Source organism: Falco punctatus (genome assembly GCF_963210335.1).
Source record: "Falco punctatus genome assembly, contig: scaffold_148, whole genome shotgun sequence".
NCBI classification, from domain to species: Eukaryota; Metazoa; Chordata; class Aves; order Falconiformes; family Falconidae; genus Falco; species Falco punctatus.
In genome coordinates, this window is record NW_027660058.1 from 30,968 (window position 1) to 168,425 (window position 137,458).

Sequence of the window (137,458 nt, forward strand, 5' to 3'; positions counted from 1 at the left end):
GGGGTAAAATAATTCTCACAGGTAAAAAAAGTCTCACAGGTAAAAAAAGTCTCAGAGGTAAAAAAAGATTCGGGTAAAAAGTCTAGCAGGTAGAAAAGTCTCACAGGTAGAAAAAGTCTCATGGGTAAAAAATTCCCGCAGGTAAAAAGTCTCGGGGGTAAAATAAGTCTCAGGGGTAAAATAAGTCTCACAGGTAAAAAAAGTCTCACGGGTAATAGAAGTCTCAGAGGTAAAAAAAGATTCGGGTAAAAAGTCTAGCAGGTAGAAAAGTCTCACCGGTAGAAAAAGTCTCATGGGTAAAAAATTCCCGCAGGTAAAAATCTCAGGGGTAAAATAAGTCTCAGGGGTAAAATAAGTTTCACAGGTAAAAAAAGTCTCACGGGTTAAAAAACATCTGACGGGGAAAAAGTCTCAGAGGTAAAAAGTCCCATATGTAAAAAATGTCTCACGTGAAAAAAGTCTGACGCAAAAAAAAAAGTCATGGGTAAAAAAAGTCTCAGAGGTAAAAAAAGATTCGGGTAAAAAGTCTAGCAGGTAGAAAAGTCGCACAGGTAGAAAAAGTCTCATGGGTAAAAAATTCCCGCAGGTAAAAAGTCTCAGGGGTAAAATAAGTCTCAGGGGTAAAATAAGTCTCATGGGTAAAAAATGTGTCACAGGTAAAAAAAGTCTCACGGGTAATAGAAGTCTCAGAGGTAAAAAAAGATTCGGGTAAAAAGTCTAGCAGGTAGAAAAGTCTCACAGGTAGAAAAAGTCTCATGGGTAAAAAATTCCCGCAGGTAAAAATCTCAGGAGTAAAATAAGTCTCAGGGGTAAAATAAGTTTCACAGGTAAAAAAAGTCTCACGGGTTAAAAAACATCTGACGGGTAAAAAGTCTCAGAGGTAAAAAGTCCCATATGTAAAAAATGTCTCACGTGAAAAAAGTCTGACGCGAAAAAAAAAGTTATGGGTAAAAAAAGTCTCACAGGTCAAAAAAGACTCGGGTAAAAAGTCTAGCAGGTAGAAAAGTCGCACAGGTAGAAAAAGTCTCATGGGTAAAAAATTCCCGCAGGTAAAAAGTCTCAGGGGTAAAATAAGTCTCAGGGGTAAAATAAGTCTCATGGGTAAAAAATGTGTCATGGGTAAAAAAAGTCTCACAGGTAAAAAAAGTCTCAGAGGTAAAAAAAGATTCGGGTAAAAAGTCTAGCAGGTAGAAAAGTCTCACAGGTAGAAAAAGTCTCATGGGTAATAAATTCCCGCAGGTAAAAAGTCTCAGGGGTAAAATAAGTCTCATGGGTAAAAAATGTGTCACAGGTAAAAAAAGTCTCACAGGTAAAAAAAGTCTCACGGGTTAAAAAACATCTGACGGGTAAAAAGTCTCAGAGGTAAAAAGTCCCATAGGTAAAAAATGTCTCACGGGAAAAAAGTCTGACGGGTAAAAAAAGTCATGGGGAAAAAAAGTCTCACAGGTTAAAAAAGTCTCAGAGGTAAAAAAAGATTCAGGTAAAATGTGTAGCAGGTAGAAAAGTCTCACAGGTAGAAAAAGTATCATGGGTAAAAAATTCCCGCAGGTAAAAAGTCTCAGGGGTAAAATAAGTCTCAGGGGGAAAATAAGTCTCACGGGTAAAAAAAGTCTCACGGGTGAAAAAAGTCTCACGGGTAAAAGAAGTCATGGGTAAAAAGGTCTCACAGTTAAAAAAAGTCTCACGGGTTAAAAAACATCTGACGGGTAAAAAGTCTCAGAGGTAAAAAGTCCCATAGGTAAAAAATGTCTCACGGGAAAAAAGTCTGACGGGTAAAAAAAGTCATGGGTGAAAAAGCCTCACGGGTAAAAGAAGTCTCAGAGGTAAAAAAAGATTCGGGTAAAAATCTAGCAGGTAGAAAAGTCTCACAGGTAGACAAAGTATCATGGGTAAAAAATTCCCGCAGGTAAAAATCTCAGGGGTAAAATAAGTCTCAGGGGTAAAATAAGTCTCATGGGTAAAATAAGTCTTAGGGGTAAAAAAAGTCTCACAGGTAAAAGAAGTCTCAGAGGTAAAAAAAGATTCGGGTAAAAAGTCTAGCAGGTAGAAAAGTCTCACAGGTAGAAAAAGTCTCATGGGTAAAAAATTCCCGCAGGTAAAAATCTCAGGGGTAAAATAAGTCTCAGGGGTAAAAAAAGTCTCAGAGGTAAAAAAAGTCTCACGGGTTAAAAAACATCTGACGGGTAAAAAGTCTCAGAGGTAAAAAGTCCCATATGTAAAAAATGTCTCACGTGAAAAAAGTCTGACGCGAAAAAAAAAGTCATGGGTAAAAAAAGTCTCACAGGTAAAAAAAGATTCGGGTAAAAAGTCTAGCAGGTAGAAAAGTCGCACAGGTAGAAAAAGTCTCATGGGTAAAAAATTCCCGCAGGTAAAAAGTCTCAGGGGTAAAATAAGTCTCATGGGTAAAAAATGTGTCACAGGTAAAAAAAGTCTCACAGGTAAAAAAAGTCTCAGAGGTAAAAAAAGATTCGGGTAAAAAGTCTAGCAGGTAGAAAAGTCTCACAGGTAGAAAAAGTCTCACAGGTAAAAAATTCCCGCAGGTAAAAATCTCAGGGGTAAAATAAGTCTCAGGGGTAAAAAAAGTCTCACAGGTAAAAAAAGTCTCACGGGTTAAAAAACATCTGACGGGTAAAAAGTCTCAGAGGTAAAAAGTCCCATATGTAAAAAATGTCTCACGTGAAAAAAGTCTGACGCGAAAAAAAAAGTTATGGGTAAAAAAAGTCTCACAGGTCAAAAAAGATTCGGGTAAAAAGTCTAGCAGGTAGAAAAGTCTCACAGGTAAAAAAAGTCTCATGGGTAAAAAATTCCCGCAGGTAAAAAGTCTCAGGGGTAAAATAAGTCTCAGGGGTAAAATAAGTCTCATGGGTAAAAAATGTGTCACAGGTAAAAAAAGTCTCACAGGTAAAAAAAGTCTCAGAGGTAAAAAAAGATTCGGGTAAAAAGTCTAGCAGGTAGAAAAGTCTCACAGGTAGAAAAAGTCTCATGGGTAAAAAATTCCCGCAGGTAAAAAGTCTCAGGGGTAAAATAAGTCTCAGGGGTAAAATAAGTCTCATGGGTAAAAAATGTGTCACAGGTAAAAAAAGTCTCACAGGTAAAAAAAGCCTCAGAGGTAAAAAAAGATTCGGGTAAAATGTCTAGCAGGTAGAAAAGTCTCACCGGTAGAAAAAGTCTCATGGGTACAAAATTCCCGCAGGTAAAAATCTCAGGGGTAAAATAAGTCTCAGGGGTAAAATAAGTTTCACAGGTAAAAAAAGTCTCACGGGTTAAAAAACATCTGACGGGTAAAAAGTCTCAGAGGTAAAAAGTCCCATATGTAAAAAATGTCTCACGTGAAAAAAGTCTGACGCAAAAAAAAAAGTCATGGGTAAAAAAAGTCTCACAGGTCAAAAAAGATTCGGGTAAAAAGTCTAGCAGGTAGAAAAGTCGCACAGGTAGAAAAAGTCTCATGGGTAAAAAATTCCCGCAGGTAAAAAGTCTCAGGGGTAAAATAAGTCTCAGGGGTAAAATAAGTCTCATGGGTAAAAAATGTGTCACAGGTAAAAAAAGTCTCACAGGTAAAAAAAGTCTCAGAGGTAAAAAAAGATTCCGGTAAAAAGTCTAGCAGGTAGAAAAGTCTCACAGGTAGAAAAAGTCTCATGGGTAAAAAATTCCTGCAGGTAAAAATCTCAGGGGTAAAATAAGTCTCAGGGGTAAAATAAGTTTCACAGGTAAAAAAAGTCTCACGGGTTAAAAAACATCTGACGGGTAAAAAGTCTCAGAGGTAAAAAGTCCCATAGGTAAAAAATGTCTCACGGGAAAAAAGTCTGACGGGTAAAAAAAGTCATGGGGAAAAAAAGTCTCACAGGTTAAAAAAGTCTCAGAGGTAAAAAAAGATTCAGGTAAAATGTCTAGCAGGTAGAAAAGTCTCACAGGTAGAAAAAGTATCATGGGTAAAAAATTCCCGCAGGTAAAAAGTCTCAGGGGTAAAATAAGTCTCAGGGGGAATATAAGTCTCACGGGTAAAAAAAGTCTCACGGGTGAAAAAAGTCTCACGGGTAAAAGAAGTCATGGGTTAAAAGGTCTCACAGTTAAAAAAAGTCTCACGGGTTAAAAAACATCTGATGGGTAAAAAGTCTCAGAGGTAAAAAGTCCCATAGGTAAAAAATGTCTCACGGGAAAAAAGTCTGACGGGTAAAAAAAGTCATGGGTGAAAAAGCCTCACAGGTAAAAGAAGTCTCAGAGGTAAAAAAAGATTCGGGTAAAAATCTAGCAGGTAGAAAAGTCTCACAGGTAGACAAAGTATCATGGGTAAAAAATTCCCGCAGGTAAAAATCTCAGGGGTAAAATAAGTCTCAGGGGTAAAATAAGTCTCATGGGTAAAATAAGTCTTAGGGGTAAAAAAAGTCTCACAGGTAAAAGAAGTCTCAGAGGTAAAAAAAGATTCGGGTAAAAAGTCTAGCAGGTAGAAAAGTCTCACAGGTAGAAAAAGTCTCATGGGTAAAAAATTCCCGCAGGTAAAAATCTCAGGGGTAAAATAAGTCTCAGGGGTAAAAAAAGTCTCAGAGGTAAAAAAAGTCTCACGGGTTAAAAAACATCTGACGGGTAAAAAGTCTCAGAGGTAAAAAGTCCCATATGTAAAAAATGTCTCACGTGAAAAAAGTCTGACGCGAAAAAAAAAGTCATGGGTAAAAAAAGTCTCACAGGTAAAAAAAGATTCGGGTAAAAAGTCTAGCAGGTAGAAAAGTCGCACAGGTAGAAAAAGTCTCATGGGTAAAAAATTCCCGCAGGTAAAAAGTCTCAGGGGTAAAATAAGTCTCATGGGTAAAAAATGTGTCACAGGTAAAAAAAGTCTCACAGGTAAAAAAAGTCTCAGAGGTAAAAAAAGATTCGGGTAAAAAGTCTAGCAGGTAGAAAAGTCTCACAGGTAGAAAAAGTCTCATGGGTAAAAAATTCCCGCAGGTAAAAATCTCAGGAGTAAAATAAGTCTCAGGGGTAAAATAAGTCTCACGGGTAAAAAAAGTCTCACGGGTTAAAAAACATCTGACGGGTAAAAAGTCTCAGAGGTAAAAAGTCCCATAGGTAAAAAATGTCTCACGGGAAAAAAGTCTGACGTGAAAAAAAAAAGTTATGGGTAAAAAAAGTCTCAGAGGTAAAAAAAGATTCGGGTAAAAAGTCTAGCAGGTAGAAAAGTCTCACAGGTAGAAAAAGTCTCATGGGTAAAAAATTCCCGCAGGTAAAAAGTCTCGGGGGTAAAATAAGTCTCAGGGGTAAAATAAGTCTCACAGGTAAAAAAAGTCTCATGGGTAATAGAAGTCTCAGAGGTAAAAAAAGATTCGGGTAAAAAGTCTAGCAGGTAGAAAAGTCTCACAGGTAGAAAAAGTCTCATGGCTAAAAAATTCCCGCAGGTAAAAATCTCAGGAGTAAAATAAGTCTCAGGGGTAAAATAAGTCTCATGGGTAAAAAATGTGTCACAGGTAAAAAAAGTCTCACAGGTAAAAAAAGTCTCAGAGGTAAAAAAAGATTCGGGTAAAAAGTCTAGCAGGTAGAAAAGTCTCACAGGTAGAAAAAGTCTCACAGGTAAAAAATTCCCGCAGGTAAAAATCTCAGGGGTAAAATAAGTCTCAGGGGTAAAAAAAGTCTCACAGGTAAAAAAAGTCTCACGGGTTAAAAAACATCTGACGGGTAAAAAGTCTCAGAGGTAAAAAGTCCCATATGTAAAAAATGTCTCACGTGAAAAAAGTCTGACGCGAAAAAAAAAGTTATGGGTAAAAAAAGTCTCACAGGTCAAAAAAGATTCGGGTAAAAAGTCTAGCAGGTAGAAAAGTCTCACAGGTAAAAAAAGTCTCATGGGTAAAAAATTCCCGCAGGTAAAAAGTCTCAGGGGTAAAATAAGTCTCAGGGGTAAAATAAGTCTCATGGGTAAAAAATGTGTCACAGGTAAAAAAAGTCTCACAGGTAAAAAAAGTCTCAGAGGTAAAAAAAGATTCCGGTAAAAAGTCTAGCAGGTAGAAAAGTCTCACAGGTAGAAAAAGTCTCATGGGTAAAAAATTCCCGCAGGTAAAAAGTCTCAGGGGTAAAATAAGTCTCAGGGGTAAAATAAGTCTCATGGGTAAAAAATGTGTCACAGGTAAAAAAAGTCTCACAGGTAAAAAAAGCCTCAGAGGTAAAAAAAGATTCGGGTAAAAAGTCTAGCAGGTAGAAAAGTCTCACCGGTAGAAAAAGTCTCATGGGTAAAAAATTCCCGCAGGTAAAAATCTCAGGAGTAAAATAAGTCTCAGGGGTAAAATAAGTTTCACAGGTAAAAAAAGTCTCACGGGTTAAAAAACATCTGACGGGTAAAAAGTCTCAGAGGTAAAAAGTCCCATATGTAAAAAATGTCTCACGTGAAAAAAGTCTGACGCAAAAAAAAAAGTCATGGGTAAAAAAAGTCTCACAGGTCAAAAAAGATTCGGGTAAAAAGTCTAGCAGGTAGAAAAGTCGCACAGGTAGAAAAAGTCTCATGGGTAAAAAATTCCCGCAGGTAAAAAGTCTCAGGGGTAAAATAAGTCTCAGGGGTAAAATAAGTCTCATGGGTAAAAAATGTGTCACAGGTAAAAAAAGTCTCAGAGGTAAAAAAAGATTCCGGTAAAAAGTCTAGCAGGTAGAAAAGTCTCACAGGTAGAAAAAGTCTCATGGGTAAAAAATTCCTGCAGGTAAAAATCTCAGGGGTAAAATAAGTCTCAGGGGTAAAATAAGTTTCACAGGTAAAAAAAGTCTCACGGGTTAAAAAACATCTGACGGGTAAAAAGTCTCAGAGGTAAAAAGTCCCATAGGTAAAAAATGTCTCACGGGAAAAAAGTCTGACGGGTAAAAAAAGTCATGGGGAAAAAAAGTCTCACAGGTTAAAAAAGTCTCAGAGGTAAAAAAAGATTCAGGTAAAATGTCTAGCAGGTAGAAAAGTCTCACAGGTAGAAAAAGTATCATGGGTAAAAAATTCCCGCAGGTAAAAAGTCTCAGGGGTAAAATAAGTCTCAGGGGGAATATAAGTCTCACGGGTAAAAAAAGTCTCACGGGTGAAAAAAGTCTCACGGGTAAAAGAAGTCATGGGTTAAAAGGTCTCACAGTTAAAAAAAGTCTCACGGGTTAAAAAACATCTGATGGGTAAAAAGTCTCAGAGGTAAAAAGTCCCATAGGTAAAAAATGTCTCACGGGAAAAAAGTCTGACGGGTAAAAAAAGTCATGGGTGAAAAAGCCTCACAGGTAAAAGAAGTCTCAGAGGTAAAAAAAGATTCGGGTAAAAATCTAGCAGGTAGAAAAGTCTCACAGGTAGACAAAGTATCATGGGTAAAAAATTCCCGCAGGTAAAAATCTCAGGGGTAAAATAAGTCTCAGGGGTAAAATAAGTCTCATGGGTAAAATAAGTCTCAGGGGTAAAAAAAGTCTCAGAGGTAAAAAAAGTCTCACGGGTTAAAAAACATCTGACGGGTAAAAAGTCTCAGAGGTAAAAAGTCCCATATGTAAAAAATGTCTCACGTGAAAAAAGTCTGACGCGAAAAAAAAAGTCATGGGTAAAAAAAGTCTCACAGGTAAAAAAAGATTCGGGTAAAAAGTCTAGCAGGTAGAAAAGTCGCACAGGTAGAAAAAGTCTCATGGGTAAAAAATTCCCGCAGGTAAAAAGTCTCAGGGGTAAAATAAGTCTCATGGGTAAAAAATGTGTCACAGGTAAAAAAAGTCTCACAGGTAAAAAAAGTCTCAGAGGTAAAAAAAGATTCGGGTAAAAAGTCTAGCAGGTAGAAAAGTCTCACAGGTAGAAAAAGTCTCATGGGTAAAAAATTCCCGCAGGTAAAAATCTCAGGAGTAAAATAAGTCTCAGGGGTAAAATAAGTCTCACAGGTAAAAAAAGTCTCACGGGTTAAAAAACATCTGACGGGTAAAAAGTCTCAGAGGTAAAAAGTCCCATAGGTAAAAAATGTCTCACGGGAAAAAAGTCTGACGTGAAAAAAAAAAGTTATGGGTAAAAAAAGTCTCAGAGGTAAAAAAAGATTCGGGTAAAAAGTCTAGCAGGTAGAAAAGTCTCACAGGTAGAAAAAGTCTCATGGGTAAAAAATTCCCGCAGGTAAAAAGTCTCGGGGGTAAAATAAGTCTCAGGGGTAAAATAAGTCTCACAGGTAAAAAAAGTCTCATGGGTAATAGAAGTCTCAGAGGTAAAAAAAGATTCGGGTAAAAAGTCTAGCAGGTAGAAAAGTCTCACAGGTAGAAAAAGTCTCATGGCTAAAAAATTCCCGCAGGTAAAAATCTCAGGAGTAAAATAAGTCTCAGGGGTAAAATAAGTCTCATGGGTAAAAAATGTGTCACAGGTAAAAAAAGTCTCACAGGTAAAAAAAGTCTCAGAGGTAAAAAAAGATTCGGGTAAAAAGTCTAGCAGGTAGAAAAGTCTCACAGATAGAAAAAGTCTCATGGGTAAAAAATTCCTGCAGGTAAAAATCTCAGGGGTAAAATAAGTCTCAGGGGTAAAATAAGTTTCACAGGTAAAAAAAGTCTCACGGGTTAAAAAACATCTGACGGGTAAAAAGTCTCAGAGGTAAAAAGTCCCATAGGTAAAAAATGTCTCACGGGAAAAAAGTCTGACGGGTAAAAAAAGTCACGGGGAAAAAAAGTCTCACAGGTTAAAAAAGTCTCAGAGGTAAAAAAAGATTCGGGTAAAATGTCTAGCAGGTAGAAAAGTCGCACAGGTAGAAAAAGTCTCATGGGTAAAAAATTCCCGCAGGTAAAAAGTCTCAGGGGTAAAATAAGTCTCAGGGGGAAAATAAGTCTCACGGGTAAAAAAAGTCTCACGGGTGAAAAAAGTCTCACGGGTAAAAGAAGTCATGGGTAAAAAGGTCTCACAGTTAAAAAAAGTCTCACGGGTTAAAAAACATCTGACGGGTAAAAAGTCTCAGAGGTAAAAAGTCCCATAGGTAAAAAATGTCTCACGGGAAAAAAGTCTGACGGGTAAAAAAAGTCATGGGTGAAAAAGCCTCACGGGTAAAAGAAGTCTCAGAGGTAAAAAAAGATTCGGGTAAAAATCTAGCAGGTAGAAAAGTCTCACAGGTAGACAAAGTATCATGGGTAAAAAATTCCCGCAGGTAAAAATCTCAGGGGTAAAATAAGTCTTAGGGGTAAAATAAGTCTCATGGGTAAAATAAGTCTTAGGGGTAAAAAAAGTCTCACAGGTAAAAGAAGTCTCAGAGGTAAAAAAAGATTCGGGTAAAAAGTCTAGCAGGTAGAAAAGTCTCACAGGTAGAAAAAGTCTCATGGGTAAAAAATTCCCGCAGGTAAAAATCTCAGGGGTAAAATAAGTCTCAGGGGTAAAAAAAGTCTCAGAGGTAAAAAAAGTCTCACGGGTTAAAAAACATCTGACGGGTAAAAAGTCTCAGAGGTAAAAAGTCCCATAGGTAAAAAATGTCTCACGGGAAAAAAGTCTGACGTGAAAAAAAAAAGTTATGGGTAAAAAAAGTCTCAGAGGTAAAAAAAGATTCGGGTAAAAAGTCTAGCAGGTAGAAAAGTCTCACAGGTAGAAAAAGTCTCATGGGTAAAAAATTCCCGCAGGTAAAAAGTCTCGGGGGTAAAATAAGTCTCAGGGGTAAAATAAGTCTCACAGGTAAAAAAAGTCTCATGGGTAATAGAAGTCTCAGAGGTAAAAAAAGATTCGGGTAAAAAGTCTAGCAGGTAGAAAAGTCTCACAGGTAGAAAAAGTCTCATGGCTAAAAAATTCCCGCAGGTAAAAATCTCAGGAGTAAAATAAGTCTCAGGGGTAAAATAAGTCTCATGGGTAAAAAATGTGTCACAGGTAAAAAAAGTCTCACAGGTAAAAAAAGTCTCAGAGGTAAAAAAAGATTCGGGTAAAAAGTCTAGCAGGTAGAAAAGTCTCACAGGTAGAAAAAGTCTCACAGGTAAAAAATTCCCGCAGGTAAAAATCTCAGGGGTAAAATAAGTCTCAGGGGTAAAAAAAGTCTCACAGGTAAAAAAAGTCTCACGGGTTAAAAAACATCTGACGGGTAAAAAGTCTCAGAGGTAAAAAGTCCCATATGTAAAAAATGTCTCACGTGAAAAAAGTCTGACGCGAAAAAAAAAGTTATGGGTAAAAAAAGTCTCACAGGTCAAAAAAGATTCGGGTAAAAAGTCTAGCAGGTAGAAAAGTCTCACAGGTAAAAAAAGTCTCATGGGTAAAAAATTCCCGCAGGTAAAAAGTCTCAGGGGTAAAATAAGTCTCAGGGGTAAAATAAGTCTCATGGGTAAAAAATGTGTCACAGGTAAAAAAAGTCTCACAGGTAAAAAAAGTCTCAGAGGTAAAAAAAGATTCCGGTAAAAAGTCTAGCAGGTAGAAAAGTCTCACAGGTAGAAAAAGTCTCATGGGTAAAAAATTCCCGCAGGTAAAAAGTCTCAGGGGTAAAATAAGTCTCAGGGGTAAAATAAGTCTCATGGGTAAAAAATGTGTCACAGGTAAAAAAAGTCTCACAGGTAAAAAAAGCCTCAGAGGTAAAAAAAGATTCGGGTAAAAAGTCTAGCAGGTAGAAAAGTCTCACCGGTAGAAAAAGTCTCATGGGTAAAAAATTCCCGCAGGTAAAAATCTCAGGAGTAAAATAAGTCTCAGGGGTAAAATAAGTTTCACAGGTAAAAAAAGTCTCACGGGTTAAAAAACATCTGACGGGTAAAAAGTCTCAGAGGTAAAAAGTCCCATATGTAAAAAATGTCTCACGTGAAAAAAGTCTGACGCAAAAAAAAAAGTCATGGGTAAAAAAAGTCTCACAGGTCAAAAAAGATTCGGGTAAAAAGTCTAGCAGGTAGAAAAGTCGCACAGGTAGAAAAAGTCTCATGGGTAAAAAATTCCCGCAGGTAAAAAGTCTCAGGGGTAAAATAAGTCTCAGGGGTAAAATAAGTCTCATGGGTAAAAAATGTGTCACAGGTAAAAAAAGTCTCAGAGGTAAAAAAAGATTCCGGTAAAAAGTCTAGCAGGTAGAAAAGTCTCACAGGTAGAAAAAGTCTCATGGGTAAAAAATTCCTGCAGGTAAAAATCTCAGGGGTAAAATAAGTCTCAGGGGTAAAATAAGTTTCACAGGTAAAAAAAGTCTCACGGGTTAAAAAACATCTGACGGGTAAAAAGTCTCAGAGGTAAAAAGTCCCATAGGTAAAAAATGTCTCACGGGAAAAAAGTCTGACGGGTAAAAAAAGTCATGGGGAAAAAAAGTCTCACAGGTTAAAAAAGTCTCAGAGGTAAAAAAAGATTCAGGTAAAATGTCTAGCAGGTAGAAAAGTCTCACAGGTAGAAAAAGTATCATGGGTAAAAAATTCCCGCAGGTAAAAAGTCTCAGGGGTAAAATAAGTCTCAGGGGGAATATAAGTCTCACGGGTAAAAAAAGTCTCACGGGTGAAAAAAGTCTCACGGGTAAAAGAAGTCATGGGTTAAAAGGTCTCACAGTTAAAAAAAGTCTCACGGGTTAAAAAACATCTGATGGGTAAAAAGTCTCAGAGGTAAAAAGTCCCATAGGTAAAAAATGTCTCACGGGAAAAAAGTCTGACGGGTAAAAAAAGTCATGGGTGAAAAAGCCTCACAGGTAAAAGAAGTCTCAGAGGTAAAAAAAGATTCGGGTAAAAATCTAGCAGGTAGAAAAGTCTCACAGGTAGACAAAGTATCATGGGTAAAAAATTCCCGCAGGTAAAAATCTCAGGGGTAAAATAAGTCTCAGGGGTAAAATAAGTCTCATGGGTAAAATAAGTCTCAGGGGTAAAAAAAGTCTCAGAGGTAAAAAAAGTCTCACGGGTTAAAAAACATCTGACGGGTAAAAAGTCTCAGAGGTAAAAAGTCCCATATGTAAAAAATGTCTCACGTGAAAAAAGTCTGACGCGAAAAAAAAAGTCATGGGTAAAAAAAGTCTCACAGGTAAAAAAAGATTCGGGTAAAAAGTCTAGCAGGTAGAAAAGTCGCACAGGTAGAAAAAGTCTCATGGGTAAAAAATTCCCGCAGGTAAAAAGTCTCAGGGGTAAAATAAGTCTCATGGGTAAAAAATGTGTCACAGGTAAAAAAAGTCTCACAGGTAAAAAAAGTCTCAGAGGTAAAAAAAGATTCGGGTAAAAAGTCTAGCAGGTAGAAAAGTCTCACAGGTAGAAAAAGTCTCATGGGTAAAAAATTCCCGCAGGTAAAAATCTCAGGAGTAAAATAAGTCTCAGGGGTAAAATAAGTCTCACAGGTAAAAAAAGTCTCACGGGTTAAAAAACATCTGACGGGTAAAAAGTCTCAGAGGTAAAAAGTCCCATAGGTAAAAAATGTCTCACGGGAAAAAAGTCTGACGTGAAAAAAAAAAGTTATGGGTAAAAAAAGTCTCAGAGGTAAAAAAAGATTCGGGTAAAAAGTCTAGCAGGTAGAAAAGTCTCACAGGTAGAAAAAGTCTCATGGGTAAAAAATTCCCGCAGGTAAAAAGTCTCGGGGGTAAAATAAGTCTCAGGGGTAAAATAAGTCTCACAGGTAAAAAAAGTCTCATGGGTAATAGAAGTCTCAGAGGTAAAAAAAGATTCGGGTAAAAAGTCTAGCAGGTAGAAAAGTCTCACAGGTAGAAAAAGTCTCATGGCTAAAAAATTCCCGCAGGTAAAAATCTCAGGAGTAAAATAAGTCTCAGGGGTAAAATAAGTCTCATGGGTAAAAAATGTGTCACAGGTAAAAAAAGTCTCACAGGTAAAAAAAGTCTCAGAGGTAAAAAAAGATTCGGGTAAAAAGTCTAGCAGGTAGAAAAGTCTCACAGATAGAAAAAGTCTCATGGGTAAAAAATTCCTGCAGGTAAAAATCTCAGGGGTAAAATAAGTCTCAGGGGTAAAATAAGTTTCACAGGTAAAAAAAGTCTCACGGGTTAAAAAACATCTGACGGGTAAAAAGTCTCAGAGGTAAAAAGTCCCATAGGTAAAAAATGTCTCACGGGAAAAAAGTCTGACGGGTAAAAAAAGTCACGGGGAAAAAAAGTCTCACAGGTTAAAAAAGTCTCAGAGGTAAAAAAAGATTCGGGTAAAATGTCTAGCAGGTAGAAAAGTCGCACAGGTAGAAAAAGTCTCATGGGTAAAAAATTCCCGCAGGTAAAAAGTCTCAGGGGTAAAATAAGTCTCAGGGGGAAAATAAGTCTCACGGGTAAAAAAAGTCTCACGGGTGAAAAAAGTCTCACGGGTAAAAGAAGTCATGGGTAAAAAGGTCTCACAGTTAAAAAAAGTCTCACGGGTTAAAAAACATCTGACGGGTAAAAAGTCTCAGAGGTAAAAAGTCCCATAGGTAAAAAATGTCTCACGGGAAAAAAGTCTGACGGGTAAAAAAAGTCATGGGTGAAAAAGCCTCACGGGTAAAAGAAGTCTCAGAGGTAAAAAAAGATTCGGGTAAAAATCTAGCAGGTAGAAAAGTCTCACAGGTAGACAAAGTATCATGGGTAAAAAATTCCCGCAGGTAAAAATCTCAGGGGTAAAATAAGTCTTAGGGGTAAAATAAGTCTCATGGGTAAAATAAGTCTTAGGGGTAAAAAAAGTCTCACAGGTAAAAGAAGTCTCAGAGGTAAAAAAAGATTCGGGTAAAAAGTCTAGCAGGTAGAAAAGTCTCACAGGTAGAAAAAGTCTCATGGGTAAAAAATTCCCGCAGGTAAAAATCTCAGGGGTAAAATAAGTCTCAGGGGTAAAAAAAGTCTCAGAGGTAAAAAAAGTCTCACGGGTTAAAAAACATCTGACGGGTAAAAAGTCTCAGAGGTAAAAAGTCCCATATGTAAAAAATGTCTCACGTGAAAAAAGTCTGACGCAAAAAAAAAAATCATGGGTAAAAACAGTCTCAGAGGTAAAAAAAGATTCGGGTAAAAAGTCTAGCAGGTAGAAAAGTCGCACAGGTAGAAAAAGTCTCATGGGTAAAAAATTCCCGCAGGTAAAAAGTCTCAGGGGTAAAATAAGTCTCATGGGTAAAAAATGTGTCACAGGTAAAAAAAGTCTCACGGGTTAAAAAACATCTGACGGGTAAAAAGTCTCAGAGGTAAAAAGTCCCATAGGTAAAAAATGTCTCACGGGAAAAAAGTCTGACGCGAAAATAAAGTCATGGGTAAAAAAAGCCTCAGAGGTAAAAAAAGATTCGGGTAAAAAGTCTAGCAGGTAGAAAAGTCTCACAGGTAGAAAAAGTCTCATGGGTAAAAAATTCCCGCAGGTAAAAAGTCTCGGGGGTAAAATAAGTCTCAGGGGTAAAATAAGTCTCACAGGTAAAAAAAGTCTCACGGGTAATAGAAGTCTCAGAGGTAAAAAAAGATTCGGGTAAAAAGTCTAGCAGGTAGAAAAGTCTCACAGGTAGAAAAAGTCTCATGGCTAAAAAATTCCCGCAGGTAAAAATCTCAGGGGTAAAATAAGTCTCAGGGGTAAAATAAGTTTCACAGGTAAAAAAAGTCTCACGGGTTAAAAAACATCTGACGGGTAAAAAGTCTCAGAGGTAAAAAGTCCCATATGTAAAAAATGTCTCACGTGAAAAAAGTCTGACGCGAAAAAAAAAGTTATGGGTAAAAAAAGTCTAAGAGGTAAAAAAAGATTCGGGTAAAAAGTCTAGCAGGTAGAAAAGTCTCACAGGTAGAAAAAGTCTCATGGGTAAAAAATTCCCGCTGGTAAAAAGTGTCAGGGGTAAAATAAGTCTCAGGGGTAAAATAAGTCTCATGGGTAAAAAATGTGTCATGGGTAAAAAAAGTCTCAGAGGTAAAAAAAGTCTCAGAGGTAAAAAAAGATTCGGGTAAAAAGTCTAGCAGGTAGAAAAGTCTCACAGGTAGAAAAAGTCTCATGGGTAAAAAATTCCCGCAGGTAAAAATCTCAGGAGTAAAATAAGTCTCAGGGGTAAAATAAGTTTCACAGGTAAAAAAAGTCTCACGGGTTAAAAAACATCTGACGGGTAAAAAGTCTCAGAGGTAAAAAGTCCCATATGTAAAAAATGTCTCACGTGAAAAAAGTCTGACGCGAAAAAAAAAAGTTATGGGTAAAAAAAGTCTCACAGGTCAAAAAAGATTCGGGTAAAAAGTCTAGCAGGTAGAAATGTCTCAGAGGTAGAAAAAGTCTCATGGGTAAAAAATTCCCGCAGGTAAAAAGTCTCAGGGGTAAAATAAGTCTCAGGGGTAAAATAAGTCTCATGGGTAAAAAATGTGTCACAGGTAAAAAAAGTCTCACAGGTAAAAAAAGTCTCAGAGGTAAAAAAAGATTCGGGTAAAAAGTCTAGCAGGTAGAAAAGTCTCACAGGTAGAAAAAGTCTCATGGGTAAAAAATTCCCGCAGGTAAAAAGTCTCAGGGGTAAAATAAGTCTCAGGGGTAAAATAAGTCTCATGGGTAAAAAATGTGTCACAGGTAAAAAAAGTCTCACAGGTAAAAAAAGTCTCACGGGTTAAAAAACATCTGACGGGTAAAAAGTCTCAGAGGTAAAAAGTCCCATAGGTAAAAAATGTCTCACGGGAAAAAAGTCTGACGGGTAAAAAAAGTCATGGGTGAAAAAGCCTCACAGGTAAATGAAGTCTCAGAGGTAAAAAAAGATTCGGGTAAAAATCTAGCAGGTAGAAAAGTCTACACAGGTAGAAAAAGTCTCATGGGTAAAAAATTCCCGCTGGTAAAAAGTCTCAGGGGTAAAATAAGTCTCAGGGGTAAAATAAGTCTCACAGGTAAAAAAAGTCTCACGGGTTAAAAAAGTCTCACGGGTAAAAGAAGTCATGGGTAAAAAGGTCTCACAGTTAAAAAAAGTCTCACGGGTTAAAAAACATCTGACGGGTAAAAAGTCCCATAGGTAAAAAGTCCCATAGGTAAAAAATGTCTCACGGGAAAAAAGTCTGAAGGGTAAAAAAAGTCATGGGTGAAAAAGCCTCACAGGTAAAAGAAGTCTCAGAGGTAAAAAAAGATTCGGGTAAAAATCTAGCAGGTAGAAAAGTCTCACAGGTAGAAAAAGTATCATGGGTAAAAAATTCCCGCAGGTAAAAATCTCAGGGGTAAAATAAGTCTCAGGGGTAAAATAAGTCTCACAGGTAAAATAAGTCTTAGGGGTAAAAAAAGTCTCACAGGTAAAAAAAGTCTCAGAGGTAAAAAAAGATTCGGGTAAAAAGTCTAGCAGGTAGAAAAGTCTCACAGGTAGAAAAAGTCTCATGGGTAAAAAATTCCCACAGGTAAAAATCTCAGGGGTAAAATAAGTCTCAGGGGTAAAAAAAGTCTCAGAGGTAAAAAAAGTCTCACGGGTTAAAAAACATCTGACGGGTAAAAAGTCTCAGAGGTAAAAAGTCCCATATGTAAAAAATGTCTCACGTGAAAAAAGTCTGACGCGAAAAAAAAAGTCATGGGTAAAAAAAGTCTCACAGGTAAAAAAAGATTCGGGTAAAAAGTCTAGCAGGTAGAAAAGTCGCACAGGTAGAAAAAGTCTCATGGGTAAAAAATTCCCGCAGGTAAAAAGTCTCAGGGGTAAAATAAGTCTCAGGGGTAAAATAAGTCTCATGGGTAAAAAATGTGTCACAGGTAAAAAAAGTCTCACAGGTAAAAAAAGTCTCACGGGTTAAAAAACATCTGACGGGTAAAAAGTCTCAGAGGTAAAAAGTCCCATAGGTAAAAAATGTCTCACGAGAAAAAAGTCTGACGGGTAAAAAAAGTCATGGGTGAAAAAGCCTCACGGGTAAAAAAAGTCTCAGAGGTAAAAAAAGATTCGGGTAAAAATCTAGCAGGTAGAAAAGTCTCACAGGTAGACAAAGTATCATGGGTAAAAAATTCCCGCAGGTAAAAAGTCTCAGGGGTAAAATAAGTCTCAGGGGTAAAATAATTCTCACAGGTAAAAAAAGTCTCACAGGTAAAAAAAGTCTCAGAGGTAAAAAAAGATTCGGGTAAAAAGTCTAGCAGGTAGAAAAGTCTCACAGGTAGAAAAAGTCTCATGGGTAAAAAATTCCCGCAGGTAAAAATCTCAGGGGTAAAATAAGTCTCAGGGGTAAAATAAGTTTCACAGGTAAAAAAAGTCTCACGGGTTAAAAAACATCTGACGGGTAAAAAGTCTCAGAGGTAAAAAGTCCCATATGTAAAAAATGTCTCACGTGAAAAAAGTCTGACGCGAAAAAAAAAGTTATGGGTAAAAAAAGTCTCAGAGGTAAAAAAAGATTCGGGTAAAAAGTCTAGCAGGTAGAAAAGTCGCACAGGTAGAAAAAGTCTCATGGGTAAAAAATTCCCGCAGGTAAAAAGTCTCAGGGGTAAAATAAGTCTCAGGGGTAAAATAAGTCTCATGGGTAAAAAATGTGTCACAGGTAAAAAAAGTCTCACAGGTAAAAAAAGTCTCAGAGGTAAAAAAAGATTCGGGTAAAATGTCTAGCAGGTAGAAAAGTCGCACAGGTCGAAAAAGTCTCATGGGTAAAAAATTCCCGCAGGTAAAAAGTCTCAGGGGTAAAATAAGTCTCAAGGGTAAAATAAGTCTCAGGGGTAAAATAAGTCTCATGGGTAAAAAATGTGTCACAGGTAAAAAAAGTCTCACGGGTTAAAAAACATCTGACGGGTAAAAAGTCTCAGAGGTAAAAAGTCCCATAGGTAAAAAATGTCTCACGGGAAAAAAGTCTGACGGGTAAAAAAAGTCATGGGTGAAAAAGCCTCACAGGTAAAAGAAGTCTCAGAGGTAAAAAAAGATTCGGGTAAAAATCTAGCAGGTAGAAAAGTCTCACAGGTAGAAAAAGTATCATGGGTAAAAAATTCCCGCAGGTAAAAAGTCTCAGGGGTAAAATAAGTCTCAGGGGTAAAATAATTCTCACAGGTAAAAAAAGTCTCACAGGTAAAAAAAGTCTCAGAGGTAAAAAAAGATTCGGGTAAAAAGTCTAGCAGGTAGAAAAGTCTCACAGGTAGAAAAAGTCTCATGGGTAAAAAATTCCCGCAGGTAAAAAGTCTCGGGGGTAAAATAAGTCTCAGGGGTAAAATAAGTCTCACAGGTAAAAAAAGTCTCACGGGTAATAGAAGTCTCAGAGGTAAAAAAAGATTCGGGTAAAAAGTCTAGCAGGTAGAAAAGTCTCACCGGTAGAAAAAGTCTCATGGGTAAAAAATTCCCGCAGGTAAAAATCTCAGGGGTAAAATAAGTCTCAGGGGTAAAATAAGTTTCACAGGTAAAAAAAGTCTCACGGGTTAAAAAACATCTGACGGGGAAAAAGTCTCAGAGGTAAAAAGTCCCATATGTAAAAAATGTCTCACGTGAAAAAAGTCTGACGCAAAAAAAAAAGTCATGGGTAAAAAAAGTCTCAGAGGTAAAAAAAGATTCGGGTAAAAAGTCTAGCAGGTAGAAAAGTCGCACAGGTAGAAAAAGTCTCATGGGTAAAAAATTCCCGCAGGTAAAAAGTCTCAGGGGTAAAATAAGTCTCAGGGGTAAAATAAGTCTCATGGGTAAAAAATGTGTCACAGGTAAAAAAAGTCTCACGGGTAATAGAAGTCTCAGAGGTAAAAAAAGATTCGGGTAAAAAGTCTAGCAGGTAGAAAAGTCTCACAGGTAGAAAAAGTCTCATGGGTAAAAAATTCCCGCAGGTAAAAATCTCAGGAGTAAAATAAGTCTCAGGGGTAAAATAAGTTTCACAGGTAAAAAAAGTCTCACGGGTTAAAAAACATCTGACGGGTAAAAAGTCTCAGAGGTAAAAAGTCCCATAGGTAAAAAATGTCTCACGGGAAAAAAGTCTGACGGGTAAAAAAAGTCATGGGTGAAAAAGCCTCACAGGTAAATGAAGTCTCAGAGGTAAAAAAAGATTCGGGTAAAAATCTAGCAGGTAGAAAAGTCTACACAGGTAGAAAAAGTCTCATGGGTAAAAAATTCCCGCTGGTAAAAAGTCTCAGGGGTAAAATAAGTCTCAGGGGTAAAATAAGTCTCACAGGTAAAAAAAGTCTCACGGGTTAAAAAAGTCTCACGGGTAAAAGAAGTCATGGGTAAAAAGGTCTCACAGTTAAAAAAAGTCTCACGGGTTAAAAAACATCTGACGGGTAAAAAGTCCCATAGGTAAAAAGTCCCATAGGTAAAAAATGTCTCACGGGAAAAAAGTCTGAAGGGTAAAAAAAGTCATGGGTGAAAAAGCCTCACAGGTAAAAGAAGTCTCAGAGGTAAAAAAAGATTCGGGTAAAAATCTAGCAGGTAGAAAAGTCTCACAGGTAGAAAAAGTATCATGGGTAAAAAATTCCCGCAGGTAAAAATCTCAGGGGTAAAATAAGTCTCAGGGGTAAAATAAGTCTCACAGGTAAAATAAGTCTTAGGGGTAAAAAAAGTCTCACAGGTAAAAAAAGTCTCAGAGGTAAAAAAAGATTCGGGTAAAAAGTCTAGCAGGTAGAAAAGTCTCACAGGTAGAAAAAGTCTCATGGGTAAAAAATTCCCACAGGTAAAAATCTCAGGGGTAAAATAAGTCTCAGGGGTAAAAAAAGTCTCAGAGGTAAAAAAAGTCTCACGGGTTAAAAAACATCTGACGGGTAAAAAGTCTCAGAGGTAAAAAGTCCCATATGTAAAAAATGTCTCACGTGAAAAAAGTCTGACGCGAAAAAAAAAGTCATGGGTAAAAAAAGTCTCACAGGTAAAAAAAGATTCGGGTAAAAAGTCTAGCAGGTAGAAAAGTCGCACAGGTAGAAAAAGTCTCATGGGTAAAAAATTCCCGCAGGTAAAAAGTCTCAGGGGTAAAATAAGTCTCAGGGGTAAAATAAGTCTCATGGGTAAAAAATGTGTCACAGGTAAAAAAAGTCTCACAGGTAAAAAAAGTCTCACGGGTTAAAAAACATCTGACGGGTAAAAAGTCTCAGAGGTAAAAAGTCCCATAGGTAAAAAATGTCTCACGAGAAAAAAGTCTGACGGGTAAAAAAAGTCATGGGTGAAAAAGCCTCACGGGTAAAAAAAGTCTCAGAGGTAAAAAAAGATTCGGGTAAAAATCTAGCAGGTAGAAAAGTCTCACAGGTAGACAAAGTATCATGGGTAAAAAATTCCCGCAGGTAAAAAGTCTCAGGGGTAAAATAAGTCTCAGGGGTAAAATAATTCTCACAGGTAAAAAAAGTCTCACAGGTAAAAAAAGTCTCAGAGGTAAAAAAAGATTCGGGTAAAAAGTCTAGCAGGTAGAAAAGTCTCACAGGTAGAAAAAGTCTCATGGGTAAAAAATTCCCGCAGGTAAAAATCTCAGGGGTAAAATAAGTCTCAGGGGTAAAATAAGTTTCACAGGTAAAAAAAGTCTCACGGGTTAAAAAACATCTGACGGGTAAAAAGTCTCAGAGGTAAAAAGTCCCATATGTAAAAAATGTCTCACGTGAAAAAAGTCTGACGCGAAAAAAAAAGTTATGGGTAAAAAAAGTCTCAGAGGTAAAAAAAGATTCGGGTAAAAAGTCTAGCAGGTAGAAAAGTCGCACAGGTAGAAAAAGTCTCATGGGTAAAAAATTCCCGCAGGTAAAAAGTCTCAGGGGTAAAATAAGTCTCAGGGGTAAAATAAGTCTCATGGGTAAAAAATGTGTCACAGGTAAAAAAAGTCTCACAGGTAAAAAAAGTCTCAGAGGTAAAAAAAGATTCGGGTAAAATGTCTAGCAGGTAGAAAAGTCGCACAGGTCGAAAAAGTCTCATGGGTAAAAAATTCCCGCAGGTAAAAAGTCTCAGGGGTAAAATAAGTCTCAAGGGTAAAATAAGTCTCAGGGGTAAAATAAGTCTCATGGGTAAAAAATGTGTCACAGGTAAAAAAAGTCTCACGGGTTAAAAAACATCTGACGGGTAAAAAGTCTCAGAGGTAAAAAGTCCCATAGGTAAAAAATGTCTCACGGGAAAAAAGTCTGACGGGTAAAAAAAGTCATGGGTGAAAAAGCCTCACAGGTAAAAGAAGTCTCAGAGGTAAAAAAAGATTCGGGTAAAAATCTAGCAGGTAGAAAAGTCTCACAGGTAGAAAAAGTATCATGGGTAAAAAATTCCCGCAGGTAAAAAGTCTCAGGGGTAAAATAAGTCTCAGGGGTAAAATAATTCTCACAGGTAAAAAAAGTCTCACAGGTAAAAAAAGTCTCAGAGGTAAAAAAAGATTCGGGTAAAAAGTCTAGCAGGTAGAAAAGTCTCACAGGTAGAAAAAGTCTCATGGGTAAAAAATTCCCGCAGGTAAAAAGTCTCGGGGGTAAAATAAGTCTCAGGGGTAAAATAAGTCTCACAGGTAAAAAAAGTCTCACGGGTAATAGAAGTCTCAGAGGTAAAAAAAGATTCGGGTAAAAAGTCTAGCAGGTAGAAAAGTCTCACCGGTAGAAAAAGTCTCATGGGTAAAAAATTCCCGCAGGTAAAAATCTCAGGGGTAAAATAAGTCTCAGGGGTAAAATAAGTTTCACAGGTAAAAAAAGTCTCACGGGTTAAAAAACATCTGACGGGGAAAAAGTCTCAGAGGTAAAAAGTCCCATATGTAAAAAATGTCTCACGTGAAAAAAGTCTGACGCAAAAAAAAAAGTCATGGGTAAAAAAAGTCTCAGAGGTAAAAAAAGATTCGGGTAAAAAGTCTAGCAGGTAGAAAAGTCGCACAGGTAGAAAAAGTCTCATGGGTAAAAAATTCCCGCAGGTAAAAAGTCTCAGGGGTAAAATAAGTCTCAGGGGTAAAATAAGTCTCATGGGTAAAAAATGTGTCACAGGTAAAAAAAGTCTCACGGGTAATAGAAGTCTCAGAGGTAAAAAAAGATTCGGGTAAAAAGTCTAGCAGGTAGAAAAGTCTCACAGGTAGAAAAAGTCTCATGGGTAAAAAATTCCCGCAGGTAAAAATCTCAGGAGTAAAATAAGTCTCAGGGGTAAAATAAGTTTCACAGGTAAAAAAAGTCTCACGGGTTAAAAAACATCTGACGGGTAAAAAGTCTCAGAGGTAAAAAGTCCCATATGTAAAAAATGTCTCACGTGAAAAAAGTCTGACGCGAAAAAAAAAGTTATGGGTAAAAAAAGTCTCACAGGTCAAAAAAGACTCGGGTAAAAAGTCTAGCAGGTAGAAAAGTCGCACAGGTAGAAAAAGTCTCATGGGTAAAAAATTCCCGCAGGTAAAAAGTCTCGGGGGTAAAATAAGTCTCAGGGGTAAAATAAGTCTCACAGGTAAAAAAAGTCTCATGGGTAATAGAAGTCTCAGAGGTAAAAAAAGATTCGGGTAAAAAGTCTAGCAGGTAGAAAAGTCTCACAGGTAGAAAAAGTCTCATGGCTAAAAAATTCCCGCAGGTAAAAATCTCAGGAGTAAAATAAGTCTCAGGGGTAAAATAAGTCTCATGGGTAAAAAATGTGTCACAGGTAAAAAAAGTCTCACAGGTAAAAAAAGTCTCAGAGGTAAAAAAAGATTCGGGTAAAAAGTCTAGCAGGTAGAAAAGTCTCACAGGTAGAAAAAGTCTCATGGGTAAAAAATTCCTGCAGGTAAAAATCTCAGGGGTAAAATAAGTCTCAGGGGTAAAATAAGTTTCACAGGTAAAAAAAGTCTCACGGGTTAAAAAACATCTGACGGGTAAAAAGTCTCAGAGGTAAAAAGTCCCATAGGTAAAAAATGTCTCACGGGAAAAAAGTCTGACGGGTAAAAAAAGTCACGGGGAAAAAAAGTCTCACAGGTTAAAAAAGTCTCAGAGGTAAAAAAAGATTCGGGTAAAATGTCTAGCAGGTAGAAAAGTCGCACAGGTAGAAAAAGTCTCATGGGTAAAAAATTCCCGCAGGTAAAAAGTCTCAGGGGTAAAATAAGTCTCAGGGGGAAAATAAGTCTCACGGGTAAAAAAAGTCTCACGGGTGAAAAAAGTCTCACGGGTAAAAGAAGTCATGGGTAAAAAGGTCTCACAGTTAAAAAAAGTCTCACGGGTTAAAAAACATCTGACGGGTAAAAAGTCTCAGAGGTAAAAAGTCCCATAGGTAAAAAATGTCTCACGGGAAAAAAGTCTGACGGGTAAAAAAAGTCATGGGTGAAAAAGCCTCACGGGTAAAAGAAGTCTCAGAGGTAAAAAAAGATTCGGGTAAAAATCTAGCAGGTAGAAAAGTCTCACAGGTAGACAAAGTATCATGGGTAAAAAATTCCCGCAGGTAAAAATCTCAGGGGTAAAATAAGTCTTAGGGGTAAAATAAGTCTCATGGGTAAAATAAGTCTTAGGGGTAAAAAAAGTCTCACAGGTAAAAGAAGTCTCAGAGGTAAAAAAAGATTCGGGTAAAAAGTCTAGCAGGTAGAAAAGTCTCACAGGTAGAAAAAGTCTCATGGGTAAATAATTCCCGCAGGTAAAAATCTCAGGGGTAAAATAAGTCTCAGGGGTAAAAAAAGTCTCAGAGGTAAAAAAAGTCTCACGGGTTAAAAAACATCTGACGGGTAAAAAGTCTCAGAGGTAAAAAGTCCCATATGTAAAAAATGTCTCACGTGAAAAAAGTCTGACGCAAAAAAAAAAATCATGGGTAAAAACAGTCTCAGAGGTAAAAAAAGATTCGGGTAAAAAGTCTAGCAGGTAGAAAAGTCGCACAGGTAGAAAAAGTCTCATGGGTAAAAAATTCCCGCAGGTAAAAAGTCTCAGGGGTAAAATAAGTCTCATGGGTAAAAAATGTGTCACAGGTAAAAAAAGTCTCACGGGTTAAAAAACATCTGACGGGTAAAAAGTCTCAGAGGTAAAAAGTCCCATAGGTAAAAAATGTCTCACGGGAAAAAAGTCTGACGCGAAAATAAAGTCATGGGTAAAAAAAGCCTCAGAGGTAAAAAAAGATTCGGGTAAAAAGTCTAGCAGGTAGAAAAGTCTCACAGGTAGAAAAAGTCTCATGGGTAAAAAATTCCCGCAGGTAAAAAGTCTCGGGGGTAAAATAAGTCTCAGGGGTAAAATAAGTCTCACAGGTAAAAAAAGTCTCACGGGTAATAGAAGTCTCAGAGGTAAAAAAAGATTCGGGTAAAAAGTCTAGCAGGTAGAAAAGTCTCACAGGTAGAAAAAGTCTCATGGCTAAAAAATTCCCGCAGGTAAAAATCTCAGGGGTAAAATAAGTCTCAGGGGTAAAATAAGTTTCACAGGTAAAAAAAGTCTCACGGGTTAAAAAACATCTGACGGGTAAAAAGTCTCAGAGGTAAAAAGTCCCATATGTAAAAAATGTCTCACGTGAAAAAAGTCTGACGCAAAAAAAAAAGTTATGGGTAAAAAAAGTCTAAGAGGTAAAAAAAGATTCGGGTAAAAAGTCTAGCAGGTAGAAAAGTCTCACAGGTAGAAAAAGTCTCATGGGTAAAAAATTCCCGCTGGTAAAAAGTGTCAGGGGTAAAATAAGTCTCAGGGGTAAAATAAGTCTCATGGGTAAAAAATGTGTCATGGGTAAAAAAAGTCTCAGAGGTAAAAAAAGTCTCAGAGGTAAAAAAAGATTCGGGTAAAAAGTCTAGCAGGTAGAAAAGTCTCACAGGTAGAAAAAGTCTCATGGGTAAAAAATTCCCGCAGGTAAAAATCTCAGGAGTAAAATAAGTCTCAGGGGTAAAATAAGTTTCACAGGTAAAAAAAGTCTCACGGGTTAAAAAACATCTGACGGGTAAAAAGTCTCAGAGGTAAAAAGTCCCATATGTAAAAAATGTCTCACGTGAAAAAAGTCTGACGCGAAAAAAAAAAGTTATGGGTAAAAAAAGTCTCACAGGTCAAAAAAGATTCGGGTAAAAAGTCTAGCAGGTAGAAATGTCTCAGAGGTAGAAAAAGTCTCATGGGTAAAAAATTCCCGCAGGTAAAAAGTCTCAGGGGTAAAATAAGTCTCAGGGGTAAAATAAGTCTCATGGGTAAAAAATGTGTCACAGGTAAAAAAAGTCTCACAGGTAAAAAAAGTCTCAGAGGTAAAAAAAGATTCGGGTAAAAAGTCTAGCAGGTAGAAAAGTCTCACAGGTAGAAAAAGTCTCATGGGTAAAAAATTCCCGCAGGTAAAAAGTCTCAGGGGTAAAATAATTCTCAGGGGTAAAATAAGTCTCATGGGTAAAAAATGTGTCACAGGTAAAAAAAGTCTCACAGGTAAAAAAAGTCTCACGGGTTAAAAAACATCTGACGGGTAAAAAGTCTCAGAGGTAAAAAGTCCCATAGGTAAAAAATGTCTCACGGGAAAAAAGTCTGACGGGTAAAAAAAGTCATGGGTGAAAAAGCCTCACAGGTAAATGAAGTCTCAGAGGTAAAAAAAGATTCGGGTAAAAATCTAGCAGGTAGAAAAGTCTACACAGGTAGAAAAAGTCTCATGGGTAAAAAATTCCCGCAGGTAAAAAGTCTCAGGGGTAAAATAAGTCTCAGGGGTAAAATAAGTCTCACAGGTAAAAAAAGTCTCACGGGTTAAAAAAGTCTCACGGGTAAAAGAAGTCATGGGTAAAAAGGTCTCACAGTTAAAAAAAGTCTCACGGGTTAAAAAACATCTGACGGGTAAAAAGTCCCATAGGTAAAAAGTCCCATAGGTAAAAAATGTCTCACGGGAAAAAAGTCTGAAGGGTAAAAAAAGTCATGGGTGAAAAAGCCTCACAGGTAAAAGAAGTCTCAGAGGTAAAAAAAGATTCGGGTAAAAATCTAGCAGGTAGAAAAGTCTCACAGGTAGAAAAAGTATCATGGGTAAAAAATTCCCGCAGGTAAAAATCTCAGGGGTAAAATAAGTCTCAGGGGTAAAATAAGTCTCACAGGTAAAATAAGTCTTAGGGGTAAAAAAAGTCTCACAGGTAAAAAAAGTCTCAGAGGTAAAAAAAGATTCGGGTAAAAAGTCTAGCAGGTAGAAAAGTCTCACAGGTAGAAAAAGTCTCATGGGTAAATAATTCCCGCAGGTAAAAATCTCAGGGGTAAAATAAGTCTCAGGGGTAAAAAAAGTCTCAGAGGTAAAAAAAGTCTCACGGGTTAAAAAACATCTGACGGGTAAAAAGTCTCAGAGGTAAAAAGTCCCATATGTAAAAAATGTCTCACGTGAAAAAAGTCTGACGCAAAAAAAAAAATCATGGGTAAAAACAGTCTCAGAGGTAAAAAAAGATTCGGGTAAAAAGTCTAGCAGGTAGAAAAGTCGCACAGGTAGAAAAAGTCTCATGGGTAAAAAATTCCCGCAGGTAAAAAGTCTCAGGGGTAAAATAAGTCTCATGGGTAAAAAATGTGTCACAGGTAAAAAAAGTCTCACGGGTTAAAAAACATCTGACGGGTAAAAAGTCTCAGAGGTAAAAAGTCCCATAGGTAAAAAATGTCTCACGGGAAAAAAGTCTGACGCGAAAATAAAGTCATGGGTAAAAAAAGCCTCAGAGGTAAAAAAAGATTCGGGTAAAAAGTCTAGCAGGTAGAAAAGTCTCACAGGTAGAAAAAGTCTCATGGGTAAAAAATTCCCGCAGGTAAAAAGTCTCGGGGGTAAAATAAGTCTCAGGGGTAAAATAAGTCTCACAGGTAAAAAAAGTCTCACGGGTAATAGAAGTCTCAGAGGTAAAAAAAGATTCGGGTAAAAAGTCTAGCAGGTAGAAAAGTCTCACAGGTAGAAAAAGTCTCATGGCTAAAAAATTCCCGCAGGTAAAAATCTCAGGGGTAAAATAAGTCTCAGGGGTAAAATAAGTTTCACAGGTAAAAAAAGTCTCACGGGTTAAAAAACATCTGACGGGTAAAAAGTCTCAGAGGTAAAAAGTCCCATATGTAAAAAATGTCTCACGTGAAAAAAGTCTGACGCAAAAAAAAAAGTTATGGGTAAAAAAAGTCTAAGAGGTAAAAAAAGATTCGGGTAAAAAGTCTAGCAGGTAGAAAAGTCTCACAGGTAGAAAAAGTCTCATGGGTAAAAAATTCCCGCTGGTAAAAAGTGTCAGGGGTAAAATAAGTCTCAGGGGTAAAATAAGTCTCATGGGTAAAAAATGTGTCATGGGTAAAAAAAGTCTCAGAGGTAAAAAAAGTCTCAGAGGTAAAAAAAGATTCGGGTAAAAAGTCTAGCAGGTAGAAAAGTCTCACAGGTAGAAAAAGTCTCATGGGTAAAAAATTCCCGCAGGTAAAAATCTCAGGAGTAAAATAAGTCTCAGGGGTAAAATAAGTTTCACAGGTAAAAAAAGTCTCACGGGTTAAAAAACATCTGACGGGTAAAAAGTCTCAGAGGTAAAAAGTCCCATATGTAAAAAATGTCTCACGTGAAAAAAGTCTGACGCGAAAAAAAAAAGTTATGGGTAAAAAAAGTCTCACAGGTCAAAAAAGATTCGGGTAAAAAGTCTAGCAGGTAGAAATGTCTCAGAGGTAGAAAAAGTCTCATGGGTAAAAAATTCCCGCAGGTAAAAAGTCTCAGGGGTAAAATAAGTCTCAGGGGTAAAATAAGTCTCATGGGTAAAAAATGTGTCACAGGTAAAAAAAGTCTCACAGGTAAAAAAAGTCTCAGAGGTAAAAAAAGATTCGGGTAAAAAGTCTAGCAGGTAGAAAAGTCTCACAGGTAGAAAAAGTCTCATGGGTAAAAAATTCCCGCAGGTAAAAAGTCTCAGGGGTAAAATAATTCTCAGGGGTAAAATAAGTCTCATGGGTAAAAAATGTGTCACAGGTAAAAAAAGTCTCACAGGTAAAAAAAGTCTCACGGGTTAAAAAACATCTGACGGGTAAAAAGTCTCAGAGGTAAAAAGTCCCATAGGTAAAAAATGTCTCACGGGAAAAAAGTCTGACGGGTAAAAAAAGTCATGGGTGAAAAAGCCTCACAGGTAAATGAAGTCTCAGAGGTAAAAAAAGATTCGGGTAAAAATCTAGCAGGTAGAAAAGTCTACACAGGTAGAAAAAGTCTCATGGGTAAAAAATTCCCGCAGGTAAAAAGTCTCAGGGGTAAAATAAGTCTCAGGGGTAAAATAAGTCTCACAGGTAAAAAAAGTCTCACGGGTTAAAAAAGTCTCACGGGTAAAAGAAGTCATGGGTAAAAAGGTCTCACAGTTAAAAAAAGTCTCACGGGTTAAAAAACATCTGACGGGTAAAAAGTCCCATAGGTAAAAAGTCCCATAGGTAAAAAATGTCTCACGGGAAAAAAGTCTGAAGGGTAAAAAAAGTCATGGGTGAAAAAGCCTCACAGGTAAAAGAAGTCTCAGAGGTAAAAAAAGATTCGGGTAAAAATCTAGCAGGTAGAAAAGTCTCACAGGTAGAAAAAGTATCATGGGTAAAAAATTCCCGCAGGTAAAAATCTCAGGGGTAAAATAAGTCTCAGGGGTAAAATAAGTCTCACAGGTAAAATAAGTCTTAGGGGTAAAAAAAGTCTCACAGGTAAAAAAAGTCTCAGAGGTAAAAAAAGATTCGGGTAAAAAGTCTAGCAGGTAGAAAAGTCTCACAGGTAGAAAAAGTCTCATGGGTAAAAAATTCCCACAGGTAAAAATCTCAGGGGTAAAATAAGTCTCACAGGTAAAAAAAGTCTCAGAGGTAAAAAAAGTCTCACGGGTTAAAAAACATCTGACGGGTAAAAAGTCTCAGAGGTAAAAAGTCCCATATGTAAAAAATGTCTCACGTGAAAAAAGTCTGACGCGAAAAAAAAAGTCATGGGTAAAAAAAGTCTCACAGGTAAAAAAAGATTCGGGTAAAAAGTCTAGCAGGTAGAAAAGTCGCACAGGTAGAAAAAGTCTCATGGGTAAAAAATTCCCGCAGGTAAAAAGTCTCAGGGGTAAAATAAGTCTCAGGGGTAAAAAATGCGTCACAGGTAAAAAAAGTCTCACAGGTAAAAAAAGTCTCAGAGGTAAAAAAAGATTCGGGTAAAAAGACTAGCAGGTAGAAAAGTCTCACAGGTAGAAAAAGTCTCATGGGTAAAAAATTCCCGCAGGTAAAAATCTCAGGGGTAAAATAACTCTCAGGGGTAAAATAAGTTTCACAGGTAAAAAAAGTCTCACGGGTTAAAAAACATCTGACGGGTAAAAAGTCTCAGAGGCAAAAAGTCCCATATGTAAAAAATGTCTCACGTGAAAAAAGTCTGACGGGTAAAAAAAGTCATGGGTGAAAAAGCCTCATGGGTAAAAGAAGTCTCAGAGCTAAAAAAAGATTTGGGTAAAATTCTAGCAGGTAGAAAAGTCTCACAGGTAGACAAAGTCTCATGGGTAAAAAATTCCCGCAGGTAAAAATCTCAGGGGTAAAATAAGTCTCAGGGGTAAAATAAGTCTCATGGGTAAAATAAGTCTCACAGGTAAAAGAAGTCTCAGAGGTAAAAAAAGATTCGGGTAAAAAGTCTAGCAGGTAGAAAAGTCTCACAGGTAGAAAAAGTCTCATAGGTAAAAAATTCCCGCAGGTAAAAAGTCTCAGGGGTAAAATAAGTCTCAGGGGTAAAATAAGTTTCACAGGTAAAAAAAGTCTCACGGGTTAAAAAACATCTGACGGGTAAAAAGTCTCAGAGGTAAAAAGTCCCATATGTAAAAAATGTCTCACGTGAAAAAAGTCTGACGCGAAAAAAAAAGTCATGGGTAGAAAAAGTCGCACAGGTCAAAAAAGATTCGGGTAAAAAGTCTAGCAGGTAGAAAAGTCGCACAGGTAGAAAAAGTCTCATGGGTAAAAAATTCCCGCAGGTAAAAAGTCTCAGGGGTAAAATAAGTCTCAGGGGTAAAAAATGCGTCACAGGTAAAAAAAGTCTCAGAGGTAAAAAAAGTCTCAGAGGTAAAAAAAGATTCGGGTAAAAAGACTAGTAGGTAGAAAAGTCTCACAGGTAGAAAAAGTCTCATGGGTAAAAAATTCCCGCAGGTAAAAATCTCAGGGGTAAAATAAGTCTCAGGGGTAAAATAAGTCTCACAGGTAAAAAAAGTCTCACGGGTTAAAAAACATCTGACGGGTAAAAAGTCTCAGAGGTAAAAAGTCCCATAGGTAAAAAATGTCTCACGGGAAAAAAGTCTGACGGGTAAAAAAAGTCATGGGTGAAAAAGTCTCACGGGTAAAAGAAGTCTCAGAGGTAAAAAAAGATTCGGGTAAAATTCTAGCAGGTAGAAAAGTCTCACAGCTAGACAAAGTATCATGGGTAAAAAATTCCCGCAGGTAAAAATCTCAGGGGTAAAATAAGTCTCAGGTGTAAAATAAGTCTCATGGGTAAAATAAGTCTCACAGGTAAAAAAAGTCTCAGAGGTAAAAAAAGATTCGGGTAAAAAGTCTAGCAGGTAGAAAAGTCTCACAGGTAGAAAAAGTCTCATAGGTAAAAAATTCCCGCAGGTAAAAATCTCAGGGGTAAAATAAGTCTCAGGGGTAAAATAAGTTTCACAGGTAAAAAAAGTCTCACGGGTTAAAAAACATCTGACGGGTAAAAAGTCTCAGAGGTAAAAAGTCCCATATGTAAAAAATGTCTCACGTGAAAAAAGTCTGACGCGAAAAAAAAAGTCATGGGTAAAAAAAGTCTCACAGGTCAAAAAAGATTCGGGTAAAAAGTCTAGCAGGTAGAAAAGTTGCACAGGTAGAAAAAGTCTCATGGGTAAAAAATTCCCGCAGGTAAAAAGTCTCAGGGGTAAAATAAGTCTCAGGGGTAAAATAAGTCTCAGGGGTAAAAAATGTGTCACAGGTAAAAAAAGTCTCACAGGTAAAAAAAGTCTCAGAGGTAAAAAAAGATTCGGGTAAAAAGTCTAGCAGGTAGAAAAGTCTCACAGGTAGAAAAAGTCTCAGGGGTAAAATAAGTCTCAGGGGTAAAAAAAGTCTCACGGGTAAAAAACATCTGACGGGTAAAAAGTCTCAGAGGTAAAAAGTCCCATAGGTAAAAAATGTCTCACGGGAAAAAAGTCTGACGGGTAAAAAAAGTCATGGGTGAAAAAGCCTCACAGGTAAAAGAAGTCTCAGAGGTAAAAAAAGATTCGGGTAAAAATCTAGCAGGTAGAAAAGTCTCACAGGTAGAAAAAGTATCATGGGTAAAAAATTCCCGCAGGTAAAAAGTCTCAGGGGTAAAATAAGTTTCACAGGTAAAAAAAGTCTCACGGGTTAAAAAACATCTGACGGGTAAAAAGTCTCAGAGGTAAAAAGTCCCATATGTAAAAAATGTCTCACGTGAAAAAAGTCTGACGCGAAAATAAAGTCATGGGTAAAAAAAGTCTAAGAGGTAAAAAAAGATTCGGGTAAAAACTCTAGCAGGTAGAAAAGTCTCACAGGTAGAAAAAGTCTCATGGGTAAAAAATTCCCGCAGGTAAAAAGTCTCGGGGGTAAAATAATTCTCAGGGGTAAAATAAGTCTCACAGGTAAAAAAAGTCTCACGGGTTAAAAACATCTGACGGGTAAAAATTCTCAGAGGTAAAAAGTCCCATAGGTAAAAAATGTCTCACGTGAAAAAAGTCTGACGGGTAAAAAAAGTCATGGGCAAAAAAAGTCTCACAGGTTAAAAAAGTCTCAGAGGTAAAAAAAGATTCGGGTAAAATGTCTAGCAGGTAGAAAAGTCGCACAGGTAGAAAAAGTCTCATGGGTAAAAAATTCCCGCAGGTAAAAATCTCAGGGGTAAAATAAGTCTCAGGGGTAAAATAAGTCTCACAGGTAAAAAAAGTCTCACGGGTTAAAAAACATCTGACGGGTAAAAAGTCTCAGAGGTAAAAAGTCCCATATGTAAAAAATGTCTCACGTGAAAAAAGTCTGACGCGAAAAAAAAAGTTATGGGTAAAAAAAATCTCACAGGTCAAAAAAGATTCGGGTAAAAAGTCTAGCAGGTAGAAAAGTCGCACAGGTAGACAAAGTCTCATGGGTAAAAAATTCCCGCAGGTAAAAAGTCTCAGGGGTAAAATAAGTCTCAGGGGGAAAATAAGTCTCACGGGTAAAAAAAGTTCACGGGTGAAAAAAGTCTCACGGGTAAAAGAAGTCATGGGTAAAAAGGTCTCACAGTTAAAAAAAGTCTCACGGGTTAAAAAACATCTGACGGGAAAAAAGTCTCAGAGGTAAAAAGTCCCATAGGTAAAAAATGTCTCACGGGAAAAAAGTCTGACGCGAAAATAAAGTCATGGGTAAAAAAAGTCTCAGAGGTAAAAAAAGATTCGGGTAAAAAGTCTAGCAGGTAGAAAAGTCTCACAGGTAGAAAAAGTCTCATGGGTAAAAAATTCCCGCAGGTAAAAAGTCTCGGGGGTAAAATAATTCTCAGGGGTAAAATAAGTCTCACAGGTAAAAAAAGTCTCACGGGTTAAAAAACATCTGACGGGTAAAAATTCTCAGAGGTAAAAAGTCCCATAGGTAAAAAATGTCTCACGTGAAAAAAGTCTGACGGGTAAAAAAAGTCATGGGCAAAAAAAGTCTCACAGGTTAAAAAAGTCTCAGAGGTAAAAAAAGATTCGGGTAAAATGTCTAGCAGGTAGAAAAGTCGCACAGGTAGAAAAAGTCTCATGGGTAAAAAATTCCCGCAGGTAAAAATCTCAGGGGTAAAATAAGTCTCAGGGGTAAAAAAAGTCTCAGAGGTAAAAAAAGTCTCACGGGTTAAAAAACATCTGACGGGTAAAAAGTCTCAGAGGTAAAAAGTCCCATATGTAAAAAATGTCTCACGTGAAAAAAGTCTGACGCGAAAAAAAAAGTTATGGGTAAAAAAAATCTCACAGGTCAAAAAAGATTCGGGTAAAAAGTCTAGCAGGTAGAAAAGTCGCTCAGGTAGAAAAAGTCTCATGGGTAAAAAATTCCCGCAGGTAAAAAGTCTCAGGGGTAAAATAAGTCTCAGGGGGAAAATAAGTCTCACGGGTAAAAAAAGTCTCACGGGTGAAAAAAGTCTCACGGGTAAAAGAAGTCATGGGTAAAAAGGTCTCACAGTTAAAAAAAGTCTCACGGGTTAAAAAACATCTGACGGGTAAAAAGTCTCAGAGGTAAAAAGTCCCATAGGTAAAAAATGTCTCACGGGAAAAAAGTCTGAAGGGTAAAAAATGTCATGGGTGAAAAAGCCTCACGGGTAAAAAAAGTCTCAGAGGTAAAAAAAGATTCGGGTAAAAATCTAGCAGGTAGAAAAGTCTCACAGGTAGAAAAAGTATCATGGGTAAAAAATTCCCGCAGGTAAAAATCTCAGGGGTAAAATAAGTCTCAGGGGTAAAATAAGTCTCACAGGTAAAATAAGTCTTAGGGGTAAAAAAAGTCTCACAGGTAAAAGAAGTCTCAGAGGTAAAAAAAGATTCGGGTAAAAAGTCTAGCAGGTAGAAAAGTCTCAGAGGTAGAAAAAGTCTCATGGGTAAAAAATTCCCGCAGGTAAAAATCTCAGGGGTAAAATAAGTCTCAGGGGTAAAAAAAGTCTCAGAGGTAAAAAAAGTCTCACGGGTTAAAAAACATCTGACGGGTAAAAAGTCTCAGAGGTAAAAAGTCCCATAGGTAAAAAATGTCTCATGGGAAAAAAGTCTGACGGGTAAAAAAAGTCATGGGTGAAAAAGCCTCACGGGTAAAAGAAGTCTAAGAGGTAAAAAAAGATTTGGGTAAAATTCTAGCAGGTAGAAAAGTCTCACAGGTAGACAAAGTATCATGGGTAAAAAATTCCCGCAGGTAAAAATCTCAGGGGTAAAATAAGTCTCATGGGTAAAATAAGTCTCATGGGTAAAATAAGTCTCACAGGTAAAAGAAGTCTCAGAGGTAAAAAAAGATTCGGGTAAAAAGTCTAGCAGGTAGAAAAGTCTCACAGGTAGAAAAAGTCTCATAGGTAAAAAATTCCCGCAGGTAAAAAGTCTCAGGGGTAAAATAAGTCTCACAGGTAAAATAAGTTTCACAGGTAAAAAAAGTCTCACGGGTTAAAAAACATCTGACGGGTAAAAAGTCTCAGAGGTAAAAAGTCCCATATGTAAAAAATGTCTCACGTGAAAAAAGTCTGACGCGAAAAAAAAAGTCATGGGTAAAAAAAGTCTCACAGGTCAAAAAAGATTCGGGTAAAAAGTCTAGCAGGTAGAAAAGTCGCACAGGTAGAAAAAGTCTCATGGGTAAAAAATTCCCGCAGGTAAAAAGTCTCAGGGGTAAAATAAGTCTCAGGGGTAAAAAATGTGTCACAGGTAAAAAAAGTCTCACAGGTAAAAAAAGTCTCAGAGGTAAAAAAAGATTCGGGTAAAAAGACTAGCAGGTAGAAAAGTCTCACAGGTAGAAAAAGTCTCATGGGTAAAAAATTCCCGCAGGTAAAAATCTCAGGGGTAAAATAAGTCTCAGGGGTAAAATAAGTCTCACAGGTAAAAAAAGTCTCACGGGTTAAAAAACATCTGACGGGTAAAAAGTCTCAGAGGTAAAAAGTCCCATATGTAAAAAATGTCTCACGTGAAAAAAGTCTGACGCGAAAAAAAAAGTCATGGGTAAAAAAAGTCTCACAGGTAAAAAAAGATTCGGGTAAAAAGTCTAGCAGGTAGAAAAGTCGCACAGGTAGAAAAAGTCTCATGGGTAAAAAATTCCCGCAGGTAAAAAGTCTCAGGGGTAAAATAAGTCTCAGGGGTAAAAAATGCGTCACAGGTAAAAAAAGTCTCACAGGTAAAAAAAGTCTCACAGGTAAAAAAAGATTTGGGTAAAAAGACTAGCAGGTAGAAAAGTCTCACAGGTAGAAAAAGTCTCATGGGTAAAAAATTCCCGCAGGTAAAAATCTCAGGGGTAAAATAAGTCTCAGGGGTAAAATAATTCTCACAGGTAAAAAAAGTCTCACAGGTAAAAAAAGTCTCAGAGGTAAAAAAAGATTCGGGTAAAAAGTCTAGCAGGTAGAAAAGTCTCACAGGTAGAAAAAGTCTCATGGGTAAAAAATTCCCGCAGGTAAAAAGTCTCGGGGGTAAAATAAGTCTCAGGGGTAAAATAAGTCTCACAGGTAAAAAAAGTCTCACGGGTAATAGAAGTCTCAGAGGTAAAAAAAGATTCGGGTAAAAAGTCTAGCAGGTAGAAAAGTCGCACAGGTAGACAAAGTCTCATGGGTAAAAAATTCCCGCAGGTAAAAAGTCTCAGGGGTAAAATAAGTCTCAGGGGGAAAATAAGTCTCACGGGTAAAAAAAGTTCACGGGTGAAAAAAGTCTCACGGGTAAAAGAAGTCATGGGTAAAAAGGTCTCACAGTTAAAAAAAGTCTCACGGGTTAAAAAACATCTGACGGGAAAAAAGTCTCAGAGGTAAAAAGTCCCATAGGTAAAAAATGTCTCACGGGAAAAAAGTCTGACGCGAAAATAAAGTCATGGGTAAAAAAAGTCTCAGAGGTAAAAAAAGATTCGGGTAAAAAGTCTAGCAGGTAGAAAAGTCTCACAGGTAGAAAAAGTCTCATGGGTAAAAAATTCCCGCAGGTAAAAAGTCTCGGGGGTAAAATAATTCTCAGGGGTAAAATAAGTCTCACAGGTAAAAAAAGTCTCACGGGTTAAAAAACATCTGACGGGTAAAAATTCTCAGAGGTAAAAAGTCCCATAGGTAAAAAATGTCTCACGTGAAAAAAGTCTGACGGGTAAAAAAAGTCATGGGCAAAAAAAGTCTCACAGGTTAAAAAAGTCTCAGAGGTAAAAAAAGATTCGGGTAAAATGTCTAGCAGGTAGAAAAGTCGCACAGGTAGAAAAAGTCTCATGGGTAAAAAATTCCCGCAGGTAAAAATCTCAGGGGTAAAATAAGTCTCAGGGGTAAAAAAAGTCTCAGAGGTAAAAAAAGTCTCACGGGTTAAAAAACATCTGACGGGTAAAAAGTCTCAGAGGTAAAAAGTCCCATATGTAAAAAATGTCTCACGTGAAAAAAGTCTGACGCGAAAAAAAAAGTTATGGGTAAAAAAAATCTCACAGGTCAAAAAAGATTCGGGTAAAAAGTCTAGCAGGTAGAAAAGTCGCACAGGTAGACAAAGTCTCATGGGTAAAAAATTCCCGCAGGTAAAAAGTCTCAGGGGTAAAATAAGTCTCAGGGGGAAAATAAGTCTCACGGGTAAAAAAAGTTCACGGGTGAAAAAAGTCTCACGGGTAAAAGAAGTCATGGGTAAAAAGGTCTCACAGTTAAAAAAAGTCTCACGGGTTAAAAAACATCTGACGGGAAAAAAGTCTCAGAGGTAAAAAGTCCCATAGGTAAAAAATGTCTCACGGGAAAAAAGTCTGACGCGAAAATAAAGTCATGGGTAAAAAAAGTCTCAGAGGTAAAAAAAGATTCGGGTAAAAAGTCTAGCAGGTAGAAAAGTCTCACAGGTAGAAAAAGTCTCATGGGTAAAAAATTCCCGCAGGTAAAAAGTCTCGGGGGTAAAATAATTCTCAGGGGTAAAATAAGTCTCACAGGTAAAAAAAGTCTCACGGGTTAAAAAACATCTGACGGGTAAAAATTCTCAGAGGTAAAAAGTCCCATAGGTAAAAAATGTCTCACGTGAAAAAAGTCTGACGGGTAAAAAAAGTCATGGGCAAAAAAAGTCTCACAGGTTAAAAAAGTCTCAGAGGTAAAAAAAGATTCGGGTAAAATGTCTAGCAGGTAGAAAAGTCGCACAGGTAGAAAAAGTCTCATGGGTAAAAAATTCCCGCAGGTAAAAATCTCAGGGGTAAAATAAGTCTCAGGGGTAAAAAAAGTCTCAGAGGTAAAAAAAGTCTCACGGGTTAAAAAACATCTGACGGGTAAAAAGTCTCAGAGGTAAAAAGTCCCATATGTAAAAAATGTCTCACGTGAAAAAAGTCTGACGCGAAAAAAAAAGTTATGGGTAAAAAAAATCTCACAGGTCAAAAAAGATTCGGGTAAAAAGTCTAGCAGGTAGAAAAGTCGCTCAGGTAGAAAAAGTCTCATGGGTAAAAAATTCCCGCAGGTAAAAAGTCTCAGGGGTAAAATAAGTCTCAGGGGGAAAATAAGTCTCACGGGTAAAAAAAGTCTCACGGGTGAAAAAAGTCTCACGGGTAAAAGAAGTCATGGTTAAAAAGGTCTCACAGTTAAAAAAAGTCTCACGGGTTAAAAAACATCTGACGGGTAAAAAGTCTCAGAGGTAAAAAGTCCCATAGGTAAAAAATGTCTCACGGGAAAAAAGTCTGAAGGGTAAAAAATGTCATGGGTGAAAAAGCCTCACGGGTAAAAAAAGTCTCAGAGGTAAAAAAAGATTCGGGTAAAAATCTAGCAGGTAGAAAAGTCTCACAGGTAGAAAAAGTATCATGGGTAAAAAATTCCCGCAGGTAAAAATCTCAGGGGTAAAATAAGTCTCAGGGGTAAAATAAGTCTCACAGGTAAAATAAGTCTTAGGGGTAAAAAAAGTCTCACAGGTAAAAGAAGTCTCAGAGGTAAAAAAAGATTCGGGTAAAAAGTCTAGCAGGTAGAAAAGTCTCAGAGGTAGAAAAAGTCTCATGGGTAAAAAATTCCCGCAGGTAAAAATCTCAGGGGTAAAATAAGTCTCAGGGGTAAAAAAAGTCTCACAGGTAAAAAAAGTCTCACGGGTTAAAAAACATCTGACGGGTAAAAAGTCTCAGAGGTAAAAAGTCCCATAGGTAAAAAATGTCTCATGGGAAAAAAGTCTGACGGGTAAAAAAAGTCATGGGTGAAAAAGCCTCACGGGTAAAAGAAGTCTCAGAGGTAAAAAAAGATTTGGGTAAAATTCTAGCAGGTAGAAAAGTCTCACAGGTAGACAAAGTATCATGGGTAAAAAATTCCCGCAGGTAAAAATCTCAGGGGTAAAATAAGTCTCATGGGTAAAATAAGTCTCATGGGTAAAATAAGTCTCACAGGTAAAAGAAGTCTCAGAGGTAAAAAAAGATTCGGGTAAAAAGTCTAGCAGGTAGAAAAGTCTCACAGGTAGAAAAAGTCTCATAGGTAAAAAATTCCCGCAGGTAAAAAGTCTCAGGGGTAAAATAAGTCTCACAGGTAAAATAAGTTTCACAGGTAAAAAAAGTCTCACGGGTTAAAAAACATCTGACGGGTAAAAAGTCTCAGAGGTAAAAAGTCCCATATGTAAAAAATGTCTCACGTGAAAAAAGTCTGACGCGAAAAAAAAAGTCATGGGTAAAAAAAGTCTCACAGGTAAAAAAAGATTCGGGTAAAAAGTCTAGCAGGTAGAAAAGTCGCACAGGTAGAAAAAGTCTCATGGGTAAAAAATTCCCGCAGGTAAAAAGTCTCAGGGGTAAAATAAGTCTCAGGGGTAAAAAATGCGTCACAGGTAAAAAAAGTCTCACAGGTAAAAAAAGTCTCACAGGTAAAAAAAGATTTGGGTAAAAAGACTAGCAGGTAGAAAAGTCTCACAGGTAGAAAAAGTCTCATGGGTAAAAAATTCCCGCAGGTAAAAATCTCAGGGGTAAAATAAGTCTCAGGGGTAAAATAATTCTCACAGGTAAAAAAAGTCTCACAGGTAAAAAAAGTCTCAGAGGTAAAAAAAGATTCGGGTAAAAAGTCTAGCAGGTAGAAAAGTCTCACAGGTAGAAAAAGTCTCATGGGTAAAAAATTCCCGCAGGTAAAAAGTCTCGGGGGTAAAATAAGTCTCAGGGGTAAAATAAGTCTCACAGGTAAAAAAAGTCTCACGGGTAATAGAAGTCTCAGAGGTAAAAAAAGATTCGGGTAAAAAGTCTAGCAGGTAGAAAAGTCGCACAGGTCGAAAAAGTCTCATGGGTAAAAAATTCCCGCAGGTAAAAAGTCTCAGGGGTAAAATAAGTCTCAGGGGTAAAATAAGTCTCATGGGTAAAAAATGTGTCACAGGTAAAAAAAGTCTCACAGGTAAAAAAAGTCTCACGGGTTAAAAAACATCTGACGGGTAAAAAGTCTCAGAGGTAAAAAGTCCCATATGTAAAAAATGTCTCACGTGAAAAAAGTCTGACGCGAAAAAAAAAGTCATGGGTAAAAAAAGTCTCACAGGTAAAAAAAGATTCGGGTAAAAAGTCTAGCAGGTAGAAAAGTCGCACAGGTAGAAAAAGTCTCATGGGTAAAAAATTCCCGCAGGTAAAAAGTCTCAGGGGTAAAATAAGTCTCAGGGGTAAAAAATGCGTCACAGGTAAAAAAAGTCTCACAGGTAAAAAAAGTCATGGGTGAAAAAGCCTCACGGGTAAAAGAAGTCTCAGAGGTAAAAAAAGATTCGGGTAAAATGTCTAGCAGGTAGAAAAGTCTCACAGGTAGAAAAAGTCTCATGGGTAAAAAATTCCCGCAGGTAAAAAGTCTCAGGGGTAAAATAAGTCTCAGGGGTAAAATAATACTCACAGGTAAAGAAAGTCTCACGGGTAAAAAAAGTCTCAGAGGTAAAAAAAGATTTGGGTAAAAAGTCTAGCAGGTAGAAAAGTCTCACAGGTAGAAAAAGTCTCATGGGTAAAAAATTCCCGCAGGTAAAAATCTCAGGAGTAAAATAAGTCTCAGGGGTAAAATAAGTTTCACAGGTAAAAAAAGTCTCACGGGTTAAAAAACATCTGACGGGTAAAAAGTCTCAGAGGTAAAAAGTCCCATATGTAAAAAATGTCTCACGTGAAAAAAGTCTGACGCGAAAAAAAAAGTTATGGGTAAAAAAAGTCTCACAGGTCAAAAAAGATTCGGGTAAAAAGTCTAGCAGGTAGAAAAGTCGCACAGGTAGAAAAAGTCTCATGGGTAAAAAATTCCCGCAGGTAAAAAGTCTCAGGGGTAAAAAGTCCCATAGGTAAAAAATGTCTCACGGGAAAAAAGTCTGATGGGTAAAAAAAGTCATGGGTAAAAAAAGTCTCACAGGCAAAAAAAGTCTCAGAGGTAAAAAAAGATTCGGGTAAAATGTCTAGCAGGTAGAAAAGTCGCACAGGTAGAAAAAGTCTCATGGGTAAAAAATTCCCGCTGGTAAAAAGTCTCAGGGGTAAAATAAGTCTCAGGGGTAAAATAAGTCTCACGGGTAAAAAAAGTCTTACGGGTGAAAAAAGTCTCACGGGTAAAAAAAGTCTCACGGGTTAAAAAACATCTGACGGGTAAAAAGTCTCAGAGGTAAAAAGTCCCATATGTAAAAAATGTCTCACGTGAAAAAAGTCTGACGCGAAAAAAAAAGTTATGGGTAAAAAAAGTCTCACAGGTTAAAAAAGATTCGGGTAAAAAGTCTAGCAGGTAGAAAAGTCGCACAGGTAGAAAAAGTCTCATGGGTAAAAAATTCCCGCAGGTAAAAAGTCTCAGGGGTAAAATAAGTCTCATGGGTAAAAAATGTGTCACAGGTAAAAAAAGTCTCAGAGGTAAAAAAAGATTCAGGTAAAAAGTCTAGCAGGTAGAAAAGTCTCACAGCTAAAAAAAGTCTCATGGGTAAAAAATTCCCGCAGGTAAAAAGTCTCAGGGGTAAAATAAGTCTCAGGGGTAAAATAAGTCTCATGGGTAAAAAATGTGTCACAGGTAAAAAAAGTCTCACAAGTAAAAAAAGTCTCACGGGTTAAAAAACATCTGACGGGTAAAAAGTCTCAGAGGTAAAAAGTCCCATAGGTAAAAAATGTCTCACGGGAAAAAAGTCTGACGGGTAAAAAAAGTCATGGGTGAAAAAGCCTCACGGGTAAAAGAAGTCTCAGAGGTAAAAAAAGATTCGGGTAAAAATCTAGCAGGTAGAAAAGTCTCACAGGTAGAAAAAGTCTCATGGGTAAAAAATTCCCGCAGGTAAAAAGTCTCAGGGGTAAAATAAGTCTCAGGGGTAAAATAATACTCACAGGTAAAAAAAGTCTCACAGGTAAAAAAAGTCTCAGAGGTAAAAAAAGGTTCGGGTAAAAAGACTAGCAGGTAGAAAAGTCTCACAGGTAGAAAAAGTCTCATGGGTAAAAAATTCCCGCAGGTAAAAATCTCAGGAGTAAAATAAGTCTCAGGGGTAAAATAAGTTTCACAGGTAAAAAAAGTCTCACGGGTTAAAAAACATCTGACGGGTAAAAAGTCTCAGAGGTAAAAAGTCCCATATGTAAAAAATGTCTCACGTGAAAAAAGTCTGACGCGAAAAAAAAAGTTATGGGTAAAAAAAGTCTCACAGGTCAAAAAAGATTCGGGTAAAAAGTCTAGCAGGTAGAAAAGTCGCACAGGTAGAAAAAGTCTCATGGGTAAAAAATTCCCGCAGGTAAAAAGTCTCAGGGGTAAAATAAGTCTCAGGGGTAAAATAAGTCTCATGGGTAAAAAATGTGTCACAGGTAAAAAAAGTCTCACAGGTAAAAAAAGTCTCAGAGGTAAAAAAAGATTCCGGTAAAAAGTCTAACATGTAGAAAAGTCTCACAGGTAGAAAAAGTATCATGGGTAAAAAATTCCCGCAGGTAAAAAGTCTCAGGGGTAAAATAAGTCTCAGGGGTAAAATAAGTCTCATGGGTAAAAAATGTGTCACAGGTAAAAAAAGCCTCAGAGGTAAAAAAAGATTCGGGTAAAAAGTTTAGCAGGTAGAAAAGTCTCACAGGTAGAAAAAGTCTCATGGGTAAAAAATTCCCGCAGGTAAAAATCTCAGGAGTAAAATAAGTCTCAGGGGTAAAATAAGTTTCACAGGTAAAAAAAGTCTCATGGGTAAAAAACATCTGACGGGTAAAAAGACTCAGAGGTAAAAAGTCCCATATGTAAAAAATGTATCACGTGAAAAAAGTCTGACGCGAAAAAAAAACTCATGGGTAAAAACAGTCTCAGAGGTAAAAAAAGATTCGGGTAAAAAGTCTAGCAGGTAGAAAAGTCGCACAGGTAGAAAAAGTCTCATGGGTAAAAAATTCCCGCAGGTAAAAAGTCTCAGTGGTAAAATAAGTCTCAGGGGTAAAATAAGTCTCATGGGTAAAAAATGTGTCACAGGTAAAAAAAGTCTCACAGGTAAAAAAAGTCTCAGAGGTAAAAAAAGATTCGGGTAAAAAGTCTAGCAGGTAGAAAAGTCTCACAGGTAGAAAAAGTCTCATGGGTAAAAAATTCCCGCAGGTAAAAAGTCTCAGGGGTAAAATAAGTCTCAGGGGTAAAATAAGTCTCATGGGTAAAAAATGTGTCACAGGTAAAAAAAGTCTCACAGGTAAAAAAAGTCTCACGGGTTAAAAAACATCTGACGGGTAAAAATTCTCAGAGGTAAAAAGTCCGATATGTAAAAAATGTCTCACGTGAAAAAAGTATGATGGGTAAAAAAAGTCATGGGTAAAAAAAGTCTCACAGGTTAAAAAAGTCTCAGAGGTAAAGAAAGATTCGGGTAAAAAGTCTAGCAGGTAGAAAAGTCTCACAGGTAGAAAAAGTCTCATGGGTACAAAATTCCCGCAGGTAAAAATCTCAGGGGTAAAATAAGTTTCACAGGTAAAAAAAGTCTCACGGGTTAAAAAACATCTGACAGGTAAAAAGTCTCAGAGGTAAAAAGTCCCATAGGTAAAAAATGTGTCACGGGAAAAAAGTCTGACGGGTAAAAAAAGTCATGGGTGAAAAAGCCTCACAGGTAAAAGAAGTCTCAGAGGTAAAAAAAGATTCGGGTAAAAATCTAGCAGGTAGAAAAGTCTCACAGGTAGAAAAATAACATGGGTAAAAAATTCCCGCAGGTAAAAATCTCAGGGGTAAAATAAGTCTCAGGGGTAAAATAAGTCTCACAGGTAAAAAAAGTCTCACGGGTTAAAAAACATCTGACGGGTAAAAATTCTCAGAGGTAAAAAGTCCCATATGCAAAAAATGTCTCACGTGAAAAAAGTCTGACGGGTAAAAAAAGTCATGGGTAAAAAAAGTCTCACAGGTTAAAAAAGGCTCAGAGGTAAAAAAAGATTCGGGTAAAAAGTCTAGCAGGTAGAAAAGTCTCACAGGTAGAAAAAGTCTCATGGGTAAAAAATTCCCGCAGGTAAAAATCTCAGGGGTAAAATAAGACTCAGGGGTAAAATAAGTTTCACAGGTAAAAAAAGTCTCACGTGTTAAAAAACATCTGACGGGTAAAAAGTCTCAGAGGCAAAAAGTCCCATAGGTAAAAAATGTCTCACGGGAAAAAATTCGGACGGGTAAAAAAAGTCATGGGTAAAATAAGTCTCACAGGTAAAAAAAGTCTCAGAGGTAAAAAAAGATTCGGGTAAAATGTCTAGCATGTAGAAAAGTCGCACAGGTAGAAAAAGTCTCATGGGTAAAAAATTCCCGCAGGTAAAAAGTCTCAGGAGTAAAATAAGTCTCAGGGGAAAAATAAGTCTTAGGGGTAAAAAAAGTCTCACAGGTAAAAGAAGTCTCAGAGGTAAAAAAAGATTCGGGTAAAATGTCTAGCAGGTAGATAAGTCTCACAGGTAGAAAAAGTCTCATGGGTAAAAAATTCCCGCAGGTAAAAAGTCTCAGGGGTAAAATAAGTCTCAGGGATAAAATAAGTCTCACTGGTAAAATAAGTCTCACGGGTAACAGAAGTCTCAGAGGTAAAAAAATATTTGGGTAAAAAGTCTAGCAGGTAGAAAAGTCTCACAGGTAGAAAAAGTCTCATGGGTACAACATTCCCGCAGGTAAAAATCTCAGGAGTAAAATAAGTCTCAGGGGTAAAATAAGTTTCACAGGTAAAAAAAGTCTCACGGGTTAAAAAACATCTGACGGGTAAAAAGACTCAGAGGTAAAAAGTCCCATATGTAAAAAATGTCTCACGTGAAAAAAGTCTGACGCGAAAAAAAAAGTTATGGGTAAAAACAGTCTCAGAGGTAAAAAAAGATTCGGGTAAAAAGTCTAGCAGGTAGAAAAGTCGCACAGGTAGAAAAAGTCTCATGGGTAAAAAATTCCTGCAGGTAAAAAGTCTCAGGGGTAAAATAAGTCTCAGGGGTAAAATAAGTCTCATGGGTAAAAAATGTGTCACAGGTAAAAAAAGTCTCACAGGTAAAAACAGTCTCAGAGGTAAAAAAAGATACGGGTAAAAAGTCTAACAGGTAGAAAAGTCTCACAGGTAGAAAAAGTCTCATGGGTAAAAAATTCCCGCTGGTAAAAAGTGTCAGGGGTAAAATAGGTCTCATGGGTAAAAAAAGTCTCAGGGGTAAAATAAGTCTCATGGGTAAAAAAAGTCTCACGGGTTAAAAAACATCTGACGGGTAAAAAGTCTCAGAGGTAAAAAGTCCCATAGGTAAAAAATGTCTCACGGGAAAAAAGTCTGACGGGTAAAAAAAGTCATGGGTAAAAAAAGTCTCACAGGTTAAAAAAGTCTCAGAGGTAAAAAAAGATTCGGGTAAAAAGTCTAGCAGGTAGAAAAGTCTCACAGGTAGAAAAAGTCTCATGGGTACAAAATTCCCGCAGGTAAAAATCTCAGGGGTAAAATAAGACTCAGGGGTAAAATAAGTTTCACAGGTAAAAAAAGTCTCACGGGTTAAAAAACATCTGACGGGTAAAAATTCTCAGAGGCAAAAAGTCCCATAGGTAAAAAATGTCTCACGGGAAAAAATTCGGACGGGTAAAAAAAGTCTCACAGGTAAAAAAAGTCTCAGAGGTAAAAAAAGATTCGGGTAAAATGTCTAGCAGGTAGAAAAGTCGCACAGGTAGAAAAAGTCTCATGGGTAAAAAATTCCTGCAGGTAAAAAGTCTCAGGGGTAAAATAAGTCTCACTGGTAAAATAAGTCTCACTGGTAAAATAAGTCTCACGGGTAATAGAAGTCTCAGAGGTAAAAAAATATTCGGGTAAAAAGTCTAGCAGGTAGAAAAGTCTCACAGGTAGAAAAAGTCTCATGGGTAAAAAATTCCCGCAGGTAAAAATCTCAGGAGTAAAATAAGTCTCAGGGGTAAAATAAGTTTCACAGGTAAAAAAAGTCTCACGGGTTAAAAAACATCTGACGGGTAAAAAGACTCAGAGGTAAAAAGTCCCATATGTAAAAAATGTCTCACGTGAAAAAAGTCTGACGCGAAAAAAAAAGTTATGGGTAAAAAAAGTCTCACAGATAAAAAAAGATTCGGGTAAAATGTCTACCAGGTAGAAAAGTCTCACAGGTAGAAAAAGTCTCATGGGTAAAAAATTCCCGCAGGTAAAAAGTCTCAGGGGTAAAATAAGTCTCATGGGTAAAAAATGTGTCACAGGTAAAAAAAGTCTCACAGGTAAAAAAAGTCTCACGGGTTAAAAAACATCTGACGGGTAAAAATTCTCAGAGGTAAAAAGTCCCATATGTAAAAAATGTCTCACGTGAAAAAAGTATGACGGGTAAAAAAAGTCATGGTTAAAAAAAGTCTCACAGGTTAAAAAAGTCTCAGAGGTAAAAAAAGATTCGGGTAAAAAGACTAGCAGGTAGAAAAGTCTCACAGGTAGAAAAAGTCTGACGGGTAAAAAATTCCCGCAGGTAAAAATCTCAGGGGTAAAATAAGTCTCAGGGGTAAAATAAGTTTCACAGGTAAAAAAAGTCTCACGGGTTAAAAAACATCTGACGGGTAAAAAGTCTCAGAGGCAAAAAGTCCCATAGGTAAAAAATGTCTCACGGGAAAAAATTCGGACGGGTAAAAAAAGTCATGGGTAAAAAAAGTCTCACAGGTAAAAAAAGTCTCAGAGGTAAAAAAAGATTCGGGTAAAATGTCTAGCAGGTAGAAAAGTCGCACAGGTAGAAAAAGTCTCATGGGTAAAAAATTCCTGCAGGTAAAAAGTCTCAGGGGTAAAATAAGTCTCAGGGGTAAATTAAGTCTCACTGGTAAAATAAGTCTCACGGGTAATAGAAGTCTCAGAGGTAAAAAAATATTCGGGTAAAAAGTCTAGCAGGTAGAAAAGTCTCACAGGTAGAAAAAGTCTCATGGGTAAAAAATTCCCGCAGGTAAAAAGTCTCAGAGGTAAAATAAGTCTCAGGGGTAAAATAAGTCTCATGGGTAAAAAATGTGTCACAGGTAAAAAAAGTCTCACGGGTAAAAAAAAGTCTCACGGGTTAAAAAACATCTGACGGGTAAAAATTCTCAGAGGTAAAAAGTCCCATATGTAAAAAATGTCTCACGTGAAAAAAGTCTGACGGGCAAAAAAAGTCATGGGTAAAAAAAGTCTCACAGTTTAAAAAAGTCTCAGAGGTAAAAAAAGATTCGGGTAAAAAGTCTAGCAGGTAGAAAAGTCTCACAGGTAGAAAAAGTCTCATGGGTAAAAAATTCCTGCAGGTAAAAAGTCTCAGGGGTAAAATAAGTCTCAGGGGTAAAATAAGTCTCATGGGTAAAAAATGTGTCACAGGTAAAAAAAGTCTCATGGGTAAAAAAAGTCTCAGAGGTAAAAAAAGATTCGGGTAAAAAGTCTAGCAGGTAGAAAAGTCTCACAGGTAGAAAAAGTCTCATGGGTAAAAAATTCCCGCAGGTAAAAAGTCTCAGGGGTAAAATAAGTCTCAGGGGTAAAATAAGTCTCATGGGTAAAAAATGTGTCACAGGTAAAAAAAGTCTCACAGGTAAAAACAGTCTCAGAGGTAAAAAAAGATACGGGTAAAAAGTCTAGCAGGTAGAAAAGTCTCACAGGTAGAAAAAGTCTCATGGGTAAAAAATTCCCGCTGGTAAAAAGTGTCAGGGGTAAAATAGGTCTCATGGGTAAAAAAAGTCTCAGGGGTAAAATAAGTCTCATGGGTAAAAAAAGTCTCACGGGTTAAAAAACATCTGACGGGTAAAAAGTCTCAGAGGTAAAAAGTCCCATAGGTAAAAAATGTCTCACGGGAAAAAAGTCTGACGGGTAAAAAAAGTCATGGGTAAAAAAAGTCTCACAGGTAAAAAAAGTCTCAGAGGTAAAAAAAGATTCGGGTAAAATGTCTAGCAGGTAGAAAAGTCTCACTGGTAGAAAAAGTCTCATGGGTACAAAATTCCCGCAGGTAAAAATCTCAGGGGTAAAATAAGACTCAGGGGTAAAATAAGTTTCACAGGTAAAAAAAGTCTCACGGGTTAAAAAACATCTGACGGGTAAAAAGTCTCAGAGGCAAAAAGTCCCATAGGTAAAAAATGTCTCACGGGAAAAAATTCGGACGGGTAAAAAAAGTCATGGGTAAAAATGTCTCAGAGGTAAAAAAAGATTCGGGTAAAATGTCTAGCAGGTAGAAAAGTCTCACAGGTAGAAAAAGTCTCATGGGTAAAAAATTCCTGCAGGTAAAAAGTCTCAGGGGTAAAATAAGTCTCAGGGGTAAAATAAGTCTCACTGGTAAAATAAGTCTCACGGGTAATAGAAGTCTCAGAGGTAAAAAAATATTCGGGTAAAAAGTCTAGCAGGTAGAAAAGTCTCACAGGTAGAAAAAGTCTCATGGGTAAAAAATTCCCGCAGGTAAAAATCTCAGGAGTAAAATAAGTCTCAGGGGTAAAATAAGTTTCACAGGTAAAAAAAGTCTCACGGGTTAAAAAACATCTGACGGGTAAAAAGACTCAGAGGTAAAAAGTCCCATATGTAATAAATGTCTCACGTGAAAAAAGTCTGACGCGAAAAAAAAAGTTATGGGTAAAAAAAGTCTCACAGATAAAAAAAGATTCGGGTAAAATGTCTAGCAGGTAGAAAAGTCGCACAGGTAGAAAAAGTCTCACGGGTTAAAAAACATCTGACGGGTAAAAAATCTCAGAGGTAAAAAGTCCCATAGGTAAAAAATGTCTCACGGGAAAAAAGTCTGACGGGTAAAAAAAGTCATGGGTAAAAAAAGTCTCACAGGTTAAAAAAGTCTCAGAGGTAAAAAAAGATTCGGGTAAAAAGTCTAGCAGGTAGAAAAGTCTCACAGGTAGAAAAAGTCTCATGGGTACAAAATTCCCGCAGGTAAAAATCTCAGGGGTAAAATAAGTCTCAGGGGTAAAATAAGTCTCATGTGTAAAATAAGTCTTAGTGGTAAAAAAAGTCTCACAGGTAAAAAAAGTCTCAGAGGTAAAAAAGGATTCGGGTAAAAAGTCTAGCAGGTAGAAAAGTCCAACAGGTAGAAAAAGTCTCATGGGTACAAAATTCCCGCAGGTAAAAATCTCAGGGGTAAAATAAGACTCAGGGGTAAAATAAGTTTCACAGGCAAAAAAAGTTTCACGGGTTAAAAAACATCTGACGGGTAAAAAGTCTCAGAGGCAAAAAGTCCCATAGGTAAAAAATGTCTCACGGGAAAAAATTCGGACGGGTAAAAAAAATCATGGGTAAAAAAAGTCTCACAGGTAAAAAAAGTCTCAGAGGTAAAAAAAGATTCGGGTAAAATGTCTAGGAGGTAGAAAAGTCTCACAGGTAGAAAAAGTCTCATGGGTAAAAAATTCCTGCAGGTAAAAAGTCTCAGGGGTAAAATAAGTCTCAGGGGTACAATAAGTCTCACTGGTAAAATAAGTCTCACGGGTAATAGAAGTCTCAGAGGTAAAAAAATATTCGGGCAAAAAGTCTAGCAGGTAGAAAAGTCTCACAGGTAGAAAAAGTCTCATGGGTAAAAAATTCCCGCAGGTAAGAAGTCTCAAGAGTAAAATAAGTCTCAGGTGTAAAAAAAGTCTCACAGGTAAAAAAAGTCTCACGGGTGAAAAAAGTCTCACGGGTAAAAGAAGTCATGGCTAGAAAAGTTTCAGAGGTAAAAAAGGTCTCACGGGTTAAAAAACATCTGACGGGTAAAAAAAAAAAGTCTCAGAGGTAAAAAGTCCCATAGGTAAAAAATGTCTCACGGGAAAAAAGTCTGACGGGTAAAAAAAGTCATGGGTAAAAAAAGTCTCACAGGTAAAAAAAGTCTCAGAGGTATAAAAAAAATTCAGGTAAAAAGTCTAGCAGGTAGAAAAGTCTCACAGGTAGAAAAAGTCTCATGGGTAAAAAATTCCCGCAGGTAAAAAGTCTCAGGGGCAAAATAATTCTCATGGGTAAAAAAAGTCTCACAGGTAAAAAAAGTCTCACGGGTTAAAAAAGTCTCACGGGTTAAAAAACATCTGACGGGTAAAAAGTCTCAGAGGTAAAAAGTCCCATAGGTAAAAAATGTCTCACGGGAAAAAAGTCTGACGGGTAAAATAAGTCATGGGTAAAAAAAGTCTCACAGGTAAAAACAGTCTCAGAGGTAAAAAAAGATTCGGGTAAAAAGTCTAGCAGGTAGAAAAGTCTCACAGGTAGAAAAAGTCTCATGGGTAAAAAATTCCCGCAGGTAAAAAGTCTCAGGGGCAAAATAATTCTCATGGGTAAAAAAAGTCTCACAGGTAAAAAAAGTCTCAGAGGTATAAAAAAGTCTCACGGGTTAAAAAACATCTGACGGGTAAAAAGTCTCAGAGGTAAAAAGTCCCATAGGTAAAAAATGTCTCACGGGAAAAAAGTCTGACGGGTAAAATAAGTCATGGGTAAAAAAAGTCTCACAGGTAAAAACAGTCTCAGAGGTAAAAAAAGATTCGGGTAAAAAGTCTAGCAGGTAGAAAAGTCTCACAGGTAGAAAAAGTCTCATGGGTAAAAAATTCCCGCTGGTAACAAGTCTGAGGGGTAAAATAGGTCTCATGGGTAAAAAAAGTCTCACGGGTAAAATAAGTCTCATGGGTAAAAAAAGTCTCACGGGTTAAAAAACATCTGACGGGTAAAAAGTCTCAGAGGTAAAAAGTCCCATAGGTAAAAAATGTCTCACGGGAAAAAAGTCTGACGGGTAAAAAAAGTCATGGGTAAAAAAAGTCTCACAGGTAAAAACAGTCTCAGAGGTAAAAAAAGATTCAGGTAAAAAGTCTAGCAGGCAGAAAAGTCTCACAGGTAGAAAAAGTCTCATGGGTAAAAAATTCCCGCTGGTAAAAAGTCTCAGGGGTAAAATAAGTCTCAGGGGTAAAAAAAGTCTCACAGGTAAAAAAAGTCTCACGGGGGAAAAAAGTCTCACGGGTAAAAGAAGTCATGGCTAGAAAAGTCTCAGAGGTAAAAAAGGTCTCACGGGTTAAAAAACATCTGACGGGTAAAAAAAAAAAGTCTCAGAGGTTAAAAGTCCCATAGGTAAAAAATGTCTCACGGAAAAAAAGTCTGACGGGTAAAATAAGTCATGGGTAAAAAAAGTCTCACAGGTAAAAAAAGTCTCAGAGGTATAAAAAAAATTCAGGTAAAAAGTCTAGCAGGTAGAAAAGTCTTACAGGTAAAAAAAGTCTCATGGGTAAAAAATTCCCGCAGGTAAAAAGTCTCAGGGGCAAAATAATTCTCATGGGTAAAAAAAGTCTCAGAGGTAAAAAAGGTCTCACGGGTTAAAAAACATCTGACGGGTAAAAAGTCTCAGAGGTAAAAAGTCCCATAGGTAAAAAATGTCTCACGGGAAAAAAGTCTGACGGGTAAAAAAAGTCTCACAGGTAAAAACAGTCTCAGAGGTAAAAAAAGATTCAGGTAAAAAGTCTAGCAGGTAGAAAAGTCTCACTGGTAGAAAAAGTCTCATGGGTAAAAAATTCCCGCTGGTAAAAAGTCTCAGGGGTAAAATAAGTCTCAGGGGTAAAAAAAGTCTCACAGGTAAAAAAAGTCTCACGGGGGAAAAAAGTCTCACGGGTAAAAGAAGTCATGGCTAGAAAAGTCTCAGAGGTAAAAAAGGTCTCACGGGTTAAAAAACATCTGACGGGTAAAAAAAAAAAGTCTCAGAGGTTAAAAGTCCCATAGGTAAAAAATGTCTCACGGGAAAAAAGTCTGACGGGTAAAATAAGTCATGGGTAAAAAAAGTCTCACAGGTAAAAAAAGTCTCAGAGGTATAAAAAAAATTCAGGTAAAAAGTCTAGCAGGTAGAAAAGTCTTACAGGTAAAAAAAGTCTCATGGGTAAAAAATTCCCGCAGGTAAAAAGTCTCAGGGGCAAAATAATTCTCATGGGTAAAAAAAGTCTCAGAGGTAAAAAAGGTCTCACGGGTTAAAAAACATCTGACGGGTAAAAAGTCTCAGAGGTAAAAAGTCCCATAGGTAAAAAATGTCTCACGGGAAAAAAGTCTGACGGGTAAAATAAGTCATGGGTAAAAAAAGTCTCACAGGTAAAAACAGTCTCAGAGGTAAAAAAAGATTCGGGTAAAAAGTCTAGCAGGTAGAAAAGTCTCACAGGTAGAAAAAGTCTCATGGGTAAAAAATTCCCGCAGGTAAAAAGTGTCAGGGGTAAAATAGGTCTCAGGGGTAAAATAAGTCTCAGGGGTAAAATAAGTCTCATGGGTAAGAAAAGTCTCACGGGTTAAAAAACATCTGACGGGTAAAAAGTCTCAGAGGTTAAAAGTCCCATAGGTAAAAAATGTCTCACGGGAAAAAAGTCTGACAGGTAAAAAAAGTCATGGGTTAAAAAAGTCTCACAGGTAAAAACAGTCTCAGAGGTATAAAAAAAATTCAGGTAAAAAGTCTAGCAGGTAGAAAAGTCTTACAGGTAAAAAAAGTCTCATGGGTAAAAAATTCCCGCAGGTAAAAAGTCTCAGGGGCAAAATAATTCTCATGGGTAAAAAAAGTCTCAGGGGTAAAATAAGTCTCATGGGTAAAAAAAGTCTCACGGGTTAAAAAACATCTGACGGGTAAAAAGTCTCAGAGGTAAAAAGTCCCATAGGTAAAAAATGTCTCACGGGAAAAAAGTCTGACGGGTAAAAAAAGTCATGGGTAAAAAAAGTCTCACAGGTAAAAACAGTCTCAGAGGTAAAAAAAGATTCGGGTAAAAAGTCTAGCAGGTAGAAAAGTCTCACAGGTAGAAAAAGTCTCATGGGTAAAAAATTCCCGCTGGTAAAAAGGCTCAGGGGTAAAATAAGTCTCAGGGGTAAAATAAGTCTCACAGGTAAAAAAAAGTCTCACGGGTGAAAAAAGTCTCACGGGTAAAAGAAGTCATGGGTAAAAAGGTCTCACAGTTAAAAAAAGTCTCACGGGTTAAAAAACCATCTGACGGGTAAAAAGTCTCAGAGGTAAAAAGTCCCATAGGTAAAAAATGTCTCACGGGAAAAAAGTCTGACGGGTAAAAAAAGTCATGGGTAAAAAAAGTCTCACAGGTAAAAAAAGTCTCAGAGGTATAAAAAAAATTCAGGTAAAAATTCTAGCAGGTAGAAAAGTCTTACAGGTAAAAAAAGTCTCATGGGTAAAAAATTCCCGCAGGTAAAAAGTCTCAGGGGCAAAATAATTCTCATCGGTAAAAAATGTCTCAGGGGTAAAATAAGTCTCATGGGTAAAAAAAGTCTCACGGGTTAAAAAACATCTGACGGGTAAAAAGTCTCAGAGGTAAAAAGTCCCATAGGTAAAAAATGTCTCACGGGAAAAAAGTCTGACGGGTAAAATAAGTCATGGGTAAAAAAAGTCTCACAGGTAAAAACAGTCTCAGAGGTAAAAAAAGATTCGGGTAAAAAGACTAGCAGGTAGAAAAGTCTCACAGGTAGAAAAAGTCTGACGGGTAAAAAATTCCCGCAGGTAAAAATCTCAGGGGTAAAATAAGTCTCAGGGGTAAAATAAGTCTCACAGGTAAAAAAAGTCTCACGGGTTAAAAAACATCTGACGGGTAAAAAGTCTCAGAGGTAAAAAGTCCCATATGTAAAAAATGTCTCACGTGAAAAAAGTCTGACGCGAAAAAAAAACTCATGGGTAAAAAAAGTCTCAGAGGTAAAAAAAGATTCGGGTAAAAAGTCTAGCAGGTAGAAAAGTCTCACAGGTAGAAAAAGTCTCATGGGTAAAAAATTCCCACAGGTAAAAAGTCTCAGGGGTAAAATAAGTCTCAGGGGTAAAATAAGTTTCACAGGTAAAAAAAGTCTCACGGGTTAAAAAACATCTGACGGGTAAAAAGTCTCAGAGGTAAAAAGTCCCATAGGTAAAAAATGTCTCACGGGAAAAAATTCGGACGGGTAAAAAAAGTCATGGGTAAAAAAAGTCTCACAGGTAAAAAAAGTCTCAGAGGTAAAAAAAGATTCAGGTAAAAAGTCTAGCAGGTAGAAAAGTCTCACAGGTAAAAAAAGTCTCAGAGGTAAAAAAAGATTCGGGTAAAATGTCTAGCAGGTAGAAAAGTCGCACAGGTAGAAAAAGTCTCATGGGTAAAAAATTCCCGCAGGTAAAAAGTCTCAGGGGTAAAATAAGTCTCAGGGGTAAAATAAGTCTCATGGGTAAAAAATGTGTCACAGGTAAAAAAAGTCTCACAGGTAAAAAAAGTCTCAGAGGTAAAAAAAGATTCGGGTAAAATGTCTAGCAGGTAGAAAAGTCTCACAGGTAGAAAAAGTCTCATGGCTAAAAAATTCCCGCTGGTAAAAAGTCTCAGGGGTAAAATAAGTCTCAGGGGTAAAATAAGTCTCACTGGTAAAATAAGTCTCACGGGTAATAGAAGTCTCAGAGGTAAAAAAATATTCGGGTAAAAAGTCTAGCAGGTAGAAAAGTCTCACAGGTAGAAAAAGTCTCATGGGTAAAAAATTCCCGCAGGTAAAAATCTCAGGAGTAAAATAAGTCTCAGGGGTAAAATAAGTTTCACAGGTAAAAAAAGTCTCATGGGTAAAAAACATCTGACGGGTAAAAAGACTCAGAGGTAAAAAGTCCCATATGTAAAAAATGTCTCACGTGAAAAAAGTCTGACGCGAAAAAAAAACTCATGGGTAAAAAAAGTCTCAGAGGTAAAAAAAGATTCGGGTAAAAAGTCTAGATGGTAGAAAAGTCTCACAGGTAGAAAAAGTCTCATGGGTAAAAAATTCCCGCAGGTAAAAAGTCTCAGGGGTAAAATAAGTCTCAGGGGTAAAATAAGTTTCACAGGTAAAAAAAGTCTCACGGGTTAAAAAACATCTGACGGGTAAAAAGTCTCAGAGGCAAAAAGTCCCATAGGTAAAAAATGTCTCACGGGAAAAAATTCGGACGGGTAAAAAAAGTCATGGGTAAAAAAAGTCTCACAGGTAAAAAAAGTCTCAGAGGTAAAAAAAGATTCGGGTAAAAAGTCTAGCAGGTAGAAAAGTCTCACAGGTAAAAAAAGTCTCAGAGGTAAAAAAAGATTCGGGTAAAATGTCTAGCAGGTAGAAAAGTCGCACAGGTAGAAAAAGTCTCATGGGTAAAAAATTCCCGCAGGTAAAAAGTCTCAGGGGTAAAATAAGTCTCAGGGGTAAAATAAGTCTCATGGGTAAAAAATGTGTCACAGGTAAAAAAAGTCTCACAGGTAAAAAAAGTCTCAGAGGTAAAAAAAGATTCGGGTAAAATGTCTAGCAGGTAGAAAAGTCTCACAGGTAGAAAAAGTCTCATGGCTAAAAAATTCCCGCAGGTAAATAGTCTCAGGGGTAAAATAAGTCTCAGGGGTAAAATAAGTCTCACTGGTAAAATAAGTCTCACGGGTAATAGAAGTCTCAGAGGTAAAAAAATATTCGGGTAAAAAGTCTAGCAGGTAGAAAAGTCTCACAGGTAGAAAAAGTCTCATGGGTAAAAAATTCCCGCAGGTAAAAATCTCAGGAGTAAAATAAGTCTCAGGGGTAAAATAAGTTTCACAGGTAAAAAAAGTCTCATGGGTAAAAAACATCTGACGGGTAAAAAGACTCAGAGGTAAAAAGTCCCATATGTAAAAAATGTCTCACGTGAAAAAAGTCTGACGCGAAAAAAAAAGTTATGGGTAAAAACAGTCTCAGAGGTAAAAAAAGATTCGGGTAAAAAGTCTAGCAGGTAGAAAAGTCGCACAGGTAGAAAAAGTCTCATGGGTAAAAAATTCCCGCAGGTAAAAAGTCTCAGTGGTAAAATAAGTCTCAGGGGTAAAATAAGTCTCATGGGTAAAAAATGTGTCACAGGTAAAAAAAGTCTCACAGGTAAAAAAAGTCTCACGGGTTAAAAAACATCTGACGGGTAAAAATTCTCAGAGGTAAAAAGTCCCATATGTAAAAAATGTCTCACGTGAAAAAAGTATGATGGGTAAAAAAAGTCATGGGTAAAAAAAGTCTCACAGGTTAAAAAAGTCTCAGAGGTAAAGAAAGATTCGGGTAAAAAGTCTAGCAGGTAGAAAAGTCTCACAGGTAGAAAAAGTCTCATGGGTAAAAAATTCCCGCAGGTAAAAATCTCAGGGGTAAAATAAGTTTCACAGGTAAAAAAAGTCTCACGGGTTAAAAAACCATCTGACGGGTAAAAAGTCTCAGAGGTAAAAAGTCCCATAGGTAAAAAATGTCTCACGGGAAAAAAGTCTGACGGGTAAAAAAAGTCATGGGTGAAAAAGCCTCACAGGTAAAAGAAGTCTCAGAGGTAAAAAAAGATTCGGGTAAAAATCTAGCAGGTAGAAAAGTCTCACAGGTAGAAAAAGTATCATGGGTAAAAAATTCCCGCAGGTAAAAATCTCAGGGGTAAAATAAGTCTCAGGGGTAAAATAAGTCTCACAGGTAAAAAAAGTCTCACGGGTTAAAAAACATCTGACGGGTAAAAATTCTCAGAGGTAAAAAGTCCCATATGTAAAAAATGTCTCACGTGAAAAAAGTCTGACGGGTAAAAAAAGTCATGGGTAAAAAAAGTCTCACAGGTTAAAAAAGTCTCAGAGGTAAAAAAAGATTCGGGTAAAAAGTCTAGCAGGTAGAAAAGTCTCACAGGTAAAAAAAGTCTCAGAGGTAAAAAAAGATTCGGGTAAAATGTCTAGCAGGTAGAAAAGTCGCACAGGTAGAAAAAGTCTCATGGGTAAAAAATTCCCGCAGGTAAAAAGTCTCAGGGGTAAAATAAGTCTCAGGGGTAAAATAAGTCTCATGGGTAAAAAATGTGTCACAGGTAAAAAAAGTCTCACAGGTAAAAAAAGTCTCAGAGGTAAAAAAAGATTCGGGTAAAATGTCTAGCAGGTAGAAAAGTCTCACAGGTAGAAAAAGTCTCATGGCTAAAAAATTCCCGCAGGTAAATAGTCTCAGGGGTAAAATAAGTCTCAGGGGTAAAATAAGTCTCACTGGTAAAATAAGTCTCACGGGTAATAGAAGTCTCAGAGGTAAAAAAATATTCGGGTAAAAAGTCTAGCAGGTAGAAAAGTCTCACAGGTAGAAAAAGTCTCATGGGTAAAAAATTCCCGCAGGTAAAAATCTCAGGAGTAAAATAAGTCTCAGGGGTAAAATAAGTTTCACAGGTAAAAAAAGTCTCATGGGTAAAAAACATCTGACGGGTAAAAAGACTCAGAGGTAAAAAGTCCCATATGTAAAAAATGTCTCACGTGAAAAAAGTCTGACGCGAAAAAAAAAGTTATGGGTAAAAACAGTCTCAGAGGTAAAAAAAGATTCGGGTAAAAAGTCTAGCAGGTAGAAAAGTCGCACAGGTAGAAAAAGTCTCATGGGTAAAAAATTCCCGCAGGTAAAAAGTCTCAGTGGTAAAATAAGTCTCAGGGGTAAAATAAGTCTCATGGGTAAAAAATGTGTCACAGGTAAAAAAAGTCTCACAGGTAAAAAAAGTCTCAAAGTTAAAAAAATATTCGGGTAAAAAGTCTAGCAGGTAGAAAAGTCTCACAGGTAGAAAAAGTCTCATGGGTAAAAAATTCCCGCAGGTAAAAAGTCTCAGGGGTAAAATAAGTCTCAGGGGTAAAATAAGTCTCATGGGTAAAAAATGTGTCACAGGTAAAAAAAGTCTCACAGGTAAAAAAAGTCTCACGGGTTAAAAAACATCTGACGGGTAAAAATTCTCAGAGGTAAAAAGTCCCATATGTAAAAAATGTCTCACGTGAAAAAAGTATGATGGGTAAAAAAAGTCATGGGTAAAAAAAGTCTCACAGGTTAAAAAAGTCTCAGAGGTAAAGAAAGATTCGGGTAAAAAGTCTAGCAGGTAGAAAAGTCTCACAGGTAGAAAAAGTCTCATGGGTAAAAAATTCCCGCAGGTAAAAATCTCAGGGGTAAAATAAGTTTCACAGGTAAAAAAAGTCTCACGGGTTAAAAAACCATCTGACGGGTAAAAAGTCTCAGAGGTAAAAAGTCCCATAGGTAAAAAATGTCTCACGGGAAAAAAGTCTGACGGGTAAAAAAAGTCATGGGTGAAAAAGCCTCACAGGTAAAAGAAGTCTCAGAGGTAAAAAAAGATTCGGGTAAAAATCTAGCAGGTAGAAAAGTCTCACAGGTAGAAAAAGTATCATGGGTAAAAAATTCCCGCAGGTAAAAATCTCAGGGGTAAAATAAGTCTCAGGGGTAAAATAAGTCTCACAGGTAAAAAAAGTCTCACGGGTTAAAAAACATCTGACGGGTAAAAAGTCTCAGAGGTAAAAAGTCCCATATGTAAAAAATGTCTCACGGGAAAAAAGTCTGACGGGTAAAAAAAGTCATGGGTAAAAAAAGTCTCACAGGTTAAAAAAGGCTCAGAGGTAAAAAAAGATTCGGGTAAAAAGTCTAGCAGGTAGAAAAGTCTCACAGGTAGAAAAAGTCTCATGGGTAAAAAATTCCCGCAGGTAAAAATCTCAGGGGTAAAATAAGACTCAGGGGTAAAATAAGTTTCACAGGTAAAAAAAGTCTCACGTGTTAAAAAACATCTGACGGGTAAAAAGTCTCAGAGGCAAAAAGTCCCATAGGTAAAAAATGTCTCACGGGAAAAAATTCGGACGGGTAAAAAAAGTCATGGGTAAAAAAAGTCTCACAGGTAAAAAAAGTCTCAGAGGTAAAAAAAGATTCGGGTAAAATGTCTAGCATGTAGAAAAGTCGCACAGGTAGAAAAAGTCTCATGGGTAAAAAATTCCCGCAGGTAAAAAGTCTCAGGAGTAAAATAAGTCTCAGGGGAAAAATAAGTCTTAGGGGTAAAAAAAGTCTCACAGGTAAAAGAAGTCTCAGAGGTAAAAAAAGATTCGGGTAAAATGTCTAGCAGGTAGATAAGTCTCACAGGTAGAAAAAGTCTCATGGGTAAAAAATTTCCGCAGGTAAAAAGTCTCAGGGGTAAAATAAGTCTCAGGGGTAAAATAAGTCTCACTGGTAAAATAAGTCTCACGGGTATTAGAAGTCTCAGAGGTAAAAAAAGATTTGGGCAAAAAGTCTAGCAGGTAGAAAAGTCTCACAGGTAGAAAAAGTCTCATGGGTAAAAAATTCCCGCAGGTAAGAAGTCTCAAGAGTAAAATAAGTCTCAGGGGTAAAATAAGTGTCACAGGTAAAAAAAGTCTCACGGGTAATAGAAGTCTCAGAGGTAAAAAAAGATTTGGGTAAAAAGTCTAGCAGGTAGAAAAGTCTCACAGGTAGAAAAAGTCTCATGGCTAAAAAATTCCCGCAGGAAAAATCTCAGGGGTAAAATAAGTCTCAGGGGTAAAATAAGTTTCACAGGTAAAAAAAGTCTCACGGGTTAAAAAACATCTGACGGGTAAAAAGTCTCAGAGGTAAAAAGTCCCATATGTAAAAAATGTCTCACGTGAAAAAAGAATGACGCGAAAAAAAAAGTCATGGGTAAAAACAGTCTCAGAGGTAAAAAAAGATTCGGGTAAAAAGTCTAGCAGGTAGAAAAGTCTCACAGGTAGAAAAAGTCTCATGGGTAAAAAATTCCCACTGGTAAAAAGTCTCAGGGGTAAAATAAGTCTCAGGTGTAAAAAAAGTCTCACAGGTAAAAAAAGTCTCACGGGTGAAAAAAGTCTCACGGGTAAAAGAAGTCATGGCTAGAAAAGTTTCAGAGGTAAAAAAGGTCTCACGGGTTAAAAAACATCTGACGGGTAAAAAAAAAAAGTCTCAGAGGTAAAAAGTCCCATAGGTAAAAAATGTCTCACGGGAAAAAAGTCTGACGGGTAAAAAAAGTCTCACAGGTAAAAACAGTCTCAGAGGTAAAAAAAGATTCAGGTAAAAAGTCTAGCAGGTAGAAAAGTCTCACTGGTAGAAAAAGTCTCATGGGTAAAAAATTCCCGCTGGTAAAAAGTCTCAGGGGTAAAATAAGTCTCAGGGGTAAAAAAAGTCTCACAGGTAAAAAAAGTCTCACGGGGGAAAAAAGTCTCACGGGTAAAAGAAGTCATGGCTAGAAAAGTCTCAGAGGTAAAAAAGGTCTCACGGGTTAAAAAACATCTGACGGGTAAAAAAAAAAAGTCTCAGAGGTTAAAAGTCCCATAGGTAAAAAATGTCTCACGGGAAAAAAGTCTGACGGGTAAAATAAGTCATGGGTAAAAAAAGTCTCACAGGTAAAAAAAGTCTCAGAGGTATAAAAAAAATTCAGGTAAAAAGTCTAGCAGGTAGAAAAGTCTTACAGGTAAAAAAAGTCTCATGGGTAAAAAATTCCCGCAGGTAAAAAGTCTCAGGGGCAAAATAATTCTCATGGGTAAAAAAAGTCTCAGAGGTAAAAAAGGTCTCACGGGTTAAAAAACATCTGACGGGTAAAAAGTCTCAGAGGTAAAAAGTCCCATAGGTAAAAAATGTCTCACGGGAAAAAAGTCTGACGGGTAAAATAAGTCATGGGTAAAAAAAGTCTCACAGGTAAAAACAGTCTCAGAGGTAAAAAAAGATTCGGGTAAAAAGTCTAGCAGGTAGAAAAGTCTCACAGGTAGAAAAAGTCTCATGGGTAAAAAATTCCCGCAGGTAAAAAGTGTCAGGGGTAAAATAGGTCTCAGGGGTAAAATAAGTCTCAGGGGTAAAATAAGTCTCATGGGTAAGAAAAGTCTCACGGGTTAAAAAACATCTGACGGGTAAAAAGTCTCAGAGGTTAAAAGTCCCATAGGTAAAAAATGTCTCACGGGAAAAAAGTCTGACAGGTAAAAAAAGTCATGGGTTAAAAAAGTCTCACAGGTAAAAACAGTCTCAGAGGTATAAAAAAAATTCAGGTAAAAAGTCTAGCAGGTAGAAAAGTCTTACAGGTAAAAAAAGTCTCATGGGTAAAAAATTCCCGCAGGTAAAAAGTCTCAGGGGCAAAATAAGTCTCATGGGTAAAAAAAGTCTCAGGGGTAAAATAAGTCTCATGGGTAAAAAAAGTCTCACGGGTGAAAAAAGTCTCACGGGTAAAAGAAGTCATGGCTAGAAAAGTCTCAGAGGTAAAAAAGGTCTCACGGGTTAAAAAACATCTGACGGGTAAAAAAAAAAAGTCTCAGAGGTTAAAAGTCCCATAGGTAAAAAATGTCTCACGGGAAAAAAGTCTGACGGGTAAAAAAAGTCATGGGTAAAAAAAGTCTCACAGGTAAAAACAGTCTCAGAGGTATAAAAAAAATTCAGGTAAAAAGTCTAGCAGGTAGAAAAGTCTCACAGGTAGAAAAAGTCTCATGGGTAAAAAATTCCAGCAGGTAAAAAGTCTCAGGGGCAAAATAATTCTCATGGGTAAAAAAAGTCTCACAGGTAAAAACAGTCTCAGAGGTAAAAAAAGATTCGGGTAAAAAGTCTAGCAGGTAGAAAAGTCTTACAGGTAAAAAAAGTCTCATGGGTAAAAAATTCCCGCAGGTAAAAAGTCTCAGGGGCAAAATAATTCTCATGGGTAAAAAAAGTCTCAGGGGTAAAATAAGTCTCATGGGTAAAAAAAGTCTCACGGGTTAAAAAACATCTGACGGGTAAAAAGTCTCAGAGGTAAAAAGTCCCATAGGTAAAAAATGTCTCACGGGAAAAAAGTCTGACGGGTAAAAAAAGTCATGGGTAAAAAAAGTCTCACAGGTAAAAACAGTCTCAGAGGTAAAAAAAGATTCGGGTAAAAAGTCTAGCAGGTAGACAAGTCTCACAGGTAGAAAAAGTCTCATGGGTACAAAATTCCCGCAGGTAAAAATCTCAGGGGTAAAATAAGTCTCAGGGGTAAAATAAGTTTCACTGGTAAAATAAGTCTTAGGGGTAAAAAAAGTCTCACAGGTAAAAAAAGTCTCAGAGGTAAAAAAAGATTCGGGTAAAATGTCTAGCAGGTAGAAAAGTCGCACAGGTAGAAAAAGTCTCATGGGTAAAAAATTCCTGCAGGTAAAAAGTCTCAGGGGTAAAATAAGTCTCAGGGGTAAAATAAGTCTCACTGGTAAAATAAGTCTTAGGGGTAAAAAAAGTCTCACAGGTAAAAAAAGTCTCAGAGGTAAAAAAGGATTCGGGTAAAAAGTCTAGCAGGTAGAAAAGTCTCACAGGTAGAAAAAGTCTCATGGGTAAAAAATTCCCGCAAGTAAAAAGTCTCAGGGGTAAAATAAGTCTCAGGGATAAAATAAGTTTCACAGGTAAAAAAAGTCTCACGGGTTAAAAAACATCTGACGGGTAAAAAGTCTCAGAGGTAAAAAGTCCCATAGGTAAAAAATGTCTCACGGGAAAAAAGTCTGAGGGGTAAATAAAGTCATGGGTAAAAAAAGTCTCACAGGTTAAAAAAGTCTCAGAGGTAAAAAAAGATTCGGGTAAAAAGTCTAGCAGGTAGAAAAGTCGAACAGGTAGAAAAAGTCTCATGGGTAAAAAATTCCCGCTGGTAAAAAGTCTCAGGGGTAAAATAAGTCTCAGGGGTAAAATAAGTCTCATGGGTAAAAAATGTGTCACAGGTAAAAAAAGTCTCAGAGGTAAAAAAAGATTCGGGTAAAAAGTCTAGCAGGTAGAAAAGTCTCACAGGTATAAAAAGTCTCATGGGTAAAAAATTCCGGCAGGTAAAAAGTCTCAGAGGTAAAATAAGTCTCAGGGGTAAAATAAGTCTCATGGGTAAAAAATGTGTCACAGGTAAAAAAAGTCTCACAGGTAAAAAAAGTCTCACGGGTTAAAAAACATCTGACGGGTAAAAATTCTCAGAGGTAAAAAGTCCCATATGTAAAAAATGTCTCACGTGAAAAAAGTATGACGGGTAAAAAAAGTCATGGGTAAAAAAAGTCTCACAGGTTAAAAAAGTCTCAGAGGTAAAAAAAGATTCGGGTAAAAAGTCTAGCAGGTAGAAAAGTCTCACAGGTAGAAAAAGTCTCATGGGTACAAAATTCCCGCAGGTAAAAATCTCAGGGGTAAAATAAGTCTCAGGGGTAAAATAAGTCTCACAGGTAAAAAAAGTCTCACGGGTTAAAAAAATCTGACGGGTAAAAATTCTCAGAGGTAAAAAGTCCCATATGTAAAAAATGTCTCACGTGAAAAAAGTCTGACGGGCAAAAAAAGTCATGGGTAAAAAAAGTCTCACAGGTAAAAAAAGTCTTAGAGGTAAAAAAAGATTCGGGTAAAATGTCTAGCAGGTAGAAAAGTCGCACAGGAAGAAAAAGTCTCATGGGTAAAAAATTCCTGCAGGTAAAAAGTCTCAGGGGTAAAATAAGTCTCAGGGGTAAAATAATTCTCACTGGTAAAATAAGTCTCACGGGTAATAGAAGACTCAGAGGTAAAAAAATATTCGGGTAAAAAATCTAGCAGGTAGAAAAGTCTCACAGGTAGAAAAAGTCTCATGGGTAAAAAATTCCCGCAGGTAAAAATCTCAGGAGTAAAATAAGTCTCAGGGGTAAAATAAGTTTCACAGGTAAAAAAAGTCTCACGGGTGAAAAAAGTCTCACGGGTAAAAGAAGTCATGGCTAGAAAAGTTTCAGAGGTAAAAAAGGTCTCACGGGTTAAAAAACATCTGACGGGTAAAAAAAAAAAGTCTCAGAGGTTAAAAGTCCCATAGGTAAAAAATGTCTCACGGGAAAAAAGTCTGACGGGTAAAATAAGTCATGGGTAAAAAAAGTCTCACAGGTAAAAAAAGTCTCAGAGGTAAAAAAAGATTCGGGTAAAAAGTCTAGCAGGTAGAAAAGTCTCACAGGTAGAAAAAGTATCATGGGTAAAAAATTCCCGCAGGTAAAAATCTCAGGGGTAAAATAAGTCTCAGGGGTAAAATAAGTCTCATGTGTAAAATAAGTCTTAGGGGTAAAAAAAGTCTCACAGGTAAAAGAAGTCTCAGAGGTAAAAAAAGATTCGGGTAAAAAGTCTAGCAGGTAGAAAAGTCTCACAGGTAGAAAAAGTCTTATGGGTAAAAAATTCCCGCAGGTAAGAAGTCTCAAGAGTAAAATAAGTCTCAGGGGTAAAATAAGTGTCACAGGTAAAAAAAGTCTCACGGGTAATAGAAGTCTCAGAGGTAAAAAAAGATTTGGGTAAAAAGTCTAGCAGGTAGAAAAGTCTCACAGGTAGAAAAAGTCTCATGGCTAAAAAATTCCCGCAGGAAAAATCTCAGGGGTAAAATAAGTCTCAGGGGTAAAATAAGTTTCACAGGTAAAAAAAGTCTCACGGGTTAAAAAACATCTGACGGGTAAAAAGTCTCAGAGGTAAAAAGTCCCATATGTAAAAAATGTCTCACGGGAAAAAAGTCTGACGGGTAAAAAAAGTCATGGGTAAAAAAAGTCTCACAGGTAAAAACAGTCTCAGAGGTAAAAAAAGATTCGGGTAAAAAGTCTAGCAGGTAGACAAGTCTCACAGGTAGAAAAAGTCTCATGGGTACAAAATTCCCGCAGGTAAAAATCTCAGGGGTAAAATAAGTCTCAGGGGTAAAATAAGTTTCACTGGTAAAATAAGTCTTAGGGGTAAAAAAAGTCTCACAGGTAAAAAAAGTCTCAGAGGTAAAAAAAGATTCGGGTAAAATGTCTAGCAGGTAGAAAAGTCGCACAGGTAGAAAAAGTCTCATGGGTAAAAAATTCCTGCAGGTAAAAAGTCTCAGGGGTAAAATAAGTCTCAGGGGTAAAATAAGTCTCACTGGTAAAATAAGTCTTAGGGGTAAAAAAAGTCTCACAGGTAAAAAAAGTCTCAGAGGTAAAAAAGGATTCGGGTAAAAAGTCTAGCAGGTAGAAAAGTCTCACAGGTAGAAAAAGTCTCATGGGTAAAAAATTCCCGCAGGTAAAAAGTCTCAGGGGTAAAATAAGTCTCAGGGATAAAATAAGTTTCACAGGTAAAAAAAGTCTCACGGGTTAAAAAACATCTGACGGGTAAAAAGTCTCAGAGGTAAAAAGTCCCATAGGTAAAAAATGTCTCACAGGAAAAAAGTCTGAGGGGTAAATAAAGTCATGGGTAAAAAAAGTCTCACAGGTTAAAAAAGTCTCAGAGGTAAAAAAAGATTCGGGTAAAAAGTCTAGCAGGTAGAAAAGTCTCACAGGTAGAAAAAGTCTCATGGGTACAAAATTCCCGCAGGTAAAAATCTCAGGGGTAAAATAAGTCTCAGGGGTAAAATAAGTCTCACAGGTAAAAAAAGTCTCACGGGTTAAAAAACATCTGACGGGTAAAAATTCTCAGAGGTAAAAAGTCCCATATGTAAAAAATGTCTCACGTGAAAAAAGTCTGACGGGCAAAAAAAGTCATGGGTAAAAAAAGTCTCACAGGTAAAAAAAGTCTTAGAGGTAAAAAAAGATTCGGGTAAAATGTCTAGCAGGTAGAAAAGTCGCACAGGAAGAAAAAGTCTCATGGGTAAAAAATTCCTGCAGGTAAAAAGTCTCAGGGGTAAAATAAGTCTCAGGGGTAAAATAAGTCTCACTGGTAAAATAAGTCTCACGGGTAATAGAAGACTCAGAGGTAAAAAAATATTCGGGTAAAAAATCTAGCAGGTAGAAAAGTCTCACAGGTAGAAAAAGTCTCATGGGTAAAAAATTCCCGCAGGTAAAAATCTCAGGAGTAAAATAAGTCTCAGGGGTAAAATAAGTTTCACAGGTAAAAAAAGTCTCACGGGTGAAAAAAGTCTCACGGGTAAAAGAAGTCATGGCTAGAAAAGTTTCAGAGGTAAAAAAGGTCTCACGGGTTAAAAAACATCTGACGGGTAAAAAAAAAAAGTCTCAGAGGTTAAAAGTCCCATAGGTAAAAAATGTCTCACGGGAAAAAAGTCTGACGGGTAAAATAAGTCATGGGTAAAAAAAGTCTCACAGGTAAAAAAAGTCTCAGAGGTAAAAAAAGATTCGGGTAAAAAGTCTAGCAGGTAGAAAAGTCTCACAGGTAGAAAAAGTATCATGGGTAAAAAATTCCCGCAGGTAAGAAGTCTCAAGAGTAAAATAAGTCTCAGGGGTAAAATAAGTGTCACAGGTAAAAAAAGTCTCACGGGTAATAGAAGTCTCAGAGGTAAAAAAAGATTTGGGTAAAAAGTCTAGCAGGTAGAAAAGTCTCACAGGTAGAAAAAGTCTCATGGCTAAAAAATTCCCGCAGGAAAAATCTCAGGGGTAAAATAAGTCTCAGGGGTAAAATAAGTTTCACAGGTAAAAAAAGTCTCACGGGTTAAAAAACATCTGACGGGTAAAAAGTCTCAGAGGTAAAAAGTCCCATATGTAAAAAATGTCTCACGGGAAAAAAGTCTGACGGGTAAAAAAAGTCATGGGTAAAAAAAGTCTCACAGGTAAAAACAGTCTCAGAGGTAAAAAAAGATTCGGGTAAAAAGTCTAGCAGGTAGACAAGTCTCACAGGTAGAAAAAGTCTCATGGGTACAAAATTCCCGCAGGTAAAAATTTCAGGGGTAAAATAAGTCTCAGGGGTAAAATAAGTTTCACTGGTAAAATAAGTCTTAGGGGTAAAAAAAGTCTCACAGGTAAAAAAAGTCTCAGAGGTAAAAAAAGATTCGGGTAAAATGTCTAGCAGGTAGAAAAGTCGCACAGGTAGAAAAAGTCTCATGGGTAAAAAATTCCTGCAGGTAAAAAGTCTCAGGGGTAAAATAAGTCTCAGGTGTAAAATAAGTCTCACTGGTAAAATAAGTCTTAGGGGTAAAAAAAGTCTCACAGGTAAAAAAAGTCTCAGAGGTAAAAAAGGATTCGGGTAAAAAGTCTAGCAGGTAGAAAAGTCTAAGAGGTAGAAAAAGTCTCATGGGTAAAAAATTCCCGCAGGTAAAAATCTCAGGGGTAAAATAAGTCTCAGGGGTAAAATAAGTCTCACAGGTAAAAAAAGTCTCACGGGTTAAAAAACATCTGACGGGTAAAAATTCTCAGAGGTAAAAAGTCCCATATGTAAAAAATGTCTCACGTGAAAAAAGTCTGACGGGCAAAAAAAGTCATGGGTAAAAAAAGTCTCACAGGTTAAAAAAGTCTCAGAGGTAAAAAAAGATTCGGGTAAAAAGTCTAGCAGGTAGAAAAGTCTCACAGGTAGAAAAAGTCTCATGGGTACAAAATTCCCGCAGGTAAAAATCTCAGGGGTAAAATAAGTCTCAGGGGTAAAATAAGTCTCACAGGTAAAAAAAGTCTCACGGGTTAAAAAACATCTGACGGGTAAAAATTCTCAGAGGTAAAAAGTCCCATATGTAAAAAATGTCTCACGTGAAAAAAGTCTGACGGGCAAAAAAAGTCATGGGTAAAAAAAGTCTCACAGGTAAAAAAAGTCTTAGAGGTAAAAAAAGATTCGGGTAAAATGTCTAGCAGGTAGAAAAGTCGCACAGGAAGAAAAAGTCTCATGGGTAAAAAATTCCTGCAGGTAAAAAGTCTCAGGGGTAAAATAAGTCTCAGGGGTAAAATAATTCTCACTGGTAAAATAAGTCTCACGGGTAATAGAAGACTCAGAGGTAAAAAAATATTCGGGTAAAAAATCTAGCAGGTAGAAAAGTCTCACAGGTAGAAAAAGTCTCATGGGTAAAAAATTCCCGCAGGTAAAAATCTCAGGAGTAAAATAAGTCTCAGGGGTAAAATAAGTTTCACAGGTAAAAAAAGTCTCACGGGTGAAAAAAGTCTCACGGGTAAAAGAAGTCATGGCTAGAAAAGTTTCAGAGGTAAAAAAGGTCTCACGGGTTAAAAAACATCTGACGGGTAAAAAAAAAAAGTCTCAGAGGTTAAAAGTCCCATAGGTAAAAAATGTCTCACGGGAAAAAAGTCTGACGGGTAAAATAAGTCATGGGTAAAAAAAGTCTCACAGGTAAAAAAAGTCTCAGAGGTAAAAAAAGATTCGGGTAAAAAGTCTAGCAGGTAGAAAAGTCTCACAGGTAGAAAAAGTATCATGGGTAAAAAATTCCCGCAGGTAAAAATCTCAGGGGTAAAATAAGTCTCAGGGGTAAAATAAGTCTCATGTGTAAAATAAGTCTTAGGGGTAAAAAAAGTCTCACAGGTAAAAGAAGTCTCAGAGGTAAAAAAAGATTCGGGTAAAAAGTCTAGCAGGTAGAAAAGTCTCACAGGTAGAAAAAGTCTTATGGGTAAAAAATTCCCGCAGGTAAGAAGTCTCAAGAGTAAAATAAGTCTCAGGGGTAAAATAAGTGTCACAGGTAAAAAAAGTCTCACGGGTAATAGAAGTCTCAGAGGTAAAAAAAGATTTGGGTAAAAAGTCTAGCAGGTAGAAAAGTCTCACAGGTAGAAAAAGTCTCATGGCTAAAAAATTCCCGCAGGAAAAATCTCAGGGGTAAAATAAGTCTCAGGGGTAAAATAAGTTTCACAGGTAAAAAAAGTCTCACGGGTTAAAAAACATCTGACGGGTAAAAAGTCTCAGAGGTAAAAAGTCCCATAGGTAAAAAATGTCTCACAGGAAAAAAGTCTGAGGGGTAAATAAAGTCATGGGTAAAAAAAGTCTCACAGGTTAAAAAAGTCTCAGAGGTAAAAAAAGATTCGGGTAAAAAGTCTAGCAGGTAGAAAAGTCTCACAGGTAGAAAAAGTCTCATGGGTACAAAATTCCCGCAGGTAAAAATCTCAGGGGTAAAATAAGTCTCAGGGGTAAAATAAGTCTCACAGGTAAAAAAAGTCTCACGGGTTAAAAAACATCTGACGGGTAAAAATTCTCAGAGGTAAAAAGTCCCATATGTAAAAAATGTCTCACGTGAAAAAAGTCTGACGGGCAAAAAAAGTCATGGGTAAAAAAAGTCTCACAGGTAAAAAAAGTCTTAGAGGTAAAAAAAGATTCGGGTAAAATGTCTAGCAGGTAGAAAAGTCGCACAGGAAGAAAAAGTCTCATGGGTAAAAAATTCCTGCAGGTAAAAAGTCTCAGGGGTAAAATAAGTCTCAGGGGTAAAATAAGTCTCACTGGTAAAATAAGTCTCACGGGTAATAGAAGACTCAGAGGTAAAAAAATATTCGGGTAAAAAATCTAGGAGGTAGAAAAGTCTCACAGGTAGAAAAAGTCTCATGGGTAAAAAATTCCCGCAGGTAAAAATCTCAGGAGTAAAATAAGTCTCAGGGGTAAAATAAGTTTCACAGGTAAAAAAAGTCTCACGGGTGAAAAAAGTCTCACGGGTAAAAGAAGTCATGGCTAGAAAAGTTTCAGAGGTAAAAAAGGTCTCACGGGTTAAAAAACATCTGACGGGTAAAAAGTCTCAGAGGTAAAAAGTCCCATAGGTAAAAAATGTCTCACAGGAAAAAAGTCTGAGGGGTAAATAAAGTCATGGGTAAAAAAAGTCTCACAGGTTAAAAAAGTCTCAGAGGTAAAAAAAGATTCGGGTAAAAAGTCTAGCAGGTAGAAAAGTCTCACAGGTAGAAAAAGTCTCATGGGTACAAAATTCCCGCAGGTAAAAATCTCAGGGGTAAAATAAGTCTCAGGGGTAAAATAAGTCTCACAGGTAAAAAAAGTCTCACGGGTTAAAAAACATCTGACGGGTAAAAATTCTCAGAGGTAAAAAGTCCCATATGTAAAAAATGTCTCACGTGAAAAAAGTCTGACGGGCAAAAAAAGTCATGGGTAAAAAAAGTCTCACAGGTAAAAAAAGTCTTAGAGGTAAAAAAAGATTCGGGTAAAATGTCTAGCAGGTAGAAAAGTCGCACAGGAAGAAAAAGTCTCATGGGTAAAAAATTCCTGCAGGTAAAAAGTCTCAGGGGTAAAATAAGTCTCAGGGGTAAAATAAGTCTCACTGGTAAAATAAGTCTCACGGGTAATAGAAGACTCAGAGGTAAAAAAATATTCGGGTAAAAAATCTAGGAGGTAGAAAAGTCTCACAGGTAGAAAAAGTCTCATGGGTAAAAAATTCCCGCAGGTAAAAATCTCAGGAGTAAAATAAGTCTCAGGGGTAAAATAAGTTTCACAGGTAAAAAAAGTCTCACGGGTGAAAAAAGTCTCACGGGTAAAAGAAGTCATGGCTAGAAAAGTTTCAGAGGTAAAAAAGGTCTCACGGGTTAAAAAACATCTGACGGGTAAAAAAAAAAAGTCTCAGAGGTTAAAAGTCCCATAGGTAAAAAATGTCTCACGGGAAAAAAGTCTGACGGGTAAAATAAGTCATGGGTAAAAAAAGTCTCACAGGTAAAAAAAGTCTCAGAGGTAAAAAAAGATTCGGGTAAAAAGTCTAGCAGGTAGAAAAGTCTCACAGGTAGAAAAAGTATCATGGGTAAAAAATTCCCGCAGGTAAAAATCTCAGGGGTAAAATAAGTCTCAGGGGTAAAATAAGTCTCATGTGTAAAATAAGTCTTAGGGGTAAAAAAAGTCTCACAGGTAAAAGAAGTCTCAGAGGTAAAAAAAGATTCGGGTAAAAAGTCTAGCAGGTAGAAAAGTCTCACAGGTAGAAAAAGTCTTATGGGTAAAAAATTCCCGCAGGTAAGAAGTCTCAAGAGTAAAATAAGTCTCAGGGGTAAAATAAGTGTCACAGGTAAAAAAAGTCTCACGGGTAATAGAAGTCTCAGAGGTAAAAAAAGATTTGGGTAAAAAGTCTAGCAGGTAGAAAAGTCTCACAGGTAGAAAAAGTCTCATGGCTAAAAAATTCCCGCAGGAAAAATCTCAGGGGTAAAATAAGTCTCAGGGGTAAAATAAGTTTCACAGGTAAAAAAAGTCTCACGGGTTAAAAAACATCTGACGGGTAAAAAGTCTCAGAGGTAAAAAGTCCCATATGTAAAAAATGTCTCACGGGAAAAAAGTCTGACGGGTAAAAAAAGTCATGGGTAAAAAAAGTCTCACAGGTAAAAACAGTCTCAGAGGTAAAAAAAGATTCGGGTAAAAAGTCTAGCAGGTAGACAAGTCTCACAGGTAGAAAAAGTCTCATGGGTACAAAATTCCCGCAGGTAAAAATCTCAGGGGTAAAATAAGTCTCAGGGGTAAAATAAGTTTCACTGGTAAAATAAGTCTTAGGGGTAAAAAAAGTCTCACAGGTAAAAAAAGTCTCAGAGGTAAAAAAAGATTCGGGTAAAATGTCTAGCAGGTAGAAAAGTCGCACAGGTAGAAAAAGTCTCATGGGTAAAAAATTCCTGCAGGTAAAAAGTCTCAGGGGTAAAATAAGTCTCAGGGGTAAAATAAGTCTCACTGGTAAAATAAGTCTTAGGGGTAAAAAAAGTCTCACAGGTAAAAAAAGTCTCAGAGGTAAAAAAGGATTCGGGTAAAAAGTCTAGCAGGTAGAAAAGTCTCACAGGTAGAAAAAGTCTCATGGGTAAAAAATTCCCGCAGGTAAAAAGTCTCAGGGGTAAAATAAGTCTCAGGGATAAAATAAGTTTCACAGGTAAAAAAAGTCTCACGGGTTAAAAAACATCTGACGGGTAAAAAGTCTCAGAGGTAAAAAGTCCCATAGGTAAAAAATGTCTCACAGGAAAAAAGTCTGAGGGGTAAATAAAGTCATGGGTAAAAAAAGTCTCACAGGTTAAAAAAGTCTCAGAGGTAAAAAAAGATTCGGGTAAAAAGTCTAGCAGGTAGAAAAGTCTCACAGGTAGAAAAAGTCTCATGGGTACAAAATTCCCGCAGGTAAAAATCTCAGGGGTAAAATAAGTCTCAGGGGTAAAATAAGTCTCACAGGTAAAAAAAGTCTCACGGGTTAAAAAACATCTGACGGGTAAAAATTCTCAGAGGTAAAAAGTCCCATATGTAAAAAATGTCTCACGTGAAAAAAGTCTGACGGGCAAAAAAAGTCATGGGTAAAAAAAGTCTCACAGGTAAAAAAAGTCTTAGAGGTAAAAAAAGATTCGGGTAAAATGTCTAGCAGGTAGAAAAGTCGCACAGGAAGAAAAAGTCTCATGGGTAAAAAATTCCTGCAGGTAAAAAGTCTCAGGGGTAAAATAAGTCTCAGGGGTAAAATAAGTCTCACTGGTAAAATAAGTCTCACGGGTAATAGAAGACTCAGAGGTAAAAAAATATTCGGGTAAAAAATCTAGCAGGTAGAAAAGTCTCACAGGTAGAAAAAGTCTCATGGGTAAAAAATTCCCGCAGGTAAAAATCTCAGGAGTAAAATAAGTCTCAGGGGTAAAATAAGTTTCACAGGTAAAAAAAGTCTCACGGGTGAAAAAAGTCTCACGGGTAAAAGAAGTCATGGCTAGAAAAGTTTCAGAGGTAAAAAAGGTCTCACGGGTTAAAAAACATCTGACGGGTAAAAAAAAAAAGTCTCAGAGGTTAAAAGTCCCATAGGTAAAAAATGTCTCACGGGAAAAAAGTCTGACGGGTAAAATAAGTCATGGGTAAAAAAAGTCTCACAGGTAAAAAAAGTCTCAGAGGTAAAAAAAGATTCGGGTAAAAAGTCTAGCAGGTAGAAAAGTCTCACAGGTAGAAAAAGTATCATGGGTAAAAAATTCCCGCAGGTAAAAATCTCAGGGGTAAAATAAGTCTCAGGGGTAAAATAAGTCTCATGTGTAAAATAAGTCTTAGGGGTAAAAAAAGTCTCACAGGTAAAAGAAGTCTCAGAGGTAAAAAAAGATTCGGGTAAAAAGTCTAGCAGGTAGAAAAGTCTCACAGGTAGAAAAAGTCTTATGGGTAAAAAATTCCCGCAGGTAAGAAGTCTCAAGAGTAAAATAAGTCTCAGGGGTAAAATAAGTGTCACAGGTAAAAAAAGTCTCACGGGTAATAGAAGTCTCAGAGGTAAAAAAAGATTTGGGTAAAAAGTCTAGCAGGTAGAAAAGTCTCACAGGTAGAAAAAGTCTCATGGCTAAAAAATTCCCGCAGGAAAAATCTCAGGGGTAAAATAAGTCTCAGGGGTAAAATAAGTTTCACAGGTAAAAAAAGTCTCACGGGTTAAAAAACATCTGACGGGTAAAAAGTCTCAGAGGTAAAAAGTCCCATATGTAAAAAATGTCTCACGTGAAAAAAGAATGACGTGAAAAAAAAAGTCATGGGTAAAAACAGTCTCAGAGGTAAAAAAAGATTCGGGTAAAAAGTCTAGCAGGTAGAAAAGTCTCACAGGTAGAAAAAGTCTCATGGGTAAAAAATTCCCGCAGGTAAAAAGTCTCAGGGGTAAAATAAGTCTCAGGTGTAAAAAAAGTCTCACAGGTAAAAAAAGTCTCACGGGTGAAAAAAGTCTCACGGGTAAAAGAAGTCATGGCTAGAAAAGTCTCAGAGGTAAAAAAGGTCTCACGGGTTAAAAAACATCTGACGGGTAAAAAAAAAAAGTCTCAGAGGTTAAAAGTCCCATAGGTAAAAAATGTCTCACGGGAAAAAAGTCTGACGGGTAAAAAAAGTCATGGGTAAAAAAAGTCTCACAGGTAAAACCAGTCTCAGAGGTATAAAAAAAATTAAGGTAAAAAGTCTAGCAGGTAGAAAAGTCTCACAGGTAGAAAAAGTCTCATGGGTAAAAAATTCCAGCAGGTAAAAAGTCTCAGGGGCAAAATAATTCTCATGGGTAAAAAAAGTCTCACAGGTAAAAACAGTCTCAGAGGTAAAAAAAGATTCGGGTAAAAAGTCTAGCAGGTAGAAAAGTCTTACAGGTAAAAAAAGTCTCATGGGTAAGAATTCCCGCAGGTAAAAAGTCTCAGGGGCAAAATAATTCTCATGGGTAAAAAAAGTCTCAGGGGTAAAATAAGTCTCATGGGTAAAAAAAGTCTCACGGGTTAAAAAACATCTGACGGGTAAAAAGTCTCAGAGGTAAAAAGTCCCATAGGTAAAAAATGTCTCACGGGAAAAAAGTCTGACGGGTAAAAAAAGTCATGGGTAAAAAAAGTCTCACAGGTAAAAACAGTCTCAGAGGTAAAAAAAGATTCGGGTAAAAAGTCTAGCAGGTAGAAAAGTCTCACAGGTAGAAAAAGTCTCATGGGTAAAAAATTCCCGCTGGTAAAAAGGCTCAGGGGTAAAATAAGTCTCAGGGGTAAAATAAGTCTCACAGGTAAAAAAAAGTCTCACGGGTGAAAAAAGTCTCACGGGTAAAAGAAGTCATGGGTAAAAAGGTCTCACAGTTAAAAAAAGTCTCACGGGTTAAAAAACCATCTGACGGGTAAAAAGTCTCAGAGGTAAAAAGTCCCATAGGTAAAAAATGTCTCACGGGAAAAAAGTCTGACGGGTAAAAAAAGTCATGGGTAAAAAAAGTCTCACAGGTAAAAAAAGTCTCAGAGGTATAAAAAAAATTCAGGTAAAAATTCTAGCAGGTAGAAAAGTCTTACAGGTAAAAAAAGTCTCATGGGTAAAAAATTCCCGCAGGTAAAAAGTCTCAGGGGCAAAATAATTCTCATGGGTAAAAAAAGTCTCACAGGTAAAAAAAATCTCAGAGGTATAAAAAAGTCTCACGGGTTAAAAAACATCTGACGGGAAAACGTCTCAGAGGTAAAAAGTCCCATAGGTAAAAAATGTCTCACGGGAAAAAAGTCTGACGGGTAAAATAAGTCATGGGTAAAAAAAGTCTCACAGGTAAAAACAGTCTCAGAGGTAAAAAAAGATTCGGGTAAAAAGTCTAGCAGGTAGAAAAGTCTCACAGGTAGAAAAAGTCTCATGGGTAAAAAATTCCCGCTGGTAAAAAGTCTCAGGGGTAAAATAAGTCTCAGGGGTAAAAAAAGTCTCACAGGTAAAAGCAGTCTCAGAGGTAAAAAAAGATTCGGGTAAAAAGTCTAGCAGGTAGAAAAGTCTCACAGGTAGAAAAAGTCTCATGGGTAAAAAATTCCCGCAGGTAAAAAGTCTCAGGGGTAAAATAAGTCTCAGGGGTAAAAAAAGTCTCAGGGGTAAAAAAAGTCTCACGGGGGAAAAAAGTCTCACGGGTAAAAGAAGTCATGGCTAGAAAAGTCTCAGAGGTAAAAAAGGTCTCACGGGTTAAAAAACATATGACGGGTAAAAAAAAAAAGTCTCAGAGGTTAAAAGTCCCATAGGTAAAAAATGTCTCACGGGAAAAAAGTCTGACGGGTAAAAAAAGTCATGGGTAAAAAAAGTCTCACAGGTAAAAAAAGTCTCAGAGGTATAAAAAAAATTCAGGTAAAAAGTCTAGCAGGTAGAAAAGTCTTACAGGTAAAAAAAGTCTCATGGGTAAAAAATTCCCGCAGGTAAAAAGTCTCAGGGGCAAAATAATTCTCATGGGTAAAAAAAGTCTCAGAGGTAAAAAAGGTCTCACGGGTTAAAAAACATCTGACGGGTAAAAAGTCTCAGAGGTAAAAAGTCCCATAGGTAAAAAATGTCTCACGGGAAAAAAGTCTGACGGGTAAAAAAAGTCTCACAGGTAAAAAAAGTCTCAGAGGTATAAAAAAGTCTCACGGGTTAAAAAACATCTGATGGGTAAAAAGTCTCAGAGGTAAAAAGTCCCATAGGTAAAAAATGTCTCACGGGAAAAAAGTCTGACAGGTAAAAAAAGTCATGGGTAAAAAAAGTCTCAGAGGTATAAAAAAAATTCAGGTAAAAATTCTAGCAGGTAGAAAAGTCTTACAGGTAAAAAAAGTCTCATGGGTAAAAAATTCCCGCAGGTAAAAAGTCTCAGGGGCAAAATAATTCTCATGGGTAAAAAAAGTCTCAGGGGTAAAATAAGTCTCATGGGTAAAAAAAGTCTCACGGGTTAAAAAACATCTGACGGGTAAAAAGTCTCAGAGGTAAAAAGTCCCATAGGTAAAAAATGTCTCACGGGAAAAAAGTATGACGGGTAAAATAAGTCATGGGTAAAAAAAGTCTCACAGGTAAAAAAAGTCTCAGAGGTAAAAAAAGATTCGGGTAAAAAGTCTAGCAGGTAGAAAAGTCTCACAGGTAGAAAAAGTATCATGGGTAAAAAATTCCCGCAGGTAAAAATCTCAGGGGTAAAATAAGTCTCAGGGGTAAAATAAGTCTCATGTGTAAAATAAGTCTTAGGGGTAAAAAAAGTCTCACAGGTAAAAGAAGTCTCAGAGGTAAAAAAAGATTCGGGTAAAAAGTCTAGCAGGTAGAAAAGTCTCACAGGTAGAAAAAGTCTTATGGGTAAAAAATTCCCGCAGGTAAGAAGTCTCAAGAGTAAAATAAGTCTCAGGGGTAAAATAAGTGTCACAGGTAAAAAAAGTCTCACGGGTAATAGAAGTCTCAGAGGTAAAAAAAGATTTGGGTAAAAAGTCTAGCAGGTAGAAAAGTCTCACAGGTAGAAAAAGTCTCATGGCTAAAAAATTCCCGCAGGAAAAATCTCAGGGGTAAAATAAGTCTCAGGGGTAAAATAAGTTTCACAGGTAAAAAAAGTCTCACGGGTTAAAAAACATCTGACGGGTAAAAAAAAAAAGTCTCAGAGGTTAAAAGTCCCATAGGTAAAAAATGTCTCACGGGAAAAAAGTCTGACGGGTAAAAAAAGTCATGGGTAAAAAAAGTCTCACAGGTAAAAAAAGTCTCAGAGGTATAAAAAGAATTCAGGTAAAAAGTCTAGCAGGTAGAAAAGTCTCACAGGTAGAAAAAGTCTCATGGGTAAAAAATTCCAGCAGGTAAAAAGTCTCAGGGGCAAAATAATTCTCATGGGTAAAAAAAGTCTCACAGGTAAAAACAGTCTCAGAGGTAAAAAAAGATTCGGGTAAAAAGTCTAGCAGGTAGAAAAGTCTTACAGGTAAAAAAAGTCTCATGGGTAAAAAATTCCCGCAGGTAAAAAGTCTCAGGGGCAAAATAATTCTCATGGGTAAAAAAAGTCTCAGGGGTAAAATAAGTCTCACGGGGGAAAAAAGTCTCACGGGTAAAAGAAGTCATGGCTAGAAAAGTCTCAGAGGTAAAAAAGGTCTCACGGGTTAAAAAACATCTGACGGGTAAAAAAAAAAAGTCTCAGAGGTTAAAAGTCCCATAGGTAAAAAATGTCTCACGGGAAAAAAGTCTGACGGGGGAAAAAAGTCTGACGGGTAAAAAAAGTCATGGGTAAAAAAAGTCTCACAGGTAAAAAAAGTCTCAGAGGTATAAAAAAGTCTCACGGGTTAAAAAACATCTGACGGGTAAAAAGTCTCAGAGGTAAAAAGTCCCATAGGTAAAAAATGTCTCACGGGAAAAAAGTCTGACGGGTAAAATAAGTCATGGGTAAAAAAAGTCTCAGAGGTATAAAAAAAATTCAGGTAAAAAGTCTAGCAGGTAGAAAAGTCTTACAGGTAAAAAAAGTCTCATGGGTAAAAAATTCCCGCAGGTAAAAAGTCTCAGGGGCAAAATAATTCTCATGGGTAAAAAAAGTCTCAGGGGTAAAATAAGTCTCATGGGTAAAAAAAGTCTCACGGGTTAAAAAACATCTGACGGGTAAAAAGTCTCAGAGGTAAAAAGTCCCATATGTAAAAAATGTCTCACGGGAAAAAAGTCTGACGGGTAAAAAAAGTCATGGGTAAAAAAAGTCTCACAGGTAAAAACAGTCTCAGAGGTAAAAAAAGATTCGGGTAAAAAGTCTAGCAGGTAGAAAAGTCTCACAGGTAGAAAAAGTCTCATGGGTAAAAAATTCCCGCTGGTAAAAAGGCTCAGGGGTAAAATAAGTCTCAGGGGTAAAATAAGTCTCACAGGTAAAAAAAAGTCTCACGGGTGAAAAAAGTCTCACGGGTAAAAGAAGTCATGGGTAAAAAGGTCTCACAGTTAAAAAAAGTCTCACGGGTTAAAAAACCATCTGATGGGTAAAAAGTCTCAGAGGTAAAAAGTCCCATATGTAAAAAATGTCTCACGGGAAAAAAGTCTGACGGGTAAAAAAAGTCATGGGTAAAAAAAGTCTCACAGGTAAAATAAGTCTCAGGGGTAAAATAAGTCTCACGGGTTAAAAAACATCTGACGGGTAAAAAGTCTCAGAGGTAAAAAGTCCCATAGGTAAAAAATGTCTCACGGGAAAAAAGTCTGACGGGTAAAAAAAGTCATGGGTAAAAAAAGTCTCACAGGTAAAAACAGTCTCAGAGGTAAAAAAAGATTCGGGTAAAAAGTCTAGCAGGTAGAAAAGTCTCACAGGTAGAAAAAGTCTCATGGGTAAAAAATTCCCGCAGGTAAAAAGTGTCAGGGGTAAAATAGGTCTCAGGGGTAAAATAAGTCTCAGGGGTAAAATAAGTCTCACGGGTTAAAAAACATCTGACGGGTAAAAAGTCTCAGAGGTAAAAAGTCCCATAGGTAAAAAATGTCTCACGGGAAAAAAGTCTGACGGGTAAAAAAAGTCATGGGTAAAAAAAGTCTCACAGGTAAAAACAGTCTCAGAGGTAAAAAAAGATTCAGGTAAAAAGTCTAGCAGGTAGAAAAGTCTCACAGGTAGAAAAAGTCTCATGGGTAAAAAATTCCCGCTGGTAAAAAGTCTCAGGGGTAAAATAAGTCTCAGGGGTAAAAAAAGTCTCACAGGTAAAAAAAGTCTCACGGGTGAAAAAAGTCTCACGGGTAAAAGAAGTCATGGCTAGAAAAGTCTCAGAGGTAAAAAAGGTCTCACGGGTTAAAAAACATCTGACGGGTAAAAAAAAAAAGTCTCAGAGGTTAAAAGTCCCATAGGTAAAAAATGTCTCACGGGAAAAAAGTCTGACGGGTAAAAAAAGTCATGGGTAAAAAAAGTCTCACAGGTAAAAAAAGTCTCAGAGGTATAAAAAGAATTCAGGTAAAAAGTCTAGCAGGTAGAAAAGTCTCACAGGTAGAAAAAGTCTCATGGGTAAAAAATTCCAGCAGGTAAAAAGTCTCAGGGGCAAAATAATTCTCATGGGTAAAAAAAGTCTCACAGGTAAAAACAGTCTCAGAGGTAAAAAAAGATTCGGGTAAAAAGTCTAGCAGGTAGAAAAGTCTTACAGGTAAAAAAAGTCTCATGGGTAAAAAATTCCCGCAGGTAAAAAGTCTCAGGGGCAAAATAATTCTCATGGGTAAAAAAAGTCTCAGAGGTAAAAAAGGTCTCACGGGTTAAAAAACATCTGACGGGTAAAAAGTCTCAGAGGTAAAAAGTCCCATAGGTAAAAAAAGTCTCACGGGAAAAAAGTCTGACGGGTAAAATAAGTCATGGGTAAAAAAAGTCTCACAGGTAAAAACAGTCTCAGAGGTAAAAAAAGATTCGGGTAAAAAGTCTAGCAGGTAGAAAAGTCTCACAGGTAGAAAAAGTCTCATGGGTAAAAAATTCCCGCAGGTAAAAAGTGTCAGGGGTAAAATAGGTCTCAGGGGTAAAATAAGTCTCAGGGGTAAAATAAGTCTCATGGGTAAAAAAAGTCTCACGGGTTAAAAAACATCTGACGGGTAAAAAGTCTCAGAGGTAAAAAGTCCCATAGGTAAAAAATGTCTCACGGGAAAAAAGTCTGACGGGTAAAATAAGTCATGGGTAAAAAAAGTCTCACAGGTAAAAACAGTCTCAGAGGTAAAAAAAGATTCGGGTAAGAAGTCTAGCAGGTAGAAAAGTCTCACAGGTAGAAAAAGTCTCATGGGTACAAAATTCCCGCAGGTAAAAATCTCAGGGGTAAAATAAGTCTCAGGGGTAAAAAAAGTCTCACAGGTAAAAAAAGTCTCACGGGGGAAAAAAGTCTCACGGGTAAAAGAAGTCATGGGTAGAAAAGTCTCAGAGGTAAAAAAGGTCTCACGGGTTAAAAAACATCTGACGGGTAAAAAAAAAAAGTCTCAGAGGTTAAAAGTCCCATAGGTAAAAAATGTCTCACGGGAAAAAAGTCTGACGGGTAAAATAAGTCATGGGTAAAAAAAGTCTCACAGGTAAAAACAGTCTCAGAGGTAAAAAAAGATTCGGGTAAAAAGTCTAGCAGGTAGAAAAGTCTCACAGGTAGAAAAAGTCTCATGGGTAAAAAATTCCCGCAGGTAAAAAGTCTCAGGGGCAAAATAATTCTCATGGGTAAAAAAAGTCTCAGGGGTAAAATAAGTCTCAGGGGTAAAATAAGTCTCACGGGTTAAAAAACATCTGACGGGTAAAAAGTCTCAGAGGTAAAAAGTCCCATAGGTAAAAAATGTCTCACGGGAAAAAAGTCTGACGGGTAAAAAAAGTCATGGGTAAAAAAAGTCTCACAGGTAAAAACAGTCTCAGAGGTAAAAAAAGATTCGGGTAAAAAGTCTAGCAGGTAGAAAAGTCTCACAGGTAGAAAAAGTCTCATGGGTAAAAAATTCCCGCAGGTAAAAAGTGTCAGGGGTAAAATAGGTCTCAGGGGTAAAATAAGTCTCAGGGGTAAAATAAGTCTCAGGGGTAAAATAAGTCTCACGGGTTAAAAAACATCTGACGGGTAAAAAGTCTCAGAGGTAAAAAGTCCCATAGGTAAAAAATGTCTCACGGGAAAAAAGTCTGACGGGTAAAAAAAGTCATGGGTAAAAAAAGTCTCACAGGTAAAAACAGTCTCAGAGGTAAAAAAAGATTCAGGTAAAAAGTCTAGCAGGTAGAAAAGTCTCACAGGTAGAAAAAGTCTCATGGGTACAAAATTCCCGCTGGTAAAAAGTCTCAGGGGTAAAATAAGTCTCAGGGGTAAAAAAAGTCTCACAGGTAAAAAAAGTCTCACGGGGGAAAAAAGTCTCACGGGTAAAAGAAGTCATGGCTAGAAAAGTCTCAGAGGTAAAAAAGGTCTCACGGGTTAAAAAACATCTGACGGGTAAAAAAAAAAAGTCTCAGAGGTTAAAAGTCCCATAGGTAAAAAATGTCTCACGGGAAAAAAGTCTGACGGGTAAAAAAAGTCATGGGTAAAAAAAGTCTCACAGGTAAAAAAAGTCTCAGAGTTATAAAAAAAATTCAGGTAAAAAGTCTAGCAGGTAGAAAAGTCTTACAGGTAAAAAAAGTCTCATGGGTAAAAAATTCCCGCAGGTAAAAAGTCTCAGGGGCAAAATAATTCTCATGGGTAAAAAAAGTCTCAGAGGTAAAAAAGGTCTCGCGGGTTAAAAAACATCTGACGGGTAAAAAGTCTCAGAGGTAAAAAGTCCCATAGGTAAAAAATGTCTCACGGGAAAAAAGTCTGACGGGTAAAATAAGTCATGGGTAAAAAAAGTCTCACAGGTAAAAACAGTCTCAGAGGTAAAAAAAGATTCGGGTAAAAAGTCTAGCAGGTAGAAAAGTCTCACAGGTAGAAAAAGTCTCATGGGTAAAAAATTCCCGCAGGTAAAAAGTGTCAGGGGTAAAATAGGTCTCAGGGGTAAAATAAGTCTCAGGGGTAAAATAAGTCTCATGGGTAAAAAAAGTCTCACGGGTTAAAAAACATCTGACGGGTAAAAAGTCTCAGAGGTAAAAAGTCCCATAGGTAAAAAATGTCTCACGGGAAAAAAGTCTGACGGGTAAAATAAGTCATGGGTAAAAAAAGTCTCACAGGTAAAAACAGTCTCAGAGGTAAAAAAAGATTCGGGTAAGAAGTCTAGCAGGTAGAAAAGTCTCACAGGTAGAAAAAGTCTCATGGGTACAAAATTCCCGCAGGTAAAAATCTCAGGGGTAAAATAAGTCTCAGGGGTAAAAAAAGTCTCACAGGTAAAAAAAGTCTCACGGGGGAAAAAAGTCTCACGGGTAAAAGAAGTCATGGGTAGAAAAGTCTCAGAGGTAAAAAAGGTCTCACGGGTTAAAAAACATCTGACGGGTAAAAAAAAAAAGTCTCAGAGGTTAAAAGTCCCATAGGTAAAAAATGTCTCACGGGAAAAAAGTCTGACGGGTAAAATAAGTCATGGGTAAAAAAAGTCTCACAGGTAAAAACAGTCTCAGAGGTAAAAAAAGATTCGGGTAAAAAGTCTAGCAGGTAGAAAAGTCTCACAGGTAGAAAAAGTCTCATGGGTAAAAAATTCCCGCAGGTAAAAAGTCTCAGGGGCAAAATAATTCTCATGGGTAAAAAAAGTCTCAGGGGTAAAATAAGTCTCAGGGGTAAAATAAGTCTCACGGGTTAAAAAACATCTGACGGGTAAAAAGTCTCAGAGGTAAAAAGTCCCATAGGTAAAAAATGTCTCACGGGAAAAAAGTCTGACGGGTAAAAAAAGTCATGGGTAAAAAAAGTCTCACAGGTAAAAACAGTCTCAGAGGTAAAAAAAGATTCAGGTAAAAAGTCTAGCAGGTAGAAAAGTCTCACAGGTAGAAAAAGTCTCATGGGTAAAAAATTCCCGCTGGTAAAAAGTCTCAGGGGTAAAATAAGTCTCAGGGGTAAAAAAAGTCTCACAGGTAAAAAAAGTCTCACGGGGGAAAAAAGTCTCACGGGTAAAAGAAGTCATGGCTAGAAAAGTCTCAGAGGTAAAAAAGGTCTCACGGGTTAAAAAACATCTGACGGGTAAAAAAAAAAAGTCTCAGAGGTAAAAAGTCCCATAGGTAAAAAATGTCTCACGGGAAAAAAGTCTGACGGGTAAAAAAAGTCATGGGTAAAAAAAGTCTCACAGGTAAAAACAGTCTCAGAGGTAAAAAAAGATTCAGGTAAAAAGTCTAGCAGGTAGAAAAGTCTCACAGGTAGAAAAAGTCTCATGGGTAAAAAATTCCCGCTGGTAAAAAGTCTCAGGGGTAAAATAAGTCTCAGGGGTAAAATATGTCTCACAGGTAAAAAAAGTCTCACAGGTAAAAAAAGTCTCAGAGGTATAAAAAAAATTCAGGTAAAAAGTCTAGCAGGTAGAAAAGTCTTACAGGTAAAAAAAGTCTCATGGGTAAAAAATTCCCGCAGGTAAAAAGTCTCAGGGGCAAAATAATTCTCATGGGTAAAAAAAGTCTCAGGGGTAAAAAAGGTCTCACGGGTTAAAAAACATCTGACGGGTAAAAAGTCTCAGAGGTAAAAAGTCCCATAGGTAAAAAATGTCTCACGGGAAAAAAGTCTGACGGGTAAAATAAGTCATGGGTAAAAAAAGTCTCACAGGTAAAAACAGTCTCAGAGGTAAAAAAAGATTCGGGTAAAAAGTCTAGCAGGTAGAAAAGTCTCACAGGTAGAAAAAGTCTCATGGGTAAAAAATTCCCGCAGGTAAAAAGTGTCAGGGGTAAAATAGGTCTCAGGGGTAAAATAAGCCTCAGGGGTAAAATAAGTCTCATGGGTAAAAAAAGTCTCACGGGTTAAAAAACATCTGACGGGTAAAAAGTCTCAGAGGTAAAAAGTCCCATAGGTAAAAAATGTCTCACGGGAAAAAAGTCTGACGGGTAAAATAAGTCATGGGTAAAAAAAGTCTCACAGGTAAAAACAGTCTCAGAGGTAAAAAAAGATTCGGGTAAGAAGTCTAGGAGGTAGAAAAGTCTCACAGGTAGAAAAAGTCTCATGGGTACAAAATTCCCGCAGGTAAAAATCTCAGGGGTAAAATAAGTCTCAGGGGTAAAAAAAGTCTCACAGGTAAAAAAAGTCTCACGGGGGAAAAAAGTCTCACGGGTAAAAGAAGTCATGGGTAGAAAAGTCTCAGAGGTAAAAAAGGTCTCACGGGTTAAAAAACATCTGACGGGTAAAAAAAAAAAGTCTCAGAGGTTAAAAGTCCCATAGGTAAAAAATGTCTCACGGGAAAAAAGTCTGACGGGTAAAATAAGTCATGGGTAAAAAAAGTCTCACAGGTAAAAACAGTCTCAGAGGTAAAAAAAGATTCGGGTAAAAAGTCTAGCAGGTAGAAAAGTCTCACAGGTAGAAAAAGTCTCATGGGTAAAAAATTCCCGCAGGTAAAAAGTCTCAGGGGCAAAATAATTCTCATGGGTAAAAAAAGTCTCAGGGGTAAAATAAGTCTCAGGGGTAAAATAAGTCTCACGGGTTAAAAAACATCTGACGGGTAAAAAGTCTCAGAGGTAAAAAGTCCCATAGGTAAAAAATGTCTCACGGGAAAAAAGTCTGACGGGTAAAAAAAGTCATGGGTAAAAAAAGTCTCACAGGTAAAAACAGTCTCAGAGGTAAAAAAAGATTCAGGTAAAAAGTCTAGCAGGTAGAAAAGTCTCACAGGTAGAAAAAGTCTCATGGGTAAAAAATTCCCGCTGGTAAAAAGTCTCAGGGGTAAAATAAGTCTCAGGGGTAAAAAAAGTCTCACAGGTAAAAAAAGTCTCACGGGGGAAAAAAGTCTCACGGGTAAAAGAAGTCATGGCTAGAAAAGTCTCAGAGGTAAAAAAGGTCTCACGGGTTAAAAAACATCTGACGGGGAAAAAAAAAAAGTCTCAGAGGTAAAAAGTCCCATAGGTAAAAAATGTCTCACGGGAAAAAAGTCTGACGGGTAAAAAAAGTCATGGGTAAAAAAAGTCTCACAGGTAAAAACAGTCTCAGAGGTAAAAAAAGATTCGGGTAAAAAGTCTAGCAGGTAGAAAAGTCTCACAGGTAGAAAAAGTCTCATGGGTAAAAAATTCCCGCAGGTAAAAAGTGTCAGGGGTAAAATAGGTCTCAGGGGTAAAATAAGTCTCAGGGGTAAAATAAGTCTCATGGGTAAAAAAAGTCTCACGGGTTAAAAAACATCTGACGGGTAAAAAGTCTCAGAGGTAAAAAGTCCCATAGGTAAAAAATGTCTCACGGGAAAAAAGTCTGACGGGTAAAATAAGTCATGGGTAAAAAAAGTCTCACAGGTAAAAACAGTCTCAGAGGTAAAAAAAGATTCGGGTAAGAAGTCTAGCAGGTAGAAAAGTCTCACAGGTAGAAAAAGTCTCATGGGTACAAAATTCCCGCAGGTAAAAATCTCAGGGGTAAAATAAGTCTCAGGGGTAAAAAAAGTCTCACAGGTAAAAAAAGTCTCACGGGGGAAAAAAGTCTCACGGGTAAAAGAAGTCATGGGTAGAAAAGTCTCAGAGGTAAAAAAGGTCTCACGGGTTAAAAAACATCTGACGGGTAAAAAAAAAAAGTCTCAGAGGTTAAAAGTCCCATAGGTAAAAAATGTCTCACGGGAAAAAAGTCTGACGGGTAAAATAAGTCATGGGTAAAAAAAGTCTCACAGGTAAAAACAGTCTCAGAGGTAAAAAAAGATTCGGGTAAAAAGTCTAGCAGGTAGAAAAGTCTCACAGGTAGAAAAAGTCTCATGGGTAAAAAATTCCCGCAGGTAAAAAGTCTCAGGGGCAAAATAATTCTCATGGGTAAAAAAAGTCTCAGGGGTAAAATAAGTCTCAGGGGTAAAATAAGTCTCACGGGTTAAAAAACATCTGACGGGTAAAAAGTCTCAGAGGTAAAAAGTCCCATAGGTAAAAAATGTCTCACGGGAAAAAAGTCTGACGGGTAAAAAAAGTCATGGGTAAAAAAAGTCTCACAGGTAAAAACAGTCTCAGAGGTAAAAAAAGATTCAGGTAAAAAGTCTAGCAGGTAGAAAAGTCTCACAGGTAGAAAAAGTCTCATGGGTAAAAAATTCCCGCTGGTAAAAAGTCTCAGGGGTAAAATAAGTCTCAGGGGTAAAAAAAGTCTCACAGGTAAAAAAAGTCTCACGGGGGAAAAAAGTCTCACGGGTAAAAGAAGTCATGGCTAGAAAAGTCTCAGAGGTAAAAAAGGTCTCACGGGTTAAAAAACATCTGACGGGTAAAAAAAAAAAGTCTCAGAGGTAAAAAGTCCCATAGGTAAAAAATGTCTCACGGGAAAAAAGTCTGACGGGTAAAAAAAGTCATGGGTAAAAAAAGTCTCACAGGTAAAAACAGTCTCAGAGGTAAAAAAAGATTCAGGTAAAAAGTCTAGCAGGTAGAAAAGTCTCACAGGTAGAAAAAGTCTCATGGGTAAAAAATTCCCGCTGGTAAAAAGTCTCAGGGGTAAAATAAGTCTCAGGGGTAAAAAAAGTCTCACAGGTAAAAAAAGTCTCACGGGGGAAAAAAGTCTCACGGGTAAAAGAAGTCATGGGTAGAAAAGTCTCGGGGGTAAAAAAGGTCTCACGGGTTAAAAAACATCTGACGGGTAAAAAAAAAAAGTCTCAGAGATTAAAAGTCCCATAGGTAAAAAATGTCTCACGGGAAAAAAGTCTGACGGGTAAAAAAAGTCATGGGTAAAAAAAGTCTCACAGGTAAAAAAAGTCTCAGAGGTATAAAAAAAATTCAGGTAAAAAGTCTAGCAGGTAGAAAAGTCTTACAGGTAGAAAAGTCTCATGGGTAAAAAATTCCCGCAGGTAAAAAGTCTCAGGGGCAAAATAATTCTCATGGGTAAAAAAAGTCTCAGAGGTAAAAAAGGTCTCACGGGTTAAAAAACATCTGACGGGTAAAAAGTCTCAGAGGTAAAAAGTCCCATAGGTAAAAAATGTCTCACGGGAAAAAAGTCTGACGGGTAAAATAAGTCATGGGTAAAAAAAGTCTCACAGGTAAAAACAGTCTCGAGGTAAAAAAAGATTCGGGTAAAAAGTCTAGCAGGTAGAAAAGTCTCACAGGTAGAAAAAGTCTCATGGGTAAAAAATTCCCGCAGGTAAAAAGTGTCAGGGGTAAAATAGGTCTCAGGGGTAAAATAAGTCTCAGGGGTAAAATAAGTCTCATGGGTAAAAAAAGTCTCACGGGTTAAAAAACATCTGACGGGTAAAAAGTCTCAGAGGTAAAAAGTCCCATAGGTAAAAAATGTCTCACGGGAAAAAAGTCTGACGGGTAAAATAAGTCATGGGTAAAAAAAGTCTCACAGGTAAAAAAAGTCTCAGAGGTAAAAAAAGATTCGGGTAAGAAGTCTAGCAGGTAGAAAAGTCTCACAGGTAGAAAAAGTCTCATGGGTACAAAATTCCCGCAGGTAAAAAGTCTCAGGGGTAAAATAAGTCTCAGGGGTAAAAAAAGTCTCACAGGTAAAAAAAGTCTCACGGGGGAAAAAAGTCTCACGGGTAAAAGAAGTCATGGGTAGAAAAGTCTCAGAGGTAAAAAAGGTCTCACGGGTTAAAAAACATCTGACGGGTAAAAAAAAAAAGTCTCAGAGGTTAAAAGTCCCATAGGTAAAAAATGTCTCACGGGAAAAAAGTCTGACAGGTAAAAAAAGTCATGGGTAAAAAAAGTCTCACAGGTAAAAACAGTCTCAGAGGTATAAAAAAAATTCAGGTAAAAAGTCTAGCAGGTAGAAAAGTCTTACAGGTAAAAAAAGTCTCATGGGTAAAAAATTCCCGCAGGTAAAAAGTCTCAGGGGCAAAATAATTCTCATGGGTAAAAAAAGTCTCAGGGGTAAAATAAGTCTCATGGGTAAAAAAAGTCTCACGGGTTAAAAAACATCTGACGGGTAAAAAGTCTCAGAGGTAAAAAGTCCCATAGGTAAAAAATGTCTCACGGGAAAAAAGTCTGACGGGTAAAATAAGTCATGGGTAAAAAAAGTCTCACAGGTAAAAAAAGTCTCAGAGGTAAAAAAAGATTCGGGTAAAAAGTCTAGCAGGTAGAAAAGTCTCACAGGTAGAAAAAGTCTCATGGGTAAAAAATTCCCGCAGGTAAAAAGTCTCAGGGGTAAAATAAGTCTCACAGGTAAAAAAAGTCTCACGGGTGAAAAAAGTCTCACGGGTAAAAGAAGTCTCACGGGTAAAAGAAGTCATGGGTAGAAAAGTCTCAGAGGTAAAAAAGGTCTCACGGGTTAAAAACCATCTGATGGGTAAAAAAAAAAAGTCTCAGAGGTTAAAAGTCCCATAGGTAAAAAATGTCTCACGGGAAAAAAGTCTGACAGGTAAAAAAAGTCATGGGTAAAAAAAGTCTCACAGGTATAAAAAGTCTCAGAGGTATAAAAAAAATTCAGGTAAAAAGTCTAGCAGGTAGAAAAGTCTTACAGGTAAAAAAAGTCTCATGGGTAAAAAATTCCCGCAGGTAAAAAGTCTCAGGGGCAAAATAATTCTCATGGGTAAAAAAAGTCTCAGGGGTAAAATAAGTCTCATGGGTAAAAAAAGTCTCACGGGTTAAAAAACATCTGACGGGTAAAAAGTCTCAGAGGTAAAAAGTCCCATATGTAAAAAATGTCTCACGGGAAAAAAGTCTGACGGGTAAAAAAAGTCATGGGTAAAAAAAGTCTCACAGGTAAAAACAGTCTCAGAGGTAAAAAAAGATTCGGGTAAAAAGTCTAGCAGGTAGAAAAGTCTCACAGGTAGAAAAAGTCTCATGGGTAAAAAATTCCCGCTGGTAAAAAGGCTCAGGGGTAAAATAAGTCTCAGGGGTAAAATAAGTCTCACAGGTAAAAAAAAGTCTCACGGGTGAAAAAAGTCTCACGGGTAAAAGAAGTCATGGGTAAAAAGGTCTCACAGTTAAAAAAAGTCTCACGGGTTAAAAAACCATCTGATGGGTAAAAAGTCTCAGAGGTAAAAAGTCCCATATGTAAAAAATGTCTCACGGGAAAAAAGTCTGACGGGTAAAAAAAGTCATGGGTAAAAAAAGTCTCACAGGTAAAATAAGTCTCAGGGGTAAAATAAGTCTCACGGGTTAAAAAACATCTGACGGGTAAAAAGTCTCAGAGGTAAAAAGTCCCATAGGTAAAAAATGTCTCACGGGAAAAAAGTCTGACGGGTAAAAAAAGTCATGGGTAAAAAAAGTCTCACAGGTAAAAACAGTCTCAGAGGTAAAAAAAGATTCAGGTAAAAAGTCTAGCAGGTAGAAAAGTCTCACAGGTAGAAAAAGTCTCATGGGTAAAAAATTCCCGCTGGTAAAAAGTCTCAGGGGTAAAATAAGTCTCAGGGGTAAAAAAAGTCTCACAGGTAAAAAAAGTCTCACGGGGGAAAAAAGTCTCACGGGTAAAAGAAGTCATGGGTAGAAAAGTCTCAGAGGTAAAAAAGGTCTCATGGGTTAAAAAACATCTGACGGGTAAAAAAAAAAAGTCTCAGAGGTTAAAAGTCCCATAGGTAAAAAATGTCTCACGGGAAAAAAGTCTGACGGGTAAAATAAGTCATGGGTAAAAAAAGTCTCACAGGTAAAAACAGTCTCAGAGGTAAAAAAAGATTCGGGTAAAAAGTCTAGCAGGTAGAAAAGTCTCACAGGTAGAAAAAGTCTCATGGGTAAAAAATTCCCGCAGGTAAAAAGTCTCAGGGGCAAAATAATTCTCATGGGTAAAAAAAGTCTCAGGGGTAAAATAAGTCTCAGGGGTAAAATAAGTCTCACGGGTTAAAAAACATCTGACGGGTAAAAAGTCTCAGAGGTAAAAAGTCCCATAGGTAAAAAATGTCTCACGGGAAAAAAGTCTGACGGGTAAAAAAAGTCATGGGTAAAAAAAGTCTCACAGGTAAAAACAGTCTCAGAGGTAAAAAAAGATTCAGGTAAAAAGTCTAGCAGGTAGAAAAGTCTCACAGGTAGAAAAAGTCTCATGGGTAAAAAATTCCCGCTGGTAAAAAGTCTCAGGGGTAAAATAAGTCTCAGGGGTAAAAAAAGTCTCACAGGTAAAAAAAGTCTCACGGGGGAAAAAAGTCTCACGGGTAAAAGAAGTCATGGCTAGAAAAGTCTCAGAGGTAAAAAAGGTCTCACGGGTTAAAAAACATCTGACGGGTAAAAAAAAAAAGTCTCAGAGGTAAAAAGTCCCATAGGTAAAAAATGTCTCACGGGAAAAAAGTCTGACGGGTAAAAAAAGTCATGGGTAAAAAAAGTCTCACAGGTAAAAACAGTCTCAGAGGTAAAAAAAGATTCAGGTAAAAAGTCTAGCAGGTAGAAAAGTCTCACAGGTAGAAAAAGTCTCATGGGTAAAAAATTCCCGCTGGTAAAAAGTCTCAGGGGTAAAATAAGTCTCAGGGGTAAAAAAAGTCTCACAGGTAAAAAAAGTCTCACGGGGGAAAAAAGTCTCACGGGTAAAAGAAGTCATGGGTAGAAAAGTCTCAGAGGTAAAAAAGGTCTCACGGGTTAAAAAACATCTGACGGGTAAAAAAAAAAAGTCTCAGAGGTTAAAAGTCCCATAGGTAAAAAATGTCTCACGGGAAAAAAGTCTGACGGGTAAAAAAAGTCATGGGTAAAAAAAGTCTCACAGGTAAAAACAGTCTCAGAAGTATAAAAAAAATTCAGGTAAAAAGTCTAGCAGGTAGAAAAGTCTTACAGGTAAAAAAAGTCTCATGGGTAAAAAATTCCCGCAGGTAAAAAGTCTCAGGGGCAAAATAATTCTCATGGGTAAAAAAAGTCTCAGAGGTAAAAAAGGTCTCACGGGTTAAAAAACATCTGACGGGTAAAAAGTCTCAGAGGTAAAAAGTCCCATAGGTAAAAAATGTCTCACGGGAAAAAAGTCTGACGGGTAAAATAAGTCATGGGTAAAAAAAGTCTCACAGGTAAAAACAGTCTCAGAGGTAAAAAAAGATTCGGGTAAAAAGTCTAGCAGGTAGAAAAGTCTCACAGGTAGAAAAAGTCTCATGGGTAAAAAATTCCCGCAGGTAAAAAGTGTCAGGGGTAAAATAGGTCTCAGGGGTAAAATAAGTCTCAGGGGTAAAATAAGTCTCATGGGTAAAAAAAGTCTCACGGGTTAAAAAACATCTGACGGGTAAAAAGTCTCAGAGGTAAAAAGTCCCATAGGTAAAAAATGTCTCACGGGAAAAAAGTCTGACGGGTAAAAAAAGTCATGGGTAAAAAAAGTCTCACAGGTAAAAACAGTCTCAGAGGTAAAAAAAGATTCAGGTAAAAAGTCTAGCAGGTAGAAAAGTCTCACAGGTAGAAAAAGTCTCATGGGTAAAAAATTCCCGCTGGTAAAAAGTCTCAGGGGTAAAATAAGTCTCAGGGGTAAAAAAAGTCTCACAGGTAAAAAAAGTCTCACGGGTGAAAAAAGTCTCACGGGTAAAAGAAGTCATGGCTAGAAAAGTCTCAGAGGTAAAAAAGGTCTCACGGGTTAAAAAACATCTGACGGGTAAAAAAAAAAAGTCTCAGAGGTTAAAAGTCCCATAGGTAAAAAATGTCTCACGGGAAAAAAGTCTGACGGGTAAAAAAAGTCATGGGTAAAAAAAGTCTCACAGGTAAAAAAAGTCTCAGAGATATAAAAAAAATTCAGGTAAAAAGTCTAGCAGGTAGAAAAGTCTTACAGGTAAAAAAAGTCTCATGGGTAAAAAATTCCCGCAGGTAAAAAGTCTCAGGGGCAAAATAATTCTCATGGGTAAAAAAAGTCTCAGAGGTAAAAAAGGTCTCACGGGTTAAAAAACATCTGACGGGTAAAAAGTCTCAGAGGTAAAAAGTCCCATAGGTAAAAAATGTCTCACGGGAAAAAAGTCTGACGGGTAAAATAAGTCATGGGTAAAAAAAGTCTCACAGGTAAAAACAGTCTCAGAGGTAAAAAAAGATTCGGGTAAAAAGTCTAGCAGGTAGAAAAGTCTCACAGGTAGAAAAAGTCTCATGGGTAAAAAATTCCCGCAGGTAAAAAGTGTCAGGGGTAAAATAGGTCTCAGGGGTAAAATAAGTCTCAGGGGTAAAATAAGTCTCATGGGTAAAAAAAGTCTCACGGGTTAAAAAACATCTGACGGGTAAAAAGTCTCAGAGGTAAAAAGTCCCATAGGTAAAAAATGTCTCACGGGAAAAAAGTCTGACGGGTAAAATAAGTCATGGGTAAAAAAAGTCTCACAGGTAAAAACAGTCTCAGAGGTAAAAAAAGATTCGGGTAAGAAGTCTAGCAGGTAGAAAAGTCTCACAGGTAGAAAAAGTCTCATGGGTACAAAATTCCCGCAGGTAAAAATCTCAGGGGTAAAATAAGTCTCAGGGGTAAAAAAAGTCTCACAGGTAAAAAAAGTCTCACGGGGGAAAAAAGTCTCACGGGTAAAAGAAGTCATGGGTAGAAAAGTCTCAGAGGTAAAAAAGGTCTCACGGGTTAAAAAACATCTGACGGGTAAAAAAAAAAAGTCTCAGAGGTTAAAAGTCCCATAGGTAAAAAATGTCTCACGGGAAAAAAGTCTGACGGGTAAAATAAGTCATGGGTAAAAAAAGTCTCACAGGTAAAAACAGTCTCAGAGGTAAAAAAAGATTCGGGTAAAAAGTCTAGCAGGTAGAAAAGTCTCACAGGTAGAAAAAGTCTCATGGGTAAAAAATTCCCGCAGGTAAAAAGTCTCAGGGGCAAAATAATTCTCATGGGTAAAAAAAGTCTCGGGGTAAAATAAGTCTCAGGGGTAAAATAAGTCTCACGGGTTAAAAAACATCTGACGGGTAAAAAGTCTCAGAGGTAAAAAGTCCCATAGGTAAAAAATGTCTCACGGGAAAAAAGTCTGACGGGTAAAAAAAGTCATGGGTAAAAAAAGTCTCACAGGTAAAAACAGTCTCAGAGGTAAAAAAAGATTCAGGTAAAAAGTCTAGCAGGTAGAAAAGTCTCACAGGTAGAAAAAGTCTCATGGGTAAAAAATTCCCGCTGGTAAAAAGTCTCAGGGGTAAAATAAGTCTCAGGGGTAAAAAAAGTCTCACAGGTAAAAAAAGTCTCACGGGGGAAAAAAGTCTCACGGGTAAAAGAAGTCATGGGTAGAAAAGTCTCAGAGGTAAAAAAGGTCTCACGGGTTAAAAAACATCTGACGGGTAAAAAAAAAAAGTCTCAGAGGTTAAAAGTCCCATAGGTAAAAAATGTCTCACGGGAAAAAAGTCTGACGGGTAAAATAAGTCATGGGTAAAAAAAGTCTCACAGGTAAAAACAGTCTCAGAGGTAAAAAAAGATTCGGGTAAAAAGTCTAGCAGGTAGAAAAGTCTCACAGGTAGAAAAAGTCTCATGGGTAAAAAATTCCCGCAGGTAAAAAGTCTCAGGGGCAAAATAATTCTCATGGGTAAAAAAAGTCTCAGGGGTAAAATAAGTCTCAGGGGTAAAATAAGTCTCACGGGTTAAAAAACATCTGACGGGTAAAAAGTCTCAGAGGTAAAAAGTCCCATATGTAAAAAATGTCTCACGGGAAAAAAGTCTGACGGGTAAAAAAAGTCATGGGTAAAAAAAGTCTCACAGGTAAAAACAGTCTCAGAGGTAAAAAAAGATTCGGGTAAAAAGTCTAGCAGGTAGAAAAGTCTCACAGGTAGAAAAAGTCTCATGGGTAAAAAATTCCCGCAGGTAAAAAGTGTCAGGGGTAAAATAGGTCTCAGGGGTAAAATAAGTCTCAGGGGTAAAATAAGTCTCACGGGTTAAAAAACATCTGACGGGTAAAAAGTCTCAGAGGTAAAAAGTCCCATAGGTAAAAAATGTCTCACGGGAAAAAAGTCTGACGGGTAAAAAAAGTCATGGGTAAAAAAAGTCTCACAGGTAAAAACAGTCTCAGAGGTAAAAAAAGATTCAGGTAAAAAGTCTAGCAGGTAGAAAAGTCTCACAGGTAGAAAAAGTCTCATGGGTACAAAATTCCCGCAGGTAAAAAGTCTCAGGGGTAAAATAAGTCTCAGGGGTAAAAAAAGTCTCACAGGTAAAAAAAAGTCTCACGGGTGAAAAAAGTCTCACGGGTAAAAGAAGTCATGGGTAAAAAGGTCTCACAGTTAAAAAAAGTCTCACGGGTTAAAAAACCATCTGATGGGTAAAAAGTCTCAGAGGTAAAAAGTCCCATATGTAAAAAATGTCTCACGGGAAAAAAGTCTGACGGGTAAAAAAAGTCATGGGTAAAAAAAGTCTCACAGGTAAAATAAGTCTCAGGGGTAAAATAAGTCTCACGGGTTAAAAAACATCTGACGGGTAAAAAGTCTCAGAGGTAAAAAGTCCCATAGGTAAAAAATGTCTCACGGGAAAAAAGTCTGACGGGTAAAAAAAGTCATGGGTAAAAAAAGTCTCACAGGTAAAAACAGTCTCAGAGGTAAAAAAAGATTCGGGTAAAAAGTCTAGCAGGTAGAAAAGTCTCACAGGTAGAAAAAGTCTCATGGGTAAAAAATTCCCGCAGGTAAAAAGTGTCAGGGGTAAAATAGGTCTCAGGGGTAAAAAAAGTCTCAGGGGTAAAATAAGTCTCAGGGGTAAAATAAGTCTCACGGGTTAAAAAACATCTGACGGGTAAAAAGTCTCAGAGGTAAAAAGTCCCATAGGTAAAAAATGTCTCACGGGAAAAAAGTCTGACGGGTAAAAAAAGTCATGGGTAAAAAAAGTCTCACAGGTAAAAACAGTCTCAGAGGTAAAAAAAGATTCAGGTAAAAAGTCTAGCAGGTAGAAAAGTCTCACAGGTAGAAAAAGTCTCATGGGTAAAAAATTCCCGCTGGTAAAAAGTCTCAGGGGTAAAATAAGTCTCAGGGGTAAAAAAAGTCTCACAGGTAAAAAAAGTCTCACGGGGGAAAAAAGTCTCACGGGTAAAAGAAGTCATGGCTAGAAAAGTCTCAGAGGTAAAAAAGGTCTCACGGGTTAAAAAACATCTGACGGGTAAAAAAAAAAAAGTCTCAGAGGTTAAAAGTCCCATAGGTAAAAAATGTCTCACGGGAAAAAAGTCTGACGGGTAAAAAAAGTCATGGGTAAAAAAAGTCTCACAGGTAAAAAAAGTCTCAGAGTTATAAAAAAAATTCAGGTAAAAAGTCTAGCAGGTAGAAAAGTCTTACAGGTAAAAAAAGTCTCATGGGTAAAAAATTCCCGCAGGTAAAAAGTCTCAGGGGCAAAATAATTCTCATGGGTAAAAAAAGTCTCAGAGGTAAAAAAGGTCTCGCGGGTTAAAAAACATCTGACGGGTAAAAAGTCTCAGAGGTAAAAAGTCCCATAGGTAAAAAATGTCTCACGGGAAAAAAGTCTGACGGGTAAAATAAGTCATGGGTAAAAAAAGTCTCACAGGTAAAAACAGTCTCAGAGGTAAAAAAAGATTCGGGTAAAAAGTCTAGCAGGTAGAAAAGTCTCACAGGTAGAAAAAGTCTCATGGGTAAAAAATTCCCGCAGGTAAAAAGTGTCAGGGGTAAAATAGGTCTCAGGGGTAAAATAAGTCTCAGGGGTAAAATAAGTCTCATGGGTAAAAAAAGTCTCACGGGTTAAAAAACATCTGACGGGTAAAAAGTCTCAGAGGTAAAAAGTCCCATAGGTAAAAAATGTCTCACGGGAAAAAAGTCTGACGGGTAAAATAAGTCATGGGTAAAAAAAGTCTCACAGGTAAAAACAGTCTCAGAGGTAAAAAAAGATTCGGGTAAGAAGTCTAGCAGGTAGAAAAGTCTCACAGGTAGAAAAAGTCTCATGGGTACAAAATTCCCGCAGGTAAAAATCTCAGGGGTAAAATAAGTCTCAGGGGTAAAAAAAGTCTCACAGGTAAAAAAAGTCTCACGGGGGAAAAAAGTCTCACGGGTAAAAGAAGTCATGGGTAGAAAAGTCTCAGAGGTAAAAAAGGTCTCACGGGTTAAAAAACATCTGACGGGTAAAAAAAAAAAGTCTCAGAGGTTAAAAGTCCCATAGGTAAAAAATGTCTCACGGGAAAAAAGTCTGACGGGTAAAATAAGTCATGGGTAAAAAAAGTCTCACAGGTAAAAACAGTCTCAGAGGTAAAAAAAGATTCGGGTAAAAAGTCTAGCAGGTAGAAAAGTCTCACAGGTAGAAAAAGTCTCATGGGTAAAAAATTCCCGCAGGTAAAAAGTCTCAGGGGCAAAATAATTCTCATGGGTAAAAAAAGTCTCAGGGGTAAAATAAGTCTCAGGGGTAAAATAAGTCTCACGGGTTAAAAAACATCTGACGGGTAAAAAGTCTCAGAGGTAAAAAGTCCCATAGGTAAAAAATGTCTCACGGGAAAAAAGTCTGACGGGTAAAAAAAGTCATGGGTAAAAAAAGTCTCACAGGTAAAAACAGTCTCAGAGGTAAAAAAAGATTCAGGTAAAAAGTCTAGCAGGTAGAAAAGTCTCACAGGTAGAAAAAGTCTCATGGGTAAAAAATTCCCGCTGGTAAAAAGTCTCAGGGGTAAAATAAGTCTCAGGGGTAAAAAAAGTCTCACAGGTAAAAAAAGTCTCACGGGGGAAAAAAGTCTCACGGGTAAAAGAAGTCATGGCTAGAAAAGTCTCAGAGGTAAAAAAGGTCTCACGGGTTAAAAAACATCTGACGGGTAAAAAAAAAAAGTCTCAGAGGTTAAAAGTCCCATAGGTAAAAAATGTCTCACGGGAAAAAAGTCTGACGGGTAAAAAAAGTCATGGGTAAAAAAAGTCTCACAGGTAAAAACAGTCTCATAGGTAAAAAAAGATTCAGGTAAAAAGTCTAGCAGGTAGAAAAGTCTCACAGGTAGAAAAAGTCTCATGGGTAAAAAATTCCCGCTGGTAAAAAGTCTCAGGGGTAAAATAAGTCTCAGGGGTAAAAAAAGTCTCACAGGTAAAAAAAGTCTCACGGGGGAAAAAAGTCTCACGGGTAAAAGAAGTCATGGGTAGAAAAGTCTCAGAGGTAAAAAAGGTCTCACGGGTTAAAAAACATCTGACGGGTAAAAAAACAAAGTCTCAGAGGTTAAAAGTCCCATAGGTAAAAAATGTCTCACGGGAAAAAAGTCTGACGGGTAAAAAAAGTCATGGGTAAAAAAAGTCTCACAGGTAAAAAAAGTCTCAGAGGTATAAAAAAAATTCAGGTAAAAAGTCTAGCAGGTAGAAAAGTCTCACAGGTAGAAAAAGTCTCATGGGTAAAAAATTCCCGCAGGTAAAAAGTCTCAGGGGCAAAATAATTCTCATGGGTAAAAAAAGTCTCAGGGGTAAAATAAGTCTCATGGGTAAAAAAAGTCTCACGGGTTAAAAAACATCTGACGGGTAAAAAGTCTCAGAGGTAAAAAGTCCCATAGGTAAAAAATGTCTCACGGGAAAAAAGTCTGACGGGTAAAATAAGTCATGGGTAAAAAAAGTCTCAGAGGTAAAAACAGTCTCAGAGGTAAAAAAAGATTCGGGTAAAAAGTCTAGCAGGTAGAAAAGTCTCACAGGTAGAAAAAGTCTCATGGGTAAAAAATTCCCGCTCGTAAAAAGGCTCAGGGGTAAAATAAGTCTCAGGGGTAAAATAAGTCTCACAGGTAAAAAAAAGTCTCACGGGTGAAAAAAGTCTCACGGGTAAAAGAAGTCATGGGTAAAAAGGTCTCACAGTTAAAAAAAGTCTCACGGGTTAAAAACCATCTGACGGGTAAAAATTCCCGCAGGTAAAAAGTCCCATAGGTAAAAAATGTCTCACGGGAAAAAAGTCTGACGGGTAAAAAAAGTCATGGGTAAAAAAAGTCTCACAGGTAAAAAAAAGTCTCAGAGGTATAAAAAAGTCTCACGGGTTAAAAAACATCTGACGGGTAAAAAGTCTCAGAGGTAAAAAGTCCCATAGGTAAAAAATGTCTCACGGGAAAAAAGTCTGACGGGTAAAATAAGTCATGGGTAAAAAAAGTCTCACAGGTAAAAAAAGTCTCAGAGGTATAAAAAAAATTCAGGTAAAAAGTCTAGCAGGTAGAAAAGTCTTACAGGTAAAAAAAGTCTCATGGGTAAAAAATTCCCGCAGGTAAAAAGTCTCAGGGGCAAAATAATTCTCATGGGTAAAAAAAGTCTCAGGGGTAAAATAAGTCTCATGGGTAAAAAAAGTCTCACGGGTTAAAAAACATCTGACGGGTAAAAAGTCTCAGAGGTAAAAAGTCCCATAGGTAAAAAATGTCTCACGGGAAAAAAGTCTGAACGGTAAAATAAGTCATGGGTAAAAAAAGTATCACAGGTAAATACAGTCTCAGAGGTAAAAAAAGATTCGGGTAAAAAGTCTAGCAGGTAGAAAAGTCTCACAGGTAGAAAAAGTCTCATGGGTAAAAAATTCCCGCAGGTAAAAAGTCTCAGGGGTAAAATAAGTCTCAGGGGTAAAAAAAGTCTCACAGGTAAATAAAGTCTCACGGGGGAAAAAAGTCTCACGGGTAAAAGAAGTCATGGGTAGAAAAGTCTCAGAGGTAAAAAAGGTCTCACGGGTTAAAAAACATCTGACGGGTAAAAAAACAAAGTCCCGGAGGTAAAAAGTCCCATAGGTAAAAAATGTCTCACGAGAAAAAAGTCTGACGGGTAAAAAAAGTCATTGGTAAAAAAAGTCTCACAGGTAAAAAAAGTCTCAGAGGTATATAAAAAATTCAGGTAAAAAGTCTAGCAGGTAGAAAAGTCTTACAGGTAAAAAAAGTCTCATGGGTAAAAAATTCCCGCAGGTAAAAAGTCTCAGGGGCAAAATAATTCTCATGGGTAAAAAAAGTCTCACAGGTAAAAAAAGTCTCACGGGTTAAAAAACATCTGACGGGTAAAAAGTCTCAGAGGTAAAAAGTCCCATAGGTAAAAAATGTCTCACGGGAAAAAAGTCTGACGGGTAAAATAAGTCATGGGTAAAAAAAGTCTCACAGGTAAAAAAAGTCTCAGAGGTATAAAAAAAATTCAGGTAAAAAGTCTAGCAGGTAGAAAAGTCTTACAGGTAAAAAAAGTCTCATGGGTAAAAAATTCCCGCAGGTAAAAAGTCTCAGGGGCAAAATAATTCTCATGGGTAAAAAAAGTCTCAGGGGTAAAATAAGTCTCATGGGTAAAAAAAGTCTCAGAGGTAAAAACAGTCTCAGAGGTAAAAAAAGATTCGGGTAAAAATTCTAGCAGGTAGAAATGTCTCACAGGTAGAAAAAGTCTCATGGGTAAAAACTTCCCGCAGGTAAAAAGTCTCAGGGGTAAAATAAGTCTCAGGGGTAAAAAAAGTCTCACAGGTAAAAAAAGTCTCACGGGGGAAAAAAGTCTCACGGGTAAAAGAAGTCATGGGTAGAAAAGTCTCAGAGGTAAAAAAGGTCTCACGGGTTAAAAAACATCTGACGGGTAAAATAAAAAAAGTCTCAGAGGTTAAAAGTCCCATAGGTAAAAAATGTCTCACGGGAAAAAAGTCTGACGGGTAAAAAAAGTCATGGGTAAAAATAGTCTCACAGGTAAAAAAAGTCTCAGAGGTATAAAAAAAATTCAGGTAAAAAGTCTAGCAGGTAGAAAAGTCTTACAGGTAAAAAAAGTCTCATGGGTAAAAAATTCCCGCAGGTAAAAAGTCTCAGGGGCAAAATAATTCTCATGGGTAAAAAAAGTCTCAGGGGTAAAATAAGTCTCATGGGTAAAAAAAGTCTCACGGGTTAAAAAACATCTGACGGGTAAAAAGTCTCAGAGGTAAAAAGTCCCATAGGTAAAAAATGTCTCACGGGAAAAAAGTCTGACGGGTAAAATAAGTCATGGGTAAAAAAAGTCTCAGAGGTAAAAACAGTCTCAGAGGTAAAAAAAGATTCGGGTAAAAAGTCTAGCAGGTAGAAAAGTCTCACAGGTAGAAAAAGTCTCATGGGTAAAAAATTCCCGCAGGTAAAAAGGCTCAGGGGTAAAATAAGTCTCAGGGGTAAAATAAGTCTCACAGGTAAAAAAAAGTCTCACGGGTGAAAAAAGTCTCACGGGTAAAAGAAGTCATGGGTAAAAAGGTCTCACAGTTAAAAAAAGTCTCACGGGTTAAAAACCATCTGACGGGTAAAAATTCCCGCAGGTAAAAAGTCCCATAGGTAAAAAATGTCTCACGGGAAAAAAGTCTGACGGGTAAAAAAAGTCATGGGTAAAAAAAGTCTCACAGGTAAAAAAAAGTCTCAGAGGTATAAAAAAGTCTCACGGGTTAAAAAACATCTGACGGGTAAAAAGTCTCAGAGGTAAAAAGTCCCATAGGTAAAAAATGTCTCACGGGAAAAAAGTCTGACGGGTAAAATAAGTCATGGGTAAAAAAAGTCTCACAGGTAAAAAAAGTCTCAGAGGTATAAAAAAAATTCAGGTAAAAAGTCTAGCAGGTAGAAAAGTCTCACAGGTAAAAAAAGTCTCATGGGTAAAAAATTCCCGCAGGTAAAAAGTCTCAGGGGCAAAATAATTCTCATGGGTAAAAAAAGTCTCAGGGGTAAAATAAGTCTCATGGGTAAAAAAAGTCTCACGGATTAAAAAACATCTGACGGGTAAAAAGTCTCAGAGGTAAAAAGTCCCATAGGTAAAAAATGTCTCACGGGAAAAAAGTCTGACGGGTAAAATAAGTCATGGGTAAAAAAAGTCTCACAGGTAAAAACAGTCTCAGAGGTAAAAAAAGATTCGGGTAAAAATTCTAGCCGGTAGAAAAGTCTCACAGGTAGAAAAAGTCTCATGGGTAAAAAATTCCCGCTGGTAAAAAGTCTCAGGGGTAAAATAAGTCTGAGGGGTAAAATAAGTCTCACAGGTAAAAAAAAGTCTCACGGGTGAAAAAAGTCTCACGGGTAAAAGAAGTCATGGGTAAAAAGGTCTCACAGTTAAAAAAAGTCTCACGGGTTAAAAAACCATCTGACGGGTAAAAAGTCTCAGAGGTAAAAAGTCCCATATGTAAAAAATGTCTCACGGGAAAAAAGTCTGAACGGTAAAATAAGTCATGGGTAAAAAAAGTATCACAGGTAAATACAGTCTCAGAGGTAAAAAAAGATTCGGGTAAAAAGTCTAGCAGGTAGAAAAGTCTCACAGGTAGAAAAAGTCTCATGGGTAAAAAATTCCCGCAGGTAAAAAGTCTCAGGGGTAAAATAAGTCTCAGGGGTAAAAAAAGTCTCACAGGTAAATAAAGTCTCACGGGGGAAAAAAGTCTCACGGGTAAAAGAAGTCATGGGTAGAAAAGTCTCAGAGGTAAAAAAGGTCTCACGGGTTAAAAAACATCTGACGGGTAAAAAAACAAAGTCCCGGAGGTAAAAAGTCCCATAGGTAAAAAATGTCTCATGAGAAAAAAGTCTGACGGGTAAAAAAAGTCATGGGTAAAAAAAGTCTCACAGGTAAAAAAAGTCTCAGAGGTATATAAAAAATTCAGGTAAAAAGTCTAGCAGGTAGAAAAGTCTTACAGGTAAAAAAAGTCTCATGGGTAAAAAATTCCCGCAGGTAAAAAGTCTCAGGGGCAAAATAATTCTCATGGGTAAAAAAAGTCTCACAGGTAAAAAAAGTCTCAGAGGTATAAAAAAGTCTCACGGGTTAAAAAACATCTGACGGGTAAAAAGTCTCAGAGGTAAAAAGTCCCATAGGTAAAAAATGTCTCACGGGAAAAAAGTCTGACGGGTAAAATAAGTCATGGGTAAAAAAAGTATCACAGGTAAAAACAGTCTCAGAGGTAAAAAAAGATTCGGGTAAAAATTCTAGCAGGTAGAAATGTCTCACAGGTAGAAAAAGTCTCATGGGTAAAAACTTCCCGCAGGTAAAAAGTCTCAGGGGTAAAATAAGTCTCAGGGGTAAAAAAAGTCTCACAGGTAAAAAAAGTCTCACGGGGGAAAAAAGTCTCACGGGTAAAAGAAGTCATGGGTAGAAAAGTCTCAGAGGTAAAAAAGGTCTCACGGGTTAAAAAACATCTGACGGGTAAAATAAAAAAAGTCTCAGAGGTTAAAAGTCCCATAGGTAAAAAATGTCTCACGGGAAAAAAGTCTGACGGGTAAAAAAAGTCATGGGTAAAAAAAGTCTCACAGGTAAAAAAAGTCTCAGAGGTATAAAAAAAATTCAGGTAAAAATTCTAGCCGGTAGAAAAGTCTTACAGGTAAAAAAAGTCTCATGGGTAAAAAATTCCCGCAGGTAAAAAGTCTCAGGGGCAAAATAATTCTCATGGGTAAAAAAAGTCTCAGGGGTAAAATAAGTCTCATGGGTAAAAAAAGTCTCACGGGTTAAAAAACATCTGACGGGTAAAAAGTCTCAGAGGTAAAAAGTCCCATAGGTAAAAAATGTCTCACGGGAAAAAAGTCTGACGGGTAAAATAAGTCATGGGTAAAAAAAGTCTCAGAGGTAAAAACAGTCTCAGAGGTAAAAAAAGATTCGGGTAAAAAGTCTAGCAGGTAGAAAAGTCTCACAGGTAGAAAAAGTCTCATGGGTAAAAAATTCCCGCTCGTAAAAAGGCTCAGGGGTAAAATAAGTCTCAGGGGTAAAATAAGTCTCACAGGTAAAAAAAAGTCTCACGGGTGAAAAAAGTCTCACGGGTAAAAGAAGTCATGGGTAAAAAGGTCTCACAGTTAAAAAAAGTCTCACGGGTTAAAAACCATCTGACGGGTAAAAATTCCCGCAGGTAAAAAGTCCCATAGGTAAAAAATGTCTCACGGGAAAAAAGTCTGACGGGTAAAAAAAGTCATGGGTAAAAAAAGTCTCACAGGTAAAAAAAAGTCTCAGAGGTATAAAAAAGTCTCACGGGTTAAAAAACATCTGACGGGTAAAAAGTCTCAGAGGTAAAAAGTCCCATAGGTAAAAAATGTCTCACGGGAAAAAAGTCTGACGGGTAAAATAAGTCATGGGTAAAAAAAGTCTCACAGGTAAAAAAAGTCTCAGAGGTATAAAAAAAATTCAGGTAAAAAGTCTAGCAGGTAGAAAAGTCTTACAGGTAAAAAAAGTCTCATGGGTAAAAAATTCCCGCAGGTAAAAAGTCTCAGGGGCAAAATAATTCTCATGGGTAAAAAAAGTCTCAGAGGTAAAATAAATCTCATGGGTAAAAAAAGTCTCACGGGTTAAAAAACATCTGACGGGTAAAAAGTCTCAGAGGTAAAAAGTCCCATAGGTAAAAAATGTCTCACGGGAAAAAAGTCTGACGGGTAAAATAAGTCATGGGTAAAAAAAGTCTCACAGGTAAAAACAGTCTCAGAGGTAAAAAAAGATTCGGGTAAAAAGTCTAGCAGGTAGAAAAGTCTCACAGGTAGAAAAAGTCTCATGGGTAAAAAATTCCCGCTGGTAAAATGTCTCAGGGGTAAAATAAGTCTCAGGGGTAAAATAAGTCTCACAGGTAAAAAAAAGTCTCACGGGTGAAAAAAGTCTCACGGGTAAAAGAAGTCATGGGTAAAAAGGTCTCACAGTTAAAAAAAGTCTCACGGGTTAAAAACCATCTGACGGGTAAAAATTCCCGCAGGTAAAAAGTCCCATAGGTAAAAAATGTCTCACGGGAAAAAAGTCTGACGGGTAAAAAAAGTCATGGGTAAAAAAAGTCTCACAGGTAAAAAAAAGTCTCAGAGGTATAAAAAAGTCTCACGGGTTAAAAAACATCTGACGGGTAAAAAGTCTCAGAGGTAAAAAGTCCCATAGGTAAAAAATGTCTCACGGGAAAAAAGTCTGACGGGTAAAATAAGTCATGGGTAAAAAAAGTCTCACAGGTAAAAAAAGTCTCAGAGGTATAAAAAAAATTCAGGTAAAAAGTCTAGCAGGTAGAAAAGTCTTACAGGTAAAAAAAGTCTCATGGGTAAAAAATTCCCGCAGGTAAAAAGTCTCAGGGGCAAAATAATTCTCATGGGTAAAAAAAGTCTCAGACGTAAAAAAGGTCTCACGGGTTAAAAACCATCTGACGGGTAAAAATTCCCGCAGGTAAAAAGTGCCATAGGTAAAAAATGTCTCACGGGAAAAAAGTCTGACGCGTAAAAAAAGTCATGGGTAAAAAAAGTCTCACAGGTAAAAAAAGTCTCAGAGGTACAAAAAAGTCTCACGGGTTAAAAAACATCTGACGGGTAAAAAGTCTCATAGGTAAAAAGTCCCATAGGTAAAAAAGTCTGACGGGTAAAATAAGTCATGGGTAATAAAAGTCTCACAGGTAAAAACAGTCTCAGAGGTTAAAAAAGGTTCGGGTAAAAAGTCTAGCAGGTAGAAAAGTCTCACAGGTAAAAAAAGTCTCATGGGTAAAAAATTCCCGCTGGTAAAAAGTCTCAGGGGTAAAATAAGTCTCAGGGGTAAAAAAAGTCTCACAGGTAAAAAATGTCTCACGGGGGAAAAAAGTCTCACGGGTAAAAGAAGTCATGGCTAGAAAAGTCTCAGAGGTAAAAAAGGTCTCACGGGTTAAGAAACATCTGACGGGTAAAAAAAAAAATTCTCAGAGGTTAAAAGTCCCATAGGTAAAAAATGTCTCACGGGAAAAAAGTCTGACGGGTAAAAAAAGTCATGGGTAAAAAAAGTCTCACAGGTAAAAAAAGTCTCAGAGGTATAAAAAAAATTCAGGTAAAAAGTCTAGCAGGTAGAAAAGTCTTACAGGTAAAAAAAGTCTCATGGGTAAAAAATTCCCGCAGGTAAAAAGTCTCAGGGGCAAAATAATTCTCATGGGTAAAAAATGTCTCAGGGGTAAAATAAGTCTCATGGGTAAAAAAAGTCTCACGGGTTAAAAAACATCTGACGGGTAAAAAGTCTCAGAGGTAAAAAGTCCCATAGGTAAAAAATGTCTTACGGGAAAAAAGTCTGACGGGTAAAATAAGTCATGGGTAAAAAAAGTCTCACAGGTAAAAACAGTCTCAGAGGTAAAAAAAGATTCGGGTAAAAATTCTAGCCGGTAGAAAAGTCTCACAGGTAGAAAAAGTCTCATGGGTAAAAAATTCCCGCTGGTAAAAAGGCTCAGGGGTAAAATAAGTCTCAGGGTTAAAAAAAGTCTCACAGGTAAAAAATGTCTCACGGGGGAAAAGAGTCTCACGGGTAAAAGAAGTCATGGCTAGGAAAGTCTCAGAGGTAAAAAAGGTCTCACGGGTTAAAAAACATCTGACGGGTAAAAAAAAAAAAGTCTCAGAGGTTAAAAATCCCATAGGTAAAAAATGTCTCACGGGAAAAAAGTCTGACGGGTAAAAAAAGTCATGGGTAAAAAAAGTCTCACAGGTAAAAAAAGTCTCAGAGGTATAAAAAAAATTCAGGTAAAAAGTCTAGCAGGTAGAAAAGTCTTACAGGTAAAAAAAGTCTCATGGGTAAAAAATTCCCGCAGGTAAAAAGTCTCAGGGGTAAAATAAGTCTCAGGGGTAAAAAAAGTCTCACAGGTAAATAAAGTCTCACGGGGGAAAAAAGTCTCACGGGTAAAAGAAGTCATGGGTAGAAAAGTCTCAGAGGTAAAAAAGGTCTCACGGGTTAAAAACCATCTGATGGGTAAAAAAACAAAGTCCCGGAGGTAAAAAGTCCCATAGGTAAAAAATGTCTCACGAGAAAAAAGTCTGACGGGTAAAAAAAGTCATGGGTAAAAAAAGTCTCACAGGTAAAAACAGTCTCAGAGGTAAAAAAAGATTCGGGTAAAAAGTCTAGCAGGTAGAAAAGTCTCACAGGTAGAAAAAGTCTCATGGGTAAAAAATTCCCGCAGGTAAAAAGTCTCAGGGGTAAAATAAGTCTCAGGGGTAAAAAAAGTCTCACAGGTAAAAAAAGACTCACGGGTGAAAAAAGTCTCACGGGTAAAAGAAGTCATGGGTAGAAAAGTCTCAGAGGTAAAAAAAATCTCACGGGTTAAAAAACATCTGACCGGTAAAAAGTCTCAGAGGTAAAAAGTCCCATAGGTAAAAAATGTCTCACGGGAAAAAAGTCTGACGGGTAAAAAAAGTCATGGGTAAAAAAAGTCTCACAGGTAAAAACAGTCTCAGAGGTAAAAAAAGATTCGGGTAAAAAGTCTAGCAGGTAGAAAAGTCTCACAGGTAGAAAAAGTCTCATGGGCAAAAAATTCCTGCTGGTAAAAAGTCTCAGGGGTAAAATAAGTCTCATGGGTAAAAAAAGTCTCAGGGGTAAAATAAGTCTCAGAGGTATAAAAAGTCTCACGGGTTAAAAAACATCTGACGGGTAAAAAGTCTCAGAGGTAAAAAGTCCCATAGGTAAAAAATGTCTCACGGGAAAAAAGTCTGACGGGTAAAATAAGTCATGGGTAAAAAAAGTCTCACAGGTAAAAACAGTCTCAGAGGTAAAAAAAGATTCGGGTAAAAAGTCTAGCAGGTAGAAACGTCTCACAGGTAGAAAAAGTCTCATGGGTAAAAAATTCCCGCTGGTAAAAAGTCTCAGGGGTAAAATAAGTCTCAGGGGTAAAAAAAGTCTCACGGGTGAAAAAAGTCTCACGGGTAAAAGAAGTCATGGGTAAAAAGGTCTCACAGTTAAAAAAAGTCTCACGGGTTAAAAAACCATCTGACGGGTAAAAAGTCTCAGAGGTAAAAAGTCCCATAGGTAAAAAATGTCTCACGGGAAAAAAGTCTGACGGGTAAAAAAAGTCATGGGTAAAAAAAGTCTCACAGGTAAAAAAAGTCTCAGAGGTATAAAAAAAATTCAGGTAAAAAGTCTAGCAGGTAGAAAAGTCTTACAGGTAAAAAAAGTCTCATGGGTAAAAAATTCCCGCAGGTAAAAAGTCTCAGGGGCAAAATAATTCTCATGGGTAAAAAAAGTCTCACAGGTAAAAAAAGTCTCAGAGGTATAAAAAAGTCTCACGGGTTAAAAAACATCTGACGGGTAAAACGTCTCAGAGGTAAAAAGTCCCATAGGTAAAAAATGTCTCACGGGAAAAAAGTCTGACGGGTAAAATAAGTCATGGGTAAAAAAAGTCTCACAGGTAAAAACAGTCTCAGAGGTAAAAAAAGATTCGGGTAAAAAGTCTAGGAGGTAGAAAAGTCTCACAGGTAGAAAAAGTCTCATGGGTAAAAAATTCCCGCAGGCAAAAAGTCTCAGGGGTAAAATAAGTCTCAGGGGTAAAATAAGTCTCACAGGTAAAAAAAAGTCTCACGGGTGAAAAAAGTCTCACGGGTAAAAGAAGTCATGGGTAAAAAGGTCTCACAGTTAAAAAAAGTCTCACGGGTTAAAAACCATCTGACGGGTAAAAATTCCCGCAGGTAAAAAGTCCCATAGGTAAAAAATGTCTCACGGGAAAAAAGTCTGACGGGTAAAAAAAGTCATGGGTAAAAAAAGTCTCACAGGTAAAAAAAGTCTCAGAGGTATAAAAAAAATTCAGGTAAAAAGTCTAGCAGGTAGAAAAGTCTTACAGGTAAAAAAAGTCTCATGGGTAAAAAATTCCCGCAGGTAAAAAGTCTCAGGGGCAAAATAATTCTCATGGGTAAAAAAAGTCTCAGGGGTAAAATAAGTCTCATGGGTAAAAAAAGTCTCATGGGTTAAAAAACATCTGACGGGTAAAAAGTCTCAGAGGTAAAAAGTCCCATAGGTAAAAAATGTCTCACGGGAAAAAAGTCTGAACGGTAAAATGTCATGGGTAAAAAAAGTATCACAGGTAAATACAGTCTCAGAGGTAAAAAAAGATTCGGGTAAAAATTCTAGCAGGTAGAAATGTCTCACAGGTAGAAAAAGTCTCATGGGTAAAAAATTCCCGCAGGTAAAAAGTCTCAGGGGTAAAATAAGTCTCAGGGGTAAAAAAAGTCTCACAGGTAAAAAAAGTCTCACGGGGGAAAAAAGTCTCACGGGTAAAAGAAGTCATGGGTAGAAAAGTCTCAGAGGTAAAAAAGGTCTCATGGGTTAAAAAACATCTGACGGGTAAAAAAAAAAAAGTCTCAGAGGTTAAAAGTCCCATAGGTAAAAAATGTCTCACGGGAAAAAAGTCTGACGTGTAAAAAAAGTCATGGGTAAAAAAAGTCTCACAGGTAAAAAAAGTCTCAGAGGTATAAAAAAAATTCAGGTAAAAAGTCTAGCAGGTAGAAAAGTCTTACAGGTAAAAAAAGTCTCATGGGTAAAAAATTCCCACAGGTAAAAAGTCTCAGGGGCAAAATAATTCTCATGGGTAAAAAAAGTCTCAGGGGTAAAATGAGTCTCAGGGGTAAAAAAAGTCTCACAGGTAAATAAAGTCTCACGGGGGAAAAAAGTCTCACGGGTAAAAGAAGTCATGGGTAGAGAAGTCTCAGAGGTAAAAAAGGTCTCACGGGTTAAAAAACATCTGACGGGTAAAAAAACAAAGTCCCGGAGGTAAAAAGTCCCATAGGTAAAAAATGTCTCACGAGAAAAAAGTCTGACGGGTAAAAAAAGTCATTGGCAAAAAAAGTCTCACGGGTAAAAACAGTCTCAGAGGTAAAAAAAGATTCGGGTAAAAAGTCTAGCAGGTAGAAAAGTCTCACAGGTAGAAAAAGTCTCATGGGTAAAAAATTCCCGCTGGTAAAAAGTCTCAGGGGTAAAATAAGTCTCAGGGGTAAAAAAAGTCTCACAGGTAAAAAAAGACTCACGGGTGAAAAAAGTCTCACGGGTAAAAGAAGTCATGGGTAGAAAAGTCTCAGAGGTAAAAAAAATCTCACGGGTTAAAAAACATCTGACCGGTAAAAAGTCTCAGAGGTAAAAAGTCCCATAGGTAAAAAATGTCTCACGGGAAAAAAGTCTGACGGGTAAAAAAAGTCATGGGTAAAAAAAGTCTCACAGGTAAAAACAGTCTCAGAGGTAAAAAAAGATTCGGGTAAAAAGTCTAGCAGGTAGAAAAGTCTCACAGGTAGAAAAAGTCTCATGGGTAAAAAATTCCTGCTGGTAAAAAGTCTCAGGGGTAAAATAAGTCTCATGGGTAAAAAAAGTCTCAGGGGTAAAATAAGTCTCATGGGTAAAAAAAGTCTCACGGGTTAAAAAACCTCTGACGGGTAAAAAGTCTCAGAGGTAAAAAGTCCCATAGGTAAAAAATGTCTCACGGGAAAAAAGTCTGACGGGTAAAATAAGTCATGGGTAAAAAAAGTCTCACAGGTAAAAACAGTCTCAGAGGTAAAAAAAGATTCGGGTAAAAAGTCTAGCAGGTAGAAAAGTCTCACAGGTAGAAAAAGTCTCATGGGTAAAAAATTCCCGCTGGTAAAAAGTCTCAGGGGTAAAATAAGTCTGAGGGGTAAAAAAAGTCTCACAGGTAAAAAATGTCTCACGGGAAAAAAGTCTGACAGATAAAAAAAGTCATGGGTAAAAAAAGTCTCACAGGTAAAAAAAGTCTCACAGGTATAAAAAAAATTCAGGTAAAAAGTCTAGCAGGTAGAAAAGTCTTACAGGTAAAAAAAGTCTCATGGGTAAAAAATTCCCGCAGGTAAAAAGTCTCAGGGGCAAAATAATTCTCATGGGTAAAAAAAGTCTCACAGGTAAAAAAAGTCTCAGAGGTATAAAAAAGTCTCACGGGTTAAAAAACATCTGACAAGTAAAAAGTCTCAGAGGTAAAAAGTCCCATAGGTAAAAAATGTCTCACGGGAAAAAAGTCTGACGGGTAAAATAAGTCATGGGTAAAAAAAGTCTCACAGGTAAAAAAAGTCTCAGAGGTAAAAAAAGATTCGGGTAAAAATTCTAGCAGGTAGAAATGTCTCACAGGTAGAAAAAGTCTCATGGGTAAAAACTTCCCGCAGGTAAAAAGTCTCAGGGGTAAAATAAGTCTCAGGGGTAAAAAAAGTCTCACAGGTAAAAAAAGTCTCACGGGGGAAAAAAGTCTCACGGGTAAAAGAAGTCATGGGTAGAAAAGTCTCAGAGGTAAAAAAGGTCTCATGGGTTAAAAAACATCTGACGGGTAAAAAAAAAAAAGTCTCAGAGGTAAAAAGTCCCATAGGTAAAAAATGTCTCACGGGAAAAAAGTCTGACGGGTAAAAAAAGTCATGGGTAAAAAAAGTCTCACAGGTAAAAAAAGTCTCAGAGGTATAAAAAAAATTCAGGTAAAAAGTCTAGCAGGTAGAAAAGTCTTACAGGTAAAAAAAGTCTCATGGGTAAAAAATTCCCGCAGGTAAAAAGTCTCAGGGGCAAAATAATTCTCATGGGTAAAAAAAGTCTCACAGGTAAAAAAAGTCTCAGAGGTATAAAAAAGTCTCACGGGTTAAAAAACATCTGACGGGTAAAAAGTCTCAGAGGTAAAAAGTCCCATAGGTAAAAAATGTCTCACGGGAAAAAAGTCTGACGGGTAAAAAAAGTCATGGGTAAAAAAAGTCTCACAGGTGAAAAAAGTCTCAGAGGTATAAAAAAAATTCAGGTAAAAAGTCTAGCAGGTAGAAAAGTCTTACAGGTAGAAAAAGTCTCATGGGTAAAAAATTCCCGCTGGTAAAAAGTGTCAGGGGTAAAATGGGTCTCATGGGTAAAAAAAGTCTCAGGGGTAAAATAAGTCTCATGGGTAAAAAAAGTCTCACGGGTTAAAAACATCTGACGGGTAAAAAGTCTCAGAGGTAAAAAGTCCCATAGGTAAAAAATGTCTCACGGGAAAAAAGTCTGACGGGTAAAAAAAGTCATGGGTAAAAAAAGTCTCACAGGTAAAAACAGTCTCAGAGGTAAAAAAAGATTCGGGTAAAAAGTCTAGCAGGTAGAAAAGTCTCACAGGTAGAAAAAGTCTCATGGGTAAAAAATTCCCACTGGTAAAAAATCTCAGGGGGAAAATAAGTCTCAGGGTTAAAAAAAGTCTCACAGGTAAAAAATGTCTCACGGGGGAAAAGAGTCTCACGGGTAAAAGAAGTCATGGCTAGGAAAGTCTCAGAGGTAAAAAAGGTCTCACGGGTTAAAAAACATCTGACGGGTAAAAAAAAAAAAGTCTCAGAGGTTAAAAATCCCATAGGTAAAAAATGTCTCACGGGAAAAAAGTCTGACGGGTAAAAAAAGTCATGGGTAAAAAAAGTCTCACAGGTAAAAAAAGTCTCAGAGGTATAAAAAAAATTCAGGTAAAAAGTCTAGCAGGTAGAAAAGTCTTACAGGTAAAAAAAGTCTCATGGGTAAAAAATTCCCGCAGGTAAAAAGTCTCAGGGGTAAAATAAGTCTCAGGGGTAAAAAAAGTCTCACGGGTTAAAAAACATCTGACGGGTAAAAAGTCTCAGAGGTAAAAAGTCCCATAGGTAAAAAATGTCTCACGGGAAAAAAGTCTGACGGGTAAAAAAAGTCATGGGTAAAAAAAGTCTCACAGGTAAAAACAGTCTCAGAGGTAAAAAAAGATTCAGGTAAAAAGTCTAGCAGGTAGAAAAGTCTCACAGGTAGAAAAAGTCTCATGGGTAAAAAATTCCCGCTGGTAAAAAGTCTCAGGGGTAAAATAAGTCTCAGGGGTAAAAAAAGTCTCACAGGTAAAAAAAGTCTCACGGGGGAAAAAAGTCTCACGGGTAAAAGAAGTCATGGCTAGAAAAGTCTCAGAGGTAAAAAAGGTCTCACGGGTTAAAAAACATCTGACGGGTAAAAAAAAAAAGTCTCAGAGGTTAAAAGTCCCATAGGTAAAAAATGTCTCACGGGAAAAAAGTCTGACGGGTAAAAAAAGTCATGGGTAAAAAAAGTCTCACAGGTAAAAACAGTCTCATAGGTAAAAAAAGATTCAGGTAAAAAGTCTAGCAGGTAGAAAAGTCTCACAGGTAGAAAAAGTCTCATGGGTAAAAAATTCCCGCTGGTAAAAAGTCTCAGGGGTAAAATAAGTCTCAGGGGTAAAAAAAGTCTCACAGGTAAAAAAAGTCTCACGGGGGAAAAAAGTCTCACGGGTAAAAGAAGTCATGGGTAGAAAAGTCTCAGAGGTAAAAAAGGTCTCACGGGTTAAAAAACATCTGACGGGTAAAAAAAAAAAGTCTCAGAGGTTAAAAGTCCCATAGGTAAAAAATGTCTCACGGGAAAAAAGTCTGACGGGTAAAAAAAGTCATGGGTAAAAAAAGTCTCACAGGTAAAAAAAGTCTCAGAGGTATAAAAAAAATTCAGGTAAAAAGTCTAGCAGGTAGAAAAGTCTCACAGGTAGAAAAAGTCTCATGGGTAAAAAATTCCCGCAGGTAAAAAGTCTCAGGGGCAAAATAATTCTCATGGGTAAAAAAAGTCTCAGGGGTAAAATAAGTCTCATGGGTAAAAAAAGTCTCACGGGTTAAAAAACATCTGACGGGTAAAAAGTCTCAGAGGTAAAAAGTCCCATAGGTAAAAAATGTCTCACGGGAAAAAAGTCTGACGGGTAAAATAAGTCATGGGTAAAAAAAGTCTCAGAGGTAAAAACAGTCTCAGAGGTAAAAAAAGATTCGGGTAAAAAGTCTAGCAGGTAGAAAAGTCTCACAGGTAGAAAAAGTCTCATGGGTAAAAAATTCCCGCTCGTAAAAAGGCTCAGGGGTAAAATAAGTCTCAGGGGTAAAATAAGTCTCACAGGTAAAAAAAAGTCTCACGGGTGAAAAAAGTCTCACGGGTAAAAGAAGTCATGGGTAAAAAGGTCTCACAGTTAAAAAAAGTCTCACGGGTTAAAAACCATCTGACGGGTAAAAATTCCCGCAGGTAAAAAGTCCCATAGGTAAAAAATGTCTCACGGGAAAAAAGTCTGACGGGTAAAAAAAGTCATGGGTAAAAAAAGTCTCACAGGTAAAAAAAAGTCTCAGAGGTATAAAAAAGTCTCACGGGTTAAAAAACATCTGACGGGTAAAAAGTCTCAGAGGTAAAAAGTCCCATAGGTAAAAAATGTCTCACGGGAAAAAAGTCTGACGGGTAAAATAAGTCATGGGTAAAAAAAGTCTCACAGGTAAAAAAAGTCTCAGAGGTATAAAAAAAATTCAGGTAAAAAGTCTAGCAGGTAGAAAAGTCTTACAGGTAAAAAAAGTCTCATGGGTAAAAAATTCCCGCAGGTAAAAAGTCTCAGGGGCAAAATAATTCTCATGGGTAAAAAAAGTCTCAGGGGTAAAATAAGTCTCATGGGTAAAAAAAGTCTCACGGGTTAAAAAACATCTGACGGGTAAAAAGTCTCAGAGGTAAAAAGTCCCATAGGTAAAAAATGTCTCACGGGAAAAAAGTCTGAACGGTAAAATAAGTCATGGGTAAAAAAAGTATCACAGGTAAATACAGTCTCAGAGGTAAAAAAAGATTCGGGTAAAAAGTCTAGCAGGTAGAAAAGTCTCACAGGTAGAAAAAGTCTCATGGGTAAAAAATTCCCGCAGGTAAAAAGTCTCAGGGGTAAAATAAGTCTCAGGGGTAAAAAAAGTCTCACAGGTAAATAAAGTCTCACGGGGGAAAAAAGTCTCACGGGTAAAAGAAGTCATGGGTAGAAAAGTCTCAGAGGTAAAAAAGGTCTCACGGGTTAAAAAACATCTGACGGGTAAAAAAACAAAGTCCCGGAGGTAAAAAGTCCCATAGGTAAAAAATGTCTCACGAGAAAAAAGTCTGACGGGTAAAAAAAGTCATTGGTAAAAAAAGTCTCACAGGTAAAAAAAGTCTCAGAGGTATATAAAAAATTCAGGTAAAAAGTCTAGCAGGTAGAAAAGTCTTACAGGTAAAAAAAGTCTCATGGGTAAAAAATTCCCGCAGGTAAAAAGTCTCAGGGGCAAAATAATTCTCATGGGTAAAAAAAGTCTCACAGGTAAAAAAAGTCTCACGGGTTAAAAAACATCTGACGGGTAAAAAGTCTCAGAGGTAAAAAGTCCCATAGGTAAAAAATGTCTCACGGGAAAAAAGTCTGACGGGTAAAATAAGTCATGGGTAAAAAAAGTCTCACAGGTAAAAAAGTCTCAGAGGTATAAAAAAAATTCAGGTAAAAAGTCTAGCAGGTAGAAAAGTCTTACAGGTAAAAAAAGTCTCATGGGTAAAAAATTCCCGCAGGTAAAAAGTCTCAGGGGCAAAATAATTCTCATGGGTAAAAAAAGTCTCAGGGGTAAAATAAGTCTCATGGGTAAAAAAAGTCTCAGAGGTAAAAACAGTCTCAGAGGTAAAAAAAGATTCGGGTAAAAATTCTAGCAGGTAGAAATGTCTCACAGGTAGAAAAAGTCTCATGGGTAAAAACTTCCCGCAGGTAAAAAGTCTCAGGGGTAAAATAAGTCTCAGGGGTAAAAAAAGTCTCACAGGTAAAAAAAGTCTCACGGGGGAAAAAAGTCTCACGGGTAAAAGAAGTCATGGGTAGAAAAGTCTCAGAGGTAAAAAAGGTCTCACGGGTTAAAAAACATCTGACGGGTAAAATAAAAAAAGTCTCAGAGGTTAAAAGTCCCATAGGTAAAAAATGTCTCACGGGAAAAAAGTCTGACGGGTAAAAAAAGTCATGGGTAAAAATAGTCTCACAGGTAAAAAAAGTCTCAGAGGTATAAAAAAAATTCAGGTAAAAAGTCTAGCAGGTAGAAAAGTCTTACAGGTAAAAAAAGTCTCATGGGTAAAAAATTCCCGCAGGTAAAAAGTCTCAGGGGCAAAATAATTCTCATGGGTAAAAAAAGTCTCAGGGGTAAAATAAGTCTCATGGGTAAAAAAAGTCTCACGGGTTAAAAAACATCTGACGGGTAAAAAGTCTCAGAGGTAAAAAGTCCCATAGGTAAAAAATGTCTCACGGGAAAAAAGTCTGACGGGTAAAATAAGTCATGGGTAAAAAAAGTCTCAGAGGTAAAAACAGTCTCAGAGGTAAAAAAGATTCGGGTAAAAAGTCTAGCAGGTAGAAAAGTCTCACAGGTAGAAAAAGTCTCATGGGTAAAAAATTCCCGCTCGTAAAAAGGCTCAGGGGTAAAATAAGTCTCAGGGGTAAAATAAGTCTCACAGGTAAAAAAAAGTCTCACGGGTGAAAAAAGTCTCACGGGTAAAAGAAGTCATGGGTAAAAAGGTCTCACAGTTAAAAAAAGTCTCACGGGTTAAAAACCATCTGACGGGTAAAAATTCCCGCAGGTAAAAAGTCCCATAGGTAAAAAATGTCTCACGGGAAAAAAGTCTGACGGGTAAAAAAAGTCATGGGTAAAAAAAGTCTCACAGGTAAAAAAAAGTCTCAGAGGTATAAAAAAGTCTCACGGGTTAAAAAACATCTGACGGGTAAAAAGTCTCAGAGGTAAAAAGTCCCATAGGTAAAAAATGTCTCACGGGAAAAAAGTCTGACGGGTAAAATAAGTCATGGGTAAAAAAAGTCTCACAGGTAAAAAAAGTCTCAGAGGTATAAAAAAAATTCAGGTAAAAAGTCTAGCAGGTAGAAAAGTCTCACAGGTAAAAAAAGTCTCATGGGTAAAAAATTCCCGCAGGTAAAAAGTCTCAGGGGCAAAATAATTCTCATGGGTAAAAAAAGTCTCAGGGGTAAAATAAGTCTCATGGGTAAAAAAAGTCTCACGGGTTAAAAAACATCTGACGGGTAAAAAGTCTCAGAGGTAAAAAGTCCCATAGGTAAAAAATGTCTCACGGGAAAAAAGTCTGACGGGTAAAATAAGTCATGGGTAAAAAAAGTCTCACAGGTAAAAACAGTCTCAGAGGTAAAAAAAGATTCGGGTAAAAATTCTAGCCGGTAGAAAAGTCTCACAGGTAGAAAAAGTCTCATGGGTAAAAAATTCCCGCTGGTAAAAAGTCTCAGGGGTAAAATAAGTCTGAGGGGTAAAATAAGTCTCACAGGTAAAAAAAAGTCTCACGGGTGAAAAAAGTCTCACGGGTAAAAGAAGTCATGGGTAAAAAGGTCTCACAGTTAAAAAAAGTCTCACGGGTTAAAAAACCATCTGACGGGTAAAAAGTCTCAGAGGTAAAAAGTCCCATATGTAAAAAATGTCTCACGGGAAAAAAGTCTGAACGGTAAAATAAGTCATGGGTAAAAAAAGTATCACAGGTAAATACAGTCTCAGAGGTAAAAAAAGATTCGGGTAAAAAGTCTAGCAGGTAGAAAAGTCTCACAGGTAGAAAAAGTCTCATGGGTAAAAAATTCCCGCAGGTAAAAAGTCTCAGGGGTAAAATAAGTCTCAGGGGTAAAAAAAGTCTCACAGGTAAATAAAGTCTCACGGGGGAAAAAAGTCTCACGGGTAAAAGAAGTCATGGGTAGAAAAGTCTCAGAGGTAAAAAAGGTCTCACGGGTTAAAAAACATCTGACGGGTAAAAAAACAAAGTCCCGGAGGTAAAAAGTCCCATAGGTAAAAAATGTCTCATGAGAAAAAAGTCTGACGGGTAAAAAAAGTCATGGGTAAAAAAAGTCTCACAGGTAAAAAAAGTCTCAGAGGTATATAAAAAATTCAGGTAAAAAGTCTAGCAGGTAGAAAAGTCTTACAGGTAAAAAAAGTCTCATGGGTAAAAAATTCCCGCAGGTAAAAAGTCTCAGGGGCAAAATAATTCTCATGGGTAAAAAAAGTCTCACAGGTAAAAAAAGTCTCAGAGGTATAAAAAAGTCTCACGGGTTAAAAAACATCTGACGGGTAAAAAGTCTCAGAGGTAAAAAGTCCCATAGGTAAAAAATGTCTCACGGGAAAAAAGTCTGACGGGTAAAATAAGTCATGGGTAAAAAAAGTATCACAGGTAAAAACAGTCTCAGAGGTAAAAAAAGATTCGGGTAAAAATTCTAGCAGGTAGAAATGTCTCACAGGTAGAAAAAGTCTCATGGGTAAAAACTTCCCGCAGGTAAAAAGTCTCAGGGGTAAAATAAGTCTCAGGGGTAAAAAAAGTCTCACAGGTAAAAAAAGTCTCACGGGGGAAAAAAGTCTCACGGGTAAAAGAAGTCATGGGTAGAAAAGTCTCAGAGGTAAAAAAGGTCTCACGGGTTAAAAAACATCTGACGGGTAAAATAAAAAAAGTCTCAGAGGTTAAAAGTCCCATAGGTAAAAAATGTCTCACGGGAAAAAAGTCTGACGGGTAAAAAAAGTCATGGGTAAAAAAAGTCTCACAGGTAAAAAAAGTCTCAGAGGTATAAAAAAAATTCAGGTAAAAAGTCTAGCCGGTAGAAAAGTCTTACAGGTAAAAAAAGTCTCATGGGTAAAAAATTCCCGCAGGTAAAAAGTCTCAGGGGCAAAATAATTCTCATGGGTAAAAAAAGTCTCAGGGGTAAAATAAGTCTCATGGGTAAAAAAAGTCTCACGGGTTAAAAAACATCTGACGGGTAAAAAGTCTCAGAGGTAAAAAGTCCCATAGGTAAAAAATGTCTCACGGGAAAAAAGTCTGACGGGTAAAATAAGTCATGGGTAAAAAAAGTCTCAGAGGTAAAAACAGTCTCAGAGGTAAAAAAAGATTCGGGTAAAAAGTCTAGCAGGTAGAAAAGTCTCACAGGTAGAAAAAGTCTCATGGGTAAAAAATTCCCGCTCGTAAAAAGGCTCAGGGGTAAAATAAGTCTCAGGGGTAAAATAAGTCTCACAGGTAAAAAAAAGTCTCACGGGTGAAAAAAGTCTCACGGGTAAAAGAAGTCATGGGTAAAAAGGTCTCACAGTTAAAAAAAGTCTCACGGGTTAAAAACCATCTGACGGGTAAAAATTCCCGCAGGTAAAAAGTCCCATAGGTAAAAAATGTCTCACGGGAAAAAAGTCTGACGGGTAAAAAAAGTCATGGGTAAAAAAAGTCTCACAGGTAAAAAAAAGTCTCAGAGGTATAAAAAAGTCTCACGGGTTAAAAAACATCTGACGGGTAAAAAGTCTCAGAGGTAAAAAGTCCCATAGGTAAAAAATGTCTCACGGGAAAAAAGTCTGACGGGTAAAATAAGTCATGGGTAAAAAAAGTCTCACAGGTAAAAAAAGTCTCAGAGGTATAAAAAAAATTCAGGTAAAAAGTCTAGCAGGTAGAAAAGTCTTACAGGTAAAAAAAGTCTCATGGGTAAAAAATTCCCGCAGGTAAAAAGTCTCAGGGGCAAAATAATTCTCATGGGTAAAAAAAGTCTCAGAGGTAAAATAAATCTCATGGGTAAAAAAAGTCTCACGGGTTAAAAAACATCTGACGGGTAAAAAGTCTCAGAGGTAAAAAGTCCCATAGGTAAAAAATGTCTCACGGGAAAAAAGTCTGACGGGTAAAATAAGTCATGGGTAAAAAAAGTCTCACAGGTAAAAACAGTCTCAGAGGTAAAAAAAGATTCGGGTAAAAAGTCTAGCAGGTAGAAAAGTCTCACAGGTAGAAAAAGTCTCATGGGTAAAAAATTCCCGCTGGTAAAATGTCTCAGGGGTAAAATAAGTCTCAGGGGTAAAATAAGTCTCACAGGTAAAAAAAAGTCTCACGGGTGAAAAAAGTCTCACGGGTAAAAGAAGTCATGGGTAAAAAGGTCTCACAGTTAAAAAAAGTCTCACGGGTTAAAAACCATCTGACGGGTAAAAATTCCCGAAGGTAAAAAGTCCCATAGGTAAAAAATGTCTCACGGGAAAAAAGTCTGACGGGTAAAAAAAGTCATGGGTAAAAAAAGTCTCACAGGTAAAAAAAAGTCTCAGAGGTATAAAAAAGTCTCACGGGTTAAAAAACATCTGACGGGTAAAAAGTCTCAGAGGTAAAAAGTCCCATAGGTAAAAAATGTCTCACGGGAAAAAAGTCTGACGGGTAAAATAAGTCATGGGTAAAAAAAGTCTCACAGGTAAAAAAAGTCTCAGAGGTATAAAAAAAATTCAGGTAAAAAGTCTAGCAGGTAGAAAAGTCTTACAGGTAAAAAAAGTCTCATGGGTAAAAAATTCCCGCAGGTAAAAAGTCTCAGGGGCAAAATAATTCTCATGGGTAAAAAAAGTCTCAGACGTAAAAAAGGTCTCACGGGTTAAAAACCATCTGACGGGTAAAAATTCCCGCAGGTAAAAAGTGCCATAGGTAAAAAATGTCTCACGGGAAAAAAGTCTGACGCGTAAAAAAAGTCATGGGTAAAAAAAGTCTCACAGGTAAAAAAAGTCTCAGAGGTACAAAAAAGTCTCACGGGTTAAAAAACATCTGACGGGTAAAAAGTCTCATAGGTAAAAAGTCCCATAGGTAAAAAAGTCTGACGGGTAAAATAAGTCATGGGTAATAAAAGTCTCACAGGTAAAAACAGTCTCAGAGGTTAAAAAAGGTTCGGGTAAAAAGTCTAGCAGGTAGAAAAGTCTCACAGGTAAAAAAAGTCTCATGGGTAAAAAATTCCCGCTGGTAAAAAGTCTCAGGGGTAAAATAAGTCTCAGGGGTAAAAAAAGTCTCACAGGTAAAAAAAGTCTCACGGGGGAAAAAAGTCTCACGGGTAAAAGAAGTCATGGCTAGAAAAGTCTCAGAGGTAAAAAAGGTCTCACGGGTTAAGAAACATCTGACGGGTAAAAAAAAAAATTCTCAGAGGTTAAAAGTCCCATAGGTAAAAAATGTCTCACGGGAAAAAAGTCTGACGGGTAAAAAAAGTCATGGGTAAAAAAAGTCTCACAGGTAAAAAAAGTCTCAGAGGTATAAAAAAAATTCAGGTAAAAAGTCTAGCAGGTAGAAAAGTCTTACAGGTAAAAAAAGTCTCATGGGTAAAAAATTCCCGCAGGTAAAAAGTCTCAGGGGCAAAATAATTCTCATGGGTAAAAAATGTCTCAGGGGTAAAATAAGTCTCATGGGTAAAAAAAGTCTCACGGGTTAAAAAACATCTGACGGGTAAAAAGTCTCAGAGGTAAAAAGTCCCATAGGTAAAAAATGTCTTACGGGAAAAAAGTCTGACGGGTAAAATAAGTCATGGGTAAAAAAAGTCTCACAGGTAAAAACAGTCTCAGAGGTAAAAAAAGATTCGGGTAAAAATTCTAGCCGGTAGAAAAGTCTCACAGGTAGAAAAAGTCTCATGGGTAAAAAATTCCCGCTGGTAAAAAGGCTCAGGGGTAAAATAAGTCTCAGGGTTAAAAAAAGTCTCACAGGTAAAAAATGTCTCACGGGGGAAAAGAGTCTCACGGGTAAAAGAAGTCATGGCTAGGAAAGTCTCAGAGGTAAAAAAGGTCTCACGGGTTAAAAAACATCTGACGGGTAAAAAAAAAAAAGTCTCAGAGGTTAAAAATCCAATAGGTAAAAAATGTCTCACGGGAAAAAAGTCTGACGGGTAAAAAAAGTCATGGGTAAAAAAAGTCTCACAGGTAAAAAAAGTCTCAGAGGTATAAAAAAAATTCAGGTAAAAAGTCTAGCAGGTAGAAAAGTCTTACAGGTAAAAAAAGTCTCATGGGTAAAAAATTCCCGCAGGTAAAAAGTCTCAGGGGTAAAATAAGTCTCAGGGGTAAAAAAAGTCTCACAGGTAAATAAAGTCTCACGGGGGAAAAAAGTCTCACGGGTAAAAGAAGTCATGGGTAGAAAAGTCTCAGAGGTAAAAAAGGTCTCACGGGTTAAAAACCATCTGATGGGTAAAAAAACAAAGTCCCGGAGGTAAAAAGTCCCATAGGTAAAAAATGTCTCACGAGAAAAAAGTCTGACGGGTAAAAAAAGTCATGGGTAAAAAAAGTCTCACAGGTAAAAACAGTCTCAGAGGTAAAAAAAGATTCGGGTAAAAAGTCTAGCAGGTAGAAAAGTCTCACAGGTAGAAAAAGTCTCATGGGTAAAAAATTCCCGCAGGTAAAAAGTCTCAGGGGTAAAATAAGTCTCAGGGGTAAAAAAAGTCTCACAGGTAAAAAAAGACTCACGGGTGAAAAAAGTCTCACGGGTAAAAGAAGTCATGGGTAGAAAAGTCTCAGAGGTAAAAAAAATCTCACGGGTTAAAAAACATCTGACCGGTAAAAAGTCTCAGAGGTAAAAAGTCCCATAGGTAAAAAATGTCTCACGGGAAAAAAGTCTGACGGGTAAAAAAAGTCATGGGTAAAAAAAGTCTCACAGGTAAAAACAGTCTCAGAGGTAAAAAAAGATTCGGGTAAAAAGTCTAGCAGGTAGAAAAGTCTCACAGGTAGAAAAAGTCTCATGGGCAAAAAATTCCTGCTGGTAAAAAGTCTCAGGGGTAAAATAAGTCTCATGGGTAAAAAAAGTCTCAGGGGTAAAATAAGTCTCAGAGGTATAAAAAGTCTCACGGGTTAAAAAACATCTGACGGGTAAAAAGTCTCAGAGGTAAAAAGTCCCATAGGTAAAAAATGTCTCACGGGAAAAAAGTCTGACGGGTAAAATAAGTCATGGGTAAAAAAAGTCTCACAGGTAAAAACAGTCTCAGAGGTAAAAAAAGATTCGGGTAAAAAGTCTAGCAGGTAGAAACGTCTCACAGGTAGAAAAAGTCTCATGGGTAAAAAATTCCCGCTGGTAAAAAGTCTCAGGGGTAAAATAAGTCTCAGGGGTAAAAAAAGTCTCACGGGTGAAAAAAGTCTCACGGGTAAAAGAAGTCATGGGTAAAAAGGTCTCACAGTTAAAAAAAGTCTCACGGGTTAAAAAACCATCTGACGGGTAAAAAGTCTCAGAGGTAAAAAGTCCCATAGGTAAAAAATGTCTCACGGGAAAAAAGTCTGACGGGTAAAAAAAGTCATGGGTAAAAAAAGTCTCACAGGTAAAAAAAGTCTCAGAGGTATAAAAAAAATTCAGGTAAAAAGTCTAGCAGGTAGAAAAGTCTTACAGGTAAAAAAAGTCTCATGGGTAAAAAATTCCCGCAGGTAAAAAGTCTCAGGGGCAAAATAATTCTCATGGGTAAAAAAAGTCTCACAGGTAAAAAAAGTCTCAGAGGTATAAAAAAGTCTCACGGGTTAAAAAACATCTGACGGGTAAAACGTCTCAGAGGTAAAAAGTCCCATAGGTAAAAAATGTCTCACGGGAAAAAAGTCTGACGGGTAAAATAAGTCATGGGTAAAAAAAGTCTCACAGGTAAAAACAGTCTCAGAGGTAAAAAAAGATTCGGGTAAAAAGTCTAGGAGGTAGAAAAGTCTCACAGGTAGAAAAAGTCTCATGGGTAAAAAATTCCCGCAGGCAAAAAGTCTCAGGGGTAAAATAAGTCTCAGGGGTAAAATAAGTCTCACAGGTAAAAAAAAGTCTCACGGGTGAAAAAAGTCTCACGGGTAAAAGAAGTCATGGGTAAAAAGGTCTCACAGTTAAAAAAAGTCTCACGGGTTAAAAACCATCTGACGGGTAAAAATTCCCGCAGGTAAAAAGTCCCATAGGTAAAAAATGTCTCACGGGAAAAAAGTCTGACGGGTAAAAAAAGTCATGGGTAAAAAAAGTCTCACAGGTAAAAAAAGTCTCAGAGGTATAAAAAAAATTCAGGTAAAAAGTCTAGCAGGTAGAAAAGTCTTACAGGTAAAAAAAGTCTCATGGGTAAAAAATTCCCGCAGGTAAAAAGTCTCAGGGGCAAAATAATTCTCATGGGTAAAAAAAGTCTCAGGGGTAAAATAAGTCTCATGGGTAAAAAAAGTCTCATGGGTTAAAAAACATCTGACGGGTAAAAAGTCTCAGAGGTAAAAAGTCCCATAGGTAAAAAATGTCTCACGGGAAAAAAGTCTGAACGGTAAAATGTCATGGGTAAAAAAAGTATCACAGGTAAATACAGTCTCAGAGGTAAAAAAAGATTCGGGTAAAAATTCTAGCAGGTAGAAATGTCTCACAGGTAGAAAAAGTCTCATGGGTAAAAAATTCCCGCAGGTAAAAAGTCTCAGGGGTAAAATAAGTCTCAGGGGTAAAAAAAGTCTCACAGGTAAAAAAAGTCTCACGGGGGAAAAAAGTCTCACGGGTAAAAGAAGTCATGGGTAGAAAAGTCTCAGAGGTAAAAAAGGTCTCATGGGTTAAAAAACATCTGACGGGTAAAAAAAAAAAAGTCTCAGAGGTTAAAAGTCCCATAGGTAAAAAATGTCTCACGGGAAAAAAGTCTGACGTGTAAAAAAAGTCATGGGTAAAAAAAGTCTCACAGGTAAAAAAAGTCTCAGAGGTATAAAAAAAATTCAGGTAAAAAGTCTAGCAGGTAGAAAAGTCTTACAGGTAAAAAAAGTCTCATGGGTAAAAAATTCCCACAGGTAAAAAGTCTCAGGGGCAAAATAATTCTCATGGGTAAAAAAAGTCTCAGGGGTAAAATGAGTCTCAGGGGTAAAAAAAGTCTCACAGGTAAATAAAGTCTCACGGGGGAAAAAAGTCTCACGGGTAAAAGAAGTCATGGGTAGAGAAGTCTCAGAGGTAAAAAAGGTCTCACGGGTTAAAAAACATCTGACGGGTAAAAAAACAAAGTCCCGGAGGTAAAAAGTCCCATAGGTAAAAAATGTCTCACGAGAAAAAAGTCTGACGGGTAAAAAAAGTCATTGGCAAAAAAAGTCTCACGGGTAAAAACAGTCTCAGAGGTAAAAAAAGATTCGGGTAAAAAGTCTAGCAGGTAGAAAAGTCTCACAGGTAGAAAAAGTCTCATGGGTAAAAAATTCCCGCTGGTAAAAAGTCTCAGGGGTAAAATAAGTCTCAGGGGTAAAAAAAGTCTCACAGGTAAAAAAAGACTCACGGGTGAAAAAAGTCTCACGGGTAAAAGAAGTCATGGGTAGAAAAGTCTCAGAGGTAAAAAAAATCTCACGGGTTAAAAAACATCTGACCGGTAAAAAGTCTCAGAGGTAAAAAGTCCCATAGGTAAAAAATGTCTCACGGGAAAAAAGTCTGACGGGTAAAAAAAGTCATGGGTAAAAAAAGTCTCACAGGTAAAAACAGTCTCAGAGGTAAAAAAAGATTCGGGTAAAAAGTCTAGCAGGTAGAAAAGTCTCACAGGTAGAAAAAGTCTCATGGGTAAAAAATTCCTGCTGGTAAAAAGTCTCAGGGGTAAAATAAGTCTCATGGGTAAAAAAAGTCTCAGGGGTAAAATAAGTCTCATGGGTAAAAAAAGTCTCACGGGTTAAAAAACCTCTGACGGGTAAAAAGTCTCAGAGGTAAAAAGTCCCATAGGTAAAAAATGTCTCACGGGAAAAAAGTCTGACGGGTAAAATAAGTCATGGGTAAAAAAAGTCTCACAGGTAAAAACAGTCTCAGAGGTAAAAAAAGATTCGGGTAAAAAGTCTAGCAGGTAGAAAAGTCTCACAGGTAGAAAAAGTCTCATGGGTAAAAAATTCCCGCTGGTAAAAAGTCTCAGGGGTAAAATAAGTCTGAGGGGTAAAAAAAGTCTCACAGGTAAAAAATGTCTCACGGGAAAAAAGTCTGACAGATAAAAAAAGTCATGGGTAAAAAAAGTCTCACAGGTAAAAAAAGTCTCACAGGTATAAAAAAAATTCAGGTAAAAAGTCTAGCAGGTAGAAAAGTCTTACAGGTAAAAAAAGTCTCATGGGTAAAAAATTCCCGCAGGTAAAAAGTCTCAGGGGCAAAATAATTCTCATGGGTAAAAAAAGTCTCACAGGTAAAAAAAGTCTCAGAGGTATAAAAAAGTCTCACGGGTTAAAAAACATCTGACAAGTAAAAAGTCTCAGAGGTAAAAAGTCCCATAGGTAAAAAATGTCTCACGGGAAAAAAGTCTGACGGGTAAAATAAGTCATGGGTAAAAAAAGTCTCACAGGTAAAAAAAGTCTCAGAGGTAAAAAAAGATTCGGGTAAAAATTCTAGCAGGTAGAAATGTCTCACAGGTAGAAAAAGTCTCATGGGTAAAAACTTCCCGCAGGTAAAAAGTCTCAGGGGTAAAATAAGTCTCAGGGGTAAAAAAAGTCTCACAGGTAAAAAAAGTCTCACGGGGGAAAAAAGTCTCACGGGTAAAAGAAGTCATGGGTAGAAAAGTCTCAGAGGTAAAAAAGGTCTCATGGGTTAAAAAACATCTGACGGGTAAAAAAAAAAAAGTCTCAGAGGTAAAAAGTCCCATAGGTAAAAAATGTCTCACGGGAAAAAAGTCTGACGGGTAAAAAAAGTCATGGGTAAAAAAAGTCTCACAGGTAAAAAAAGTCTCAGAGGTATAAAAAAAATTCAGGTAAAAAGTCTAGCAGGTAGAAAAGTCTTACAGGTAAAAAAAGTCTCATGGGTAAAAAATTCCCGCAGGTAAAAAGTCTCAGGGGCAAAATAATTCTCATGGGTAAAAAAAGTCTCACAGGTAAAAAAAGTCTCAGAGGTATAAAAAAGTCTCACGGGTTAAAAAACATCTGACGGGTAAAAAGTCTCAGAGGTAAAAAGTCCCATAGGTAAAAAATGTCTCACGGGAAAAAAGTCTGACGGGTAAAAAAAGTCATGGGTAAAAAAAGTCTCACAGGTGAAAAAAGTCTCAGAGGTATAAAAAAAATTCAGGTAAAAAGTCTAGCAGGTAGAAAAGTCTTACAGGTAGAAAAAGTCTCATGGGTAAAAAATTCCCGCTGGTAAAAAGTGTCAGGGGTAAAATGGGTCTCATGGGTAAAAAAAGTCTCAGGGGTAAAATAAGTCTCATGGGTAAAAAAAGTCTCACGGGTTAAAAACATCTGACGGGTAAAAAGTCTCAGAGGTAAAAAGTCCCATAGGTAAAAAATGTCTCACGGGAAAAAAGTCTGACGGGTAAAAAAAGTCATGGGTAAAAAAAGTCTCACAGGTAAAAACAGTCTCAGAGGTAAAAAAAGATTCGGGTAAAAAGTCTAGCAGGTAGAAAAGTCTCACAGGTAGAAAAAGTCTCATGGGTAAAAAATTCCCACTGGTAAAAAATCTCAGGGGGAAAATAAGTCTCAGGGTTAAAAAAAGTCTCACAGGTAAAAAATGTCTCACGGGGGAAAAGAGTCTCACGGGTAAAAGAAGTCATGGCTAGGAAAGTCTCAGAGGTAAAAAAGGTCTCACGGGTTAAAAAACATCTGACGGGTAAAAAAAAAAAAGTCTCAGAGGTTAAAAATCCCATAGGTAAAAAATGTCTCACGGGAAAAAAGTCTGACGGGTAAAAAAAGTCATGGGTAAAAAAAGTCTCACAGGTAAAAAAAGTCTCAGAGGTATAAAAAAAATTCAGGTAAAAAGTCTAGCAGGTAGAAAAGTCTTACAGGTAAAAAAAGTCTCATGGGTAAAAAATTCCCGCAGGTAAAAAGTCTCAGGGGTAAAATAAGTCTCAGGGGTAAAAAAAGTCTCACAGGTAAATAAAGTCTCACGGGGGAAAAAAGTCTCACGGGTAAAAGAAGTCATGGGTAGAAAAGTCTCAGAGGTAAAAAAGGTCTCACGGGTTAAAAACCATCTGATGGGTAAAAAAACAAAGTCCCGGAGGTAAAAAGTCCCATAGGTAAAAAATGTCTCACGAGAAAAAAGTCTGACGGGTAAAAAAAGTCATGGGTAAAAAAAGTCTCACAGGTAAAAACAGTCTCAGAGGTAAAAAAAGATTCGGGTAAAAAGTCTAGCAGGTAGAAAAGTCTCACAGGTAGAAAAAGTCTCATGGGTAAAAAATTCCCGCAGGTAAAAAGTCTCAGGGGTAAAATAAGTCTCAGGGGTAAAAAAAGTCTCACAGGTAAAAAAAGACTCACGGGTGAAAAAAGTCTCACGGGTAAAAGAAGTCATGGGTAGAAAAGTCTCAGAGGTAAAAAAAATCTCACGGGTTAAAAAACATCTGACCGGTAAAAAGTCTCAGAGGTAAAAAGTCCCATAGGTAAAAAATGTCTCACGGGAAAAAAGTCTGACGGGTAAAAAAAGTCATGGGTAAAAAAAGTCTCACAGGTAAAAACAGTCTCAGAGGTAAAAAAAGATTCGGGTAAAAAGTCTAGCAGGTAGAAAAGTCTCACAGGTAGAAAAAGTCTCATGGGCAAAAAATTCCTGCTGGTAAAAAGTCTCAGGGGTAAAATAAGTCTCATGGGTAAAAAAAGTCTCAGGGGTAAAATAAGTCTCAGAGGTATAAAAAGTCTCACGGGTTAAAAAACATCTGACAAGTAAAAAGTCTCAGAGGTAAAAAGTCCCATAGGTAAAAAATGTCTCACGGGAAAAAAGTCTGACGGGTAAAATAAGTCATGGGTAAAAAAAGTCTCACAGGTAAAAACAGTCTCAGAGGTAAAAAAAGATTCGGGTAAAAAGTCTAGCAGGTAGAAACGTCTCACAGGTAGAAAAAGTCTCATGGGTAAAAAATTCCCGCTGGTAAAAAGTCTCAGGGGTAAAATAAGTCTCAGGGGTAAAAAAAGTCTCACGGGTGAAAAAAGTCTCACGGGTAAAAGAAGTCATGGGTAAAAAGGTCTCACAGTTAAAAAAAGTCTCACGGGTTAAAAACCATCTGACGGGTAAAAATTCCCGCAGGTAAAAAGTCCCATAGGTAAAAAATGTCTCACGGGAAAAAAGTCTGACGGGTAAAAAAAGTCATGGGTAAAAAAAGTCTCACAGGTAAAAAAAGTCTCAGAGGTATAAAAAAAATTCAGGTAAAAAGTCTAGCAGGTAGAAAAGTCTTACAGGTAAAAAAAGTCTCATGGGTAAAAAATTCCCGCAGGTAAAAAGTCTCAGGGGCAAAATAATTCTCATGGGTAAAAAAAGTCTCAGGGGTAAAATAAGTCTCATGGGTAAAAAAAGTCTCATGGGTTAAAAAACATCTGACGGGTAAAAAGTCTCAGAGGTAAAAAGTCCCATAGGTAAAAAATGTCTCACGGGAAAAAAGTCTGAACGGTAAAATGTCATGGGTAAAAAAAGTATCACAGGTAAATACAGTCTCAGAGGTAAAAAAAGATTCGGGTAAAAATTCTAGCAGGTAGAAATGTCTCACAGGTAGAAAAAGTCTCATGGGTAAAAAATTCCCGCAGGTAAAAAGTCTCAGGGGTAAAATAAGTCTCAGGGGTAAAAAAAGTCTCACAGGTAAAAAAAGTCTCACGGGGGAAAAAAGTCTCACGGGTAAAAGATGTCATGGGTAGAAAAGTCTCAGAGGTAAAAAAGGTCTCATGGGTTAAAAAACATCTGACGGGTAAAAAAAAAAAAGTCTCAGAGGTTAAAAGTCCCATAGGTAAAAAATGTCTCACGGGAAAAAAGTCTGACATGTAAAAAAAGTCATGGGTAAAAAAAGTCTCACAGGTAAAAAAAGTCTCAGAGGTATAAAAAAAATTCAGGTAAAAAGTCTAGCAGGTAGAAAAGTCTTACAGGTAAAAAAAGTCTCATGGGTAAAAAATTCCCACAGGTAAAAAGTCTCAGGGGCAAAATAATTCTCATGGGTAAAAAAAGTCTCAGGGGTAAAATGAGTCTCAGGGGTAAAAAAAGTCTCACAGGTAAATAAAGTCTCACGGGGGAAAAAAGTCTCACGGGTAAAAGAAGTCATGGGTAGAGAAGTCTCAGAGGTAAAAAAGGTCTCACGGGTTAAAAAACATCTGACGGGTAAAAAAACAAAGTCCCGGAGGTAAAAAGTCCCATAGGTAAAAAATGTCTCACGAGAAAAAAGTCTGACGGGTAAAAAAAGTCATTGGCAAAAAAAGTCTCACGGGTAAAAACAGTCTCAGAGGTAAAAAAAGATTCGGGTAAAAAGTCTAGCAGGTAGAAAAGTCTCACAGGTAGAAAAAGTCTCATGGGCAAAAAATTCCTGCTGGTAAAAAGTCTCAGGGGTAAAATAAGTCTCATGGGTAAAAAAAGTCTCAGGGGTAAAATAAGTCTCAGAGGTATAAAAAGTCTCACGGGTTAAAAAACATCTGACGGGTAAAAAGTCTCAGAGGTAAAAAGTCCCATAGGTAAAAAATGTCTCACGGGAAAAAAGTCTGACGGGTAAAATAAGTCATGGGTAAAAAAAGTCTCACAGGTAAAAACAGTCTCAGAGGTAAAAAAAGATTCGGGTAAAAAGTCTAGCAGGTAGAAACGTCTCACAGGTAGAAAAAGTCTCATGGGTAAAAAATTCCCGCTGGTAAAAAGTCTCAGGGGTAAAATAAGTCTCAGGGGTAAAAAAAGTCTCACGGGTGAAAAAAGTCTCACGGGTAAAAGAAGTCATGGGTAAAAAGGTCTCACAGTTAAAAAAAGTCTCACGGGTTAAAAAACCATCTGACGGGTAAAAAGTCTCAGAGGTAAAAAGTCCCATAGGTAAAAAATGTCTCACGGGAAAAAAGTCTGACGGGTAAAAAAAGTCATGGGTAAAAATAGTCTCACAGGTAAAAAAAGTCTCAGAGGTATAAAAAAAATTCAGGTAAAAAGTCTAGCAGGTAGAAAAGTCTTACAGGTAAAAATAGTCTCATGGGTAAAAAATTCCCGCAGGTAAAAAGTCTCAGGGGCAAAATAATTCTCATGGGTAAAAAAAGTCTCACAGGTAAAAAAAGTCTCAGAGGTATAAAAAAGTCTCACGGGTTAAAAAACATCTGACGGGTAAAACGTCTCAGAGGTAAAAAGTCCCATAGGTAAAAAATGTCTCACGGGAAAAAAGTCTGACGGGTAAAATAAGTCATGGGTAAAAAAAGTCTCACAGGTAAAAACAGTCTCAGAGGTAAAAAAAGATTCGGGTAAAAAGTCTAGGAGGTAGAAAAGTCTCACAGGTAGAAAAAGTCTCATGGGTAAAAAATTCCCGCAGGCAAAAAGTCTCAGGGGTAAAATAAGTCTCAGGGGTAAAATAAGTCTCACAGGTAAAAAAAAGTCTCACGGGTGAAAAAAGTCTCACGGGTAAAAGAAGTCATGGGTAAAAAGGTCTCACAGTTAAAAAAAGTCTCACGGGTTAAAAACCATCTGACGGGTAAAAATTCCCGCAGGTAAAAAGTCCCATAGGTAAAAAATGTCTCACGGGAAAAAAGTCTGACGGGTAAAAAAAGTCATGGGTAAAAAAAGTCTCACAGGTAAAAAAAGTCTCAGAGGTATAAAAAAAATTCAGGTAAAAAGTCTAGCAGGTAGAAAAGTCTTACAGGTAAAAAAAGTCTCATGGGTAAAAAATTCCCGCAGGTAAAAAGTCTCAGGGGCAAAATAATTCTCATGGGTAAAAAAAGTCTCAGGGGTAAAATAAGTCTCATGGGTAAAAAAAGTCTCATGGGTTAAAAAACATCTGACGGGTAAAAAGTCTCAGAGGTAAAAAGTCCCATAGGTAAAAAATGTCTCACGGGAAAAAAGTCTGAACGGTAAAATGTCATGGGTAAAAAAAGTATCACAGGTAAATACAGTCTCAGAGGTAAAAAAAGATTCGGGTAAAAATTCTAGCAGGTAGAAATGTCTCACAGGTAGAAAAAGTCTCATGGGTAAAAAATTCCCGCAGGTAAAAAGTCTCAGGGGTAAAATAAGTCTCAGGGGTAAAAAAAGTCTCACAGGTAAAAAAAGTCTCACGGGGGAAAAAAGTCTCACGGGTAAAAGAAGTCATGGGTAGAAAAGTCTCAGAGGTAAAAAAGGTCTCATGGGTTAAAAAACATCTGACGGGTAAAAAAAAAAAAGTCTCAGAGGTTAAAAGTCCCATAGGTAAAAAATGTCTCACGGGAAAAAAGTCTGACATGTAAAAAAAGTCATGGGTAAAAAAAGTCTCACAGGTAAAAAAAGTCTCAGAGGTATAAAAAAAATTCAGGTAAAAAGTCTAGCAGGTAGAAAAGTCTTACAGGTAAAAAAAGTCTCATGGGTAAAAAATTCCCACAGGTAAAAAGTCTCAGGGGCAAAATAATTCTCATGGGTAAAAAAAGTCTCAGGGGTAAAATGAGTCTCAGGGGTAAAAACGTCTCACAGGTAAATAAAGTCTCACGGGGGAAAAAAGTCTCACGGGTAAAAGAAGTCATGGGTAGAGAAGTCTCAGAGGTAAAAAAGGTCTCACGGGTTAAAAAACATCTGACGGGTAAAAAAACAAAGTCCCGGAGGTAAAAAGTCCCATAGGTAAAAAATGTCTCACGAGAAAAAAGTCTGACGGGTAAAAAAAGTCATTGGCAAAAAAAGTCTCACGGGTAAAAACAGTCTCAGAGGTAAAAAAAGATTCGGGTAAAAAGTCTAGCAGGTAGAAAAGTCTCACAGGTAGAAAAAGTCTCATGGGTAAAAAATTCCCGCTGGTAAAAAGTCTCAGGGGTAAAATAAGTCTCAGGGGTAAAAAAAGTCTCACAGGTAAAAAAAGACTCACGGGTGAAAAAAGTCTCACGGGTAAAAGAAGTCATGGGTAGAAAAGTCTCAGAGGTAAAAAAAATCTCACGGGTTAAAAAACATCTGACCGGTAAAAAGTCTCAGAGGTAAAAAGTCCCATAGGTAAAAAATGTCTCACGGGAAAAAAGTCTGACGGGTAAAAAAAGTCATGGGTAAAAAAAGTCTCACAGGTAAAAACAGTCTCAGAGGTAAAAAAAGATTCGGGTAAAAAGTCTAGCAGGTAGAAAAGTCTCACAGGTAGAAAAAGTCTCATGGGTAAAAAATTCCTGCTGGTAAAAAGTCTCAGGGGTAAAATAAGTCTCATGGGTAAAAAAAGTCTCAGGGGTAAAATAAGTCTCATGGGTAAAAAAAGTCTCACGGGTTAAAAAACCTCTGACGGGTAAAAAGTCTCAGAGGTAAAAAGTCCCATAGGTAAAAAATGTCTCACGGGAAAAAAGTCTGACGGGTAAAATAAGTCATGGGTAAAAAAAGTCTCACAGGTAAAAACAGTCTCAGAGGTAAAAAAAGATTCGGGTAAAAAGTCTAGCAGGTAGAAAAGTCTCACAGGTAGAAAAAGTCTCATGGGTAAAAAATTCCCGCTGGTAAAAAGTCTCAGGGGTAAAATAAGTCTGAGGGGTAAAAAAAGTCTCACAGGTAAAAAATGTCTCACGGGAAAAAAGTCTGACAGATAAAAAAAGTCATGGGTAAAAAAAGTCTCACAGGTAAAAAAAGTCTCACAGGTATAAAAAAAATTCAGGTAAAAAGTCTAGCAGGTAGAAAAGTCTTACAGGTAAAAAAAGTCTCATGGGTAAAAAATTCCCGCAGGTAAAAAGTCTCAGGGGCAAAATAATTCTCATGGGTAAAAAAAGTCTCACAGGTAAAAAAAGTCTCAGAGGTATAAAAAAGTCTCACGGGTTAAAAAACATCTGACAAGTAAAAAGTCTCAGAGGTAAAAAGTCCCATAGGTAAAAAATGTCTCACGGGAAAAAAGTCTGACGGGTAAAATAAGTCATGGGTAAAAAAAGTCTCACAGGTAAAAAAAGTCTCAGAGGTAAAAAAAGATTCGGGTAAAAATTCTAGCAGGTAGAAATGTCTCACAGGTAGAAAAAGTCTCATGGGTAAAAACTTCCCGCAGGTAAAAAGTCTCAGGGGTAAAATAAGTCTCAGGGGTAAAAAAAGTCTCACAGGTAAAAAAAGTCTCACGGGGGAAAAAAGTCTCACGGGTAAAAGAAGTCATGGGTAGAAAAGTCTCAGAGGTAAAAAAGGTCTCATGGGTTAAAAAACATCTGACGGGTAAAAAAAAAAAAAGTCTCAGAGGTTAAAAGTCCCATAGGTAAAAAATGTCTCACGGGAAAAAAGTCTGACGTGTAAAAAAAGTCATGGGTTAAAAAAAGTCTCACAGGTAAAAAAAGTCTCAGAGGTATAAAAAAAATTCAGGTAAAAAGTCTAGCAGGTAGAAAAGTCTTACAGGTAAAAAAAGTCTCATGGGTAAAAAATTCCCACAGGTAAAAAGTCTCAGGGGCAAAATAATTCTCATGGGTAAAAAAAGTCTCAGGGGTAAAATAAGTCTCATGGGTAAAAAAAGTCTCACGGGTTAAAAAACATCTGACGGGTAAAAAGTCTCAGAGGTAAAAAGTCCCATAGGTAAAAAATGTCTCACGGGAAAAAAGTCTGACGGGTAAAATAAGTCATGGGTAAAAAAAGTCTCACAGGTAAAAACAGTCTCAGAGGTAAAAAAAGATTCGGGTAAAAAGTCTAGGAGGTAGAAAAGTCTCACAGGTAGAAAAAGTCTCATGGGTAAAAAATTCCCGCAGGCAAAAAGTCTCAGGGGTAAAATAAGTCTCAGGGGTAAAATAAGTCTCACAGGTAAAAAAAAGTCTCACGGGTGAAAAAAGTCTCACGGGTAAAAGAAGTCATGGGTAAAAAGGTCTCACAGTTAAAAAAAGTCTCACGGGTTAAAAAACATCTGACGGGTAAAAATTCCCGCAGGTAAAAAGTCCCATAGGTAAAAAATGTCTCACGGGAAAAAAGTCTGACGGGTAAAAAAAGTCATGGGTAAAAAAAGTCTCACAGGTAAAAACAGTCTCAGAGGTAAAAAAAGATTCGGGTAAAAAGTCTAGCAGGTAGAAAAGTCTCACAGGTAGAAAAAGTCTCATGGGTAAAAAAAGTCTCACGGGTTAAAAAACATCTGACGGGTAAAAAGTCCAAGAGGTAAAAAGTCCCATAGGTAAAAAATGTCTCACGGGAAAAAAGTCTGACGGGTAAAAAAAGTCATGGGTAAAAAAAGTCTCACAGGTAAAAACAGTCTCAGAGGTATAAAAAAAATTCAGGTAAAAAGACTAGCAGGTAAAAAAGTCTTACAGGTAAAAAAAGTCTCATGGGTAAAAAATTCCCGCAGGCAAAAAGTCTCAGGGGTAAAATAAGTCTCAGGGGTAAAAAAAGTCTCACAGGTAAAAAAAGTCTCACGGGGGAAAAAAGTCTCACGGGTAAAAGAAGTCATGGGTAAAAAGGTCTCACAGTTAAAAAAAATCTCACGGGTTAAAAAACATCTGACGGGTAAAAAGTCTCAGAGGTAAAAAGTCCCATAGGTAAAAAATGTCTCACGGGAAAAAAGTCTGACGGGTAAAATAAGTCATGGGTAAAAAAAGTCTCACAGGTAAAAACAGTCTCAGAGGTAAAAAAAGATTCGGGTAAAAAGTCTAGCAGGTAGAAAAGTCTCACAGGTAGAAAAAGTCTCATGGGTAAAAAATTCCCGCTGGTAAAAAGTCTCAGGGGTAAAATAAGTCTCATGGGTAAAAAAAGTCTCAGGGGTAAAATAAGTCTCAGAGGTATAAAAAGTCTCACGGGTTAAAAAACATCTGACGGGTAAAAAGTCTCAGAGGTAAAAAGTCCCATAGGTAAAAAATGTCTCACGGGAAAAAAGTCTGACGGGTAAAATAAGTCATGGGTAAAAAAAGTCTCACAGGTAAAAACAGTCTCAGAGGTAAAAAAAGATTCGGGTAAAAAGTCTAGCAGGTAGAAAAGTCTCACAGGTAGAAAAAGTCTCATGGGTAAAAAATTCCCACTGGTAAAAAGGCTCAGGGGTAAAATAAGTCTCAGGGGTAAAAAAAGTCTCACAGGTAAAAAAAGTCTCACGGGTGAAAAAAGTCTCACGGGTAAAAGAAGTCATGGCTAGAAAAGTCTCAGAGGTAAAAAAGGTCTCATGGGTTAAAAAACATCTGATGGTTAAAAAAAAAAAGTCTCAGAGGTAAAAAGTCCCATAGGTAAAAAATGTCTCACGGGAAAAAAGTCTGACGGGTAAAAAAAGTCATGGGTAAAAAAAGTCTCACAGGTAAAAAAAGTCTCAGAGGTATAAAAAAAATTCAGGTAAAAAGTCTAGCAGGTAGAAAAGTCTTACAGGTAAAAAAAGTCTCATGGGTAAAAAATTCCCGCAGGTAAAAAGTCTCAGGGGCAAAATAATTCTCATGGGTAAAAAAAGTCTCAGGGGTAAAATAAGTCTCATGGGTAAAAAAAGTCTCACGGGTTAAAAAACCTCTGACGGGTAAAAAGTCTCAGAGGTAAAAAGTCCCATAGGTAAAAAATGTCTCACGGGAAAAAAGTCTGACGGGTAAAATAAGTCATGGGTAAAAAAAGTCTCACAGGTAAAAAAAGTCTCAGAGGTAAAAAAAGATTCGGGTAAAAAGTCTAGCAGGTAGAAAAGTCTCACAGGTAGAAAAAGTCTCATGGGTAAAAAATTCCCGCAGGTAAAAAGTCTCATGGGTAAAATAAGTCTCAGGGGTAAAAAAAGTCTCACAGGTAAAAAAAGTCTCACGGGGGAAAAAAGTCTCACGGGTAAAAGAAGTCACGGGTAGAAAAGTCTCAGAGGTAAAAAAGGTCTCACAGGTTAAAAAACATCTGACGGGTAAAAAAAAAAAGTCTCAGAGGTTAAAAGTCCCATAGGTAAAAAATGTCTCACGGGAAAAAAGTCTGACGGGTAAAAAAAGTCTCACAGGTAAAAAAAGTCTCAGAGGTATAAAAAAAATTCAGGTAAAAAGTCTAGCAGGTAGAAAAGTCTTACAGGTAAAAAAAGTCTCATGGGTAAAAAATTCCCGCAGGTAAAAAGTCTCAGGGGCAAAATAATTCTCATAGGTAAAAAAAGTCTCAGGGGTAAAATAAGTCTCATGGGTAAAAAAAGTCTCACGGGTTAAAAAACATCTGACGGGTAAAAAGTCTCAGAGGTAAAAAGTCCCATAGGTAAAAAATGTCTCACGGGAAAAAAGTCTGACGGGTAAAATAAGTCATGGGTAAAAAAAGTCTCACAGGTAAAAACAGTCTCAGAGGTAAAAAAAGATTCGGGTAAAAAGTCTAGCAGGTAGAAAAGTCTCACAGGTAGAAAAAGTCTCATGGGTAAAAAATTCCCGCTGGTAAAAAGGCTCAGGGGTAAAATAAGTCTCAGGGGTAAAATAAGTCTCACAGGTAAAAAAAAGTCTCACGGGTGAAAAAAGTCTCACGGGTAAAAGAAGTCATGGGTAAAAAGGTCTCACAGTTAAAAAAAGTCTCACGGGTTAAAAAACATCTGACGGGTAAAAATTCCCGCAGGTAAAAAGTCACATAGGTAAAAAATGTCTCACGGGAAAAAAGTCTGACGGGTAAAAAAAGTCATGGGTAAAAAAAGTCTCACAGGTAAAAACAGTGTCAGAGGTATAAAAAAGTCTCACGGGTTAAAAAACATCTGACGGGTAAAAAGTCTCAGAGGTAAAAAGTCCCATAGGTAAAAAATGTCTCACGGGAAAAAAGTCTGACGGGTAAAATAAGTCATGGGTAAAAAAAGTCTCACAGGTAAAAAAAGTCTCAGAGGTATAAAAAAAATTCAGGTAAAAAGTCTAGCAGGTAGAAAAGTCTTACAGGTAAAAAAAGTCTCATGGGTAAAAAATTCCCGCAGGTAAAAAGTCTCAGGGGCAAAATAATTCTCATGGGTAAAAAAAGTCTCAGGGGTAAAATAAGTCTCATGGGTAAAAAAAGTCTCACGGGTTAAAAAACCTCTGACGGGTAAAAAGTCTCAGAGGTAAAAAGTCCCATAGGTAAAAAATGTCTCACGGGAAAAAAGTCTGACGGGTAAAATAAGTCATGGGTAAAAAAAGTCTCACGGGTAAAAACAGTCTCAGAGGTAAAAAAAGATTCGGGTAAAAAGTCTAGCAGGTAGAAAAGTCTCACAGGTAGAAAAAGTCTCATGGGTAAAAAATTCCCGCTGGTAAAAAGGCTCAGGGGTAAAATAAGTCTCAGGGGTAAAATAAGTCTCACAGGTAAAAAAAAGTCTCACGGGTGAAAAAAGTCTCACGGGTAAAAGAAGTCATGGGTAAAAAGGTCTCACAGTTAAAAAAAGTCTCACGGGTTAAAAAACATCTGACGGGTAAAAATTCCCGCAGGTAAAAAGTCCCATAGGTAAAAAATGTCTCACGGGAAAAAAGTCTGACGGGTAAAAAAAGTCATGGGTAAAAAAAGTCTCACAGGTAAAAACAGTCTCAGAGGTATAAAAAAGTCTCACGGGTTAAAAAACATCTGACGGGTAAAAAGTCTCAGAGGTAAAAAGTCCCATAGGTAAAAAATGTCTCACGGGAAAAAAGTCTGACGGGTAAAATAAGTCATGGGTAAAAAAAGTCTCACAGGTAAAAAAAGTCTCAGAGGTATAAAAAAAATTCAGGTAAAAAGTCTAGCAGGTAGAAAAGTCTTACAGGTAAAAAAAAGTCTCATGGGTAAAAAATTCCCGCAGGTAAAAAGTCTCAGGGGTAAAATAAGTCTCATGGGTAAAAAAAGTCTCAGGGGTAAAATAAGTCTCAGAGGTATAAAAAGTCTCACGGGTTAAAAAACATCTGACGGGTAAAAAGTCTCAGAGGTAAAAAGTCCCATAGGTAAAAAATGTCTCACGGGAAAAAAGTCTGACGGGTAAAATAAGTCATGGGTAAAAAAAGTCTCACAGGTAAAAACAGTCTCAGAGGTAAAAAAAGATTCGGGTAAAAAGTCTAGCAGGTAGAAAAGTCTCACAGGTAGAAAAAGTCTCATGGGTAAAAAATTCCCGCTGGTAAAAAGGCTCAGGGGTAAAATAAGTCTCAGGGGTAAAAAAAGTCTCACAGGTAAAAAAAGTCTCACGGGTGAAAAAAGTCTCACGGGTAAAAGAAGTCATGGCTAGAAAAGTCTCAGAGGTAAAAAAGGTCTCATGGGTTAAAAAACATCTGACGGGTAAAAAAAAAAAGTCTCAGAGGTTAAAAGTCCCATAGGTAAAAAATGTCTCACGGGAAAAAATTCTGACGGGTAAAAAAAGTCATGGGTAAAAAAAGTCTCACAGGTAAAAAAAGTCTCAGAGGTATAAAAAAAATTCAGGTAAAAAGTCTAGCAGGTAGAAAAGTCTTACAGGTAAAAAATGTCTCATGGGTAAAAAATTCCCGCAGGTAAAAAGTCTCAGGGGCAAAATAATTCTCATGGGTAAAAAAAGTCTCACAGGTAAAAAAAGTCTCAGAGGTATAAAAAAGTCTCACGGGTTAAAAAACATCTGACAAGTAAAAAGTCTCAGAGGTAAAAAGTCCCATAGGTAAAAAATGTCTCACGGGAAAAAAGTCTGACGGGTAAAATAAGTCATGGGTAAAAAAAGTCTCACAGGTAAAAAAAGTCTCAGAGGTAAAAAAAGATTCGGGTAAAAAGTCTAGCAGGTAGAAAAGTCTCACAGGTAGAAAAAGTCTCATGGGTAAAAAATTCCCGCTGGTAAAAAGTCTCATGGGTAAAATAAGTCTCAGGGGTAAAAAAAGTCTCACAGGTAAAAAAAGTCTCACGGGGGAAAAAAGTCTCACGGGTAAAAGAAGTCATGGCTAGGAAAGTCTCAGAGGTAAAAAAGGTCTCACGGGTTAAAAAACATCTGACGGGTAAAAAGTCTCAGAGGTAAAAAGTCCCATAGGTAAAAAATGTCTCACGGGAAAAAAGTCTGACGGGTAAAATAAGTCATGGGTAAAAAAAGTCTCACAGGTAAAAACAGTCTCAGAGGTAAAAAAAGATTCGGGTAAAAAGTCTAGCAGGTAGAAAAGTCTCACAGGTAGAAAAAGTCTCATGGGTAAAAAATTCCCGCTTGTAAAAAGTCTCTGGGGTAAAATAAGTCTCATGGGTAAAAAAAGTCTCAGGGGTAAAATAAGTCTCAGAGGTATAAAAAGTCTCACGGGTTAAAAAACATCTGACGGGTAAAAAGTCTCAGAGGTAAAAAGTCCCATAGGTAAAAAATGTCTCACGGGAAAAAAGTCTGACGGGTAAAATAAGTCATGGGTAAAAAAAGTCTCACAGGTAAAAACAGTCTCAGAGGTAAAAAAAGATTCGGGTAAAAAGTCTAGCAGGTAGAAAAGTCTCACAGGTAGAAAAAGTCTCATGGGTAAAAAATTCCCGCTGGTAAAAAGGCTCAGGGGTAAAATAAGTCTCAGGGGTAAAATAAGTCTCACAGGTAAAAAAAAGTCTCACGGGTGAAAAAAGTCTCACGGGTAAAAGAAGTCATGGGTAAAAAGGTCTCACAGTTAAAAAAAGTCTCACGGGTTAAAAAACCATCTGACGGGTAAAAAGTCTCAGAGGTAAAAAGTCCCATAGGTAAAAAATGTCTCACGGGAAAAAAGTCTGACGGGTAAAAAAAGTCATGGGTAAAAAAAGTCTCACAGGTAAAAAAAGTCTCAGAGGTATAAAAAAAATTCAGGTAAAAAGTCTAGCAGGTAGAAAAGTCTTACAGGTAAAAAATGTCTCATGGGTAAAAAATTCCCGCAGGTAAAAAGTCTCAGGGGCAAAATAATTCTCATGGGTAAAAAAAGTCTCACAGGTAAAAAAAGTCTCAGAGGTATAAAAAAGTCTCACGGGTTAAAAACATCTGACAAGTAAAAAGTCTCAGAGGTAAAAAGTCCCATAGGTAAAAAATGTCTCACGGGAAAAAAGTCTGACGGGTAAAATAAGTCATGGGTAAAAAAAGTGTCACAGGTAAAAAAAGTCTCAGAGGTAAAAAAAGATTCGGGCAAAAAGTCTAGCAGGTAGAAAAGTCTCACAGGTAGAAAAAGTCTCATGGGTAAAAAATTCCCGCAGGTAAGAAGTCTCATGGGTAAAATAAGTCTCAGGGGTAAAAAAAGTCTCACAGGTAAAAAAAGTCTCACGGGGGAAAAAAGTGTCACGGGTAAAAGAAGTCATGGCTAGGAAAGTCTCAGAGGTAAAAAAGGTCTCACGGGTTAAAAAACATCTGACGGGTAAAAAAAAAAAGTCTCAGAGGTTAAAAGTCCCATAGGTAAAAAATGTCTCACGGGAAAAAAGTCTGACGGGTAAAAAAAGTCATGGGTAAAAAAAGTCTCACAGGTAAAAACAGTCTCAGAGGTATAAAAAAGTCTCACGGGTTAAAAAACATCTGACGGGTAAAAAGTCTCAGAGGTAAAAAGTCCCATAGGTAAAAAATGTCTCACGGGAAAAAAGTCTGACGGGTAAAATAAGTCATGGGTAAAAAAAGTCTCACAGGTAAAAAAAGTCTCAGAGGTATAAAAAAAATTCAGGTAAAAAGTCTAGCAGGTAGAAAAGTCTTACAGGTAAAAAAAAGTCTCATGGGTAAAAAATTCCCGCAGGTAAAAAGTCTCAGGGGCAAAATAATTCTCATGGGTAAAAAAAGTCTCAGGGGTAAAATAAGTCTCATGGGTAAAAAAACATCTGACGGGTAAAAAAAAAAAGTCTCAGAGGTTAAAAGTCCCTTAGGTAAAAAATGTCTCACGGGAAAAAAAGCCCGATGAGTCAAAAAAGTCTGACGGGTAAAGAAATCTCATGGGTAAAAACTCTAATGGGTAAAAAAGTCTCACAGGTAAAAAATGTCTCATGGGTAAAACAAATCTCACGTTTAAAAATTCTCGCGTGTAAAAAAAGTCTCATGGTTATAGAAGTCTTACGGGTAAAAAAACTCTCAGAGGTGGAAAAATTCTCATGGGTAAAAAGTCACACAGGTAAAAAAAGTCTCACAGGTAAAAAAAGTATCACGGGTAAAAAAACATCTGACGGGTAAAAAAACAAAGTCTCAGAGGTTAAAAGTCCCTTAGGTAAAAAATGTCTCACGGGAAAAAAAGCCCGATGAGTCAAAAAAGTCTGACGGGTAAAGAAATCTCATGGGTAAAAACTCTAACGGGTAAAATAGTCTCACAGGTAAAAAATGTCTCACGGGTAAAACAAATCTCACGTTTAAAAATTCTCGCGTGTAAAAAAAGTCTCATGGTTAGAGAAGTCTTACGGGTAAAAAAACTCTCAGAGGTGGAAAAATTCTCATGGGGAAAATGTCAACACAGGTAAAAAAAGTCTCACAGGTAAAAAAAGTCTCTCGGGTAAAAAAACATCTGACGGGTAAAAAAACAAAGTCTCAGAGGTTAAAAGTCCCATAGGTAAAAAATGTCTCAAGGGAAAAAAAGCCTGATGAATCAAAAAAGTCTGACGGGTAAAGAAATCTCATGGGTAAAAACTCTAACGGGTAAAATAGTCTCACGGGTAAAAAATGTCTCACGGGTAAAATAAATCTCACGTTTAAAAATTCTCGCGTGTAAAAAAAGTCTCATGGTTAGAGAAGTCTTACGGGTAAAAAAACTCTCAGAGGTGGAAAAATTCTCATGGGGAAAATGTCAACACAGGTAAAAAAAGTCTCACAGGTAAAAAAAGTCTCACGGGTAAAAAAACATCTGACGGGTAAAAAAACAAAGTCTCAGAGGTTAAAAGTCCCTTAGGTAAAAAATGTCTCACGGGAAAAAAAGCCCGATGAGTCAAAAAAGTCTGACGGGTAAAGAAATCTCATGGGTAAAAACTCTAACAAGTAAAATAGTCTCACGGGTAAAAAATGTCTCACGGGTAAAATAAATCTCACGTTTAAAAATTCTCGCGTGTA

General features: G+C 37.2%; 2 long non-coding RNA genes across 6 annotated transcripts; both read left to right on the forward strand.

Moving 5' to 3' along the window:
* The first annotated feature begins 36,501 nt into the window (after positions 1–36,501).
* On the forward strand, positions 36,502–121,020 carry LOC308058160. 5 transcript variants are annotated; one of them, XR_013925693.1, is made up of 5 exons: positions 36,502–36,678; positions 74,874–76,573; positions 103,038–104,189; positions 106,314–106,836; positions 106,992–109,161. It is a non-coding gene; the product is annotated as an uncharacterized lncRNA (long non-coding RNA). The 5 variants fall into 5 exon arrangements; XR_013925694.1 differs by lacking the exon at positions 36,502–36,678 and adding an exon at positions 120,876–121,020 and having other exon boundaries at positions 74,574–76,573; positions 106,992–108,079; XR_013925695.1 differs by lacking the exon at positions 36,502–36,678 and adding an exon at positions 109,520–110,120 and having other exon boundaries at positions 74,574–76,573; positions 106,992–108,847.
* On the forward strand, positions 82,427–94,941 carry LOC308058161. The gene is made up of 3 exons (XR_013925698.1): positions 82,427–83,896; positions 86,364–87,355; positions 94,801–94,941. It is a non-coding gene; the product is annotated as an uncharacterized lncRNA (long non-coding RNA).
* Positions 121,021–137,458: the final 16,438 nt, after the last annotated feature.